We start from the raw sequence: 144179 nt of genomic DNA, 5'->3' as shown, positions 1-144179 counted from the left end.
AAGTGTGTTGTGCTCTTTTCGAAGGCTATTGAAAAATCCCGTCCAGTTAGGTATTTGGGTAGGGTAAGGGGGAAAATGCTACACAAGCGCTTATTGTAAAGGTCGGGCCACTTGTGTAGCCATGGTTGGGCCACCATAATTTTAAGCACAGAAGCGCAATTTTCGCTAGAGAACGTCAGTCGCGTGAAATGTGATGAAATAAAGCCTAATTAGTACAATAAAAACCTAGATTGTTGTTGATTTTTCATTGCAGTAGTACACATCGGAAAACGCGATTGTAGTAAAATTGATTTTACAAGATCACCAAAAATTTCGCAAGGATGTTATTAAAAATAGGATATTTACACTTATATGGGCCGTTGCTCACGATATTCATTCTTTTGATGTCTCTACATAGAGTTTCAATACGTATTTCTTGGATTAAGAGCGGTGGCCCAACCTGTACAACGTGGCCCGAGTATGACAACATTTTTTGTCTTCATGTAAATGCCTATAACTTTATTATTTTTTAAGCAATCAGTTCAAAATTTTCCAGAAGTATAGCTTATTCTTAGACCTTTCCAACGATTTATTTAGATTTAAAAAAATCTTTTTAAAACCGAAGTTATGGGCGAATGTCAAAAAGGTGGCCCAACCACGACGACATTCCCCTACCAGTCGTCGCACTGGTCGCATTGCACCATACGGGAGTTATCCTTCTCAGTGCAAGCCTTGCAGTGCGATGCAGTTGTTTCGTCTAAACACGTGCTTCCTTCTTCCGAACAGATACTTCGCCTCGACATCGTAATCCGGACGTAGAACCGAAATTTTTAAGATGTTGACAACGCCAACCAGGAACAAATCAGATTCCGAATTTATAATCAGGTTTTATTTACCAGGATTAAAAATTTTCTGCAAAGTTTTTGTTATAATTGTTTAGGTAATATAAGTAGTTAACTTTTAATTATATTTGGCTTGCGTTGTACTTTTACTCCTTTTAGCTTCCTTTCTTTTCGCCTAACGGATCTTATCTTCTCCAACTCTATCATTTAATCTTTTCCGTCACCTATTAACTCTTTTCCAATTTAACACCTTCAATTCTTCTTACTTTCAACTTATGCATGTGAAACGTGAGCCACCTATCTAGTTTTAAGGGAATCGGTAAGAATCGGTTTAATGTAATTATATGTAAGTTTCCCTACCTGGTAGTTAGATTTAATATTGATATGAAACCGGTGGGTGCTTTACACGACACTATTTTATGTTTAATTTTAATTTATTTTTTAAGTAAACTTGTAGCCACAATCTAATTATTTAATGTATATTTATAATGATTTTTGCCACCTCACTTTCTGCACGGTAGTAATCGACAAGTTTCTTTTCACTCGAATGCCCGGATGTAGGCGATGACAGTTACACCGATAGCTGCCCCATAAAAAATCCCTCCTGCTTTGCGTGCTGCGCGCAGGGTTGCTGTGCTACCGTGAGTCGCGCCGACCGAAGAGTCGCAACGTAGTGCTGTTGATGAATTTCGACCAACTAAGGAGAGTTCTCCGATTAATTCAAAAATATACAAACGAATCTCAAACTCTGCTATTGTTGTAAGCAGTCAACAAAAACACATTGTTTTATGATGTCACGTTTGTGTTGTTTCAAAAACAAACAAAAAATGCTACATACCTGTATGTTTAACCCGAACTTTATACCAACCATCATATATCATAACCTCATTCACTTCGCCCAGCTTTCAAACCGGAAGGTGTGCGACCGTCTCGTCGCATATCGCAAAAACAAGGAACATTCACCCACTTCAACAAGGCAATTAAAACTGCTCGAGTGCAGTGACTGTCGACGTACGATGCAGTTTTATTATTCTGCAGTTATTCTCGATTTTGCCGCGATCCTGAGGTTCTGTTATGTGTGAAGTGCTTTGCACAAATCCTATATGCTATCTGCCCTGCCGCCGGTACTACAGTTCTGCCATTATTTGTTTCGCTTCTGTTTGAGCTCTGCTAGGGGCATAACCAACATACACACTTAACAGGTGGGGGCAGGCCTGCGAATGTTTTGCTCTCGTCACTGGCGGATATACTGTTATCACGAAGAGCTCATTGTAGAAGAAATAAGTATTGAAACCCCAAATTAACTCTAAAGAAGCTTTTTATTATAAAGGGGAATTCTGTAATTCAACATTTTTGGGACCCTATCGTGGATGTTTTGGGGCATATCTACCTGGTATTGGTGGACCTTCTCCCTATAATGAACACTCAGGTACAAACTAAGCGTATATTTGCTTGTACTTCGTATTCCCGAGCAAATGTGAGATGAAACAAGATGATCTTAAGGGGAAACCGAAAGTGGCTCAAAGATGGCAGGATAAATGGCTACCATTCGAAGCATGTATTGTATTGCGCCTTAAAAATGCATCTGTATTGGCAGAGCACGCTTTCGCCACGTAATCAGTGCTTCCAGCGCTGTTATAATGTCCTAAAACTTGCAATTCAATTTATCGATCTGCTGTGTATCAATAAACGCTCAGCAAAACATAATTGCTAATGGAAAATAAATTTAACTGAACATATCGATCATTACGTGTTCATAAAAGCGACCAATGTATAATTTGGAATTAGTTAATAGATATTTGGTTACGCACATATTTCGTTGAACTAGCGATTTCCGAAAAAGCAGCAACACAGTATCAAACTTTCGTCACATCAATGAGCTTTTAAAGAGCTTTCAACTTTCGCCGCATCGATGAGCTTAGAGTGAAATAAACAAACAAAACGCAAACGCAGGAATCAAAAACGCAATCCGATGCAAGCGGATTAATTAAACATCCTAGTGATCCTACGCATTATTCAGTTGCTGCTGTTAATTTTGATTGAATCGGAGTGCCTTGATAAAGAAAACAAACCCTTTTTCGGGATGTTGGTAGTCAGTGCGGTTGGCTGCGGATCAGCTGTTTATGTTTGCAAGCTCCGCTATTTGACATATATTACCAATACTAATGCAGTATTCAAATAAACGTTTAGGTTTTTAACGAACACATGAGATGTATAGTACAGTGTTTGTCGCACTAACACAATAACGTTAGCCACTTTCGGCTCCGCCTTAACCCATTATGTCCAAGTGTATGATATATCATACCTCGTCTTCAAAACCTGTTTACTGCAGAATTTCGATAGTTAGCATTATTAAAATATCACTACAAGAGAGACAAGACATCACTCTGATGTGTGTGTGAGATAACCTGTCAGTTTTTGTCATTTCATCTGTATTTTCAAGTTTCAACAGTGCAAATTTGTGATAAATAACGGAAAAAAATTTAAAAAATGGCGAAAAAAACTTTGTATCCAAAACGCATGAAAAAGTCTACATTTTGTGATAAAACATTACCTGAATGTAAAATGATATTTATATGTAAAGTCTATCACAAAATTCGCTAAGAAATATGTAAACAACTTTGTAATTTGTTTGTTTGAAACTGAGCGTATGAAATATAAAACCTGCGATATTTTGGCTTTGAAACCATTCCAAACGACGATTTTGGGTTTCCCGACACATTCGTGCCATAATCTAATGGATTACACAGTTTTACTTCATTTGACCCAAATTTAGGTATACCCGGGTCATAATAGCACAGAGTAAAATCTGTCGGTGGCGCCCTCCAGAAATAGTTTGCCAAACGCATTAAAAAATATCCATGTACCTTTATCACTATTACTTTGTGCTGGAGTTACATTGACAGCTACCGTACGCACACTATCCCGCGTATACGTACACGCAATTTGTTGCTGCTGCTGTTGGTTTTTCCATGACGTTTTTCAAACTGGGGGAAAACAAACCGCCAACACAACTGCAGATTAGCAAGCTCTATAGCAGCGATGGCCAGCCACGTAGCCAAAAGGGGGGGCCCGGGGGCCCAATTTTGATTTTAACTGTTTTATGTGCATATTTTTTCGTTTAGAACCACAATACATTAAATGTATTATAATATATTGTAGTTATAACCAAGAAGATATGCATATAATGTATTAGGAGCCAAGATAGGACTCCTGGCCCCCACCTCTGGCTACGTGGCTGGCGATGGCAGCGACATCAAGATTTAGTTTGCCACTTACTGCTCGAGGGGTGCTCTATTGAAGGATTACTCGTAGATTACATAAAAACCTTTTACACACATTTTGTCGATTACCTGGTAGTCTGTTCTCTGTGATAATATATTAACCTATTATAACACACAAAACTTTAGTTTAAAATCTTTTAGTTGAATTCGATTAGTAAAGCCATCATACGGTTCAGAGGGTCCTTCATACTGTTAACTACACAAAAAAAATGTCACCTTTCATTAGTGAATCATCTCCATGCAAAATTTACTGGAATTTCTTTAATAAACTCTGTTTTATCCTATTGTCCTATTGGTTGGTAAATTGTTGGATAACGCGTAAAACAGACCCCATTGTGGTCCCTAGCCTCTTATTTAGCACCTCCTCCACGTGGTACCGGCTGGAATACGAGCAACCTTAGCGGAGATCGGGTAACCAACCCCGGTGGAAACTAAGGTCGTATACCAACAGGGGAGGAGGCACAGTGTGTCTCGACACTGCAAGATGGCAGCCCCATCACGAGACTCGGTAGCGTAAGCTCTAGTACGGCTACCTATCTAAACCAAAAAACAACTTACAACAAGAGTCAAGAAATATCTTCTCGGAATATTCGGCATGGACCAAGGCGACGAAATAAGGACATGGAATGGAGACTTGGTACCAGGAACTGCAGATCGCTAAATTTCGTTGGCGGCGACAGGGTGCTGCTCGATCAGCTAGAACCCCGAAATTTTGGCATCGTGGCACCGCAGGAGATCTGCCGCAAGGACGAGAAGGTGTGGAGGATCCGTGGCGGCAGAGCCCGATTTTTCCAGAGTGGTGGAGCGACCAACGAGCTGGGAACGGGCTTCGTAGTGTTGGGCAAAATGCAGGATCGCGTAATGGATTGGAAAGCGATCAACGAGAGGATGTGCGTGTTGAGGATAAAAGGCCGTTTCTTCAACTACACCATCCTAAACGTGCATTGCTCACACGAAAGTAGACCCGACGACGAGAAGGAAGGTTTCTATGCGCAGCTGGAGGCAACGTACGACAGCTGCTCACCACGGGACATCAAGATCGGCAGTGAAGCAATGTATAGACCGGTGATCGGGCCCATAGCCTGCACACCAACGCGAACGATAACGGCCAGCGATGCATCAATTTTGCAGCTTCCCGAGGCTTGGTGATAAAAAGCACCTTCTTTCCTCACAAAGATATCCACAAGGCCACCTGGAGATCACCTGACCAACGAATCTCGAACCAAATCGACCACATTCTCATCGAGGGCCGGTTTTTCTCGAACATCACCAACGTACGCTCCCTACGGAGTGCGGATATTGACTCGGACCACTACCTAGTAGCAGTACATGTGCGCTCAAAACTATCGACGGTTTATACCTCGCGGCAAAGTCGCCCTCCTCGACTAAACATTCGGCAACTAGACAACCCGCGAACTGCCGAAAACTACGCGCGCGTGCTGGATGAAGCTCTGCCTTCTTCTGTAGAGCTAGATGCTTCAACCCTCGAAAACGGATGGAGTAGGATACGCTCGGCCGTCAACAAGGCCGCAACCGCGGTGCTAGGTGTGGAATCCTCGAGTGCACGAAATGATTGGTTTGACGGGGAATGCCAAGAAGCGATAGAGAGGAAAAAAAAAGAGCTTGGGAAAACTATCTGAGCATATCCACGAGTGAGTTTGGCCAAGTATCGACGAGCGAGGAATGAGTTGACCATGATCCTGAGAAGGAAAAAGCGCCAGAAGGAGGACAGAGATCGTGAGGAGCTTGATCAACTATTCCGGGTTAATGATGCCCGCAAGTTTTACGAGAAGGTGAACCAAACTCGCAAGGCCCACACACCAAATCCTGACATGTGTAGGGACGAGGGAGGGCATCTTCGAGTACGGTTTTCCGGACAAACTGACGCGGCTGATCAAAGCCTCTGGAACGAGTGATGTGCTACGTGTGCGTTTCGGGGACACTCTCAAGCTCTCTGTATGTTGTTCAAAATCGCTATTGAAGGTGTGATCCAGCGAGCGGGCATTGAAACGAGGGGAACGATCTTCAGTAAGAGTAGCCAACTCCTAGCCTTTGCGGACGACCTCGACATCATTACTAAAAACCGTGGGACGGCGGAGGTAATCTACGCCAGACTAAAAATTGAGGCTAGGAGGATAGGGTTACAAATGAATGCGTTGAAAACCAAATATATGGTAGGAAGATGCTCCCGAGATAGTAACGTTTGCCTCCCACGGACAGTGACTATTGACAGCGATAAGCTGGAAGAGGTTGATGAGTTCGTATATTTGGGATCTCTGGTCACCGCCGACAATAATACGAGTAAGGAGATCCAACGGCGCATTCAAGCTGGAAATCGAGCCTACTTTTCCCTTCACAAGACGTTTCGATCAAGGAGCATATACCGCCGCACAAAGCTGACGATGTACAAAACGCTAATCAGACCGGTAGTCCTGTACGGACTTGAGACAGTAACTTTACTTACGGAAGACATACGTGCATTTGCCGTTTTCGAATGAAAGGTATTGCGGACTATTTTTGGCGGAGTACAAACGGAAAGCGGAGAGTGGCGGAGACGTATGAATCACGAGCTACAGGCACTGCTTGGAGAGATTCCCATCGTACACCTGGCAAAAGTTGGGAGACTACGGTGGGCCGGCCACGTCGCAAGGATGCCGGACGACTGTGTAGTGAAATCCGTTCTCTTCAAGAACCCCACCGGCACCAGGAATAGAGGGGCTCAACGTGCACGATCGCTCGACCAGGTTGAAGCCGACTTGCGTGTGTCGAGACGCGCAACGAATTGGCGACGAGTAGTCCAGGACCGAGTACAATGGAGCGGAATTCTTGATACGGCAAGAGCCACCCCGGCTCTCGGCTGAATAAGTAAGTAAAGTCTCGCAGAACTTAGGGTTTATTTTATTCAAAACGTTAAAACTTTTAGTAAATCCAACCCATATCGCATCTCTGATCCTGTCTACATCCGACAATACCTAAATTAAGTAACTGTTCATGCAGTTTTGTTGAAATTGATAGTGAAATGTGTTAATCGGTCATTTGGGGGTAAAACCGCCCACAACGAACGGCGCAAGACCGTCGTGCATAATGCTTGTGCGATAAGAAGATTTTTAAAATAATTGCATAGTTTGGACCAAAGAATCTCAGATTTACATAAAACAATGTAAATGTGCTTAACTTGTAGCTGGCAGACTGTTTGAAAAAATCTAAATCGCCAATTTTCCCTGCGGGCGCAAAGGACATTTTCTTGTTTTCTCGAATATAGCTTTCTTCAATAATTCCTCCCTCTTGGAACAAATATCGTGGAATAAACATTTTTTTACGAAAATATTGCAAATTTTCTTAGCAATGCAAAAATAATATGTATCTGGTTTATCAATCAGAACAATTTGAAATGTCAAAAAATGACCCACCCGATCAATTGCAGGAACTTTAATACCCATATTGTTATATTTTATCTTAGATCCTCTCTAGTCCTTAAAAATTGACTCCAGGATGCCTAACCCGATCCATCTTGTTGTCTAAGGAAACTACACGGTATCAATTTCAAGACTGTTGGTGCCTATATTACTGATATTCTTCCAATACGAGTGGTTGCCGGACACTCTTTCGAAATTGCGAATCTTGGGGAACCATGTATTGTTTGAGGGCAAACTGATTCAATTTGTTTAAATAAGATAAATTCACGAATCCAATGCCACCAGTTTCGTTCAAATCGGTTGAATATTGTTAAAGTTATTCGCTATGGCGGTTTTACCCCGTTAGTGGGCGTGATTTACCCCGCATGGAAAAAATACTCTATTTTTTGGACGTGTTTCCAAATCGCAATAAAAAATAGAAAAGCATTACAAATATTTATGTTTTTATTTTTTACATGTAGGTAATAGATCAATTGTTCATTTAAAGCGGATAAATCAGAAATTGAGCTACAATTTTTTTTACACAGGTGGTTTTGCTTAAGGTGGCGGTCTTGCCCCGCCTACCCTTAAGATTTTACGTGCCTACTAGACTGATTGCGCATAATCTTCGTGTTGGTTGTGTATGCAGAGGATTCCTCGGTCTCTGATAGGAGCAAGTGTCCAATTAATGTTATTTTCCTACCCAATTTGACCTCACTGGCCGTAGCCATGTTTTGTTTTTGACAAGGGGTTTCCAGCAAGACGTATCAGTGCGTAGTAACCCGAGATTACTTTTGTAATCATTTACGAATTAATTAAGTAATCAAAAGTAATCAGTATAGTAATCAATGATAATCTTAAGTAATCATTGTTAATCATGATTAATTTTTAGTAATCACAAGAGATTGGTTACTGGTAATCAGAAGTAATCAGTAAAGTAATCAAAAGTAGCTTTTTTCTAAGGTGCGTAGTAATCATTGTTGTTAGAAACCCCTTGGTTTTTGATCATCATACAATATAGGATCACTAGAAAATGCCCACCGAGAATGATTTGCTACTCCCAACCTCAAGTATCATTTTGATTCTTTGTGCGATTTTAGCTGAACTAGATAAACCGCAGGTATTAGACAATGCTATGATCCTGTCAAGCTATCCTATGCTGCTGATTTTTATCGTTTCTTTGAGAAGTTTTGCAAAAGAAAACTATTATTTTTAGGAGATTTTCCATTCCTCGTTGGAAGAGTACTCCTCTGAAAAGCTATGGAAAAAATGTTTTTAATGTAAAATGATCTCAAGTAAAATTTTACGGCAAAACCAACCAAAACCGTTCATTCATTTAGTCACTAAAACCATTTTCTGCAAGTGGCTCTACGGCAATCAGCACTGAATTTATGCGATAATAAATGAAATTCTAGATAAAGAAACGAGTAAAGTAAGAAACGAAATTCGATAGTAGCAATTTCAAGTGTAAGCATCCGGTGCTTCGAATTGCAAATGCAATTGGACCGCACAAAACTTTCTTCTCGTATTCATGCTATGAATCGAACGCCCGCGGCCCACAAGTGAATCTACATCGACAATACACCCGGTGACTTATCGTTACATTGCCCTGGCTTGAAGTTGGAAACCGTTTTCGTCCCCGAAGGCGATGCATCTATTTTAACTAGAAAATCGCTGGCGATAAAGGCAGACGGAGATGATTCTTTGCTCCTGTTGGGTGACAATCCACCTATGAATCTACATTACTTCTCTTCTGTTCGTTTTCCTTTGGTTGGCTGTCTTGAATACATGCAGGAATTACTTGACGTTTCACTTGCTAGCTAGAGGAAGTGCTGAATGCTGATTTTAGCTCACATAAACCCACCAGAGTGCCTGGAGATCATCAATCAGTGTGATGGCTGGCAATAGTTGATTTCTCGCGATGGAAGCCACGACTTCCATACAAATTTATCCAGCTGATATCCTTTACCATTTCCAGGAGATTGATTTATTGACAAATTGAGCAACTTGCGACGAACTGACAGTTGATGGATTAGCCTCGTATGAGAAGCTCCTCAGGGAAACAATGGATGGATACCCTGCCAGAGAGTTTGAAGCAAGTGAATTAATTCTGTCGGAAGGAATTACCGGCATAAATGCTGTTCGCAAATACGACTGCTCTAGTTTTCCTGCCATCGAATGATTCTGTGCTAAATATACACTCGAACGCACACATTAAATTCCATTTCCAAGTTGCATTTAACTTCTACTCGTGGGAATTTTAAAAAGGCTGGAGGCTGGAGGCTGGAGACTATGTTCAAATGTAAATCTGGATTCTTTCCTACCAAACTAAGCGGAAGTACTTTTTTAAGTCAAGCGTCAAGTGAAACAGTGGCTGCCGCGTTTTCATTCTTGAAGTTTGTTCGATTCATATTTATTTCCTAAAAGCCAATTACTTGAGAAGCGTATAAAAACCAATAACTTTCAACAAGCAGTCTGCTTTGCAGCCAACAATGGACCTTCAAAATATTGATTATGAATATTTTCCTATCCTGATTAAAAAGTAATAATATATTTTCCTGATCACAAGGTTCTGGCCAACGCAGCAACCAGTTTACCGCAAGTTCAGCGGCGGGCGGCTAGCTTAGGGAAGAGGATTGGATAATTTTATCTACAGCAGATTGAGATTATATATATTTTCTCCCCCCCCAGGTCAACCATCTGTGTTTCTAGAATCAACCAACCATAGTCTTTATCTTGATAAAGATTGGGGTTTCAAGCTTTCCTGATTCTGTTAAAAGTTAGGAGAGACTTCCACTTCAAAAAATCGCATTTATTTTTATTCATACTTTTTGCCAATCCGAGCGATCGTGTGATTGTGCCTGTGTAAAGTGTCGAAATTCAGTACATTTTCGTACTCACTGAAATGCGATTTGAAGTGTAAATTTACAAAAAAAAAATGCATTCCTAGAATTTTAAAACTAAATTGTCGCTGAAGTCTTATTTTATTGACCAGAAATTTATCGTTTTAACCACTCACTGATTATAATCTAATTTCTACTAAATACTTAAAATTGTGTGGTTTTTATTTGTTTAATCATAAAGCGGTTTGAAATGTCCCATAATAAGCTAATAGCATTTCATTCAATCACAGCAGCTAAACTGACAATAACTTTTCTTCAATGATTAAAAGATGCGATGGCAACACAATCATAGTATAATAATGGTAGCTATCAACATTTGATGAAATAAATTTGGATTTTAGCCAAAAATCTAGTTGGTGTGAAACAGATTTCGGTGTGTTTTGGGAAGCTTCCTGTTATTTTTGTTTAATTTTTGGCACGATAATAAAAAAACTCCAAATGCATTCCGTCACATATCAAAATTACAGGCTACAAAACTATTCCTCCTTTTAATTTCCAAATAACAGAGAAGCATCATTGGTGACTTACACCATCCACTTCCATCCTACGAGGCATGCGGGATGATATCTGATTATTTATTTCTTCGTAGAGAAAATAGATGAAAAGTTAAACTAGTATTTATTTAATATTCTAATATTCTTTTCGAATATAAAATCCTTCCCAGAGAAAATCTTTCCAGCTTCTTCAAAGATATGTATTGACCATTTAAACCAATAATAAGAGTCTCCAACTGTGTAAACTGTGTTGTACATAAATCATGAATCTCGGATGATCTTTGTCACAATTTCGAGTTTTGCAGGTTTCTGAGGTGTTCAACCTTAGATGAACAAAGAATTAGATCACCAGAAAATGCACTCTGAAATTGATACTCCGAAGATCATTCTGATAGTTCTTTGTGCAATTTTAGCTGATCTAGATCAATCGCGGGCAACTCACGAGCGGTCAAACCATGCTATGCTATGCTTTCTGAGGAGTTCAATCATAGATGATTCATTTTGGCAGTTGCATAACTATGAAAGCATCCCAGGTAACCAATAAGCTTCACCAATGCTATTCAAATGCAAGCCAATAAGCATTTAAGTCGCCTTAAATGCTACTTAAATGCTATGTTGGCAAAATATACAGCAACTTTACTGCTGACCTTCATATAGTGCTGACAATGCTAATTTGCAGCTAATTACCAACACGAAGAATTTGAATAGAATTTTGGATGCCAATTTACAACACCTATGCAGTCAAAAAGCTAATATACAAAAACGTGGAGTATAAAATGCAAGATATACTGATTTGCTACTTGTGTTAATGCTTATTGGTTACTTGGGATGGGTAGTTTAATATAAAAAATTTTTACTCACAGTAAAGTAGAAAACAACTCTCTCATTGCTTAGCCAGAAAGCAATATCGAACCCATTTACTTTCACCACATAGCTGCACCGGCGTGAAAACAACTCTCTCATTGCTTAGCCAGAAAGCAATATCGAACCCATTTACTTTCACCACATAGCTGCACCGGCGTGAAGCAATTATGGATTTCTTTTGCCTTGAACAGTAATACACTATACTTTTGCGTCATATATATTCCTCCTAATCATGAGAATGACTCAGTTCTTATTGGCCAACATCTCATTTCGCTCTCGTGGATAACTTCGCAAACGGGAATTTAGGAGCAAATCCTGACGGGATTCCTTCAATCTTAGCTTAGCTAAGAGGTGTCTCTTAGCTCTCTGTACTCCACTGGTCCGGATTTCCAACATGTCTTGGCTTTCGGGTAGTTTCCCTACCGCATGGAAAACTTCATATGTCTTTCCAGTTTATAGAAAAGGGCCAAAACAAATCGTTTCAAACGATCGTGGAAAAGCATCACTCTGTGCCATTGCAAGGCTTTTTGAACTGGTGGTTCTAAAATTCCTTACCTTCAATTTCTCTAGCTAAATTGATGAAAATCAGCACGGTTTCGTATACAAACGGTCAACGTGTACTAATCTGATTTCCTACACATCCTTCATTGTTCGCTCATTGCAAAAACATCTTCTAGTCGACGCAATCTATATGGATTTATCGGCGGCCTTCGACAAAATAAATCAATAAATCACTGTCTTGAAACTCCAGAAGCTTGAATTTGGTGGCAATATCCTTGACTGGTTTGAATCATGCCTTAAAATGGGAAATACCATTTCTTTGCCCTTTTCCGTCACATTTGGCGTACCACAAGGAAGTCATCTAGGTCCATACATTTTCCTGCTGTACTTTAATGCCATTCATCTTACCCTTAAATGTATGAAATTATCGTCTGCCGATAGAAAAAAAAAATTTTTGCTGACTGGTGCAATATCAACAGGATGGTGTGGAATGCTTCAAAGTGCTCTTGTATCTCTTTTTCCTTTCTCAAAGAAATCTATACCTATAAAGAAGGATTTCTGTCTGTCTGTCTGTCTGTCTGTCTGTCTGTCTGTCTGTCTGTCTGTCTGTCTGTCTGTCTGTCTGTCTGTCTGTCTGTCTGTCTGTCTGTCTGTCTGTCTGTCTGTCTGTCTGTCTGTCTGTCTGTCTGTCTGTCTGTCTGTCTGTCTGTCTGTCTGTCTGTCTGTCTGTCTGTCTGTCTGTCTGTCTGTCTGTCTGTCTGTCTGTCTGTCTGTCTGTCTGTCTGTCTGTCTGTCTGTCTGTCTGTCTGTCTGTCTGTCTGTCTGTCTGTCTGTCTGTCTGTCTGTCTGTCTGTCTGTCTGTCTGTCTGTCTGTCTGTCTGTCTGTCTGTCTGTCTGTCTGTCTGTCTGTCTGTCTGTCTGTCTGTCTGTCTGTCTGTCTGTCTGTCTGTCTGTCTGTCTGTCTGTCTGTCTGTCTGTCTGTCTGTCTGTCTGTCTGTCTGTCTGTCTGTCTGTCTGTCTGTCTGTCTGTCTGTCTGTCTGTCTGTCTGTCTGTCTGTCTGTCTGTCTGTCTGTCTGTCTGTCTGTCTGTCTGTCTGTCTGTCTGTCTGTCTGTCTGTCTGTCTGTCTGTCTGTCTGTCTGTCTGTCTGTCTGTCTGTCTGTCTGTCTGTCTGTCTGTCTGTCTGTCTGTCTGTCTGTCTGTCTGTCTGTCTGTCTGTCTGTCTGTCTGTCTGTCTGTCTGTCTGTCTGTCTGTCTGTCTGTCTGTCTGTCTGTCTGTCTGTCTGTCTGTCTGTCTGTCTGTCTGTCTGTCTGTCTGTCTGTCTGTCTGTCTGTCTGTCTGTCTGTCTGTCTGTCTGTCTGTCTGTCTGTCTGTCTGTCTGTCTGTCTGTCTGTCTGTCTGTCTGTCTGTCTGTCTGTCTGTCTGTCTGTCTGTCTGTCTGTCTGTCTGTCTGTCTGTCTGTCTGTCTGTCTGTCTGTCTGTCTGTCTGTCTGTCTGTCTGTCTGTCTGTCTGTCTGTCTGTCTGTCTGTCTGTCTGTCTGTCTGTCTGTCTGTCTGTCTGTCTGTCTGTCTGTCTGTCTGTCTGTCTGTCTGTCTGTCTGTCTGTCTGTCTGTCTGTCTGTCTGTCTGTCTGTCTGTCTGTCTGTCTGTCTGTCTGTCTGTCTGTCTGTCTGTCTGTCTGTCTGTCTGTCTGTCTGTCTGTCTGTCTGTCTGTCTGTCTGTCTGTCTGTCTGTCTGTCTGTCTGTCTGTCTGTCTGTCTGTCTGTCTGTCTGTCTGTCTGTCTGTCTGTCTGTCTGTCTGTCTGTCTGTCTGTCTGTCTGTCTGTCTGTCTGTCTGTCTGTCTGTCTGTCTGTCTGTCTGTCTGTCTGTCTGTCTGTCTGTCTGTCTGTCTGTCTGTCTGTCTGTCTGTCTGTCTGTCTGTCTGTCTGTCTGTCTGTCTGTCTGTCTGTCTGTCTGTCTGTCTGTCTGTCTGTCTGTCTGTCTGTCTGTCTGTCTGTCTGTCTGTCTGTCTGTCTGTCTGTCTGTCTGTCTGTCTGTCTGTCTGTCTGTCTGTCTGTCTGTCTGTCTGTCTGTCTGTCTGTCTGTCTGTCTGTCTGTCTGTCTGTCTGTCTGTCTGTCTGTCTGTCTGTCTGTCTGTCTGTCTGTCTGTCTGTCTGTCTGTCTGTCTGTCTGTCTGTCTGTCTGTCTGTCTGTCTGTCTGTCTGTCTGTCTGTCTGTCTGTCTGTCTGTCTGTCTGTCTGTCTGTCTGTCTGTCTGTCTGTCTGTCTGTCTGTCTGTCTGTCTGTCTGTCTGTCTGTCTGTCTGTCTGTCTGTCTGTCTGTCTGTCTGTCTGTCTGTCTGTCTGTCTGTCTGTCTGTCTGTCTGTCTGTCTGTCTGTCTGTCTGTCTGTCTGTCTGTCTGTCTGTCTGTCTGTCTGTCTGTCTGTCTGTCTGTCTGTCTGTCTGTCTGTCTGTCTGTCTGTCTGTCTGTCTGTCTGTCTGTCTGTCTGTCTGTCTGTCTGTCTGTCTGTCTGTCTGTCTGTCTGTCTGTCTGTCTGTCTGTCTGTCTGTCTGTCTGTCTGTCTGTCTGTCTGTCTGTCTGTCTGTCTGTCTGTCTGTCTGTCTGTCTGTCTGTCTGTCTGTCTGTCTGTCTGTCTGTCTGTCTGTCTGTCTGTCTGTCTGTCTGTCTGTCTGTCTGTCTGTCTGTCTGTCTGTCTGTCTGTCTGTCTGTCTGTCTGTCTGTCTGTCTGTCTGTCTGTCTGTCTGTCTGTCTGTCTGTCTGTCTGTCTGTCTGTCTGTCTGTCTGTCTGTCTGTCTGTCTGTCTGTCTGTCTGTCTGTCTGTCTGTCTGTCTGTCTGTCTGTCTGTCTGTCTGTCTGTCTGTCTGTCTGTCTGTCTGTCTGTCTGTCTGTCTGTCTGTCTGTCTGTCTGTCTGTCTGTCTGTCTGTCTGTCTGTCTGTCTGTCTGTCTGTCTGTCTGTCTGTCTGTCTGTCTGTCTGTCTGTCTGTCTGTCTGTCTGTCTGTCTGTCTGTCTGTCTGTCTGTCTGTCTGTCTGTCTGTCTGTCTGTCTGTCTGTCTGTCTGTCTGTCTGTCTGTCTGTCTGTCTGTCTGTCTGTCTGTCTGTCTGTCTGTCTGTCTGTCTGTCTGTCTGTCTGTCTGTCTGTCTGTCTGTCTGTCTGTCTGTCTGTCTGTCTGTCTGTCTGTCTGTCTGTCTGTCTGTCTGTCTGTCTGTCTGTCTGTCTGTCTGTCTGTCTGTCTGTCTGTCTGTCTGTCTGTCTGTCTGTCTGTCTGTCTGTCTGTCTGTCTGTCTGTCTGTCTGTCTGTCTGTCTGTCTGTCGTGCAAAAAAAGAATTGGGTGTTTATTATGAATTTCGCCAGCGGATTCGCAAACCAAATAGGTACACCTGCTCGGGTCGTGAACGAACTAGAATCTTCAAACTAAAATAAAGTTTCTAATGAATTTTAAATCATGTAAACCTAATTACTCTTACAAGAATAGTTTTTCACAAAATATCTTCTATCGGGCACATCGCGGAATTTGGTTTCACCTGCTGATTTTAAATTTCTCGTTACAAATTTTTACATCTTGTTATTCAGTGAATGCTTATTGTGCATTCTGTTACTCACTCTAACGCTTTCTAGCACTTTCCACCTAGATAGAACCAGTTCAACGCTACGTTAGCTTTTAACCTTCATATAATTAGTTTGATTTATTTTGTTTTTAACTAAACCTTTGTTTTGGTTTTTCGTCACGAGAACCAAGGTGTTAGTTTTTTGTTGTCTAGGTCACAGCCATTCCCGTACGTGACTGTATTCACGGCGATTTACCAATTAGATAGGGGCAGGTGTATCGCTGCCACAACAACGCCGTTAATAACTATTTTTGCTGTGCTCCGACAGGCCTCAAGGAAGGCTTCATCTGATTTGTCCTCACGATTTACAAAGAAAATGCGTAGTTTTCACCGACATCGAGTTACTTCAGTCACGTGAGTCCCTACATATTTGTGTAAATCAACATGAGTGGCCCAGTACGTTCTGACGTCGACAATGTCTGGGAAACGCCGACAATGAGATTTTAAAAAATACCAAATTCATAAAAGACAGACTACACAAGTGAAAAATCGGGCGGAGAAAATATCTAAAGCTGTAAATGCTGCGTACAAATTTCTAGGCATTCTAATGCAGATGGAAAAAAATATTTGCAAAAGTCCTACCCTATTTCGTTGATCGGATGCCACACAAATATATTTTTATATTTTCAAAATAATGTGATAAATTGGGGTATAATCTGCAACGTAAGTTTCTTTAATGATTTCGTGAAAATATTATACATGCAAACATAAAAGTGATAGTTTTTGTCACACTCTGAATCTGAAAAATATTCAGGTCTTCTAAAAAAAAGACAAAAGAAAAGTCAAGACCAATTTGTGCGATGATTAGCATTTTCACATCTATCGAATATGCGCTGGATATGACCTTTGGTAACATTGTTATTTAAAAGATAAACATCCTATTATCATTATCTACACTAATACTGTTAATAAGTACCTGCGTAAGTTTAAGTATGTACCTTTATTCGATGTACGGCAATGTCTGACCCATATCGGATGGCCGTAGCAGAATTGTGGTATTTCTAGTGCTAGGCAAAATCCATAATTGCAGCAAAAACCTCGCCCCCAGGTTTTACCCAAATTTCAGACGACGCTCATCAGATAAAGGACAAAGTTCCAACGCAGTCCGATAAAGTTTACCTGAGCGTCTGTGCTTTTTCAAGGCAGGTACAACTCAATAGAAAACTAGTTCCTGGACATTCTTGAATCTCCTACAGCAAGCGGCAAGCGCGTGTTAAGCTCAAAGAATAACGGACAAGTTTGTTTCGTAATTTTTTCGTTCATTTCATTTTTTGCGCAATACTTTCCGGCTTGTTCGCACACTTACCGTTATCGACGTGAGAAATACCTGGAAGCATACTTTCAAACTTGAAAGAAAGCATGCACAGCATTTGCATCGGTATTGCTTTGCCTTAGTACTGTTCTCTAGTTTTTTTGCTCTTGGTAAAACTCTTTTAACGTAGAAGAGGAAAACTTGAAACAAATTTCGGATAGCAAATTGCACCATTTGGTAACGAGTGCGATCTAACAGCTGCATAAGAATATTTTGTGAGCCCCGTGGCAGCCAAATTTGTCACATCGCGTAACATTCCGAAACTGTCGATTGCGCTTCCTTCGATGGCAAGTTCGCATTACAGTACTCGGAAACTATTTCTAGGAGGTACGGTAGCACTCTAACGATTCAATCAGCACGAATTTCACCATCACTTTGCACTTGTATTTCATCACGAACCGACCGAATCCATCCTTAGAAGCTGGAGAAAGACTTATGTAAGAAATTCGCACGTTTTGATGCTCGGAAATAAGTAGCAGAACAATTCATCACAACTGCTTCTTTTGCTACTGACGAGAAAATGACTAGTGCTAGTGTCGAGCAAAAAAAAAACAGTCACAATCACCAACTGATCCAGTCAACAGACAAACTGACCACCGGTGCAGAATAGAACATCGAATCAGTTGACCGATTCCACATTGCATTCGATTTTTATTTCCATCTTACCCAGCGGCAAACGAGATGGCAAACACTTCTGTAGCGTAGGGAATAGGAAAGCTTGTTTGGAAAATTGTGTTTCTTTACCATCATTGCCGGTTCCACCGGTTCCACCGGTTACCGGTATCACAGTTCCAATGGGCATCCGTAGCGAGCGGTAAACATGTCACTGGAGCAAGCTTGTCTGCTTCAAACAAGTGTTTGGGATTGTGACACCAAGCATTTTATAGAATAGAACGAAAATAAATAGGTAGCTCCGTGCGCAGAAAGCTAATGTAGGAAAGAGTATTGAAGCTTTTCCACCTTTTCTGGTATTTCCTGTTACGTGATAAGCGAGCTACGATGAGCGAAATTGATCATTTCGACCATTTTAATCAACGAATTTGATTTGCAGTAAAATGCTTCATTTATGCTCAAATATCTTACCTACTTACTTACACACTTACTTACTTACTTACTTACTTACTTACTTACTTACTTACTTACTTACTTACTTACTTACTTACTTACTTACTTACTTACTTACTTACTTACTTACTTACTTACTTACTTACTTACTTACTTACTTACTTACCTACTTACTTACTTACTTACTTACTTACTTACTTACTTACTTATTTACTTACTTACTTACTTACTTACTTACTTACTTACTTACTTACTTACTTACTTACTTACTCACTTACTTACTTACTTACTTACTTACTTACTTACTTACTTACTTACTTACTTACTTACTTACTTACTTACTTACTTACTTACTTACTTACTTACTTACTTACTTACTTACTTACTTACTTACTTACTTACTTACTTACTTACTTACTTACTTACTTACTTACTTACTTACTTACTTACTTACTTACTTACTTACTTACTTACTTACTTACTTACTTACTTACTTACTTACTTACTTACTTACTTACTTACTTACTTACTTACTTACTTACTTACTTACTTACTTACTTACTTACTTACTTACTTACTTACTTACTTACTTACTTACTTACTTACTTACTTACTTACTTACTTACTTACTTACCTACTTACTTACTTACTTACTTACTTACTTACTTACTTACTTATTTACTTACTTACTTACTTACTTACTTACTTACTTACTTACTTACTTACTTACTTACTTACTTACTTACTTACTTACTTACTTACTTACTTACTTACTTACTTACTTACTTACTTACTTACTTACTTACTTACTTACTTACTTACTTACTTACTTACTTACTTACTTACTTACTTACTTACTTACTTACTTACTTACTTACTTACTTACTTACTTACTTACTTACTTACTTACTTACTTACTTACTTACTTACTTACTTACTTACTTACTTACTTACTTACTTACTTACTTACTTACTTACCTACTTACTTACTTACTTACTTACTTACTTACTTACTTACTTACTTACTTACTTACTTACTTACTTACTTACTTACTTACTTACTTACTTACTTACTTACTTACTTACTTACTTACTTACTTACTTACTTACTTACTTACTTACTTACTTACTTACTTACTTACTTACTTACTTACTTACTTACTTACTTACTTACTTACTTACTTACTTACTTACTTACTTACTTACTTACTTACTTACTTACTTACTTACTTACTTACTTACTTACTTACTTACTTACTTACTTACTTACTTACTTACTTACTTACTTACATTTATACTTATCCTATCTGGCTCCACTTCAACGGTAACAACACCGCGTTTCCTTCCAGTTCCATTTAATCTGCATCATTAAGGGAAACATTGGATAGTAAGCTTTAGATGTTATTGCGTTGCCTCAGTCCATACAGCACTACGAAACGCCTGCTTTTAATTTTTTTTTCAACTTGGCTAAATCGATTTCGTAGATGGAGAGAGTATCGTCGAGCGCGAAATGAATAGACCGCGATCCTAAGGAGGAAAACGCGAGGATTTGTCCCGGTTCCCGATCTCAAGAGATCCGGCGAGAAATCGGTCAACTGAAGACTAATAGAGCCGCCCGAAAGGACCGACTTCCGGTAGAAGTCTACAAATCTGGCAATGAACCTCTAGTAACGGCACTTCAATGGATAATTTCAAGGATTTGGAAGGAGCAGAAAACTGCCGACGGAGTGGATGAAAGGTGTGGTTTGACCCGTCTACGAAAAGAGTGGTCAACTCTTGCTTTAATCCCCATCATGTCGGGAATGTATCGTGTCTACGCCTACCATTTAAGAGTATTTCAGGGCAGCATAGGGTACAGTCGAGCGCGGACAGCTATTGCAGATAATACACGAGATAATCTCTGTTTTTTCTATTCTATGACTTTCCTGTTTGTTAACTATCCTGTTTTCTATGTTCTAGGTTTGTATGGTTTCTGGTTTCCCTGCTTGCTCTGTTTCCTATGTTTTCTGACTATTTTGTTTTCTCTGGTCTCTCTGTTTTCTGACTCCCCTGTTTTCAATGTTTTGTTTTTCAATGTTTTTTCTTTGTTTTCTGTTTTACCTGTTTTCTCTACTTTTTGACTTTCCTGTTTTCTCTGATTTCTTTGTTTTCTGACTTTCCTGTTTTCTCTGCTTTCTGACTTTCCTGTTTTCTCTGTTTTCTGACTTTCTGTTTTCTTTGTTTTCTGTTTTACCTGTTTTCTCTGCTTTCTGACTTTCCTGTTTTCTATAGTTTCTCTGTTCTCTGTTTTCCCTGGTTTCTCTGTTTTGTGAATTTCCTGTTTTCTCTGTGTTCTTGCCTTCTTGTTTTCGCTGTTTTCTGACTTTCTGTTTTCTTTTTTCTCTGTTTTAAATGTTTTCTCTGTTTTCTGACTTTCCTGATTCCTTTGATGTCTGACTTTTCTGTTTTCTCTGTCAGAAAACAGGGAAAACAGAAAAGTCATAAAATAGAGCAAACAAATAAAACAGGAAAGTCAGAAATCAGAGAAAACAGGTAAGATAGAAAACAGAAAAAACAAATTGAACAAGAAAGTCAGAAAACGGAGAAACATAGAAGCCAGAATACAGAGAAAAAAGGGAAGTCAGAAAAAAGAGAAAACAGGAGAGTCATAAAATAACGAAAACAGAAAAGTCTGAAAACAGAGAAAAACTGGATGTCAGAATTCAGAGCAACCTGGAAAGCCAGAAAACAGAGAAAACTGAATGTCCGAAATCACAGTATAAAACAGGGAAGTCAGAAAACAGAGACTCATGATAGTCAGAAAACAGAGACTCATGATAGTCAGAAAACAGACAAAACTAATAAAACAAGAATGTAAGAAAACAGAGAAAACATAGAAAACTGGAAAGTCAGAAAACAGAGAAAATAAATAAAACAGGAATGTCAGAAATCAGAAAAAAGAGAAAACAGAGAAGTCAGAAAACAAAGAAAACTGGAAAGTACGAAAACAGAGAAAACAGGGAAGTCAGAAAACAAAGAAAACATAGAAAAAAAAGAGTCAGAAAAAGGAGAAAACAGGAAAGTCAGAACACAGAAAAAACAGGAAAGTCAGAAAGCAGAGAAAACAGGGAAGTCAGAAAACAGAATTCAAAGAAAACAAAACAAACAGGAAATTCAGAAAACAGAGAAAACAAATAAAACAGGAATGTTAGAAAACAGTAAAAACATATTAAAAGATGTGGCTCGGGACCCGAGACCGAAAAGTCACATCTTTTAATACAAATTCAACGGTCTATTATAATTATCAGTAAAAACATAGTAAACAAAAGAATCAGAAAACAGAGAAATCAGAAAACAGAGAAAACTGGAAAGTTAGAAAACAGACAGAAACACTCAGACTCTCACAACTCTGTTTTCTGATTTTCCTGTTTTATCTCTTTTCTCTATTTTCTGACTTTCCTTTTTCCTCTGCTTTCTGACTTTCCCTTTTTTTCTTTTTTCTGACTTTCCTGTTTTCTCCTTTTACTGATTCTTTTGTTTTCTTTGTTTTCTGACTTCCCTGTTTTCTCTGTTTTCTGACTTTCCAGTTTTCTTTGTTTTCTGACTTCTCTGTTTTCTATTTTTTCTGACTCTTTTGTTTTTTATGTTTTCTCTGTTTTCTGACATTCCTGTTTTATTTGTTTTCTCTGTTTTCTGACATTCTTGTTTTATTTGTTTTGTCTATTTTCTGACTTTCATGAGTCTCTGTGTTCTGACTTCTCTGTATATACTGTGATTTCTGACATTCAGTTTTCTCTGTTTTCTGACTTCTCTGCTTTCTCTATTTTCTGACTCTTTTGTTTACTATGTTTTGCCCGTTTTCTAACATTGCTGTTTTATTTATTTTCTCTGTTTTCTGGCTTTCTTGTTTTCTTTGTTTTTTGACTTTTCTGTTTTCTGACTTCCCTGTTTTCTCTGATTTCAGACTTTCCTGTTTTCTCAGAAAACAGAGAAAACAGATAAGTCTGGAATCAGAAAAAACAGGGAAGTCATAAACCAGAGAAAAACTCGATGTTAGAAATCGGAGCAAACAGGTAAGCCAGTAAACAGAGAAAACAGGAAAGTCTTAAAACAGAGAAAACAGGAAAGTCAGAAAACAGAGAAAACAGGAAAGTCAGAAAACAGAGCAAATAGAAAAGTCAGAAAATAGAGAAACCAGAGACAACAGAAAAGCCAGAAAGCAAAGGAGACAAGAAATTCAGCAAACAGAGAAAATAGGAAAGTCAGAAAACAGAGAAAACAGGTAGAAGAACTGTGGGTAAGACGAACAGGTTAAGAAGAACAGCTAATATAATACAGAGAACTTTTATAATTAAAAGTATATAAAAGGATTTATAAAACCTAAATACAGTTTACTTCAGTTCAATATATAGTTTTCAAAAGCAGCTAGTGAAATATTTAGCAGAAAATCTTTTTCAATGTGTATTTTGAGTATTAAAAATGGTCCGAAAACGTGAACTTTTTTAGTGCTGCGGGTGAAACGGACAATGTGTCACAGTATAAACAGGGAAGTCAGAACACATAGACTCATGAAAGTCAGAAAACAGACAAAACAAATAAAACAGGAATGTCAGAAAACAAAAAAAAATATAGAAAACAGAAGAGTCAGAAAACAGAGAAAACAAATAAAACAGGAATGTCAGAAAACAGAGAAAACATGAAAAACAAAAGAGTCAGAAAAAGGAGAAAACAGAGAAGTCTGAAAACAAAGAAAACTGGAAAGTCAGAAAACAGGGTAGTCAGAAAACATAGAAAACAAATGAGTCAGTAAAAGGAGAAAACAGGAAAGTTAGAAAACAGATAGAAACACTCAGACTCTCACAATTCTGTTTTCTGATTTTTCTGTTTTATCTCTTTTCTCTGTTTCTGACTTTCCTGATTCCTCTGCTTTCTGATTTTCCTGTTTTATCTATTTTCTGCCTTTCCTCTTTTCTCTGTTTTCTAATTTTCTGATTTTCTATGTTTTCTGACTTTCCTGTTTTCTCTGTTTTCTGACTTATCTGTTTTCTGACCATATTGTTTTCTACGTTTTCTTCGTCTCCTGTGTTATTTGTTTTCTCTGTTTTCTGACTTCGTTTCTTCGTTTTCTGCAATTCCAAAATTCGTTTTAATTCGACACAATGAAGAACACAATTTACTGGTACCTGAGCAGGTGTACCTAACGAAAACGGTTGGATGTCCTAACGTATTCCCCCATAACATTGACTTTTTTGACGTAGGATTACGTCTTACCGCAGGATGGCATTCTATAATCTAGATTCTAGTTATCGTCACGAAAATATGAAAGATTCTGAACGCTAATGCGAAGCAAAACCGTGGGTTTAAACGTCCTTCAAAACTTGACCCTTCTTTATCGACAGACTTTGCAGTCGGTTATTAGAGTACAGGAAAATTACGGGGCGAGTGCAAAGATCCTATTACCTCTGTAGCGGCACCGCCAAGTCGAGATTCGAACATACGGCGACGAGCTTTTTGTGCCAGCATCATACCCCGAAGCTAATTGGGCGGGCAACGCTAATAGCCCTGCCAATTATGAATTGATTTGCATGGTTTAGATATCTATCGACCGATAACAGATCATGATCATCAGAACAGATGTGGCAATTATTTGGTTTCTATTATAATTTTCTTTTTCTATTACGAATGAGTGAAAATTAACGAAAAGTTTCGAGGTCAAATAACCCCATATATTTTCTACGTGATCGCCTTGCTGCAACTGCTGTTTTTATCATTCCAGTAATGTAGAATCGTAGAACTCTACCCTTCCTTCTAGTCTGTCAAGTAAATTTTTCAACACACGCTTTATTGCATCTTCCTGGACCCGCAAGATTCTCTAATTCTTGTTCATTTCCACTTAGCGTATTACTCTTCTTCTGTGTCTCTTTTTTGACGATCAGTGGTGGCCCGTACCTACATTTTTGCATCCTGGTATACTGAATGTAGTGAAAAGGAAAAAATAGTTCCATGCTATTCATCATGAATGGCACTTAAATGCATTGGTAGCTTTTTAGAAGCCAATGCAGCTTTAAGAAACAGTTTGAAATGAATCAACCATTCCAAAAAAGTAACTAGCTTACACTAGTAAAACTGCTTCATAATCAAGTGCCATCATATTAAATCATAATAAAGCCATCGTTTCGACAATGATCATACAAGATCACATTGTACTTTATATGGGAGTAAATGTGTTTTTATGAGAACGACTTTATTTACCAATGTATATCAAGTCATACCATTCATCTGTAATCTTACCGATTCATAGCTTTTCATTTATCTATGGTCGTACCGACTCAGTCAAAGCATCTATGGTCGTACCGAACCATGTACTCCTTTGATCAAAATCGTACCGAATCATCAAACCGCGTTAAATGCCACAAACAATAATTTTATTCACCAGTGGTCGTATCGAATCATTTCATCCATCCATTTTAATATCTGCAGTTTTTGCGTTGTCTCCGCTGAGACGCACCACGTTTCGCAGGCGTATAGCAGAACGGACTTACCATTAGAGTTGAAAATTCGGCTTGTGATATGTAGGGTGATTTGCTTGACCTGCAAAGGCACCCCTGGATTTCCTGATCCGTGTGGCTATATCAGTTTTGGTACCATCATCGGGTATTGTCTGACTACTAAGATATTAAAAGGCGTCAACTTACTCAACCTATTGTCCCGCTACTGTGATGGGATTCTCAATGTGTACACTCACAGAGACATTGACTGTGATACCTGCTGCCATGGAGAGGTGATCTATCCTACTTGCTCTGCATATCGTTTCGGCGTTATGTGAGCAAGACAATGTCATCGGCTAAACCGAGGTCATTTGACTGTTAGAGGATTGCAATGCAATCCTTTGGTTGGTCTACAATCAATCGCTCCAACTAACCATCCGACAACAATCAATGACGCAAGATCATCAGCAACTGTTCTGTGTGGAGGATGGATGTGACGGAAAGTTTGAAGATCTACAAGAGATGCTCCTCCAGTTTGCTAAACACAGACCCTGACAACAGTTACTGTTGGTTTTTCAAATATCTACCAGAACACACACACACGCATAGCACATCCATGCAGAAGAACAACAATAAATTCATTAAATGTGTTACTGCATTCAGGCTCTTCATAATTTGCGCTTGAAGCTCAAAATAATTATTGCGTAGGCGCTGTAACCAACTCTATAGTTCCGATGTGAGCCGCTAGTGCAGTGGTAGGTAGGTATTAATGAAAACATTATTCCTTTCCTGTCCAGAGCAGATGGTTTTCTACAGGTGAAATAAATCATACACAAACAAACTAATTTTTGTATGTGGCGAGACGGAGGGTGGCGTTCTTCCACTACATGACTGGAAAACAAACGATAATTGAACGGGCAGAAAATCGAACGAGCCGTTCTGGTTTCAGATCGAAGAAGGTCCGTATTGGAAGTGGTGAAGACAGCGTTCAATTTAAAATTCATGTCTCGTAGCAAGCCAATAGGTATCAACCAGCTGGGAAAATGTTTGCCGCTATCACTGGGTCGTTAGCGTCAACGAAAGTGAAATCGGTTTCGGCTAATCGTTCACACGCCATCGACAGTCCCGGCGATTTTCATGATTCCGTGCCAAAGTGCTATAACGCACCTACCATCGGGTCACAAATAGGCTTTTAATGAGTTCTCGTACGAGTCTGATAAAGGATGATTTTCTCTTTGAATTTTTGTTTACAGTTGAGCTTCTTGAAAATGATTGTACATTCCTATCGATATTACTTGAGGTCTGTCCAATACGTCATTAAACCTTCATCAACGCAGCTATATTTATAGGTGCTCATACATATTAATAGATGGGAAAAATGATCGTGCCTCACTTTATTATCGCAAAATCCGTTTGATAGCCTGACGAGAACGCCGTGTCTCATGCTTCAACCGCTTTTCTCCTCCTTTCTGTACCTCCACAGGTGGTGTCGGCAACTACTATCTGTAATCTGACAACGGTGGCGGCCGCAGCGGCAGCAGTAAATCAGAGCGATACCGGTGGTGACGGTGGCGGGACCGGCGGAGGCGGTGGAAGCGGTCGAACCGGGCCGGAGGATAGCGGCGACGATGACGACGTCGACGCGCTGTCTCCGCTCTCCATGTCCTTTCTCGGTTGGTATTTACATTTTGGTGTAGGTATATAGAGCTAATCGTTAACACCCCATGATTCGAGGGATCGCGTGGGTGCCAACAAGCGTTGAAAATTGGCACATTGTAGTTACGTTTCATTCAAAGTGCATTAGAAATTTGTTTTTTCCCTAGTCCGATAGTGCCAACAAACCAACTATATATCGCGCACTATACATACTTTGCTATCGTTGCAGGTGTTTTCCTATCGATTGTGATATTCCTGTCCGTAGCCGGTAACATCCTGGTGTGTATAGCGATTTACACCGAGCGGAGTCTTCGGCGGATCGGGAACCTCTTTCTGGCGTCATTGGCCATCGCGGACCTGTTCGTGGCATCGTTGGTCATGACGTTCGCCGGCGTCAATGATTTATTAGGTAGGTAGCGGTGGAAGGCCGTTTTTTATTCCGGAAGCTTCGTAGTGTGGGAGATGAAATGAATTTGATTTGAGTGACGATTCTATCCTATTCTGTGCTGTGCGGTGGATAACTGGGACAGGTGGTAGTAATGCGTTTACAGGAACGTTCCATCAATCAAGATCTTACCGCCATTTTAACTTACCACACACACGCTGACGACATAATTCCGATAAGCTTTCGATTTTGGGAAGCGAAACTGACGAGATTTTGGTTTACTACAAAATAAACTCGTAAAGCTGTCCCAATTTTTCGATACGTTGTTACAGAGTTTCAGTAACTGAGGTGAAATACTAATTTCGCTATCATTAATTCCCCTTTGTTTGCAGTGAAAATTGTTGAAACACGCGGAATTAACTTTCACTTAGATCCGAGAATATGTTCAAAATGTGCGAATAATGCTTGGGTAAAATGTTAATCTAGTGAAGGTTTGATTAATCAAGGTGGATATTTATAATTTCGTATATAAATAGTTTGTTAGCTTGCTTTCATTATATTTATTTATTTACTAGCTGACCCAACAAACTTCGTCTTGCCACAAATTAAACTATGTTGTTCATAAATCGTAAATCTCGGATGACCTTTGTCACAATCTCGAGTTTTGCAAGTTTTTGGGGAGTTCATGGGTGTTTCAATATACAAATTTTCCTCACAGTAAAGTAGAAAACAACTCCCCCCATTGCTTAGCCTTACGCGGGATATATCATTTCACGGAAAATCTTTTCGTAGAAAGTACCATTTCGCAGGGGTGACCCAACTGAAGGAAAGTAATATAGGTCATTAGATCTAGGAAATTAAATAAACCTAGATAGATGTGATCTCTATGGAGAGCTGCCCCCCGCAGTGACCGGCGCTTCCGACGGCAGGTCGCCGGCAACACTCACGGCCGGTGACCGTCTCGCGCTGAATTATCTAATGTTACTATTGATAGTTTTTGGTGGCACTGTTATTGATTAATGTTTAATGAAAGAGTCTAAAATTTCTCGAGTTCGATTAGTTTTTGAGTTACGCAAAACGTTCTGTTTTATTTGTATGAGATTCCTTATCCCCCTACCACAGGGGTGAGGGGTCTCAAACCATCATTAAAAAAATTCCTGCCTCCAAAAGCCCCTACATGCCAAATTTTGTTCCATTTGCTTGATTAGTTCTCGAATTATTAGGAAATTTGTATTTCATTTGTATGGAAGCCCCCCTCCTAAAAAGGTAAGGGGTCCTAATTCATCATAGAAAAACTTCATGCCTCCATGTGGGTGTTATTCCACATGCCAAATACGGTTCCATTTATTTAATTAGTTCTCGGGTAATGCCGAAATTTGTATTTCATTTGTATAGGAGCCCCCCCTCCTGAAGCGGGAAGAGGTTTCAATTCACCATAGAAAACATTCTTGTCTCCAAAAACACCCACATGTCAAATTTGGTTCCATTTGCTTGATTAGTTCTCGAGTTATAAGGAAATTTGTATTTCATGTGTATGGAAGCCCCCCCTCTTAAAAGGGAGAGGGGTCATTATTCTCCTTCTAAAGAGGGGAGGGGTCAATTCACCATAGAAAAAAAAATTGCCTACAAAAACACCCACATGCTAAATTTGGTTCCATTTGCTTGATTAGTTCTCGAGATATGAGGAAATTTGCATTTCATTTGTATGAGAGCCCCCCCTCCTAAACTCCCCCTCCTAGACTCCCCCTCCTAAAGTAAGGGATCTCAATTCATCATAGAAAAAATTCATGCCTCCAAAAACACCCACATGTCAAATTTTGTTCCATTTGCTTGATTAATTCTCGAGTTATGCAGAAATTTGTGTTTCATTTGTATGGGAGCCCCCCCTCTTAGTGAGAGGAGGGATCTCTAACCATCATAAGAACCTTCCCTGGCACCAAAAACTCCTACATGCAAATTTTCACTCCGATCAGTTCAAAAGTTTTCGATTCTATAAGGAACATAGAGCAGACAGAAACCCATTTTTATAGGCGTAGATTTGTATGGGAGCCCCCCTTCTTAGGGGAGAGGGGTCTTTTGCCATCGAGAGAACCTTCCGTAGCCCCAAAAACCCCTACATGCAAATTTTCACGCCGATCGGTTCAGTAGTTTTCGATCCTAAAAGGAACATAGGGACAGACAGACAGAAATCCTTTTTATAGGTATAGATTTGTATGGAAGCCCCCCTCTTAGTGGGGAAAGGGGTCTTTTGCCATCGAGAGAACTTTCCTCAACCCCAAAAACCCCTACATGCAAATTTTCACGCCGATCGGTTCAGTAGTTTTCGATTCTATAAGGAACATAAGGACAGACAGACAGACAGAAATCCATTTTTATAGGTATAGATTTATATGGGAGCCCCCCTCTTAGTGGGGGGAGGGATCTCTAACCATCATAAGAACCTTCCCTGGCACCAAAAACCGCCACATGCAAATTTTCACGCCGATCGGTTCAGTAGTTTTCGATTCCAAAAGGAACATAGGGACAGACAGACAGAAATCCATTTTTATAGGTATAGATATAAGGCATTACACCCACTTTCCATCGCCAGTAGTAGTTCAACGCGAAACCCATTATCTTGTCTGCTGTTAAAGCACCTCATTTACAAACGGACTAAACCACACAAGTCTTTGGAATTTTCCGGATTTCTGGGACTTTCCTTGCCTTCCAAATGAACAATGTCCATTGTTGAGCCATATAATCCGCTTACACTTGCTTAGCAAGCGCATATTCACCATAAAACAGTAAAGCCCTAGGCATAAACATTTTTAAAGACTTGACCCTTCCGTATCAACTGACTTCGCAGCCGGCTGTCAGTACACTGCAGTGTACGGCACAATTACGGGGCTAGTACAACGATTCTACTGACTCTAACTAGCAGTACTGTCTAGTATAGATGGTCGGGTATGAAAATTTGAATACCCGAACCCGACCCGTACCCGATTAACCTTCCGTTACTCGCGCTGTTGTATTTTGTACAACACTTGTAGATTTTTGAATGTCATTTTGTTTTAAAGTAACAGATCGATGTCAAACCAATGCGTATTCTTCAATAAACTTATTATGAACAAAATAACATAATGATTAAATAGATCAATGCTTTAAATTGCTCTGAAAAATAGATCAGCATAATCCGAAATCGCAGAAACGATGCAAGCGCGGTACGCGGGGTACCGCAATTGGTCCCTACTGGAATTTTCTCTCGTTTCTTCATAAGGGAAAATGGTTTCTGTGTCCATTAAAATTATTCATCAGTTGATGATCATTCCGCAGGTGTGAAAAAGTTCACAATTTGGTGGCTTCAGGCCGCTAGTATATGGATCAGTTTTCTGACTGTGTTATATCTACGAAATCTGTTTTTTGTAAGGACTTGTTTTCAGAAAATGTTGTAAATTTTCTCACTATGTGTCATTACTGTGCGGAAAACTTTCTAAACATTCTTGCCCAAGTGAATTAAAACGCCACATTAGCCCTACTTTCCAAGATGCCAACAGCAGAAATGATATCATACTATGTTTTATGTGAAAAACATCTAAGAAAACATGATAACTTCTAGAAAAAAATCTAGTCAATAGAATGCTATCTCATTTAAGAACGATAAAATGATCTTTCCGAATGCAACAAGCTGTATACGGCCGCAATTGTAAAGAGTACAATTTGCAGTACATTTTAGCGCCACCTGGTGACAAGCTTATAAAATTCTATCCCCCAACCGAAAGGTCTTGACCTATTGATTAACTTTGCTGAAGACAGTAACTTTCTATATAGCCAAGATTCCGAGATATTCCGAGATAAAGAGTGTTGTATAAAATACAACGCGCGAGTATCCGTGTTACAAAAGTTGACGCGAGTAACGGAAGGTTAAGAAAAAAATTAAAAACCCGTACCCGACCCGAACTCGCCAGTTTATTATTTTTGATACCCGAACCCGACCGCAACCCGTCGGGCCATCTTTCAATAGTACTTTCAATACTTTCAATATATGTTATCAATGTAATGAAATTTGACGTGCCGCAATATAAATCATCCTAAAATTCAAAATTGTCCTCAAAAACCGGGTACCGGATGTTCCGGAACCGATGGTGAATTGGCCATTCGGGTCCAAAATGTCCCCATTGTATTTCCACTAGTCTTATTTTATCAAGCCAATTTGATTTAATGTGCCGCAAAATGAATTACCTCAAAGTATAAAAATGTCCCCCGGGACCTGGTAGTGGGTGTTCCGGAAACGACGCAGAAGTGGCCATTAGTCAATAAATATCCCCTCGGATACCTTGGGGTCAGGTTTTAGCCATACCTTTCAAACGAGGTAAAGAAAACGAAATTCGGATTGAAAATGGATGACTGAGAGCAATTTCAAAACTTGGGTCGTTTTCGACCCCAATGCATAATATGTAACTTTTTTTGCTGTGGCGCTTCTAGATGCCGCTGAAAGCTGAAACTCCCCCACAATGCTAGTTTTCCAAACTTAGGAAATGTCAGAAAATTTCAAGTCTCTAGCTCGTTCCGTTACTGAGTATCAAGCTTTGTAAGTATGCCGATGGGTCAAAAATGACCCCAATGCACTAGGAAGGTTAAATATGGTCAATAGAGATACCCGACCCGTACCCGGTTTCAAAAACAAAAATTAAAAACCCGTACCCGACCCGAACCTGCAAATTATTTTTTATCAATACGCGAACCCGACCCGAACCCGGCGGGTACGGGTATGGGTGCAGGTCTCGGGCAAATTTTTCGCTACCCGACCATCTCTACTGTCTAGCCGAGATTCGAACAGACGACGACTGGCTTGTTAGACCATCATATTACCTCGAAGCTAACTGGGAGCAACAATGTTATTCACAATAGACATTCGCTGAAATATGGCGACTTCCCGAAACACTTTTCTTCAAGCCGAAGTATGGGATTTTTTTTGACGTAGGATTACGTCTTTGTTTACTATACCGGGTAGCACTTTGTGAAAACGAAAATAAAAGTGTAAATGTTAAATGAAAGATTCCAAATGCTTATAGCTGACTGAACTACCACTACTGAACGAAACATAACTGTCGTTGGATAGATAAAATGTTCAAAAATTTTATAGCAACATATTCATAACAATCTTTTATACGCTGAATAGTAAAAACGTATGTAAGGTCTCAAGGTCAAATTTCCCTATACATTTTCTTCATGGCTACCTTGCTTCATAGGCAGGAACGACAATTAAACACAGAATCTGTTTAGTGTGGTTTTCGTTTACAAAAAAACGTAACAAACCCCCTCGTCCCAATTGGTCGAAGATTTTTTACGAAGTTTAAATCTTACCGATTTGATATCTGTGCTTGAGAAGCACGTCAGAGTGCAAAACCACCCCTTTTCTTCAATCGATTTTATCATGTGAAAACTTAACCTAGTCCAATTTGATGTCCTGAAAGTAAACAATTTTGTTAAAGTGTAAATCGACCCCACTTCTATAACCGATTTTTATTACACGACTAGCTGACCCGACAAACTTCGTATTAGGCCGTATGAATAAAACAGTTTACTATGCTTTTCCCGTGTAAATCTTATGGGAGAGTTTACTCCAACTCTTTTATTCATACGTCCTATGGCCACAAATTGAACTGTGCTGTACATAAATCGTTAATCTCGGATGACCTATATAACAATCTCGAGTTTTGCAAATTTTTGAGGAGATCAACCTTAGACGATTCATTTTGGCAGTCACGTTCATAGCTACGCATGGGTAGTTCAATATACAAATTTTCAATTTTTCCTCACAGTAAAGTAGAAAACAACTCCCACAGTTGCTAAACCAGATAAAATAAAGCGGATAGTATTTAAATATTCACCGTGATTGTAGAACATTTCGCCGAATACCATATTGCGGAAAACCTATTATCGGTTGACCATAACGCGGAATACCATTTCGCGTAAAACTTTTCACGGAAAGTACCATTTCGCTGGGGCTCGCTATCGCTCGTTCGAACTCAACTGAAGGAAAATAATGAAGGTCAATAGACCTAGGAATACAGATAAGCCTAGATCGAGACGATTTCTGCGGGGGAGCTGTCAACCCCCCCGCAGTAGCCGGTGGGTCGCCAACCTCACGACCTGCGGGCATCTCGCGCTGAATCGTCTAGTGTTACTATAGGTAGGAATTTGATTAATTGTCTTGTTATTGACTATTGTTTTATGAAACAGTCTAAAATTTCTCGAGTTCGATTAGTTTTGGAGTTACGCAAAAATTTCTGTTTTATTTGTATGAGAGTCCTGCCCCTACCACAGGTGAGGGGTCTCAAGCCATCATAAAATAAATTCATGCCTTCAAAATCCACCGCATGCCAAATTTGGTTCCATTTACTTGGTTAGTTCTCGAGTTACGCAGAAATTTTCAGATAAATTAACATTTTTTTTAAAACGGTAGTTCTTTATGGCTTATGCGACCTTCTGAAAACTATAGCTAGATTTCTGCATGTTTTATGAACTCAAAAAATTGTTAAAGCTAAGTAAACGTGCCCTTTAGCAATGAACAACTGCAGATTTTTTTTATTCAAAAACTATCCAATTACCATCCTGCAGCAACTGTTGGTCCCCATAAGATACTGCATCAGGTGAAGCTGCATTGTGTGCCTTATGGCAAAATATCATTCACCCCTTCTATGTTGTCAGATGCCAACTCACGACCACGGTATGCTTTTTGGCGCTTCATATTCAAATTTACATCAACTCTGCTCTCTTGTCCTGCTCGGAGCAGGGTTGTTGAGTATGATGATGGCCAAAAGCTGTTTTCTGCCGAGTCCATTAGATGTGCGCGGGAAAAGCTTTCCTGCTGTAATTATTGTAAAGAGATTATGATGTTGATTGCATGCCGTGAGTTTGCCTTTCAATCATTCTCCTGCAGGTCGGGAAACTCAATTGCACACAGTACGAAAAGCGTGTCGCTTTTTACTTTTACGTTTAGTTTGAAAATCATTCATTTCAAACCTTAGCCTGACAATAAAATACCGTTATTTCAAGACCCAAAAATTAATTTGGAATTTATTTTCTAACAGTGCTCTAACATAGTGCTACCCAGACGACTGTCAGATCGATTCTCTGCTAATGGTTCATTTCAGAAACGCCCTCAGCATTAATCAAGCTCCGCTGTGAACGATCCGTAATGAGACGGTTATCTCTACCGCAGCCGTTTAAAATACTTTCCAGGGATAATCATAATAATCCATCGTATATTTAGAATGATTCTCACTGTTTCAACCTGTCCTTCTCAACTGCAGGTTACTGGATCTTCGGCGCCCAGTTCTGCGACACCTGGGTGGCGTTCGATGTCATGTGTTCAACTGCTTCCATCCTGAATCTGTGTGCCATTTCGCTGGACCGGTACATCCACATCAAGGATCCGCTGAGGTAAGTTTTGTAACCGCGTGCGGCCGTGCATCGGTGGCTGCCTGCTTAAAGGCCTATCAATCTTAAGCTGTGTCTCTGACACGGTTAGTGGCCAGCAGTCCGTTTTTGTTGCGAAATGAACTGGTTGGTAACAAAAGAAATCATGGTTTTTTCTTTCTCACATACAGCAGTCCCCCGAATAACGCGGTGGGTCGATGGCGATTTCTTAGTTGTCCATTAACCAATAAAGTTGATTTTCGGTACATTGTTTAGTATGTGGTACAACCTAGTCAATTACCAAAAATCTACTTTGTTGGTTAATGGACCGCTGAGATATCGCGCCCATCGCGATCTCACCATCCATCGCGTTATTCGGGGGATTACTGTACTCCAATTTAGCTTAGTTTCTAGGATTGGTCACTGTGATGAAAAACTGGTGTGGCGCTAAAGGAGAGAAAAACATTGTAGTTTGCCCTGTTACTATGCATATTTTTTGCGACCCTTTTATTTGCCAATGGTATAGGATAAAAATGAATAGATGAGGTAAGGTTGGGCCTCCATACCGATATGAAATACAATGAAAAATAAATGAAATGAATCAACAGACTGTTTACAATACTACTATGAGCTGAAAAAAACATTATAATCGATAATAAATTTGAGTCATTTTATAACAATATCTACAAGTGCGATATCTCAGGAGCAACTTTGTTTGTTCTCTTTCACACAAACACTCAAAACTGGGCTCTCAAGTTGAACACTTGACGCAAATCAACATTGTGTTTCCCGTTACAATCACCAAAGCCAGAAAGTCTCATCAATTACTGCAAGCCTCAAGAAATCGTAAGCCAAGTGTTATTTTCCAGGCATAGCGAAAAGTTCCTACGCTTTCAGTCTCGTTAGCGATGAAAAGGCAAATGATCCCCACACCGCCCCTTTAGGAATATTTCCGACTGCTCTGTGTCCCCTATATCTGCTTCCGATCCGAAGCGTGGATTATTGGGGTTCAGCCGAAGTGTGAATCTGATAGACACCTCCATCGTTGGGCTGCCAGCCTACTCTATTATGTATGCAAATTAGGATAATTTCTTTCAATCAACAGTAGAGAGATGCTAAGGCAGAAGAAAAATCTCTGCCTCGCTGCCTTGCTTCCGCTTGCACGGAGACCTTTAAATAAATGTATATTCTGCTTCTCACGATGAATTTTCCCTTATTGAAATTGTTTCCATTTCGCATAATGGAAGCCGTTGAATTGTATTCTCATCGGAAATCTGCATAAATTATAGCTCCGTTTTCCGAGGCCTATCCGCTCCCGTTGCCGTAGCTATATCCTGCCTTGATTATTTTCCCATCTTGACCGCTGCTGTTTCCCAGGAATAAACATCACCGGAGAAGATCTGTCAGGGCATGATGAACTGTTTGTACGTTGACGACCGGTGGCTCTCGGAACGGACGGATTGATTGGTGTAATCCAATCAAACCTCGATCCTCAGGAGGGATTTGCAGAGGCTATGCTAGTCGCAATCATATGTTTTTGCTGCTCCTGCAGGAAATTACATTGTTCTATGCAAATAGAGTCATAAATAGGCATCACAACAGCCGGTTGAAAGCTCAGCTGAAATCCGGTGTTTGCAATGTTTCACCATGTGGCAATTTCCAATTGTTATTGTAAAGCAATTTCGTAAATTGATCTCCGATGTTGGTGTTTATCAACGATTTTCAAATCAGATGAAACTTGTTCCTTTCGGAATTCGCTTCTACAGTGAAACGATGGGATAGATTGAAACAAACAAACAAACAAACAAACAATAAATGCCTGATTTTTACTCTTCAGAGGGCAGCTTTCCCATGGAAACGTGCAAAAGTATTTCAGCTCATGCTCCAGAAAAGCTGTATATGAGAAGAGTTTGAATTTGGCACAACCGGGCAAGCATGAGGAGAGCAAGGAAAAGTTACTTTGATTGGTGAACTTTTCCGGACCAACAGTTGCAAAGGATAGAGCTTAGCTGCGACTTTGGGGATTAATTGCGAATTAAATGAATGGATTTTTTGTAGTGTAGCTAAAGTACTACGTCCGACCGAGCTCGTCTGGTTCATTTTACGGCGAAAAAGGTTTACAGAGTATCAATGGAAAATGCGTCGAATTGCAGTTATGAAAAGCGTTCGTACTCAAAGAAAAATAGAAGGAATGGGAAGGGTAGAAAAGTTTTACCAATGCAGGGTACTTGTTAAGCACGCTAATGACTAGAACTTCAGATGCATATATTCATATATGCATAGCTTCATAAATGGTAGCCTATCATTATTTTATTAACGTCTCTCGCTGCAGTATCGTATCCGAAAATTTAGTTTTTTCGACGACCATCCATTCATTAAATATTGATTGTGTTGAACCCAGATCTATACGAAGTGATGATCCATTGATACCAAATGGACAAGAGGCGCGAATGAATTTGAAAAGCATCCCAAGCAACAATGTGAGTTTTATTGTACTCTTATGGCGGTTTTCATGACCAATTTTGGTCTTAAATTCCATCATAAGAGTGTAATAAAACCCAAATTGTTACTTGGGATGTAATAGGCCTAGGATGATGCTTCCGTATAAGTTTTGGGCCGACAGGTCCCAGAATTTCATAAAATATTGTATATGGGCGGAGCTTATGGACTAATGAATGAAAATATTATTTTAAAAATTTTGCTGTTTTCTCAGAGAGCTCCTTAGATAAATTCTCTTGTTTCCACGGACATCGCTTAGTTAAAAGATAGATAAAAGAATTGTAGCAAATTTTCTCAGCTATTCAAAAAAAAATATTATCTGCAAAAGTTTCTCACAAAATGTTCCACAATTGTGGTTTATTCCTTAGAAAGGTCGAAAAAACTATAAACTATGTATGGAAAAACCGTTAGGAAAATTTTTAAAATATTTTTTTAAATATTCACCATATTGCAGTGTGATTCAACGCTACTGTCAGTGTTTTTTATATCAGTTTGCAACAAGAAGATGTAATTTTGAGTGTATCTGTGTATTTTTTATTTGAAGTGTATTGGATTGCCAATAAATTGCTAGAGCTAGAGCAACTATTTCAAGCTAATGGCACGCGCAGGACTTATGATAAGATGAACCACCGAAGCCTGATATACGTGATCGACACGTGAAAGCAGTTCTTCGACGGGCATCTCAATGGCATTATAACAGAAGGAGTCAGAACAGAAATTAACCTAGATGTACCTACAAACAATTTGTTTGTTTTTTTGTTTTAACTTTTTTGATCACCGTATATTTATGTTGTGGCTTTCGGGTTGATGTTTCTCGGTGAAAATTCAAGTTTATAATTTTTTTAAACTACGTTTCGGCTTACTGTTTTTACTCAGCCATCATCAGATTCTTAAATAAAACAATTTTCATTACACACATTTAAACAAAATACAAATCTTACGTACAAACAATATTTATAGTCAATTAAAAAACACTAAACTTTTGTTGTCCGCTGTTTCTTCTATGATGACGCTGTTCGCGTCGTGTGCGGTTCTCTTCTGTTTTGTTCGAATCTTCTTAGTTTGTTCAGGGCGCCGTCGTATACATTGGAGAAGCTTAGTGCGTCCCGCTGCAAGTTTACTGTTCAGCATCAGAACTCAATCCGAACGAAATCATCGATGACCGGACTCACACAACATGCGGTAGAACACGGCCATGCTTTCAAATTCTCGGAGACTGTCATCTTAGAGAGAGAGAGCAATGAAGCTAAGCGACTGAACACGGAAACACTACACATAAAACTACACGAGGGGAAAACAGTAAACTTGCAGCGGGACGCACTAAGCTTCTCCAATGTATACGACGGCGCCCTGAACAAACTAAGAAGATTCGAACAAAACAGAAGAGAACCGCACACGACGCGAACAGCGTCGTCATAGAAGAAACAGCGGACAACAAAAGTTTAGTGTTTTTTAATTGACTATAAATATTGTTTGTACGTAAGATTTGTATTTTGTTTAAATGTGTGTAATGAAAATTGTTTTATTTAAGAATCTGATGATGGCTGAGTAAAAACAGTAAGCCGAAACGTAGTTTAAAAAAATTATAAACTTGAATTTTCACCGAGAAACATCAACCCGAAAGCCACAACAATTTGTTTGTTTATTTGTTTATTTGTTACTAGCTGACCCGACAAACTTCGTATTGCCACAAATTAACCTGTGTTGTACATAAATCATGAATCTCGGATGATCTTTGTCACTTCTCGAGTTTTGCAAGCCCCCCAGTGGGCGGCGCTTCCGACGGCGGGTCACCGGCAACACTCGCGACCGGCTCGTCCTGAATGATCTAGTGTTACTATAGATAGTTTTTGTGGTCTTGTTATTGATTAATGTTTTATGGAAGAGTCTCGAATTTCTCGAGTTGGATTAGTTTTTGAGTTTCGCAAAAATTTCTGTTTTATTTGTATGAGAGTCCATATCCCCCTACCACAGGGGTGAGAGGTCTCTAACTATCATAAAATAAATTCAAGACTCAAAAATCTCCTACATGCTAAATTTGGTTCCATTTGCTTGATTAGTACTCAAATTATAAGGAAATTCGTATTTCATTTGTATGGGAGCCCACCCTCTTAAAAGGGAAAGGGGTCGTAATACACCACAGAAAAAAAATTCTGCCATCTAAAACTCTCACATGCCAAATTTGGTTCCATTTGCTTGATTAGTTCTAAAGTTATGAGCAAATTTGTATTTCGTTTGAATGGGAGCCCCCCCCCCTCCTAAAAAGGTAAGAAGTCCTAATTCATCATGGGAAAAATGGTTGCCTCCAAAAACACCCTCATGCCAAATATGGTTCCATTTGCTTGATTAGTTCTCGAATTATGAGGAAATTTGTATTTCATTTGTGTAGAAGCCCCCCCTCTTGAAGTGTGGAAGGATCCTAATTCACCGTAGAAAATATTTTTGCCTCCAAAAACCTCCACATGCCGAATTTGGTTCTATTTGCTTGATTAGTTCTCGAGTTATGGGGAAATTTGTATTTCATTTGTATTGGAGCCCCCCCTGCTAATGTGGGAAGAGGTCCTAATTCATCACAGAAAAAATTCTTGCCTCCAAAAACACCTACACGCCAAATTTGGTTCCATTTGCTGGATTAGTTCTCGAGTTATGAGGAAATTTGTATTTCGTTTGTATAGGACCCCCCCTCCTAAAGTGGGGAGGGGTCCCAATTCATCATTGAAAAAAAAATTGTCTCCAAAAACACACACATGCCAAATTTGGTTCAATTCGCTTGATTAGTTCTCGAGTTATGAGGAAATTTGTATTTCATTTGTACAGGAGCCCCTCCTCTTAAAGTGGGGAGGGGTCCTAATTCACCATAGAAAATTTTCTTGCTCTCGAAAACCTTCACATGCCAAATTTGGTTGCATTTGCTTGATTAGTTCTCGAGTTATGAGGAAATTTGTATGGAAGTCCCCCCTCTTAAAGGGGAGAGGAGTTATAATTCCTGTTATAAAGAGGGGAGGGGTCTCAATTCACCATAGAATAAATTCTTGTCACCAAAAAAAACACCCACATGCCAAATGTTGTTCTATTTGCTTGATTAGTTCTCGAGTTAGGAGGAAATTTGTATTTCATTTGTACAGGAGCCCCCCCTCTTAGAGTGGGGAGGGGTTCTAATTCACCGTAGAAAATTTTCTTGCCCTCGAAAACCTTCACATGCCAAAGTTGGTTCCATTTGCTTGATTAGTTCTCGAGTTATGAGGAAATTTGTATGGAAGCCCCCCCTCTTAAAGGGGAGAGGAGTTACAATTCCCCTTATAAAGAGGGAGGGGTCTCAATTTACCATAGAATAAATTCTTGTCACCGAAAACACCCACATGCCAAATTTGGTTCTATTTGCTTGATTAGTTCTCGAGTTATGAGGAAATTTGTATTTCATTTGTATAGGAGCCCCCCCTCCTAAAGTGGGGAGAGGTTCTTATTCATCATAGAAAACATTCTTGCCTCCAAAAACACCTACATGCCAAATTTGGTTCCATTTGCTTGATTAGTTTTCGAGTAATGAGGAAATTTGTATGGAAACCCCCCCTCTTAAAGGGGAGAGGAGTTATAATTCCCCTTATAAAGAGGGGAGGGGTCTCAAATTACCCTAGAATAAATTCTTGTCACCGAAAGCACCCACATGCCAAATTTGGTTCTATTTGCTTGATTAGTTCTCGAGTTATGCAGAAATTTGTGTTTCATTTGTATGGGAGCCCCCCCTCTTAGTGGGGGGAGGGGTCTCTAACCATCACTAAAACCTTTCCTGGCCCCAAAAACCTCTACATGTAAATTTTCACACCGATTGGTTCAGTAGTTTTTGATTCTATAAGGAACACAGGACAGACAGACAGACAGAAATCCTTCTTTATAGGTATAGATTTTCCATCTGGCCTCTTGGGCCTCCATGAAATTTACTTGGATTGGATGGGGAAAAGCCCCTTTGAGATAGTCTAACATACGCCATTCTCAAAGAGGCATAAAAACCCCATCATCTTTTGATTATTTTCAGTATTTACAAATTCTATAAAAGTCGTTTTTACACTATTTACATACAAATACACAAAAATCATACACTTCTTAATAACTAATCCAATTTCTAGTAGGCGTCATACATATTAAAATACTCCTTGTAGTCTTGTCTTAAAACTAACACTGGACATGCAAAAATCAAAGTGAACATAGCATTTATTAAAAATATCACTCATAGCCCTTATGGGTTCGTTTTGGCCGTATTGAGTACGCTGGTATTGCAGTCTTAGAAAGTCCCATGTTCTTAGGCTTCTAGGCGGAATATTAATATTGATATTAGATAGGATGAAAGGCGAATCGATTTCCCCTAGTAGCAGCTTTCCAACAAAAACTGCTCTGGAAATGTCCCTTCTTCTGGCCAGCGTATTCATGTTGAGCAAGCGGCAACGATCAATGTATGGTGGTAACTCTGCTGGGTCCTGCCAAGGCAAACGTCTTAGAGCATAGCGCAGGAACCTTGATTGAACTGCTTCGATTCTGTTTGACCAAGAAGCCGCGTATGGGCTCCATATAATAGCTGAGGATTCCAATACAGAACGAACAAGGCAGAAATACAATGCTCGTAAGCAGTATGGATCATTAAAATCTTTGGCAATTCTTACGATAAATCCCAAATTTCTGTTCGCCTGTGCTATAATATGCGAGTAATGGTTTCTAAAAGACATTTGTGTGTCCAATAGTACCCCAAGATCTTTTATTACTGTTACTCTGTTGAGTTGCTCTTCAGAAAGAGTATAATTCCAAAGAATAAAGTTTTTCCTACGTGAAAAAGAGATCACAGAGCACTTAGATACACTCAAGACCAGGAGGTTTTGGGAACACCAGTCATGAAAATCATTCAAATGCTGCTGTAGTTCAATGCAATCTGCTGTCGAGCGTACTATAAGGAAGAGCTTGAGGTCGTCGGCATAGATTAGAAATCGGCCTGAAGGTATAACTTGGCAGACATCGTTGAAGAATAATGAAAAAAGTAATGGCCCCAGGTTACTCCCTTGAGGTACGCCCGAGCAGTTTGTGAAACATTGCGATTCATGACTTCCTATTTTTACAGAAAGAGTTCGACCAACAAGGTATGATTTGAACCATTCTACCATGTTGGGCGACACCCCAAGGCGTTCAATTTTTGCCAATAAGATAGAGTGATCACCGCGATCAAATGCCGCCTTAATATCAGTATACACGGTGTCGACTTGGGCTCCTCCTTCCATACCCTTAATGCAATGGGAAGTAAACTGTGCTAAGTTTGTTGTTGTCGATCTGCCTGGGAAGAAACCATGTTGATCCGTCGAAATGTAGGATTTTCCCTCCCGTAATATGATGCCATCAACTAAGATTTCAAGCAGCTTGGAACCTGCGCAGAGGGATGTAATTCCACGATAGTTTGCCACGTTTTGTTTATCGCCTTTTTTAAAGATGGGGAACATGATAGATTTTTTCCAGCGGAATATCGCCTGAGATAGCGATTGATTGAAGATTAACTTTAGTGGAACACATAAGGCAGTTGCACATTTTTTTAACACAATCGAGGGGATTCCGTCTGGTCCTACTGATGTTGAGGACTTTAACTTCTTCAGTGCATTAAGAATGTCTTCGTCCGAAAAACTGATATTTGCGATGTTGAACACGTCGCTTGGTACATCACGGATGGCATGCTCGATTTGAGTCAGATTAGGTATCACTGTTGAGAACACACTCGAGAAGTGCTTAGCAAATAGGTTGCAGGTAGCACTTGATGTACTTGAAGTTTCGTCTGCCAGAAACATGCTGCAGGGAAGCCCATTTTGGGAACAGCGTGTCGGCTCCCGATCTAGAAGAGATCCAGCGAAAAATCGAACAGCTGAAGGGTAATAGAACCAGAAAGGATCGACTCCCAACGGAACTAAACAAAATAGTAACGAACCACTAGTAACGGCATTTATTTATTGACTTACTTCTACCAGTAGAGAACTGAGGCGGCTCTTGCCGTATCAAGAATTCCTCTCCATTGTACTCGGTCCTGGGCTACTCGTCGCCAATTCGTTGAGCATTTCAACTCACGCAAGTTGGCTTCAACCTGCGTCGAGCCATCTAGCACGTTGAGCCCCACTATTCCTGGTGCTGGTGGGGTTCTTTGAAGAGAACGGATTTCACTGCACTGTCGCCCGGCATCCGTGCGACGTTGCCGGCGCACCATAGTCTCCCAACTTTCGCCAGATGTAGGATTGGAATCTCTCCAAGAAGTGCTTGTAGCTCGTGATTCATACGCCTCCGCCACTCTCCGCTTTCCGTTTGTACTCCGCCAAAAATAGTCCGCAACACCTTTCGTTCAAATACGGCTAGTGCTCGACTTTCAGTTTAAAAGCGTCGTTGAATCTTTTTACTCGTATTAATGTCGGCGGTAACCAAAGATCCCAAATATACGAACTCATCAGCCACTTTCAGTTCATCAGCACCTCACAGGATAATTTCGAGGATTTCGGAACACGAGAAACTACCGGAGGAGTGGATGAAAAGCGTGGTTTGTCCCATCTCAAAAGGAGGATCGGCACGACTGCTACAAGAACCGCAGCGTAACACTGATAAAAGCTGCCTACAAGATGCTCTCCAAGATCTTAATCGCCGTCTATCCCCATTAGTAAAAGATTGCGTAATGCAGTACCAGGCGGGTTTTATAGGGACTGACGCTACTACGGATCAAATTTTCGCACTTCGACAAATCCTCCAGAAATGTCGGGAGCATAACTTGCCCACGCATAGTATTTTTGCTGATTCTTCTTCTCCTCTGTTGGGTACTCTTACCACTGCGTCCATTATTTTGAACTATTGTGGTATGCCTCGTGTCAATATTTTGCTATACGCTTCATGCTTACCTGTCACTTATTGAGGAAGTGACAGTACCCTAGTACCCTGTTCGGCGACGCCAACCAGATCTCCCCTTTTTGAGATACTGCAGTCTGCGTACTACTTGTGCTCCACGATTGCAGAGCAAGGGTTCCGAGGTCAAATATCATCTTGTACGAAACTGAGATTCCGAAGATGATATTTACTCGGACAATATCTTGTCGCAAGACCGGTAAGCTTGCTGAGATCTCTCTTATTGAGACTCAGCAACTTTTGAGTTGCCTCATTCGTTTCTTTGTTTTTTGGCAGAAAAATCGGCACGCTAAAAAATCGTCCACTGCATCAGTGATCGGCTTGATGCAGCAAGGGCAAATTGCTGTGGAAAGCTCCCTGGTACTCCACAGGCTCCGTTGCGGCGAGAGAATTTATAGAATCCCCTCCACCATTCATTTCTCGACACGAGTCGCGCCACACCTTGGATTAGGGGTTTATCCATTCAAGTACAGCTATTACAACCATCTCCTTTAGGGGATTTGGACCCTCTGCTTTGGTTCCTGGGAGTCAAGAGAACCGTCCTGCAGGCGGGGAGTTTACACTTCAGCCTTCGCATGAGTGCCCCTTCTCTGTCCGCATACGACCCTAGTTTCCACCGGTTGTCCGATTTCCACTAAGGAACGTATCCCGGATGGTACCACGAGGAGGTCGAGATAGGAGTTGCTGAATAAGAGGCTGCAAAACCTCATGGTGGTTCTGGAGCGCATTATTCAACCATTTACCATCCATTTTTGCTGATTCCAAGGCAGCACACGATAAAGTCGAGCGCGAGTAGCGATGGACGATAGTGCACGGGAACGGTTTTCCGGATAAATTGACGCAGCTGTGGCTGCCTGGAGCAAGTAATACGCTACAAAAGTGCTTCGGGAGCACTCTCGAGTCTTTTCGAGTCGCACAAAAAATTATGACAAGAGGATAAACTGTCTTGTACAATATTTAACGTCGCTATTGAAGTTGTGACCCGGCGAGCAAACATCGACACGTAAGAAACGACCTACGGCAAAAATAGCCAATGCTAGCGTTCGCAGACGACCTTGACATTACCCAAGTAGCCCACTTTTGTCATTTCTGGTATGACTGAATTTAGTCATTAATCGGTTCCCACAACTAGTGAATAACAACTGTGCTAGTAGGGTACTCCTAGAAAATTTGGACAGCGGAGGCAACCTACGCCAGACTAATAACGCTTGCTTGGAGCATTGGGTTACAAATCAATGCACTAAAACCAAACATATGGTAGGCCATATGTATGGAAGAGGCTCCAGAGAAAACAACGTTTGTCTCCCACGGATAGTGACTATTGACGGCGATAAATTGCAATGAGTGGTTGATGAGTCCACATATTTGAGAACGCTGTCACCACCGATAATAATATATAGAGATTCAACGACGCATTCCAGCTGGAATTCGGGTCTATTTCCCCTGTGCAAGACGTGTCGATCAAGGAGCATACGCCGCCGCCGCAAAGCTAACGATGTACAAAACGCTAAGCAGACCAGTAGTCCTCTACACTCTTGAGACTTACTTTACTAACTTTCCTTTCTAGTATGTGCACTTGCCATGTTTAAAGGAAAAAATTGGCAGATTATTGTTGGCGGAGTACAAATGGAGAGAGGAAAGTGGTGCAAGCGTATGAACCATTAGCTACAGGCGCAATCCACCCAAAATCCGAACACAGCACAATGTAGTACCAGTTTGATCGTTTTCGTTCTTGATTTTCCATAGCTCTTTTTGGTCGATGGTATCATATGAGGCTTTGAAGTCAACGAACAAACGGTGCGTGGGAGTTCTGATTGAATCAAGATTGAATCAGTTTGATCAGTTTGCTGTGGAAGTCGTTTTCGTTCTTGATTTTCCATAGCTCTTTTTGGTCGATGGTATCATATGAGGCTTTGAAGTCAAGGAACAAACGGTGCTAATACTCGGTACGGAATGAATCCTAATACTCTTCAAGATCATATCACGTAATATATTACAGATGAAATCAAAAAAAAATTATTTGGTATTGAATGGAAACAATAAGAACTCAACGGCAAGTTTTTTAAAAACTGCTCTAATTGCCTTTCTACTATATAAATATATAGTATAAAGGTATAGAAATCACTTGAAAAACCGGAAATGGAAAGAAGGTCCTGCGGGCCGAATGTTATATACCATTCGACTCAGTTTCGAAAACTGAGCATTTTCTGTGTGTGTGTATGTATGTGTGTGTGTGTGTGTGTGTGTGTGTGTGTATGTAACGCTTTTAATCTCACTCACTTTTCTCGGAGATGGCTGGACCGATTTTAATGTTCTTAGTGTCAAATGAAAGGTCTAGGTGTCCCATTGGTCGCTATTGAATTTCATTTTGATCGGACTTTTAGTTCAAAAGTTATGTATAAAAATACGAAAAACTGGGACTTCATTATCTCATAGATCCCTTAACCGATTTGAACAAAATTAATTGCATATGAAAGAGGAGCCTTACAAACCCTTAACTTCCAAATTTCATGATGATTGGACTTGTAGTTTGAAAGTTACATAAAGAAATGTGAAAAAATAGTATTTAAAACATATTTTTGTAACATTTAAGAATTAATTCAATGAAAAACATCACACATTTTATTATTATTTGAAAATTACTGCTGAGATCTATCAAATGAAACCGAGTTATTTAAAATCGGACGGTTCATTCAAAAGTTACTCAACCTTTAACACTTAAGCACCGTATATTAAACCGTTAAAACGTGTGAAATCAAAACAAATGTTGATTGTATTTAATGCGTGTGATGTATGTGTGTATGTATGTATGTATGTATGTATGTATGTATGTATTATGTATGTATGTATGCATGTATGTATGTATGTATGTATGTATGTATGTATGTATGTATGTATGTATGTATGTATGTATGTATGTATGTATGTATGTATGTATGTATGTATGTATGTATGTATGTATGTATGTATGTATGTATGTATGTATGTATGTATGTATGTATGTATGTATGTATGTATGTATGTATGTATGTATGTATGTATGTATGTATGTATGTATGTATGTATGTATGTATGTATGTATGTATGTATGTATGTATGTGTATGTGATGACAATTTGCAATGAAATTCAAGAAAAGTGAGAAACATGTCAAAAGTCAGAAGTTTTTGAAGCCTCTTAGTGGAATACGAACTCTGAAATAAAAGAAAAGAAAAAAACTTACCGACTAAATTCCACTATTTAATATTTATTCGCGACAGATACGTATACGCTTTGAAATAAGACACTGATGAAGCCTGCACGTCGTAGGCGAACTACGTATCTGTCGCAAATAAATATTAAATAGCGGGATTCAATTGCAAAGTTTTTTCTTTTCTTTGATTTTAGATTTCAATTGTCATTTTCTTCACCTGTTGTTACTCACAATTGTACAAGAAAAGCAAAAAGCGGAGAAAAGCAGTTAATTTAAGTATATAAGTATAGTGTTTTATAGGATCAAAATACTAGTGAGTTGATTTTTCCAAATAAATTTATACAAATTTCAAACAAATTTTGCGCATCAATATATGCTCTTTTCAATCCATAGATACTAGAGCTTAGAAACGTTATTTGAAAAATAGGAAGTAAACGTTGCACGGTAGTAACTTTGTACGATTTGTTTTCGTTAGTGACATTTTAAAGGACAGATGTCTTATGTAATGTATCATGTTTTAATAAATAAATCAAAAATGACCAGCACTGGAAATCATATCGATCATATTTCTCATTCTCAAGCATGTTTATGGTGCAGTTTTTGCACTATTTTTCGACCTCATCTTGTTTTCCTAACCCCCTAACATTGTAAAAACGATGCGATCAAGCTAATGACTATCTTTCCATGAAAGTACATTCAAAAGAAGCTCAAGTTTTGATTTTCATGCAAAAATAATTATCTGAAGGAGCGCCATCTAAGAAAAAGTTCAATTTCTCTTTTTCATATCTAATGCTCTATTCAGTTATTTTTTCTAATTCAGATATATTGCAAAATTGAAGCCAAGCAAACTAATAGTAAAATTTTGAGATTAATCATTTTGTTGTAGATATCCTTTTTCTTCAAAAACGAAGTATAATAATAATTTTTCTGAACTCTTGTTTTTCAAAGATGCTAACTTTTGAACGCATGGTATTAATATCAAAATATCAAAAAAAAATCAGAGGGGTTGTGTACAAGACACGACCGCATATATAGGTGACGCAGGACTACGTAAGTCTCTTTGTAGTGATAGTGGCATGTATTCATGCTTGTAATCATTCGATTCATCATGTATACATGCTACATGCGTTGTATGTAACATTTATCAAAGAAGTAACATTGCATACGTTCAATTCTCAAAACATTGTGCATTTGAAAACAATTTAACAACATCAAGAACACAAACTATTGCTTTCCTGCTACCTTACTGAAATTAAAGATTGTTTTTATTATCTATGGTTTCCCACGTTGAAGGGATTTTACCAATTCAATCCTATTTTATCAACAGCACATCTTTTCACTACACTTCTAATGAAACGGCAAGCATGCGTATTCATACAGAGTCGTATTATAACCGAGCAGTACAGCTGTAGTACATTTTTCCAACACAGATATCAAGTTCGCTGAGGTTTAATCGTCTCGCAGTAAAGAATTTGCGATCTGTTGGGACAACGAACTTGTGTCATTTTTTCTGGCACACTTCCCTAATACAGATATCAAGTTGGACTAGGTTTAATCGCGTTCGTAAGAAATCTGTTGGCACGAGGGGGTTTTGTTACTCTCTCTGGCGTACTTCCCAAGCAAGGACATCAAAATGGTCTAGGTTGAACCGTGGTGTTAAGAAATCTTGTTGAAATGAGGGAACTTGGTCGCTTGTTTTGGCTTACTTCCCAAGCACAGATATCAAATTGGTATAGGGTTAGATCATCGTAAAGAATCTTCCAACCAATCACGAAGCGAGAATTCTGGTAAAACATAGGTTCATTATTTTCAATTTTTCAATAGTTCAACATCAAGAATCCATACTTTTCTTAATTTGGGTCAATTCTTAGAAGATTTTCCGATCGATTGATGTAAGAATATTGAAAATCGATCGGAAAACCGCTGAGCTATTAGCGCTCAAAACCTTTCATTTTTCGTGACGCACGCATTTTTCGATTTTTTGGAATGACACCCTATCTCAAAACTTGCCGTAAGACGTAGTCCTACGTCAAAATCTACCCTTTGGGCTAAAACCACTCAAAAAAAATATCAAAAAATATGCTATGAACGCATATTTCATATTGTCAGTTCAAAACAAGTTTCGTATGTGGCTCTGAAACCCAAAAGTTAAGGCCGACCGATTATAAAACTAAATAAGGTGTTCATCAAATAACATAAATGACGCTTACAAGTATTTACGCACCCAAGGAAAGAAAATAGAATTATTCTACGCAATACGTTGTGAATTTTACTGGCAAATAAGGATTTTGAGGAATATGGAACGGATATTTAAAAATATAGTCAAGTTAATTATAGATGTTCCTGAGAAATTAAATAATGATTATTGTGGCAGTAGAAAGGCTAGGTCACGCCGCTAGGTGGATTAATTCGGGTTTTTTAATAAATATGATTTTTAATAAATTTGATTTTAGCAAATATGTGTGGTGCATGAAGTTATAGAACTGGGAAAACAAAACAAAGTTCGATATTAGACTACCTAATATAAAGGTGCGGCAGCAATTTAGTTAGTAAAACATTCAGGTTCCAACCGAAAGATCGTGGATGTGAGCCCCACCATTGAATGACCCAATATTCTTGACCTATAATTCGAAATTCTGTAGTTCAGTTTGTGATTCTTCACACCAGACAATTCCCCACTTCCCAAAAAAACGATTTTGTTTGAAACATTTTTACAGGCAATCCACATATTTTATTTTAGTTAAATGTATCATAGAATAATTACCTAAGGCAGTTAAAAAGAGGAGTAGCCAACGACTTAATAAAGAGCTACTTATCAAACCGACAACAGTATGTGTCAATTAATGGTGTACGTAGTAGTTTACGCCCAATTGAGAAAGGAGTTCCCCAAGGAAGCAACATAGGTCCTCTACTATTCCTGGTGTACATAAATGACTTTGAAAATTTAAAGCTGCGTGGAATCCCGAGGCTCTTTGCAGATGACACAGCTTTATTTTATCCTCGTTCTAGTACTCCATCAATTGTAACAGACATCGAAACGGATTTAGTGACCCTTATGGAATATTTTAATGGCAATCATCTTACTCTGAATCTCGCTAAAACAAAATATATGGTTTTCCATTCGCCGCGCAAAAAAATACTTCAACACCCTGACCCATCGATTGTTAACTTGTTCATTGAACAAGTTCCATCTTTTAAGTACCTAGGGTTGCAAATAGATTCTGGCCTTTCATGGGATGCTCATATTAAGCAAATATCGAGTAAAATTGCAGCATTGTGTGGTCTCATGAAAAGAGTGCGTTGTTGTGTTCCCAATGAAGCATTGCTACGATTCTGTTACGCATGTATTCATTCCATACTGCAATATGTGGTTATTGTTTGGGGTCATGCTGCTAAATCTGAGCTTAAAAAATTCAAACTTTGCAGAATAGATGCTTAAAAGTAATTTACGATTTCTAAAAATAACAAATAAGACAACTTATCCAATTTAATTCTACTATGTGTATTTTATTCAATGACAGATACGTATTTCGCCTACGACTTGCAGGCTTCCTCAGTGTCTGTTTTCGAACGTATTCTACTAAGACGCTCCAAAAACTTCAGTCAATTTACGATTTACCTCACCTATACTCAACAGTTTCACCACAGACAGACAGACCTAACACTCGCTTTCCATTCTTCGTACCGATTAAACCGTCATTTCGAAATTGAGCTTAGTTGGGAATGTCTCCGATTTGGTCAAAGTGGCGCTTTTTGGCGAAAGAAGGGGAATTCTCCATAAAAAATACTTGCTACTTCGAAGGATACTCCTTTTGCTACTTGATATTTGGGAATGTCTATCATAGATGGTGCTGGTGTTCAGGCTAAATGTGAGGTGCGATAATTTTTGTAGATTTTTCTTCCAAGAGTTATGTCTGTTTGTCTGTGGATTCACTTTATACAAGTTTACATCACAAAGTTATTCCCATTCGAGGCTTGTGTGACTCTTAAACGATCGTGTTTGTACATAATGTCTTATACAACCCTAAATTCCATCACAATATTTGCTTCTCAACTAGGGTCAATCCTCAGAACACCAGACATGTAAATGATCTCTTGAGAAATAGGGTTTGCACGCCCGGCCCGGGGCGCATTCTGAATTATGCTCCGTTAATGGGAAACTAGCAGTCATTAACTATTCGTCGGAAAGCCCAATTTCGGAAGCAGTTTTTGGGCCCAAAAGCGAGATTCTGTTTATAAAAATGTAAATACTGCATTCTTCTTGCAAATCTGAACACAGGGAATATATTTTCATGAACAAAATTTTTGTTTCAAACAAGAAAACTGCTTTTGAAATTCAAAATCCATGATAACTAATTTCACCTTAAAGTATAACTTGCTTCCCAAAGAACTGAAAGGAATAACAAATAACATTCTCTTTAAAAATAAACTGAAACGTCATTTAATCAAGAACGTGAACGAATATGTTATATAGATCTGTCGACTATTTTGCAAATGTAGGTTTTTCTAGTTCCTGCTGGTTTTTCCCTGCATTCCTAATTGTAATTTATGTTATCAATTTTCAAATTATTTTCCTGTTTTGTAACCTATTTTTCCGTTTTGTATGGTAAACCCTTCAAAGGAACTAAGTTCCACTGGGTTCTCATTTCATTGTTAATTGTATTTCAAATCTCCGCGTTTTTTACCTTTTTGTTTTGTAAGCGTCCACTACCAGAGGGCTCTTTCTGTAAGCTCTTTGGTGTGGGGGTCAGTTGAGGGTTTCTATATATATGTAAAAAGAACAACAAATGAAAAAAATTGTTACACTAATTGGGAAAAAAGTAATCCATTAATTCGTGCTACAACCTGTTGTAAATTTAGTGGATTGCTGTAAACAATAACAATAATTTTCTTTATTGACGACTCTTCCAGCCTAGACAACAGTAAATAAATTTATCTTCTGCTTCAGTTCATTGTCAACGATGTATAAATCCTGTCCCAAACCGTTTTACCAACAGGCGGACGTGCGGACCGCAATCATTATCCGTACACCAGCTTGCTGGATGTTAATCGATTTTGGAGTGATGATTATGATAATTATCAAACCCAGGGCCGACAGGATTGGCTTTTGCCGGGGAATAGTTTGTGCCCTGCGCCGACGAACCCCCACCACTGATCACTGTCGTCGTTTTCGACGGACATTGTCATCAATTTCGGCCGGAATACTATAATGAACGACAATAATGCCCAAGTTGCTCCAAACGGCCACCGCGAGCGCGTCCTGTAACGTTTGAAAGTGGGCGAGTGTGGTAATGCGAAATTTTGTTGCTATCAGTTTTGCTCACAAAATTTCCAACCACGGGGTTATACGTACTCGTACATTACCCGAATTAAAGTGAAGAAACTAAAGCTATAGAACTGTCAGACTGTGACAATGATGATAATGTTCATCAAACGTGCTTTTGGAGAGGGTTTAATTAAGTAAGGACCACCCACGTTTAAGACTACTCGAATCACAAAAAGACAGAGCTAGTGTCAATATTACAAAATAAAATCACAAATATGTCATAAATTTTTTGTTACGAGCATATCACCTGTCGTGTCGTCATTTACGGGAGAGCCCTGAGCAGTGACGGTGTGCGGTGCAGCTTGCACCTCTATATGGACATATTATTATCGAACGAGTGCTAAAGTTACTAACATTTCCACGAAGCATAGGAAGGTGTGTGAACAAACCGGCCAGAATTACGGAGGTGGTTTTCGCGTAATTATCATTATTGACATCGAGTAATGTTGGAATTGTTTTCGCTATGCCTCAGAGCACGTGCAAATTCTGAAATTTACGGCGCACATACCGTGCCTGTCAGCAAATCCTGTCGATTCGAATTAGATGAGGATGCTAATTGAAATTTTATTACCTTGGGTAGTTTGGGAAACCGTCTAAATTGGTTTGATTTAGGAGATCACAATTATTGCGGCAAGCGAATAACGATGTACAATTTATACATTGCTAAAAATGTCAAAAAAGTTGATACCTTCCGTAATTGGGAAAACTTGCCAATCTTCCTTCCACCCATTAAGCTACTTTAGGACAAGAAGCATTCATCTTTGTTCGCAAAATTCAACCAGCTCATTCTACTTCTTTGATTTTCATTGCCATTCATGTCCTACCTAAGTTCTGTCTAGGGTTCTGTTTTCGTTTGTAATATTTGGATGCAAACAAGTCGAAAGTAGACAGCCAGTAAACGAAGAAAGATGATGACAGGAAACTTTGCTGTAACGAAAACATTATCTTGAACTATTGTGCTGTTCGTTAGGTATCTTGAAGGTGGCGTTTATATATTAATTAAAAGTAGCTCAACAGATGCGAACTGTCTGATCCACGCCTTGAGAACTATAGCATTTACAGGAAGAATAACTTTCCGGTTTTCTTTCCGGCATTGCATACAGCTAATTGTTAGTTTCATACCTTCCGTGATGGAAAGTGGAGGTTTTCTTAACATCCGATGTATAAAGTTTAATTTTCTTGTTATAAATGGGTTTATTTTGCTTTCTTATTAAACATTAAGTATATGCTAACGTGATCTCTGTATTGAATTACACGAGACGAAGGAAACTTTTCATCTTGCATTTGCTTGCAGTCGAAGTTTTTATGCTCAAGTTTGTTTCACGTTTCAGGAATTAAAATGGCCCATAACAAACAATAGTGTTACCTTTATTATAGAGTATACTGGAATAATTGCATAATCGATTATTCTCAAATTCAAGAAAAAGCGTAGAGACCGACTTAGTTGGAAATAGTCGCAATCATTGGTACTATCGAAGATGCCATCTATTTTCATGTCGTCGGCGAAATCCAGATCCGGAATCCAAATGGCAGTATATCAGAAAGTTCGTTTTTAAATAGCAAAAACAAAAGGTTCAAGATTAGTCCCCTCGGTGGCGTTGAGCCCCTTTGTTGCTGGTGCCGGTGATGTTGAAGAGAACTGTTTTTGTCGCACTGTCGTCCGGCATCCTCACGACGTTTCCGGCCCACTATAGCCTACTGACTTTCGCCAGATGTCAGTAGGCTACGATGAGAATCTCTCAAAGCAGTGCCTGTAGCTGTATGTAAGATTTGTCGGATGGTGAAAATTTAGTGGCGCGAGCCGCCATGAAGCTCGTCTAATAACAACCGGCGTAACAGAATCAGGGAGAGAATTTGTAGGCGGCGTTCACCAGCGTTATGCCGCGATAGTTGCAGCAGTCGAACCGATCACCCGTAAAGAGGAGAGTGAAGTAAAGCAGCTTGGTACCGCGCTTAGTGCAGAAGAAAAGCCATCACAAGAGCTGTTGGAGAAAACGACGAAACGTGTTGGCGAACATTTTGAAACGGGTCTATTGTGGAAAGAGAACGAGATCAAGTTACCAGACAGTTACAGCATGGTACTGCGAAGACATCACTGTTTTCAACAGAGGTTGTAACGCAACCCAGCTTTAGGTGAGAATATCCGCCGTTAAATAGAGGACGCACAGCGGGTAACTCCAGCCGATCTGAAGAGTGCGAATCCCAGGAAAGTTTGGGTTTTTCCAGTGGATGTTGTTATAAACCCTGAAAAAAACAGGGAAAGTGCGTCTTATATGGGACGCGCCGGCCAAGGTTTCTGGTGTGTCGCTAAACAGTGTATTGTAGAAAGAGCCTGATCAGTTGACACTTTTGCCTGCTGTACTGTTCCGTTTCGGTATGTTCTGCATAGCAGTTAGTGTAGATATTGAACAGATGTTCCATCAATTATTCATCGGACCAACCGACAGGAACTCGCAGCGGTTTTTGTGGTGTGATCAGCTCGGTGGAGACGTAGAAACTTACGTAATGAACGGCGCTACGTGCTCACATTCAGCAGTACCCGAGAGCCGTAGAAAGCACCTTAAAGAGTAACTACGTTGATTGACAGTTGCTGCTGTGAAGGGGAAGCAGAAAAGGAATCGACAAAGGTGCGGCTAGTCCATATAAATGGAGGATTCAATCTACGCAACTGGAGATCGAATAACAAACTGGTCCTGACAGGTCTAGGAGAATCAGCAGAGGAAGACAGGAAAAACAGGAAGACTGTGGGGAACAGGTGGATCGAGTCCTCGGAATGTTAGGGTCAGCGAGTTCGAATGTGTTGAGCTTTTCTGCGCATATGAGAGACGAAATAAGGAACCTCCTAGAAAATAATACTCGACCAACCAAGCGCCAAGTGCTACGGTGCGTAATGTCCCATTTCGATCCGCTTGGGTTGCTTGCACGGTAAAGTGCTAATCCAGGAGTTGTGGAGAGCGGGAACGGAACGGAATGAAGTGGAGGTGATGAGGTGTTCGAACACTGGAACCAGTGGATAATAATGAACGATTTTATATCAACCGCGAAGACACCGAGGTGCTACCTTCCACGAGCTACGGAAGCGACAACAAACATGCCCAGCTTCACGCATTCGATGGCACCAGTGAAGTTGCTTACTCGTGCGCTGTCTACATTCAAACGACCGAAGGTGAAGGGGATCCCAGTTGTGTTTTAATTAGCCAAACAATTCCTTTGAAAGGATTCTACAACTGCGCGATCATGGTTCCGGTTGGTTCGGCGGCACGATTTTGGGAGATTTTGAATACCACGGACGTTCGCGAATGGCGATGGGTGCCTTCTAAGCTTAATCCAGCAGATGAGGCAACCAAGTGGGGTCGGGGACCCTACTTTAATCCCGATAGTAAATGGTTCGATGGACCGGACTTTCTACGACTTCCGGAAGAAGCATGCCCAAAGGCGAATGATTCGATGGAATCTACAACTGAAGAGGTTAGAGCAGTAATGTTGCATTTCGCATTTGAACCAGTATTGGATTTTAAACGAGTTTCGACGTAGACAAGGTTTCTACGAACCGTGGCATACGGTCTACAGACTAATCCCATGTTTTTAGTTTTGACCTTGAAATGCGGTCATACATATATATTGATTTTTTTAAAGTGATGGTTCTACAATTGATGAAGGGACATTCCTTTCTTTCCCCTACCGTCCCTTCATCAATTGTAGGATACGTTCTACATCTGTCCAACATCTCCAAACCAAAACAGAAGAAGTGTGGATCCCTAATGCAAACCGAACTGCTCGGGGTGGAAAACACTATTTAGAAACTCGTACAGCGAGATAGCTACCCAGATGAGATAGCCATTCTAGAGCGGGCTAAATCTGATCCGACTGCGAAATTTGAGCCCCTTGATCGGAGAACCCAACTACATACCCACGTTGATGCCAACGATAGATGAGATCGGGTTGCTGAGACAACAAAGCCTTATAGTAACTGCGGAGTACGCTGCGTACGATACTCGGTACCCAATAATTCTCCCCTCGAAACACTGAGCAGTGAACCTTCTGCCAGAAGGTTCTGACTGTCACTGCTGTTACTACCCTGCAATCAATCAAACCGTTGTCAACGAGCTTCGGCAACGTTACGTGATCTCGAGTTTACGTCGCCTCGTACAGACCGTCTCTTACAAGTGTCAAATGTGCAAAATCCGTAAAGCTGGTCTCACCAATCCACCAATGACCGCGCTACCTCCTGCCCACCTGGCCGTACACGTTCCCCCTTTTACTACCGTAGGCCTGGATGATTTTGGTCCATTCTTAGTGAAAGTAGGAAGAGGTCCGGTGCAGAGATGAATAGCACTCTTCACATGTCTCACGATTCGAGTTGTACATCTCGAGGTTGCTTTCAACTCGCCGGCATCCTGCATTACCTACGTGCGATGCGATTTATCGGATGTCGAGGTTCGTCGAGCGAAATATTTAGTGACAATGGCACCAGCTTTCATGAGACAGAACGCATTCTACGAGAACCAATTGGCAAAGGACTCTCCGAAACATTTACTAGTACAACAAACGAAGTGAAATTTTATTCTCCCTGGAGCTGCACACATGGGCGATACTTGAAAAAGGTTGGTACGGTCTGTCAAGTCGGCTATGAAGGATGCTTATAACGAGGGAATATTGAGCGAAGAATAACTATTGACGCTAGTTGTAGAGGCAGAGAACATTGTCAGCTCGAGGTCTCTGACATGCTTACCCTTGGACTCCGAAGAGTCTGCTGCTTTGACTCCTAACCACTTTCTTTTGAGACATTCTAGCGGACCTAAGCAAGCGAAAATTGATAGCGATGAATCCCAGACGAACCTACGGAATACCTGGGGAGGCTTTCGACCTCAACCCGACACATTTTGGCAGCGTTTCTTGTTCGAGTATCCCACAGTCATTAGGAGGCAACCGAAATGGTTCAGTGAAACCAAACCACTATGGGTCGTTTACCTGGTTCTGGTGGCGAACGGCGAGCGGCGTAACGAATGGATCCGACGTAAAATAGTCCATATTTTTCCGGGTGTCGACGGAAGGGTTCGACAAGCTTCCGTGCAAACACGGAAATATGTATGTGTGTGTGACTGTGAAAGCGACTTAGTATCTGTAGTGTGTTTGGACTGGTAAACGCTAGGCTGGTAAACGGCTTGGTAATGCGTACCATCGGTGCCTTGTGCACTGGGCATAAAATAGACCCCACAGTGGTTCACAGCCTCTTACCTAGCAACTCCTACCCCAACCTCCTCGTGGTACCAGCCGGGATACGAGCAACCTCGGGTGGAGATCGGGTAACCAACCCCGGTGGAAACCAAGGTCGTATGCTGACAGGGGAGGAGGGCTCCTTCGAGCTACGTTGGCCCTCCGGCGATACTGTGGGGTTGGTTGCGGGCTTTGCAAGCTTGAACCACTAAAAAAACCAAAGCAATGGACTCCGAAAGTAATAATAATAACTCTAATCGGAACAATCGGCAAAGATCCAGGCGACGAAAACGGACTAACGAATGGAAATTAGGAACATGGAACCGTCGGTCTCTAAATTTCCTCGGAAGTACCCACGTGCTTTCTAAAGAAGTGAAGAGCCGCAAGTTCGACATCGTAGCGCTGCAGGAGGTATGCTGGAAAGGAACGATGGTACGTACGTATAGAGATGGTCATACCATCTACCAGAGCTGCGGCAATACACACGAGCTTGGCGCAGCTTTTATAGTGATGGGCGAGATGCAGAAGCGGGTGATCGGGTGGTGGCCGATCAACCCCCGAATGTGCAGATTAAGAATCAAGGGCCGATTCTTCAATATAAGCATAATTAACGTGCACAGCTCTCACCTCGGAAGTACCGATGATGACAAAGACGAATTCTACGCGCAGCTGGAGCGTGAATACGACCGCTGCCCAAGACATGACGTCAAAATTATCATCGGGGACTGTAATGCTCAGGTTGGTCAGGAGGAGGAATTCAAACCGGTGATTGGACGGTTCAGCGCTCACCCGCAAACGAACGAAAACGGCCTAAGACTTGTCGACTTCGCCGCCTCCAAGAACATGGCCATACGTAGTACCTTCTTCCAGCATAACCTCTACCATCGGTACACCTGGAGATCACCCAACCAGACAGAATCACAAATCGACCACGTTCTGATAGATGGTCGGCACTTTTCAGACATTATCGACGTCAGAACCTATCCGGGCGCTAACATTGATTTGGATCACTACCTAGTGATGGTAAGGATACGTCAAAAACTATCTGTTGTGAACAACATACGATACCGCCGCCCGCCACGGTATAATCTAGCGAATGGTTCGACGAGGAATGCCAGCAGATATTGGATGAGAAGAACGCAGCGCGGGTACAAATGCTGCGTAGAGCCACCCGTCAGAATGTGGAGCGATACAAACAGAAGCGCAGGCAGCAAACCCGACTCTTCAAGGAAAAGAAGCGCCACCAAGAGGAGAAGGAGTGCGAAGAACAGCTGTACCGCTTTCACGACACACGGAAGTTCTATCAGAGATTCAACGGATCTCGCAAAGTCTTCGTGCCGCGGGCCGAAATGTGCAGAGATAAAGATGGAGGTATCTTGACTGATGACCGTGCGGTGATCGAAAGGTGGAAGCAGCACTACGATGAACACCTGAATGGCGTGCAGGCGGAAGACCATGATAACGGAGGAAGTGACCACATTGGTGCAGCAAGCGACGAAGATGTGCCACCCCCATCGATAAGGGAAGTTAAAGAAGCTATCCAGCGGCTGAAGAACAACAAAGCAGCGGGAAAGGATGGCATTGGAGCGGAACTTATTAAAATGGGCCCGGACAAGTTGGCCGGCTGTCTGCATCAATTGATTGTCAAGATTTGGGATACGGAACGACTACCGGAGGAGTGGAAAGACGGGGTTATCTGCCCTGTCTACAAGAAAGGTGATAAGCTGGATTGTGAGAACTACCGAGCCATCACTATCCTGAATGCCGCCTACAAATTGCTGTCCCAAGTCCTCTTTCATCGACTATCGCCAATAGCCAATAGATTTGTGGGAAGTTACCAGGCCGGCTTCATGGAGGGTACGTATAGGGTACGTGGTCTACAACAGACCAAATCTTCACCCTGCGGCAGACGCAGATCCTCCAGAAGTGCCGCGAATTCCGAGTCCCCACGCACCACCTGTTCATCGATTTCAAAGCCGCATATGATAGCGTAAACCGACAAGAGCTATGGAAAATTTTGGACGAAAACGGCTTTCCGGGTAAGCTTACTAGACTTATCATGGCTACGATGGATGGGATCCAGTGCTGTGTGAGAATCTCGGGTGAATTGTCGGACCCATTCGAATCTCGCAGGGGACTTCGACAAGGAGATGGTCTTTCCTTTCAACATTGCGCTTGAAGGTGCCGGATAACTATCCTGCAAAATGGTTTTCGCATCAAATCCGGTAGGAACAAGACGAAGAGGGGCACAGCGAGCGAGGTAGCAAGACCAGGTGGAGCGAGATCTGGCGAGCACTGGGTGCCCGCGGAACTGGAGATCAGTTGCCATGGACCGAAACAGATGGAGAAATTATACTGCGCAGGCCTTGTCATAAGACGTTAGGCCAATTAAGGCAAAGTGTGTTTGGACATATTGTGAAAACATTACATCGGTTTAATTTTAAGTAAGCATGTACTTTAATGGCTCAAGTATTTGTTTTTAGACACGGTTGTCTCCAAATTTAGCATAGATAAGATGACAGCAATGCAAGAATTTGTTTAAAGATTGAACAATTTTAATGAGGCGGTATGAATATTTTTTAAGTATCTTTTCAAAAATATTGCGCCTCTGTCGATGATACATCTGTTTTTACTAAGGAAATGATTGTGCTACAATAAGTCTGTAGCTGCTCTCATCAACATAATTAGTTGGACTCGGCCCCGTAGATGGGTAACTACTTACCGGAAACCGGTCGGCAAGAAGGTAATTTTTATACTTTGTAAGAACAAAAAGTAAAGTGTCCAAAAGTATTTAAGAGTCATTCTAGTTCTTACGTTACCACAACTACGTAATTGAAGCTACAATACAGCTTCATGCCAAATAATATCTACTATTTCTCAGCGAATTCTTTGCAACCAACCTGCTATCGATGAATTTATCACAAACTGAAGCTGTTAAGTTGAGAAACTGAAGACAAAATGACTACAAAGCCTAAAACAAAATCTTCAAACGCGAGAATATTTAATTTACTCTTCGTCAAGCGCACGTTTGTCCGCAGCAGCAATGACAATAATCAAACTGATGTCTGTGCTAGTAAAGACGCCGTTTACAGCAAATGATAAAAATGATCATAACATGATATGGTAGGTATGTCATTTGGCAATTTCGCAACAACGCGCATGTTTAAAATCAGTAGTTTTCTTTATTGGAGTCGACGCGTAGAATATTTTTTGTTCGGTGTAAAAATATTGAAAACGGATCAGAAAATCATGAATTATTACCGCTCAAAAGCCGATCACTTTTCATGGGGCTTGTATTTCCGGGTATTTTGGAATTAAACCCTACCTTCCTGTAAAATATACTTTTGCGTCAAAATCATTCTTCGGAATGTTTTTTACTAACAACTCTTTTCGTGAAACAAAAATCAAAGAATACAAAATAACCCTTTTAAATCTGATACAGGTCACATACCGCAGTCCGCAGAATAAAAAGTTACCAATCTAATTTATTGAGTTAACATAACCAAGGAGCAGGCTAGGCCGCTATAATTCATTCTTCAATCATGACCTTAGTTGCCGTTCTCCGGCACTGACACTTCAACAGGCCATTATCACCTCGAGCGCCTACAAGTGGTCTATTGAATTTAATCGAGTTCGTTAGCAAAAGCAGTAGGTACTCTTACGGCGAAAAAGTCGAAAACTAAATTCAAGAGAGTAAGGAAAGAGACCAAAAACCGAAAACACGATGCACAGCTCTAGCAGGAAACTGTGGAATGAAATATCCATTAAATACTGAAGTGGCTTTAACCACAATGCCTGCTTTCCCACGGATACCAGAAGAGTTAAGCGAAAGGAATCAATTTTTTTGTTTCATTTCTTGATTCTGACATTGTTGCTATTTGGTACACTTCACGAAACCCCTTAGAAATTATTGTCACACGCACTCGGATTCACGGAATCGTGTTTGACCACCATGCGCCTCCATATTGTTGCAATGCAATGCACATTTACTACTGCTTAGAGCTCCATCAATTCTTGTACATTAATCTAAAATCCAACTATTAAATGTGCATGTCTACAGGCCTGATAAAAGAATAAAAAATTGCCATTTACTATATACGTATGTCATGCAACGTGAAATATAACATGTACGAACCAAAATCCCCTTCATAGTCTGCAGTCAAACTCCAATAACACAACATTTGTTTCCGTAAGCTACTTTCTAAATGGGAATTGAGCGCAAATTACAGCACTAGCGCAGTAAAACTTTAGCTTCCCGACTCTGAGACTGAGTCAGCAACTTTCAGACAAAGTTTCTTCCCGTATACATATTTTATTCCAGACCGATAGTAACGGAACCGTTCGAATCGGGTCATAAGTTAACGGCAGATCGCGGTAAAACCTCAAGCACAAACTTTCCTGTGTGATGTCGCATATATGGCACAGCCCTCAACTGTCGTAGGCAAAAGTCTTTATCTTAATCTTTAGTCGTTCGGCTTCGTACATCTATGCTATATGACGAAAGAGCGAAACTCGAGAACTTTTATTTGTACCCACACCTGAGTGCTCGTAGAGCAACAGCAGGCTCCACGGAACTTCAACAAGGATACGGAAAAACTTTTAATTGATTCAATTGTTCCATCCGACTTCAAATCAGTGCGAACGAGAAATATCCGATGCCAAACGGATTGATACCGCTAGACTAAGACCTAAGACAACTTCAACTTTTGCCCGCTCTCGCTCGTTCGCTTCAGTAACTCGGTGCAAAGAACTTTTGTGCCACTTTCTGACTGCAGCTAAATTGGCACTTCAATGTCGTTCGGTTTTCGCTTGAATGATAAATTTATAAAGGATTTATTCGTGCTAAGTCAGGCGTAAAACTAAACCATGAATGACGGTGTAACATAACGTCAGCCAAAGTTTTTCGAAGGTAGAATAGTTGAAATTACTGTCCCACCTCGTATCAGGGACTGTAGGAATCTATTACCTGATTAGTAAGTGGATCTCGTACCATGTTATTCCCACAACGTTACGATTTGAATATAATTCACTGCATGAAATAGCTTAAAACTAGCTAATTCAAAAAAAAAAATCAGAGGGGTCGTGTACAAGACACGACCGCATATCTAGGTGACATGCATGTAATCTTTCGATTCTTCAATAATACATGCTATATGCAGCATATATACATGCTACATGCGTTGTATGTAACATTTATCAAGTAACAAGTAGTAACATTGTATACGTTCAATCCTCACAAGATTTCAGAGTTATTTCTATGTGCGTTTGGAAACAATTTAACGAAATCAAGAACACAAACTACCCAGATAACCCAAGATCGTAAAAGAAAGTTCACATTAAGTCGTATGCATGTTAATTTTATATTGGAATTGCATAATGATTAGAGTATGTCAAAGCGAAGTGTACAATAAGTTGTTTTGCAGTCGTGCGTGTCGTCATATACAACTTATGGCTGTCAATTATAAAGCAGTATAGATGGTTGTAACATTTAGTTATATCTTAATCGTATATTAAGGAGTGTTAAGTTGCGTATTCCAAAAATTGTTGCACAGAATGCAAGATGGAATTGTCAAAATTTATGTACGTATATTGCCTCCACTTTGGTACTTATATGTTCTTATGTGGTGTGAAATATAATTTTTTCGGATGCGGATATGATTTCGTATCTCTCACTTGCAAGCGAAATATACAAGCCAAATTGTTTGCTGGGTATTGCTTTTCTGCTGCCTTACAGAACTTAAAGCTTGTTTTGACGTAGGACTGCGTCTTTCAGGAAGGTAGCTGGTATAGGCGGTAATTCCAAGAGATCTTTCTCGAAAAGTGGTCAGGTTTTGAACGGTAATAGCTTAGTGGTTTTCCGAATGATTTTCAATATTCTTACACCAATCGATTGGAAAATCTTCTAAGAATTGGCCCAAATGAAGAAACTATGGATTCTTGATGTTGAACTGTTGAAAAATTGAAAATAATGAACCTATGTTTTATCAGAATTCTCGCTTCGTGATTGGTTGGAAGATTCTTTACGATGATCTAAACCTATACCAATTTGAGAGAAGACGCTTGTATCAAGGTCTGCACAAACAGATGCCTGCCCGTCAATGACTGACCATTCCGTGGCACTCGCGACTACGGAGCAGTCTAACGACAAGGCATCCGCCAAACGCGCAAGGCAGTCCCCAGGGGAAGAAACCCCCACGGGTCCAAAGAAGCGCATGATAGCAGAGGGTCGTAAGCCAACTGAAGAACCTACTGAGGGTAACAAGACGCTGTTAGCGTCCGACAACCAGTGGGAGTTGGTCAAAAAGAAGAAGGCCAGGAAGAAAGAGGAGGATCGAGCTCCACCGAAAGTGGCTAGGAAAAAAAGGAGCAAAGGCGATGCCCTTATCCTCAAAACTGAGGGGCCGAAATATGCGGAAGTTTTAAAGGCCATGAGAGGGCATGATCAGTTGAAGGGTCTTGGCGCGGATGTGCGGAGTATCCGCCGCTCTCGCACAGGCGACATGATTCTTGAACTCAAAAAGAACGCCACTGAAAAGGGTTCCGCTTACAAAGTGCTGGCAGAAAAGGTCCTTGGCGATAGCGTGCAGATCCGCGCACTAACGCCCGAGATGACTCTCCAGCTTAAAAACCTGGACGAGATCACCCAAGCGGGCGAACTAGCACGAGCTCTCAACGAGCAATGCAAAGTGGTGGTGACTACCGAGGCAGTTCGTCTGCGTAAGGGACCGGCGGGAACCCAGGTAGCAACTATAAGACTTCCACTGGAAGACGGAAATGCAGCCCTGAAAGTGGCTAAGCTGAAGGTGGGATGGTCCGTGTGCCCACTGAGCGTGTTCCAGCAGCCGGAGGCCTGCTTCCGGTGCTTTGAGAGAGGGCACAGGTCCTGGAGCTGTAAGGGGCCAGACCGAAGCCACTTGTGTAGGAGATGTGGCGGTACGGGTCATATAGCGAGGGACTGTACTGCTCCACCCAAGTGCCTGATATGTACCGGCCAACGGGACGCTAAGCACACAACAGGAGGCCCGAAGTGCCCGGCAGGCGCGCTGACGACTAAAACCCGGGCGTAGTGCAGGTAACGCAACTGAACTTGAACCACTGCCACGCAGCTCAGCAGCTGTTGTACCAAGCAGTTACTGAGTCGTTGACGGACATTGCAATCATCTCGGACCCATACCGCATCCCTGCCGGAAACGGTAACTGGGTGTCGGATAGGTCCAGGACGGCGGCTATATGGACGACAAGCAGGTTCCCGGTTCAAGATGTTGTGTCAACTGCAGACGAGGGATTCGTGGTTGCCAAAGTGGGTGGAGTGTTCTACTGCAGCTGCTATGCTCCGCCGAGTTGGTCTATCGAGCAGTTCACGCGGATGGTAGACCGAGTATCAGTTGTGCTGACTGGTCTAAGGCCGTTGGTTGTGGCGGGCGACTTTAACGCTTGGGCGGTAGAGTGGGGAAGTCGTCGCACGAACCACAGGGGCCGGATTCTGCTTGAAGCTCTGGCAAAGCTCAACGTAGATCTGGTCAACGTCGGCACCACAAGTACCTTCAGTAGGAGCGGTGCGGAGTCTATCATCGACGTGACATTCGGCAGTCCTGGTCTGATAGGAGACTGGAGGGTAGACAATGGCTACACTCACAGCGACCATCAGGGGGTCCGCTATGGTCTCGGTCAGATAACGAGACGGCAGGCGGCGAGTAGAGCCGACACTCCAACCACCCGTGGATGGAAGACTTCATACTTCGATCCCGAAGTATTTGTGGAAGCAATCCGAAGAGAGTGCGGTGATCGTGGTATGCCCGATCCGAACGCTGATCATTTGGTTGAGGTACTGTCGCGAGCATGTGACGCTACCATGCCTAGGAAAGGTCGACATAGGTATGGCAGGTCACCGGCTTACTGGTGGACAGATGAAATTGCGGAACTCCGCGGAGCCTGCTTTCGTGCGAGGAGAATTATGCAAAGAGCTCGTTCGGACGAAGGCAGGGCTGAATGTCGAGTAGCACTTGCTGCTGCACGCGCAGCGCTTAAGAGTGGGATAAAAGCTAGTAAACGAGCCTGCTTTGAAAGGTTATGTGCTAGTGCCAATACGAACCCGTGGGGTGATGCCTACGGGGTCGTAATGGCAAAGACCAAGGGAGTGATGGCGCCCTCAGAGCAATCGCCAGAGATGCTGGAGCGGATCATCGAGGGCCTCTTTCCGCGCCACGAGCCAAGGCCCTGGCCCCAGGCCGCTGAGTCGTCCCACGGCCGACGTTCCAGTATCTCAGACCATAGCGTAGGATGGTCGGCCTCCCAGCCGAACATCCAAAGTAACGTGGGCGACGGCGGTTTGGCGGTCGGGGACGAAGTGACGGTTACGAATGAGGAGCTCATTGAGATCGCTAAATCCCTAAAGGTGAGCAAGGCACCGGGGCCAGACGGAATCCCGAATATGGCCATTAAAGCGGCTATGTTAGAGGCTCCCGAGTTATTTGGAGCAGTAATGAGGAGATGCCTGGAAGCTGGCCACTTCCCGGACAGATGGAAGCGACAGAACCTCGTGCTGTTGCCGAAGCCGGGAAAACCTCCGGGTGTTCCCTCGTCATATAGGCCGATCTGTCTGCTCGATACTGCCGGTAAGGTGCTGGAGAAGGTTATCCTTAACAGACTCGTACAGTACACGGAGGGTACAAACGGTCTGTCAAGGAATCAATTCGGCTTCCGAAAAGGCAAATCTACGGTGGATGCAATCTTGTCTGTCACTAAGACAGCCGAGGTGGCAATCCAGCGCAAGAGGACAGGTATCCGCTATTGCGCAGTTGTCACGCTTGACGTGAGAAATGCGTTTAATAGCGCTAGCTGGGACTCCATAGCCAACTCGCTTCGGAACGTCCAAGTGCCGGTGTCGCTGTACAGGATCCTGGAAAATTATTTCCAGAATCGTGTGCTATGCTATAACACGGAGGAGGGTCAGAAGTGCGTTCCAATCACCGCAGGGGTTCCGCAAGGTTCCATACTGGGCCCGGTGTTGTGGAACGTCATGTATGACGAGGTGTTGAAGCTAAAGTTCCCGGTAGGGGTGGTGATTGTCGGCTTTGCGGATGATATCACCCTGGAAGTCTATGGTGAATCTATCAGAGAGGTTGAGTTGACGGCTGCCCACTCTATAAGCATTGTTGAAGATTGGATGCGATCCAGGAAACTGGAGCTAGCGCATCATAAAACGGAGGTTATCGTGGTGAACAACCGCAAGTCGGTACAGCAAGCAAAGATCAGCGTCGGGGATTGCACTATTTCGTCAACGCGGTCCTTAAAACTTCTGGGAGTCATGGTCGACGACAAGCTCAAGTTCGGGAGCCACGTCGACTATGCCTGCAAGAAGGCTTCCACAGCTATTTCGGCATTGTCTCGTATGATGTCTAATAGCTCTGCGGTATATGGCAGCAAACGAAGGCTATTAGCCAACGTGGTCCAGTCTATACTTAGGTATGGCGGACCGGTGTGGTCATCGGCGTTAGGTACCAAAAGTTATCTAGCCAAGCTGGAAAGCACCTATCGTCTCATGTGCTTGAGAGTGGCGAGTGCGTATCGCACAGTTTCACATGACGCAATCTGCGTCTTAGCAGGTATGATGCCTATTGGCATTATCATCAGCGAAGACGTAGAGTGCTTCAACCAACGTGGAACTAGGGGCATACGGAGTACCACAAGATCGGCCTCGATGACCACATGGCAGCGGGCATGGTCTAATTCCACAAAAGGTCGGTGGACACATCGACTTATCCCGGAACTATCTGGGTGGGTCAACAGGCGCCACGGCGAAGTCAACTTCCACCTGACACAGATTCTGTCAGGGCATGGTTGCTTCAGACAGTATCTGCATAAGTTTGGGCATGCGGAGTCCCCCGCGTGTCCCGAATGCGTGGATGTTGAGGAAACGGCAGAACATGCTTTCTTCATATGCCCTCGTTTCGCGGGCGCGAGAAGCAGCATGATGGCAGTGAGCGGACAGGACACTACCCCGGATAACTTAGTCCAAAAGATGTGTTCCAGCTCGGACATCTGGGGAGCGGTCAATGCGGCTGCTACCCAGATTGTACTCGAGCTACAAAACCACTGGAGAGCCGATCAACGGCGAATAAACAGCCTAACTACCATAGTCCAGTAGTTATCTAAGCGAGTGCATTAAGCACAATAGCCCCTCCCTGAAGTAATACCGATAAGGTGGTGCCAGGGGGGATTGAGGCTGGAGACTCGAGTAGGGTTTTAGTGGGTCGGGATCCTCACGCCCCATTAGGGGGGTCGGGATACCTAAACCCCACTCCCTGAGTTATCTTTTCAGGTGTCTGATAGTACCGTATCTTCTAAGGTGCTCAGCAGATTTCCCAACTCGTAAAAAAAAAAAAAAAAAAAAAAATACCAATTTGATACCTGTGCTTGCTTGGGAAGTAAGCCAAAACAAGTGACCAAGTGTCCTCATTTCAACAAGATTTCTTAACACCGCGATTAAACTTAGACCATTTTGATGTCCTTGCTTGGGAAGTATGCCAGATAGAACGGCAAACATGCGTATCCATAAATACAGAATGTTATTATAACCGAACACTACAGCCTGTAGCACATTTTTCCGGTTGTATAACATTTCGCCGAAGACGGAGTACCGTTTCGCGGAATACCATTTCGCGGAAAGTACCAAAATGCCGAAAACCCTTTCGCGGAAGGTACTATTCCGCGGAAAACCGTTTGGCGGAAAGAACCATTTCGCGGAAAACCATTTCCCCCCACCCCCCTCCCCACGCAGAGATCACATTTGTCTAGGTCGATTCGTTTTCCTAGGTCTACTGACCTCTAGTTAGTTTTCCCTAGTCCTCGCATCGATTTAACTTTTGCTGAATACAAAGCGGCAAAGCCGCTTTTTACGACTTTCAAACTGAATAAGCGGTGGTTCTCCGCCAAATAGTACTTTCGGCGAAACTGTTTTCCGCAAAATATTACTTTCCGCAAAAATATTTTCTGCGAAATGGTACTTTCCGCGAAAATGTTTTCCGCGAAATGGGTTTCTGCGAAGTATATTCCTCGTTATGGTCATCCGCGAATTGGTTTTCCGCGAAATGGTATTCGGCGAAATGTTATACAATCGTGCCAGGAAAAATGACACAAGTTCGTTGTCCCAACGGATCGCAAATTCTTTACTGCGAGACAATTAAACCTAGTCGAATTAGATATCCAACAACGAACTTGTGTCATTTTTCCTGGCACACTTCCCTAACATAGACATCAAATTGGACTAGGTTTAATCGCGTTCGTCAGAAATCTGTTGGCACGAGGGGGCTTTGTCACTCTTTCTGGCGTACTTCCCAAGCAAGGACATCAAAATGGTCTAGGTTTAATTGCGGTGTTAAGAAATCTTATTGAGACGAGGAGGCTTTGTCACTTGTTTTGGCTTACTTTCCAAATATAGATATCAAATTGGTATAGGTTTAGATCACCGTACAGAATCTTGCAACCAATCACAAAGCGATGATTTCCAGTTAGACAAAGCTTCATTATTTTCAATTTTTCAATAGTACGTACTTTGAAATCAATAGGTTTCATTATGGGTGTGGATGCGAAGAAGATATATCGATCGATTAACGACAAATATTTAAAATTGACCTGGAAACCACAAAGCTATTAGCGCTCAAAATCTTTCATTTTTCGTGACGCTCGCCTTTTTTCGATTTTTTGGAATGACACCCTATCCTCAAACCTTGCCGTAAGACAGAGTCATACGTCAAAATCGAATCTATTCGAGAAGTGAACTTTAAAGCTTTTCCATTAGTAGTGGTATAGTAGCAAAATAAAATTCAAACAAAGTAACAAGGTGAGTTGTTGCGGTTTTCATGACCAATTTTGGTCATAAACACCATTATAAGAGTATAATAAAACCCAAATTGTTACTTGGTTTCTTTCCTCATTTAATAAAATGTGATTTTGCTTCAAGGCTAGGAGGATTGACCGGCTAGGAACTCTAGCATACGCCTCTAGCATATTTATAATGATGTGGATATTTATTCTTTCCGCGACATCAATTTGCTGGAGAACCTGGTTAATTAGATCGAAATCGAAATAAATCGAGCACATCTAAACGTTCACTCGAGTGTCAAAAGAGCACCTGCTGTTGTCGACAATCATACCATTCCAACGCCTATTTCCTTATTGTGTTGGAAATGTGCAAAAGGTAGTCCAGTGACGGGAGCTGCAATCGATATTTGTGATTGCAGTTCTCATGTGGAGTTCGCTAATCCTCCAATAAGCCAGCAACGATGCTGACAACATAACACATGACAACGATGCAAACAGCACGATACATGACTACGGCGACAACAACGCAATACATGACTACGACAACGTCCGGAAAATCCATTCGTCGATATCCAACAGCAAGTCGAACAGGAAGCAATTCTTTCAGCAAGATCGACTCGTTATATGCGAAATAAAAGAACATGCTTTAAGACTTAGAAGAACGTTGTCACAAACACATGTAGCAATAGCAGTATCATTTCGTTATACATAATGAATGTAACACTTCAATAGTTAAACGAATATCTAATGGCAAAAGTCTTTCGCATATGTTTTACGAATAATTATATTATAACATTTATTCGTGGTAATTTAAATTATGCAGAAGATGATCTTCAAAGTTACGTGTGGAATTTTACAAGAGCGTTTATCCGTAAAAAATAATCATCTTTGGTCTAAAGTTGTTAACCTTCACACGTGTAAATCGTTCTTATTCTCTTATTCTCATTGAAGTTGATTAGATAGACAAGATATGAAATGAACCCGGTGTAAAATTTTCTCATCTTTCGAATGAAAGCTACAGAAATGAGCTCTAGCAAGATATTGTTTGTACCAGAGCTAATTTAATGGAAACAGGACTGAAAACCAAAAATTTTTAATAACTCTGAATCAATTGAGATTTGACCATATTCATAGAAGGATTTTTCTCGTCAAATGTAATCCTCTATCATCCCATAAGCTATTTCCATTAAGCTCCCTTATTTTCCATTGAAAAAAAAGCAAAGCCTTGGGTTTAAACGTCTTTCTAAGACTTGGCCCTTCTTTATCGACAGACTTCACGGCTATTAGAGTACAGAACAGTTACGAGGCTAATGCAACAATCTAACTGACTTTATCTAGCAGCACCGCCTAGTCGAGATTCAAACATACAACGACTGGCTTGTTAGACCAGCATCGTACCTCGAAACTAACTAAGCGGTTATATATGTTCCATTAAATAAAACGTAAATTGCAAAAATCGTCTTTAAAGATATATGTATTTTTATATAAGCCAAATGAATGAATAAGCCTCCAACACACGCTGCGATATTTCATATTGTGCAACAACACGTAATTTTGTATGATTTGCGATGTTCCATTTATGTGCATGTCAAAAGACGTAAACTTAAAAGATTTTTTCGAAATGTGCTATACTTCTAGGATAATTTTTCAGTTTTGCCAGCTCCCACGATGACGCTGATGGATTTTGCAGATGACTGTGCACAATTATGTTTCTTTTCGGCTCCTGAATGTCTCGGAACAACGTTAGCTTTAAACTACGAAAAAATACCGAGTAGAACGGTTTACAAACAACAAAACGCCGCCAAAAGTATGCATATACGATCACTGAGAGCACCTCTATCGCCAACATGAAGTGCCCGATTTCTAAATGATCTAAGCTTTATTAGACTGCATTTCGGTGCGTTCAATCTTGATATTTTCCCAGCATGCAAATTGTTCTATTTTCATTGTTCTAGACAATGTTTTGTCCGACAAATTTTCTACGTTTTTTCGTGCGACGAAGAAGAAAATGTCGACTAATCGTTTCAATTTCCGTCATTCATAAATGAAAATAACTCACGCAATGTATTATCGTTATTCTGCAGTCGGGAAAACTTGTATGACCAACAGAAACTTTTGCAGAATAACATTTGTCATGCCGTCTTACACAAATACATTCGCGCTAATTTCATTGTTGTGATTTTTAGTTCGGACGATGAATAATTTTGATGGACGGATTTTAAAACGGTACGACGAATTTAAGAAATAAAGTCAGTTGCGTAATTTCAGTAAAATGCTTTAATAATCACTTTTTAGTGATTTTGAAGTTGAAGTGCACGGATTGGAAGATAAGTGTGTTTGAGTTAAATCAGCACAAGAACTTTTGGAATATTCTTTAAATCCATCCAAGAAATGATGGGAATTCGAGTGGCTTTACTTACGATGGGAATTAGGAATAAACCCTATCTCTTCTATGCGTTGGTCTACATTGCTGTTTTTTAATTATTTTAAAATTGTTTTCAATTTTTTCAACAAATTTCATACGGCTAATATTGATACTATACGTACTATACGAGCACAATTGCTCTAGACTAATTGCAGTATCCCTCGAACCTCCCGAAATTCCGAAACAAACTGAAGACTAACAAGTGAAAAAGGCCTAAGCTCAAAATGTAAACAAACCGAGTGAGGATTCGTTTTCCTATGCTAGTCCAGCAAGAAATAACTCTCACTCGGTTTGCTTAAATTTTGGTCTTGGGCCTTTTTCAATTTTTGGTCTTCATTTGTGTCAAAACAAACGTGGATTAGTGCGAACGGTATCTGCACGGTCTGAAATCTAATTAGAGGTTCAAAGTTACTACCCGCAATTGAAATTTCATTAAACATTCTCCGTATCACAATTTCATCCGTCGAATCCTGCCTGAAAAACAAATGAATCTTCTCACCACCTGGAATGATAATACCCACCGGTAGCCGGTACCCAACATCCCAGCTTCTTTTCAAAGGATGCTCAATCATCGCAGCCAGACGGAATTGCGGTGCGAACGAAACCAACTTGTTTATTTCATTTTCTTTTTGTCTTCCGGTGCCTCACGGCTCCCACTCCAATCCGGTAAACATGTCAGTATGTGACCGCCGCCGCTGCTGGCTCCAAACCGGAAAGCTAACCTCATCCGTACCGACAAATAGCCATCATCAGTCACGGTGAGAACATGCCCAGCGAGTGTGAGCGTACGGTTAGGATTATACATTCGCCCGACGCTCGGTGCTTCCGATTGCAATTTAGAGGCGCTGCTAGTGGAATTCCGCCATAAACAATGCAATTTTATGCTCATTTTACTGGTCAACGCGTCACGGGTGTGGCAGGATTCAGGTGGGGAAAGACTGCGAGCAAGCAAATACGTACGAGTTATCACGAAAAGTATTGCAAAAGCATTCCACTGGCGAAATGGCAATCCTCTCTCGGCACACAAATGCACTTTAATTGTGAATGTGAACGAAAAAAATAACAACTATTTGTTGGACTAATTTAAAGGAGTGCGTAGTTTACCAGTTTACATGCAATTACATTTCGAACTAGAATAACTTTCAAAATTGAGATGCAAATATTTTTTTTATTTTAAAGATAAACAGTCCTACCTGTCTTTTTTGGGCCCAAAATTGTTGAAGCCTGTGAGCGAAAATATCTTTCTCCTGCATTCATTTCAGATACGATCAGTTGTTTCATTTTATGACTGGTTATTCCAAATTTAAGCAGTTGTGTACTTTGAAGTCATTCGTTATAAATTGATGTTGACTCTAAAAATAAATTTTGGGTTCCAAAACAATTTTGAGGAAGACGTTAGTCGCTTGGAAATCTCCAGCTGACGGTCACTTAGCTTCCGAATCTATCAATCAAGTGATATATCGAGATATTATTTGGCGACATCCATTTAGTACGTCACGCAAATTTTGATCAAAATAAAACCCCCCTCCCCCCCTTGTTACATTTCGTCACACATTCGTGACTCCCCTAAGAAAGTACGTTACTTCCCGGCAAACCCCCCCCCTTCACAACAAAAAAATTATTACTTCCAACCTTTTTATTTAAAGCTATCAAATGAATTTCAGCAAATAAAAAAAGAAAAATTTTCGAGCTTATAAGTTATCGTTTCACGGATTTCGAAGACGATCTCCAATTGCTGCGATCGAATACGCTTCAGAAGTCGCTGGTGTGTCGTCGATTAATAATACGTGCATATCCATGTCCTTCATTCATACATCCACTCAAATTCGTCTGATCTAGTAGAAAGAATCAGGACTTCCTCCTGACGTCATGCAGCAACACGCCTTGGAAGAACTTTTCCTACGGATTTTGTCATTTTGTGTATTCATTCAATGGTGCAATCATTCAACCTACCTTAGATGCGAAATTTATTCCGCAAGTGGCATAAACTCTATTCTTCAGAGAACTTTTGAGCGAGAGGCAGCATAAATTATTCCGAAAAACCTTAAAGGCAACCGAGGAACTTCGGTATGAGATTTAATAGATTTAAGTTGACTGTAGATGCCTTACCAATTTTAATAGATTTAAGTTAACTGTAGATGCCTTACCAATTATTTAGGTAAATAATGATTATTAATATAGTTTTCCTTTAGATTTAAGTATGAGTAACAAATTTTAGCACTAGTTTCATTCGTGTTCAGTTTTGTTCTGCCTCCGTTTGTATTGTTGAAACGTCATTCAGACATCCGATCCCTGCGCTGATCGGTAGGTGTGGTTTACGTATGCGTTCGGTGGTAGTCGGCTCAACCAGGGCTGGGCTCAGCTCGCTGGTCGACGTCGCGGGTTTAACAACTAGTTTACTTTCACAGCTTACCGCTTGTTACATAGCAGAAAATATGGAACATACGCAAAAATTTCTGTTTTATTTGTATGAGAGTCCTTATCTTCCTACCACAGCGGTGAGGGGTCTCAAACCATCATAAAATAAATTCATGCCTCCATAAACCCTCACATGCCAAACTTGGTTCCACTTGCTTGATTAGTTCTCGAGTTTTGAGGATATTTGTGCTTCATTTGTATAGGAGCCCCCTCCTCTTACGCCGTCCATAAAATTGCTCTCTCATAAAATTGCTGATCATTTTATCTTTCCAACGACATAGAAATTGTTCAGTTTCGTTCAGTAGTTTAGTAGTTATTAGTATTTGAAATCTTTCATTCCAACGTTACGCTTCTATTTTCGTTTTCACAAAGTGCTACCCAGTCCCAGATAATAAACAAAGACGCAGTCTTACGTCAAAAAAACATGTTAAAACTTTAATGACGTCTTTTCTAACCAATCTCGAAGCGAGAATGAATAGTGGTTCATTATTTTCAATTTTTAACCTCAAAAATCAATATTTTTTCGTTTTGGCCGACAGGTAGAAGATTTTCCGATTGGTTGGTTCAAAAATATTGAAAATCGTTTAGAAAACCACCTTTAAAACCTGGCCACTTTTCGAGACCCCTATACCCGCTACCTTCTAGAAAGCCGTAGTCCTACGTTTAAAACTGCTTACAGTTTAGTAAATGAACGAGATAATCGGTTAATCATATTTGACTGCAAACGAGTCCATTCAATTATGCCAACCAACATGTGGACGTGTCGGGTAAAACAATTGAGTTATTTATCACCATTCAACCAACTTTCAGCAATTATCCAACAAAGTTTCAGCGTAATTACAGCTGGATAGATTCATCAATAAAAGCCATGACTTACAAACAACGAGCACCCCGCCCCGTACGGTGGTAGTCGATAGATTTATCGAATCAGGTCCTGCTAAATAGAGCAAATATTCCAATCAGTTGAATAGTTAATTTTCCACATCATAGATAATGCTTTGATGGATTATCCGATGTCTGATGTGAATCAATCGAACGTGTAGGAAAAATAATAAATGTTACAGTAAGCGAAATCCGTATGGAAAACATTGGCTTTTGATTTTGAAATGAATACAGGAATTGTTTGAAATTCTACTCGTTTGAAACTTCGACCTCTAAGGTCTCTTAGTAAGCGTTTATGTCCGATAGATATGGGGTCTGCCGAGTGGTGTATAGAAGGGAGAAGGGAAACAGTGGAACCACATCAGTCGTGGAGTCGTTTCACAAGTTCGGATTGATGACTATTTGAAAAGTTGTTGCTGATGTTTTTCGTTCAGCACTCGATGCTGGCCACTCTGATGTTTCACCGGCCTTAAAGTGGGGCGGGGGATGAAGAGCCGCACCGACAGGCCAATAGCGGCGGGCAAACTTTTCTCATTTCGATGCTGTCTAGTGCGTTTGTCGGTTTGATTGCTTGTTTTCATCACGTCGAGCCCGATGCGGGGGACACTGAAAAAGCAAACGCCACTCGAGTGCTTCACTCATCGGTGTTTTCCTAGCATGATGGCAATCAATTAAAATTTTCTAACTGAGCAACTTTTGTTTTCATAGCTGTATAACGAGGTAAATAGCGTCTTGTTCAGCTTTTTTAGTGACAGTTTCTATCGTCTACGGAGCTCGTGATGTTTCGGCGATGCTCTTGCTTTAATAGATTTCATTTTAACATCTAAGGTTGAATTGATTCAAGTTTAGAAAAGGGGGCATCCATAAAGTACGTCAGGTGTATAGGGGGAGGGGGTTGACCTAATCGTGACGATTTGTGACGTATGGGGGAGTGGGTGGGAGTATGAAGTTATGTGACGTCACATGAAAAAAAAATCAAATGGAAAATTTATTCGGGAAATTATGATTTAGCCTTCATTTGAAGATACAACTATTGAAAGCTCCTATAAAATTAACGTACTGATGGATTTTAAAACAAATAGTTAAATTTTTTGAATGAAAATGATGAATTATGAATGCATAATTGAATGATGATGATGAATTGCATTAATTATGAATTTATTTTATGATGGTTTGAGACCCCTCCCGCTGTGGTAGGAGGATAAGGACTCTCATACAAATCAAGCAGAAATTTTTGCGTATGTTCCATATTTTCTGCTATGCAACGAGCGGTAAGCTGTGAAAGTAAACTAGTTGTTAAATGCGCGACGTCGACTAGCGAGCTGAGCCCAGCCCTGGTTGAGTCGACTACCACCGAACGCATACGACCGTCAACCACACCCACCGACCAGCGCAGGGATCGGATGACGTTTCAATAATACAAACGGAGGCAGAACAAAACTGAACACGAGTGAAACTAGCGCTAAAATTTGTTACTCCTACTTAAATCTAAAGGAAAACTATATTAATAAGCATCTCTTTTCTCTTATTTACCTAAATAATTGGTAAGGCATCTATAGTTAACATAAATCTATTAAAATAATGTATAATAAGTACTTAAAAACTAGGAATCTCTGTAAAGTTGAAAGTTTAGAAAACCCACCAAAGTGCTAACGTGCTAAAGTTGTTAATTAAAACCTACGAGGTAAAACTTTGATAAAACGTGCTATCACATGCAAATTATATTAAAAATAGTACTATTATTACTATCTATTAAGGTTTTGCACTGACCAGGAAAAGGTTTATTGAGCAAATTGTTGAGTAAGATTATTGAAACATGTCAAGCGCATAATTATATTTAATACAATAATCTGGAGGCTGGTCATTCATTACTATTTCAACCTTTATGATGCACACAAGTGATTTTTAAAAGAAATCTTTTATGTCTCAATGGTTGCAGGCCTTGTACTTATGAACCCCCGGTCCACGTATTTTCAAACCCACCATTGCATTGCATCTGAATATTTCGCTCTCTTTTAAACATTCACTTAAACAATGGCACTCACAGATTCTTATAAACATACGTATGCCAGAAATGCAGTTAACATTAGTTTTTGCTCTAAAAATCTGGTATAGTCCTACATCACCCATTCGTTCAACACTTAGGGCTGTATACCTTGTAGTTTTTTAAAGTGACAAAGTCTCCCCGTCCTAACAGGTAGAAATTTTTTAAGATGATTAAACCTATACCAACTTGATGTCGCTGTTTGGGAAGTACGCCAGAAAAAACGCGATAATTAGTATTTACGCAAAAAACGCGCAATTTTAGAAGGTTAGTGTCTTTGAAGAAGTTTTATAATAAAATATAGCGCATCTTTTTGCATGATTAGTATGACCGTGAATCTATCTATTAGGGCGATATAAACATTTGGTTTTTTGAAAGTACCAAAAAAATTTTTTTTTTTTTTTTTTTTTTTCAAAAAACTTGTAGAACGTACCAAAATGAGCAACTTTACTGAACATAGTAATTATCTATCTCTCACTGGTTGCAAAATATATACGGTTGTTTTAATAGACCATTTAAAAATCAACTCTGCACAATAATTTGCACACGATTGTTTTAGTGCTTTCAAATTTTCTACAAAGTTATTCACTATATTAAAATACACATTTTCTCTGAAGACTGTTTTTTCGCAAGGATGCATATCTAAGAAGTTATAAAATATACAGTAGGATTTCGAATTTGGCAACAAATGCGTGTCGCCTATGTTGCCAAAATCGAAACCGTGCCAAAATCGAGTCCCTTTTTCGATATGAAAAAATTTAATGTAAAAGCTTTAGAAGTTGACTAAATATCATTAATCGACGATTGCAACCATTTTATGTTTAAAAAGTCCGACAAGAGCTATCCGTCCGGTGCAAATAACTTATTGACACCCCGCGGTAAGACGTAGTCCTACGGCAATAAAAATATTATTGTTCGAAACCACATAATTTTTTTTCATGAACATACTCAGGGCATCATTTTTTCGTCATTTAAAGCATGTATGCGGAAACTGATTGATATTTAAGCATATTTTGGGCAGAGAAATATCTTGTGTTGCCAAAAACGGATACTTTTGTTGCCAAAATCGAGGCATGCCAAAATCGAACCATGCCAAATTCGAAATCCAACTGTATTAAAAAAATGACACTTCAATTTTTTTTTTCAATAGTTCAAACAACTTTCATAGGAAAGTACTATATTTTCTCTACAAAAAAACAAAAACTTTTACCAATAATAATCTGCAGAAACCCCGGAAAAAATCAATTGAAAAGTGTATAAAAAATTTTATAGTTCGCTAATAGAAAAAGATATATAGTTACAGTATTTAACAATGTTGCTTATTTTATTGTGTTCCCCGACTTTTTTGAACACACTTACCTTTCTGGACGCATTACAATAAACGAAAATTTGTACCACCCTAATGAAACCACCAAAATCACAATAGTTTATTATAACGCACAAATGCGTAATGTTTGAGGCGTAGCGGTTTTGAAGGTGTTTATTGATAAAATATAGCGCATCTTTTTGCACTTTTAAAGTGACCGTGAATTCACCTATTAGGGCGATATAAACTTTTGTTTTTTTTTAAATAAGGCTATTACAAATATTTAATAAAGTTTTTGTCGTTGCGGTGTTGGGCAACCCTAGGGATTTTTTTTTGCCGATTTTCGAAAATACCATCGCTATTTTGTTTCGTGTTACAAGCTGTGTACACTCATTATTTCCCACAAATTATTTTTTGCTTCCCGATTTTTTAGGCCAATTTCAATAGGAAGGGGGGGGACATTGACAAACAAAAATAATTTGGCCTAATTTAAAAAAATTCCTCCAAAAAGTTGTAGAACATATTAAAATAAGCAACTTTGCTGAATATAGCAGCTTCACATCTATGTTTTACTGGATGCGATATATAATGATGTATTTAAAAAGAGCACTTAAAAATCAATTATGCACAATAACTTTTCAAACGATTTTTTATTGCTTTCAAATGTCCTACAAAGTTATTCAGTATACTAAAATACTAATACACGTTTTCTGTGAAGACTGTTTTTCACTACGATGCATATTTAATGAGTGATAAAGAGTTTTATCAAAAAACATTTTATCCTGTAGAGTGTTGTTGGTGGTTGTGTTTGTTTTTTGTAGCTAAAATAAAGTATTTTCTTATGAAAGTTGTTTGATTTATCCGAAGTTGACCGGAATTAAAAACAAATGCTCATTGTATGTTCTACAAGTTTGCTGAAAAAAAAATTGTTTTGGGCCCAGTCAAAAAAACAAAAGTTTATATCACCGTAATAGGTGAATTTACGGTCATAATAGTAGTACAAAAAGATGAGCTATATTTGAATATGAATATATGGTACTACCACCTGCCTTAGCAGAACATCCGTTCATAGCAATGAGCCTATCATGTCAAAAGGAGTTGAACATATTCAACGATTGGTCATGCTTCCCAACTCTTGTATGAAGGGCCAAAAGGGAATTGGTCGATAAGCAACATCACTTACACGTACCAGGGATTTAGAGAATCTCCTTCCAAGGGCTAAGTCACCTGAGTCAATCGTTGAATAAACCGTCTTAATGCAGAATGACTCCATTATCCATTATCCACGATGTGTTGTTAATCGGGCCAAGATTAACCCTAGAATGTTGACTGTTTCACTCTCTCTAGGCCCACCGCTTCAAACTCGTATTGGCCAAAGTTTTCACTATAAAGCAGTAAATGCTTCATAAGCTAAAACGAAAAAAATAATTAAAATAACTTATATCATGCTTACCAGATCGTGTGGCTCCACCGTCTGCCCAAAACCTCGTTTATGAGATCAGGCAGCCGGGAACCACACAGTATCGCACCTCCTAGCTTGGCTACTCAATAGAGCATTACCGGGTATGGCCACGTGGAGGCGCTAGGTAGGGGCTTGGGATAGCTAGAGCTATATTGGACGCTCCTCATTTGCCTTCCCCATTTCATACCCCAAAAAGATGAGCTACATTTTATCACTAAACTTCTTCAAAAACACTAACCTTCTAAAATTACGCGTTTTTTGCGTAAATGCTAATAATCGCGCTTTTTCGAAATGGAACCACTGCACTATAGAGATGAACGAACGCTCACGAGCCATTCCAGTGCACCGGTTCACAAGAAAGAACGTTCAAACGAGCGGCACTTAAAAAAGAACCACGGTTCTTCGAGCGCACCCGAAGGTGACACGAAGTTAGTCATTAAAAACAACCAGAACAAAGCTTCCGACTAACCCAAACTTTTCATTAGGTATATGCCAAAATTTATTGAAAAAAAAAATCTGGCAATAGAGCTTCGAGCCATACCAGTTGCATCAAATCAATGTAGGGGAAATGTGTATAATGTGCCCCCCCTAAGAATAAATGGATATATCTCCGTTATACTTCCCCAAATTAACGTTACAACTACATGTATATGTTGGTATTTAAGCTGACATCCAATTGCAATTGTTTATTTCATTTAGTATTGTGGAATAAACATGCTAGGAATTATTTAATAAAAGCACCTAAATGTTGTGTTTCTCGTCTACGAGGGGTAAAATGCCCCACCTGCGGTATAATATGCCCAATGCGGTAATTTGAGTATTTGTACCAGTGACAGACCAACTCTATTTTGTAGAAAGTAAAACTATTTCCTTTGTTTTGCAAAATATCGTTATTTTATGTAAAATAAACCTAGTTTCGGCCTTCTGGTGCACTTTTTCTTTTCTGCATAGGGCACATTATACTGCAGCTGCGGCGTTTTGCACCGGGTAGTTGAATTACCCAGAATTTGGACGTTGGTAATAAATTATTCCCACCACGGTTGCTCTACAATACTAATTGAATTAAATAATGGCAATTGGCTTCAACTTAGATTTGTTTACCTATGTTTATAGCCACATTTGCAAGGGGGGCAAATTGCACTACCGCAAGTGGGGCATATTGGCCTGCTTTTACTTATTTCGAAAAATATTTAATGCTAAAGCAAATCAAGCGTTTCATACCGCAATTTTTGGCAGGGATGTCTTTTTGAAGTTCACTTCACGCAATGGAATCGCAACAACCGGTTATTTACAGATTTTGACAAGAAAATAGCTTATATAAAAGACGCCAAAAGTTACATCGGAAACTGTTCAAAAACAACTTTATTTTTGTTTTGTTTTTACAGCATGTGACAACTGTCATACTTGCATAGTACGCTAGTTTCATCAAATACTATGGATTCTGGGTGGTTTTGCATTTTAATTTCGCTTGATTAGGGAAAAACGAAGGGGGGGCACATTGGCCAGGGGGGGCACGTTATACACAATTCCCCTAACTGAAACATTAGACATAACTAGCTCGTTAACTAAAAGAGCTGTATTGTAGAGCCATTCTCGGACTAGAATTAGTCCAGCTTATTCTATGGGTGGATTATTATTAAAATAGTGACTGTCGTAATCGAGTACCCTAGCTCTCAGGCCCAGAAACCATTGAAGCTCTACGCTGATACACCTTCTAGTGAATCGATAGTGTGCTATACGCACTCTCCGTGTGCTACAAACAGTACACATTAAACCGCTATTTGTTTACGAGTGGTTTACGCCCGCTGCTGTGTGATGCATGTAGCCGCGTTATGCTGCATGTGCGTTTATGACGCGGAATGAACGACGCTACTCGCGGCGATGACGATGTGACTCATCGCTGCTGGTGCGCATTTGCTCCAGCTCCGAACCGGCACGCGCCGCTGGCATCACACAGGCGAGGCGCGGTCAAAACTAAAACAAAGTACGATTCAGTACAATAGCTGCCAATGTTGATAAACATAGAATATTTTGGAAGCAATAGTATTAAGTATTGATGTTTGACCGATTGTGCTAGCTAAGGGAAAATCCTGTATAAAAGGGCTAGTTACTACCAATGAATCAAGCAGAAATATAGAATCGACTAGACTGGACACTTCGATTTTGATCTGGGATCTGTACGCAGACACCCCAGACACCAGAAAAGAAATCCAATCCTCTGTTCTATCAGCCAACCTGCTAAGTTGTCCGAACGTCGGTAAATCTTTTACATATGGTGTAACGCCACCAAAAGAGCGTAAGGTGCAAACGAGTGAATAAGGTATATGATTTACCACAACAACAACCACCAGGAAGTAACAAATCATTGAAGATATGCAGTTCCTGACACACCATGAGGCCTGGAACAGCGAACCGGAAGAATTATAATTGGTATGATATTTTAGATATAGTAGAAATTTATATTTAAAAGTGCGCGAAAAAAAAAAATACAAGTCTCGTTGCGTGAAAGATTATGAAAAATCCTCCTGTTAAAGCAAAACGAAAAAAAAAAAAATCTTTTACATAAATCTCAAAACACCAGATTTCTTTTAACTAATTACAATGTATGGTAAAATTTAACAGATTACAGTAATGCAGTACGACTTACAATAAAACTTTTAAATACAAATATATAATTCAGAATCAAGGCGAACTTAACATATGGCTACCAAACTATCAATTTTCAATTTAACTTTTATATTAAAGAATAATTCTTTTATTACCAAATGAAAATAAGAATAGCATAGAATTTTTTTTAACACCTTTTATAAACAAATATTAACTTTAAAATCTTATCAAACTGTAATTAAACTAACTGTCTATAAAAATTATAGTAACTTTTTCTTTAAATTCAACTTTCTTTTATTTAAGGCAACTATAAATGCCTTTAGAGATGATTAACTACTAAATATTCAAATTAAAATCATTCTTTTTATTAAAAATTTTAGATTATTTTTTTTACTAAAAATCAAATTACAAAATCAAATTAAACCATCATTTCATAGTTTAAATTTTACCTAAAAACAATAGAAATTTAAATTAAAAGTTTCAATCTGAAAAAAAAATACTTGCAATTAAAATCATTTTTTCCTTAAAATTTAATTTGAGTTTCAGTACCAATAATTTATGACTGAACAATTTTTTTTTACTAATTAAAATAAAAATCAAACTTAGATAACTACTACTATGAATTGAAATACAAAGTCCAGAAATCTAACGAAATAGCCAAACAAAATTTAATCAACCTTAAAACAACTAGAGCTGAAAATTCAATTAATGCAAGTAATCCAATCAATATAAAAATAGGAGATTTAGTATACCTTACAGTAGAAAACAGACGAAAATTAGATTCATTTTATTCAGGACCATATCAAATTATAGAACTTTGCAATCCAAATTGTAAAATACAACAATGTAATTCCAATAACAACCCAATTATTGTACACAAAAACAGATTAATCAAAACTAAAATAACATTTTATTATCATATTAAAACTCATTGAACGAAGATTGAACGAATGCTGATATCAAGAGTATTCTAACCAATCCAGAGTATTACTTATAAAATACAGTTAACGACTTTATTTTTTGAAACAACAGAAGCTAAATTGTTCAACCAATCATGGCGAAATTATTGGCTGACGATTTACGTCGGATAATATGGCATATACCATATAACATATACCATATACATATACCATATACCATATACCATATGGCGACCTATTGACAGTGGCACGATACCGTGCAGTGCAGAGTTTGAAGAATTCGCAAAAAAAAAAAAACCAGACACCAGAGGGATCTGTACGCAGACACCCCAGACACCAGAAAAGAAATCCACTCCTCTGTTCTATCAGCCAACCTGTTAAGTTGTCCGAACGTCGGTAAATCTTTTACATATGGTGTAACGCCACCAAAAGAGCGTAAGGTGCAAACGAGTGAATAAGGTATATGAAGCCACCATATACCATAATAGGACAAAGGAAATATCCTTCCTATTAATCACTCGATAAGACAACGGGTAACTTGCTTTGATCTCATTTGTAACCCACCGGTGCTTCTGAATCATTTTCTGTGACAAGTCGGAAGATATATATTGATTGGCAGCACGTTTCCTCCGGCATTGTGGAACCATTTTGGTCCGTAAATCAGTTGCTGACGTATTTCTCTACCGCGCTCGTTATGACGCTTGTGTCACCATCGTCGCAGTCAAAGGAGAAACTTGGGTGGCCTAACCGGCAATACCGAAACCGGTAATTACAGCCAATTTTTAGATACCGAAATACCAGTTTTGGAAAGGTAGATAACCGGTATTTCCGGTATGTTTTTTCGCCATTTCTTTAAAACTTTGCTCCATTATCGGAAAGAACTAAGATTATGGGGGGCTCTGTAGCCGCAAGGTTACCGAGTCTGCTTTGATAAGCGAATGGTCATGGGTTCAAATCTTTGTAGAATCAGGCCATTCGATGTCAAAGTGACTTTAGCATGTGTTTATTCTCAGGCCCCTCACCGCCCTTCCTTCATGCTGAATTCTATGTTATCCCGATATGGCCTATTGACAGTGCAAAAATGAGACCCTTATTTGCGCCAGGGCTATAATTGGGGACAGCGCTGTCGTGTGGAACGAGGTGGGTAAAGTAGAGAAAAAGCATTGAAGTGAAGGAAGGGGGTACCCAATTACACACAAGCACGCATAAAATTCAATAAAAGCGTATCGCTCACTCAATAGCGATTATAGCAAAAATAAATGCAGTGCGGGTTATACAGCAAACACCCGGGCGATATCCATAATAGATCAAACGGTACTGGTCGCAGTGATGAGTCCATACAGGAAAAAAAAGATTATACTCGTAGAAAAATAAATGAGTCGTCATTGATTTTGCACATTTCAAAAGCAGTTTTTTTGTTTGAAACAAAATTTCTGTTTATGAAAATATATTCACAGTGCTGAGACTGGCAATAAGAATGCAGTATTTACATTTTTTTAAAAAGAATCCCGCTTTGGGCCCAAAAATGCTTCCGAGAATGGGCTTTCCGAAGAAAAGTTAATGACTGCTAGTTTCCCGTTAATGTTAACGAGATTTTTCTATCGCCTTCTCATTTTACACAAGTGTAAGTGACAGATGATATAGTCAAACCTGTGTCAATAATAATGCTTTACGAACACTATAACAAGTTAGTAACCCCTCTTGCTGTCAGGAACTACTTTACTGACGGTCAAATCTGAGAAGAGTGGCGTATGTATGTTCTTTAATAATCTAAGATAATAATTAGGTAAGTACCATATCTTAGGGGCAATTTCTCTCTCTGTCTCTCTCTCTCTCTCTCTCTCTCTCTCTCTCTCTCTCTCTCTCTCTCTCTCTCTCTCTCGCTAGCATTTGTTTTAGTCGGAATTGCCGAGGAAATTTTCTATCTCTACAGTCCGGACATTGAAAATTCGCGCACACTTGATTTGTTTTCAAAACGTTTGTTTTCGTCAAATCAAAACAACAAATTCATAGGGTGCGCACCTTGCGTGTATATGAAAATGAATAGAGTTATTAGATATTCAGACTAAAAATGAAATTTCTCAATCTGAACAAGGAGTTATTCATATGAGCGGGTGTTTACGATACCCGTTGTTGTTCCATATCCGCAGTCCGACTCAATTTTGCACCAAAAATAACATTTTTATAGATTTCCGGCCAAGGATCACACTACTAAAGTCTCTTGAAACAGATGTTATTACTGTGGAAATATGATACGTGATAGAAATTGGATCCCTTGTTTACACAACTCAACCAGAATTTATACTTCGGCACTCAGAAAAGCTCTCTCAAAGCGTATAATCCGCACGTGTCTCCATTGCATGCATGAGCTGTTTTGTCGTATACATATGTAACTTTAGCGGAAAAAGTAGCGCAAATTAATAATTACCATTTAAATAAAAGTCCACTTCGCCACTGGAGCGGTTTCGCAATAAAAATGGAAACACACTCAAGCGATATTTTAATTCCGCGCTCCACCCACCCCTAAATCGGCACGTACAGCCGCAACGGCGATAGAAAACGACAGGACAGGTTGGATATTGAAGGGATGTGCGGAAAAATATCCAACAGTTTGAATAAAAATGATAATGAGCAAAGAGGACATTTTTTCTGCAAATCAAGCATGAATTATTTATAAACCATATTTCACAGCGATACCGTTTGAGTCACTAATTTTTTTTCCTCAGTTCTTTTTACAGTTTCTGCAAGCTGTAAAACAAACACACAAACTGTTAAGCATCAGCCATCATACCTGATATTAATAAGTATTTGAAGCTAAAACGTTATTTCATATTTTATAGGGAAGACTATATAGACTCTTAAAGTCTAAAAAACTAAGCTCATGAAACATTCAGGCTGCTTCTTTTCCCACTCAGTAAAACATGTTGAAAAACTTTAAATTTATATTGTCAAAACTGATTTTCTACTAGGTGAAATCCATCGGCATACTTTATGGTAAACCTAATTCTAGCAAACAATCTGAATCAAGGATTTTCTTTCTCTAAATAATGTAAAGTTTGTTTTTTTTTTTTTTTGAATTGTGATTAATACTCAAAAATCCCGCAGTGCACATCGAACACGGTTGCATGCATTTTCATCCATTTTATTTCCCGCCCCGAGGCAGTCAATTTGACATGGAGCATCAGTTGCGGTAGGACGATACAATACTTTAATCCCGTTTTAACAAATTTAACAAACCACTTTAATTAGCCTGACGAAATCGCTGTACCATCAAGCGCTGAACTCCGCATTGATTCAATGGGTCAGTCAAATCTCCGATTTTATTTACGAAGAATTGTTAAGTGCACACGTGATCATTTCATTTGCGGATATCTACGTTTTCAACTTTTAAACGTTAAAAGTCGTTCAAATAAAAATTTTCGTCTAGTCGCATGAAAGCGCTTTAAAAATTCTTTTTGTTCAAAACTACATTTATTTTTTCAATAAGTATAAGGATATAGTCCTGCCATAAAAAAAAATCATTCTCTAATCGATATCTAACCACCTCTTTGCCAACCGTCGCCGCCCTATCGGAATCTGCATGTTCTATTTCTATATGAACACCAAACGAAGCATGGAGAATCGAAAAATGACATGTTTCCGTACGAATTAGCGTCACTTGGGTAGCAAAACAGAGCAAAGGGAGGCGGCCGGTGCATCGTTGTGGAAACATATCGATTTATTCCTGTCTATTCTAGGGTCCTGTTAGAAGCGACTTGATTCCCGCCAGCATTCTACTCGATACGTGTATGTGTGTATCTCTAGGTAAGGGAAAATTTTCTACACGGTAGAAAAGTTGTTTCAGCTTCGGTTTTCCGTTTTTCATTTTCACGTCATTTTATTAATAGACACATGAAAATGAATTGCCAGCCTACCGGAGCTTCGCAACCGTAGAGATCTGCAGTGTCAACCCATATCGGGTTGGTCTGGATTTTGTTTTGTGTCGTAATAACCCTGAAGGAAGGTTTGCTCCCACGTTAATCAGTACGTGATGATAATGGTGCCCAGTCTATCTTTCACATTCTCACGTATCAACTTTGATGATATGCACATGAGTGGATCTGAACTGAACCCGACGATCGATAGTACTTCAGTCAAAGTCATTCACACATACACATATTAAAGTAAACAAATACCAATCCAAACACACGTTTTCTGCACCGGTTATAGCTCATCGTAAAACTCACCCAATTGTTTATAGCCGGCGGATGTGATAGTTACATTGCCTCAATGATTTCTCGTAAACATGTCAATATTACGAACTCACAAGTTTCTGATAACCAATTTACAACCCAAAGGTTAAAATTGCGTAATAAAAACTAGTCATAAAATTAAATAAATTTATCTGAACATAACGAACTCTAGGTATCGGCTTTAAAACGCAATAGCATCTTCTCCAGCTTGGGAATAAATTTCACTTAGTTTCAGTCGCATATTGGATCTATTTTTAAAACTGGTCTATCCAAAATTGCAGCTCATAGTAAAGGAATATTTTATTTGTGATCAGAATTAAAAGCAAAAATAAAGAAACCTAACCCTTGTTTTATTCTTACACAATTCCTGTCAGGCACAATTTTAGTCCGTCCCATTTTTCAAGTTTTGCCATTTTATTACTTACGCAGTCTTTTTTCTTTTTTTTTCTTCTTTCTTTTTACAATTCATCCGACTTACCAGTCTTAATGAACTAAGCTATAATACACTAGAATTGGTAATCATTCGCTAAAATGTATGCAAAGGTTCACCAAATTTAAAGTATTGTTGAACACGACTAAGCATTCTAGTACACAATGCAATCGGTTCATTGCGGCCAAAATCAGTGTGGTAAATCTATAAATAAATCTATAAATCTGCCTTCTAACGAAGTGGCCCACTCAGAAAATTTTCCTAACCTATTTAACAATCAGGCTAAAAGCTGTTAGAGTCAATGGGATCGTAGCACTGACCCCACACTGTTCTGTATTCTAACAACTGGTTGCGAAGTCTGTCGTATAAAAACAGAAGGTCAAATTTCAATAACGGAATTAGCACCCAGGCTTTGCTTTGCTTTGCTATAAGCTCAAGAAGTCTCAACAACAATAACAACAACGACAACAACAACAGCAACAAAAGCGATAGCAACAACAGCGACGCACTTTTCGACACTTTTGAGTTTTGACGGATTACATGCCAACTCGATCAGAGGTTGGCATGCCGCTCTCTTTTTTTCAGTGTAGAAATTCATTTTTATTTTTTTTCAGTATTTTTTATAAAAAATTCAGAAGATTTTCTAAAAGTTACCCATTTATCATTTTTTTGTAGGGCCTATAGTTTTTGAATTATATATTTTATAATAAAAAAAGAGAAAAAATAGAGCCCTTTCCAAAAGTTAGTCTAGACCAATTTTTGAAAAACTAAGTATGCAGAGTTGTTTATTCGCATGAATTCTTTACACACACTCCCGCTCTGCCTCTTTTTGCTACCAACGGCATTGCAGCTCTATAGCGCCGTAAATACAAATGATAAACAATTATTTTCTTCTGCAATGTTGTAGACAATTACTTGTTCTATAAATACTCCATACACCACTTTTTAAATTTTGCTTGGCTAAGGTGCAGTAATCAAAAGAGCAAAATCGAATCGAAAAGTGTATGCCAAGCCTACTGTGGGCTCTACAGCTTAAAGAACTCGAAAAATGAGTATGTGCGTCAAACAACAAACAGAAATGGAAATTCAAACTATAGAATTTTCAAAAATCGCCATTTTTTCTTTCTTTTCGTAGGTATTTGCATGAAAAACAATAACATATATATGAAAAGCAAGAACCAAATCAGGTTTTCACGTTTAATCTTTAGGCAAAAATGCGTTAGTTTTGCTCGATTAAATAATTCCCTTTTCATTCAGTTGCCCACCACTGGAAGGAAAAAAAACTTGATAAAATATTTGCAGTAGCCTTATTGACTAATTTTTTATAGAAGAGTCTAAAATTTCTCGAGTTCGATTAGTTTTTAAGTTACACAAAAATATCCGTTTTATTTGTATAAGAGTCCTCATCACACTACCACAGGGGTGCGGGGTCTCAAACCATCATAAAATAAATTCATGCCTGTAAACTGCCCCACATGCCAAATTTGGTTGCATCTGCTTGAATAGTTCCCCTAAACAGGGGAGGATACCAAAAAAAATCTTACCTCCAAAAAACCCCACTTGCCAAATTTGGTTTCATTTCCTTGATTAGTTCTCGAGATAAGAGGCAATTTGTATTTCATTTGTATGGGAGCCTCCCCTCTTAAAGGGAGGAGGGGTCATAATTCCGCTCCTAAAGAGGGGAGGGGTCTCAATTCACCATAGAAAACATTCTTGCCTCCAACAACAGCCACATGCCAGATTTGGTTCCATTTGCTTGATTAGTTCTCTAATTATGCAGAAATTTGTGTTTCATTTGTATAGGCCCCCCTCTTAGTGGTGGAAGGTGTCTCTAACTATTATAAAAACATACATGCCCGAGCAGGAGCAAAGAGCACAATAATAGCAAAATGTGTTATGGAAATCGAATAACTCATATCAAAATTTGGTCTTGTTTTGGCTGACATAGTTGGTAAAATAACAAAAAATAATATCAAAATTCTTTTAGAGTCCTTTACAGTCAAAAGAATAACTACTTATGTTACTTGAATAACAAAACAATAACATGACTGTATTCAGAGTTTAGAATAACATATTTTAGTATTATTAGGGTATTGACTAACAAATGCAGTAGCATATGAAATATTAAAAAATCATTTTAGAAAATATTTATAATCTAAAATCTCTTTGATCAATAAAAAAAATTTGAAATACATCGAATTTCATTTTTAGGTCATAATAAGATTCATACCAAATAAGTTATTAAACTCATCTTGCAACCACTGTTTTAAATATTTGCTCAATAACAAAATGTGTTATCAATGTATCTCCATATCTATTCAATAACAAAATATAGCATAATAACCCAGTTTGATATTGTTTTTATATTACTTAGCTTTACCACTTTTTGGACATATTTCGAACTTTTTAGCCACTTTTCTAACACATTATTTTTGGTATTGTTTTGACGTTTTTCTAGCACGTCATTTTCCTTATTATTTTTCGAAAGTTTTCTGCCACTCTTCTGATACTTTTCTAAAACTCTTTTCTAACAATTCGCTGTCACTTTTCTGACACTCTTCTGTACATTCTTTGCCAATCATCTATATCTATTCTGATACTTTTCGGCAATATTTTGGACACTTTTTGACACCTTTCAACCTCTTTTTGACAACTTTCGGACACATTTCTGAAAGTTTTTTGACACCCTTCAAACACTCTTCTGACAATTTTCTAACATGTTTTATACATTTACAATTTTTCTAACGGTTTCCTGAGTTTCAATACAACCGAATATGCTTTACATTGCTTGACATCCACCACCATAACTTAATGAAGGTTTTTACCAGACTTGTTGTAAACACGTACCGCTGCTACCAATCCAGGTACGCACCGCAATGAGTGCTTCCAATGAAAGTACAAAGTGCCGCTGCTACATATTGGCACGCTCCCGAAGAAAGCAGGAACCCGAACCCGGTGCTTTGTTTTCGGCTAGGCACGAATTTTTTTTCTTGTGTGGACTCATTACTGCAACCAAGCTGTAGATCTATTGTAACATCGCCCGGGTGTTTGCTGTAGCCTGCACCGCATATCTTTTTTTCTACTGTCGCTATTCAGTGAGCGATGAGCTTTTATACATTTTTTTATGCGTGCTTTTGTGTATTGGGGACTTGGGGTTTACCCTTTCTCCAATGCTTACTCTACTTTATCCACCTTGCTCCACATGACAGTACTGTTCCCAATTATAGCCAATACCTGGCGCAACCAGGTCTGCTACCAGTGCATTTAACTATAAGGGTCTCATTTTTGCACTGTCAATAGGCTTCCTCGAGATAATATAGAATTCAGCATGTAGGAAGGATAATGAGGGGCCTGAGAATAAACCCATGCTAAAGTCACAGGCAGGAATTAGTACGGTGAGAATGCTCGCATGATTTTGTAGGAAACGGGAGGATACTTTCAGCAGGTTTCTAAATTCAGCCTATTTGCCTTTTTTTCACCAATAAAAATACTTTTCCGACACACGATTTTAATATGTTATAACTATTTTCTCAAGACTGTAAGTAATCTACTATTTTTTATTCAAAGAACGTGAAAACCACCTGTTCTTCCACTACAACTAGGCCATAGGCCGAAAAAATAAATGCTATCGCTCAATGGGCTGAAAATACCCTCCCTTGCCCTACTTTGATTTCTTTCTTTCTTTCTTATACGTTCATATTCGGTGTACGTGACCGCGCTATTAGCACAGTCGGGCTCCGCGCTCTAGTTCGGTGTCGGTTAGTATGCTGGCACGGTTTCGCTCGCAAAGTAAAAGAACGAAAACTACTTATTGATGGGATACGGTAACAACTTGAGAACGACAGCGGGTGCTTTCCAGTGCGTGTGCTTGCCGCCCGGAGCGGTCCGAGCACACATTGCTCCGAGCTAAATAGAAAAATTTGGCACCGACGTGCGGTTTAATGTTCGTTTCTGATGCGAGTTGAAAAAATGCACATAAACGGGGTGCGTGTTAGTTATGATCGGAGCAGAATGCTTGAGCACCGCTACCGGTGCGGTGCGTGAATTCATAAGTCTAGTTTTTGCTTTGCTCGACAAAGCTATAAAGCATAAAGCTTGTTGCTTGGCAAAGAAGCTAAATCAATCAGCTAGCTTTGCTTGAAAATATATTGCCCAGAGAAGAAAATTTTTACTGTCAGATCATCCTGATCGATTGGGCTTATAGCGACGTATTATGGTCGCTTCCGTTTTCCGATAGTGTCAATAATAAATTTTCAGCAGTTTTCGTAGTTCTGCAGCACATGCGCATTAAATTTTATCACGCATATCGGTACAATAGGTGGGTAAAATCAACGCACCATCGAAATTTTGCAATTTTTGCAAACTAGTTGTTTTAACGAAATAAATGTACTCACTCCGAATCTCTAGGAAAATTATTCTAGGTGCTTCCTGTGACATGAAAACCGATTGATAATAATTTTCTTTCTGCAACTCACACTTTGCTCTAATGATTTTTTGTTTGCAATCTTAAAAATTAATTGATTTGAAATATTTCTTTGAATGCAATACAGTGAATTGTAAATTTCTGTTACAAGCTTTTGAGCAGTTGCTAAATATTAGATATTGTTTGTCAGAATAGTTTCATTTGAGCTACTGTCATTATAATTTTGTCACCGAGACCAACGTTGTCCTACGTCAACCAAGCGGTCATGTTTTGTATACAATACTAGGCTACCGTTGCTACACAATTAGCGAAACCATATATCAAAGGTGAATGTCCACGAGTTCCTCCGGAAAATACATTTTAATGCTACAATCCTTTAGGGAAACGTCCTTGAGAAACGCAAGTAGCCTGTTTTGTTGATGTTTTCCATACACGTTAGTCCGTCGCACGCAATGATCTAGCGTGCTATGCGTGATGTATGAATTCGTGCATTTTTCAGAGACTAATTCACAACCCATCACAATACGTTTAAAATGAAATTGATTCTGAAAAGTTACTAAATTCCATAGAGTAGGAATGTTAAGAATAATTTTCAGTTCAACATTTCGTCAGCTTTCGAATGAAAGCAAAGGAATTGCGCTAGCTAACATACTTTTTGTAAATCCCCTGATTTTCTGGCTGCACTTTGACAATACAGTGATTGGCGATACTAGCAGCAACCCCAAGCGAACACGAAAGAGCATCGTTCGCCTATTTGCTTACAAACAAACCATTTCATATCGAAACCGTGCCTTTTTTGCAGATGATTGAACGAAACAGATTAACGAAACAGAGCGGCCGGTAATCAATGATTTCGTTTTCTGTTTTTGCTGTTTCATTTACAGATATGGCCGCTGGGTGACGCGCCGGGTTGCTATCGGGACGATCGTCGTCATCTGGCTACTAGCGGCGCTGGTATCATTCGTGCCAATCTCGCTGGACCTACACCGGGACAAACGGGATGAAACGGACACCTCGCTCATCATCAACGGCGTCAAGTACGAAACGTGCGCCTTGGACCTGACGCCGACCTACGCCGTCGTTTCTAGTTGTATAAGTTTCTACGTACCGTGTATAGTGATGATTGGAATTTATTGCAGGTAGGTGGACATTTGATGTCAAATAAGATGTGTTTCTTGAAGACGTGAAATTGCATTGCGATCCTCTAGGCCGGTCATATCATTTGTGAAATCAACACTCTGTGATCCAACAGGCAAGGTTCCTCATAAACCTTGCAGGCCGGAACCAATTTACTTCGCAATTACTTGGTCAAAGACGACGACCACAGTAAAAAAAACTTCTACTATTCATCCAACAAATGGTTCAGTCGCAATCTCCCTGAGGGAGATCTAGATCTAAATCATCTCACCTAATCTACCGGGGCCGGAACCGTAATAGGAAGCAGATTTCCGCCCCCGGTAGACATTGAACAGTATATATCTAGACTCGACATCAGGCAAAAGAGCAACGATGGTGTGACTCCATTATATCTATTTTAATTGAAATCGCTGCCATCCGTTTGGCACCTTCCGGCTCCGAATCGGATCAACCAGCAGACGGTCGAGCGGATGGACGAACAAAAGCGAAAGCTGCAACGAAACGAGCGGAAAATCGTTCGTAATCCATTCACTTGGCACCCACTAAGTCTCACGGATCTTGATGTAGTACCTACCGTTTGCGTGCATTTTCGAAGGAGTGAACCAAGCAAGGAAAAAAAAGAGATGCAATAAGTCTCCATCTCTTTTTCTTCTCCGTTACTATGTAGTTACAGGCTCAAAGCTCGGCTCCACACGCGTGGCAGACAAAAGGTAAAACGAGGTGCGAAAATCCTCTGCTCAGGGAAAGTATTTTCACCGCTTTATGTATCAAGTTAATCGCATTTTCTCCGAGAAAGAATATTACTGGTTCGTGGAGAGTGCTTGTTTGTCGAAACAAACGAACCATCCTGGCTGCGCAAAAGCCCACCAAAATATGTTCCTTTTTGACAACTATATTCGTCAGTTGAAGGATGTCACAATCATAATGTTTGGTCTTGAATCTACGTTTTTCAGGAAACTGGGTGCGATTTGAACTGTTACAAACTAAAACACCCAACTTTTGCTGTTAATTTTAGTTAGTGTCTGATACTGTGTAGAAATATCTTATATCATTATTTAGATATAATGAGTTCTAAACAGTTCATCGATTCCTGTTATATTAGTATTGTTATCAACACGGTCAGCCTACATAACCAACAAATATTTGCCCAACAAATAGTTCCGGGGTTACTACTCACAAAACAAAACAGAAACACGGAAAACCGAAAATGCCATTACCCTATAATCGGAACAGTAAACATAGACAATCAGACGCAACTACTGTTGAAGGCAACAATAGTAACATTTACCAATCTCGATTATCAATTCACCTCAATTGCTAATTTGCGTTTAGAAGTCAAAAGGCCGAAAAGATTCTGTTCGCAATTCCGGTAAAATACTATGCCCTTCTTAAAATAATGAAAATCATCCTTACTGTCACGCTTTCACGGCATTTGACAATTGCCAACAGCCCATCGTGAACCAAGCTTCCCGTTCCCGATTCGCTGTCCCTTGTCATGAACATGGACAACGTCGCTTGAAAATGAAAAGGGTTCACGTAGCGCTAGCCCAAGAGAGAGTGAGACACTCCGTGCTTACCGTTACGCTCTGTTTGCTTTATCCTTGAGATAGCGATCGTCCCACCGACCGCCCCGTTTCGGGTTTCAACTTCCAAAACCGTAACCGTCAACAGCAAACAGTAGCTGAATGAATGGTCGGATCGTCCCACACGGTCGATGGACCCCAGAACAGGTACTGTGAGCATTGGGAAAAACAATAGCCATCGGTTGATGCTTTTATTGACATATTCATGCTTATCAAATTCAAAAATAAATACGTCGAATGGTTTCGGCAAATAAATTTTACTTAGTTTACCTGCAAATATCAGCAAACGATTAGAAAGAAATCGGTGAAGTGATTAAAAAATCTATCCCCCTTTGCGAAGACAAGAATATTACTAACTTTGCTTCAAGTATTTTACAAATGTCAAATACTCCTAACATTTGTAGTTGTTGTACATCAGAGATGTAGAACATTCATTTGGCGAATATTTCGCTTAACTAAATCGTATGCTACCTCAAAGTCTATGAACATATTGTAAGTATGCAAGTTGAATTCTCTAAATTTGTCCGAGGATTCGAACTAAAGGGTGAACACAAGATTATTGCAACACTTACAACCGGTCATAAGTTTTTTCCTACTGGGTAGAAATTAACCGAATTTGGCACAGTTTCTCTCTAAAGTGTATTGTTTACGTCCAACGAATTTCGTAGTTGAGCACAGGCTTGTTCTTTCCTCACTCATTGTGCAAAAAGTGCAACTTTTTTTGTTCAACACAATGAGCAGAACTGCTTTCAGAAATGAGAAATAAATCCACACAATGAGAAACAGACTAAACACAATGAGAAAAACTGACGCGCAGAAAAACTTCTTAATGCGCTCTTTAAATGAGCAACTTTCGGTTTTGCTCCCGGTCCTCTCGGTAGCTACAGCAGTAAACTTGAAAACAAAACAATCTGTGCGCGTACAGCAACTATAGACTCAGAGGCGTCAAGACAATCAAAAGTCGTTAAATTTTGAATCTTAGCGGAGAATTACCTTTGTTTATAATGGGACTTTCCTGTTGGTGCGCGTCAAGAAACAAATGCATGGGAATTCAAATGTTGTCATATCTAAATAACATTTTTCGCACTGTTGCCGTTGTGACAGCCTAACCATATGATGCAGTTGCGTTCACGGGCAGCCAAACTCAACTGAATATTCTAAATGTAAGAATCATGATTTAACTGCATTAATGGATTAATATTTTTCTGATGGCAATGACCGCTACTGACAATCGTCGTTTTTTCTCAACGCACTACCCATGTTAAAACTACCCGTAGTCGTCTTACGTCAGCGCATCGCATCAACGTATTCAAAGTGTATTAACATTCTCCTCAATGAGTAGCACAGTGGGCGGTTGCTCAAACAACTGCGTTCAGCAAGAAAGAGAAAAGTTAAAATGAAACGGAGCAGAATAAATCGCGTTGAAGACTGAGCACAGTTTGAATATTTCTCTTCTCTTTTTTTCTTCTGAGGAGGAACCAACCCTGGTTGTGCATTTTGCTTTGGGAAAAAAGTGGACGATCTGCAGTTCTCTAGAGTATTGAAAAGATTTTAGGGTCGATTGACATTGGATTACAAAACAGGAGGCTGAAAGGAAACCAGGAGCAGCCTGCAGGAAGAGGAAAGGAAAGGTCAAGATTAATTTCATCCGAAATTCTAACATTTCAACACATGATGTTACCACCCAAGTAACACTTGCAACATGTTTTTTAGAAAAATATTCAGAAAACAGTTGCATTTAAATTATAAATAAGTTTCATGGAAAACAAGATGTTATAAAAATGTTTTATTTCTAACGCCGATGTCTTCAGCCAGAATGACAGGTTAAAGTTGTATTCAGTGTTACCAGGTCGATTGCCCATTTTCCCGCTGCCCAGAGGTTGATTTCCCGCTGAAATCCCGCTGTCTAGAGTCTATTTCCCGCTAGAAATCCCGCTGAACCAAAAGTCATATTATTCCTTCGTTTCTGGTGCAGAATATTCATTTCAGTAAGGCTTGCATTTGAAATCAAGATGATCTGCTGAAATTGAGAGGTTGCAATTAAATGAACATTATGCAAATTTGCTGCATGCATATTGACGAAGCTTCAGGAAACAGAAAAAGAAGTATCTTGTTATCCCTCATATAATGACAATTTACTACGACATTTTGCAAGAATAATCTTATCTTTAATCTTATCTTTAATCTTATCTTTCCTTAATCTTATAATTAAGGAGTCTAAGAACACATGCGAAAATTTCGAAAAAAGCTTTAGCACAAATTCTCTTTCTGTGTCTAGCTATGATAAAAATAATGCAAAATTTCAGCAAAGCTGGCAAATGGTTATGGTTTTTGGTGACAAAAAAAGATATGTTTCAATCTTTATAAGCAGCCCAAATTCAAAAATATCTGAAAAGCGCATCGGCTCTTTGTGCTCGCTGATATTTTGTTTTAGCAAAAATGTACCGATTTGTCTTTTAGACTTAGGGTTTATCGGCTCATCAGCTTATTTTTTTTGGTTTTGTTATCATACAAATGCTGCGGTATATAGCGAATTATGATGTATATAGATACTTAAGTTGTTTGTGTTGTTTTGTTTGCAATTCATGAATCAGTTGGATTTTGCCATTGGCAACGAATTAGTTTGTGGAAAAATTAGGAATACGCAAAACGGATTGGTTTGGTGGTCTTCTTGTTCAGTAAGTTCTAATGAGTATTTGTCAGAACTGATCCCATTCTAGGCAAAAACCACGGAGTTTTCTAATCAGCAGGATATACTGAACCATCTGCCAATGCATGAGCAGACATTAGACTGTCAATAAACGAAGTTTTTTGCTGTCAACCTCTCTGTCAGCACTCTTCTTGCCTACCAAATATCGCTAAATCGAGATCCCGCTAAAATCCCGCTGAGTTATTTAAGAAAACCGCTAGATTCCCGCTAGCCGCCGTTTGGTTATTAAGTCCCGCTATCCGGCTTGAAATCCCGCTAAATCTAGCGGGAAAACCGCTGATCTGGCATCGCTGGTTGTATTTCGGTTGTACAGCTAAGCTTTAATCGATCATTTACAAATGAGTATTCACGACTAAGAAAGTAAAAGAGATTTTTAAGCCTGTTCGCACTCACACGAAAACCCATGCCGAATTGTCAAAACTTGCGTGAAAACAAAAGCAATAATACTTCCTTCTCTTTTTGTGTCACACAAAAATCAAACAAATATCAGCAACTTCGTAGATGCGAACTGCCGGCATTGAACAGCGGGCGAAGTGATGACGATGAGTACAGCGCAGATCAAGAACTTTGACACATTTTCGCAAGATTGCAATATTTTATGCTCCAATTTATGAGTTTTCCGAGTATTTTTTGAGCGCAATTTAAATTCTTTCACAAATAAAAATTAACTGTGAATCAGTTAACGCAAAACAAAATTCATATAGTACAACTTTTCATTGGTTTCGAATTTTTCGGCTATCGGTGTGCTCATTTGTACCCAATCTTGTATAAACATGGCCGATGATTGCACCAAAATATAATGAAATAGATCAATATTTTAGTGTCATAGACTGCTTTTATGTATAAAAGGGACATATAACATAATTAATGTGAAATATCCCACAAGTTTTCAACGAGATTAGCATGTTTTGTGCGATTGTCGTAAAATGTTATTTATTTTGACTCCACTCAACTTTTGCTTATAAAACTAAATCTTGAGCGCATCAATTTTTCGGAAGTAGAATGGCAAAGTTCACGATAAATTTAAAATCGCACTTTAGTTTGGATTATGTGAAGGCTACAATGTTGCTTTGAGTGATTGATGAATTACCGAAATATACTTTAGCCATTTTATCTTGCGAAAAATGTCTGACATTATTTTGCTTGTAAATACATAACTTCAGGGAAATGTCAGAAAAAAATCCCTTCAACAGTTATTTGCGCTTTTCTGTTGGTAGTACAAAAGCCATGCAACGCATAGGCGTCACTTTGAAATATTTCACAAACATGTTACATTTTAGCTCGTTTCTTGCGCTTTTTTAGTCGTAAATTGGTTTTAAACACCCCATCGGCAGACAACCATGTTTTCGCCGCCAACATCTCGTGTGTGCGAAAATGAGATAGCATGTCAGCACTGCGTTTCACTCAACTGCCAGCAGTCTGATTTGGGCCTGCTGTCAAATTTTGAGCCCCGAACATGCTGTCGCTGACGTTTACTGCAGTTCGATATAGAGATGTCGATGGGTTGGTTTTAAATGAGTAGGGTAGATGCTCCAGTAGTTGTGGTAGTACCTATAGTGGTGGAAACTCGAATTATTCCGTTATTCTTGCAGATTTTGGTACAAGTTTGATTGGTATCGAACTACCAGTACCAGTATTATCGGTAAGCTCCAAACTTGCTCCAAAATCTGCAAAAATAACGGAATAATTCGAGTTTCCACCACTATAGGTACTACCACAACTACTGGAGCATCTACCCTATGCGAAAACGAAAGGTTAGCAATTAGCTTTGTTTTAAATCTGTTATCAATTCTTATTTAAAACCAATTGTGTTACTTGGGCAAGAAAGTCGCTGTTTTACAAAGGTACGTAAAAGTAAAAGCTGGATTACATTTCTGGTTTGAAACTTCCCAAACCGCGATGAACGCCAGAAAACTGCTGCAAAAACCCGCACTAGAAAGCTCTACACGAAGATGTTGACCAGATACAGGTACTGTGTGATAGATGACAAGACATACGTCAAACCTGATTTTCAACAATTCAACAGGACAGGGGTTTTACTCCGGAAAAAATAAGTGCAAAATGGATGGTTGTGTCAAAAAGAAGAATATATCGAAATAGTCAATCACATCTTCGAAACATCTCATTTGGCAGGCTATTTGCACCTGTGGTAACTTACTAGCTCGTGTTCGATCTTGAGATTGAGATCTTTACTGCCGACGATTACCATGACCATGGATTTCACTTGTCGCCAGGACAGATTCTCGGCAACCGTCCAGAAGTCGTTGGCTAATCTGCGTTGCCATGAGCCTCTGGGCTTGTCGTTTCTTCGTTGTTCATGTGGATTCACCTTGCTTAGCTTAGCTTAGGTAGACCCCGGAATTGCACTTCGTGATTGGCTGAAACAGTAAAATTGCACAAAGAACCAATTCAATGGTGCTTGGGAGTAACGTGACATTCTCCTTGTGTAACTTCTACTAATTCAATACTTCGAAAATTAACTAACAACGCCGCCGGGCACAACCAAAAAACTATACTACATGTGGAAAGGAAGGAATACTAGCTTCTAATACTTGTGTGTGCTAGTGACCGCTTGTATCACTGCATCTCTTCCACCTTTTCCAGAATAATTTACGTCATGACCGCGTATAGAGTCATATACGAATAAATAAAAAGAAAAAACACCCAGGAAGTTTAATCACGAGATTTGCCGGAGCGGATGTCGGCAACGCACTGCTTGTTTCTATCGCACTGACCGAGTAGAAAACAGTCGCATCTTCTCAGCGGTAGAAACAAAGAGCAGTCATACATACAAAGATAATATCATCGCACAGGAGTATGTGGTGCTTTAACGAGAATGATAGAGCTGGGAGAATAAAACAAAACTAGGTATTAGACTACCTAATACAGCGAGCGACAGTAGTTTAGTGAGTAAAACATTCGGGTACCAATTGAAAGAGCGGAGGGAGATGACGAGCCTCACCTGTCGTTCCCTCTTCTGTTGGGTACTCTTACCGCTGCGTCCAGTATTTTGAACTATTGTGGTATGCCCCGTTTTATTATTTTATTATACGCTTCAAGCTTACCTGTCACTTATTGAGGAAGCGACAGGCGGGTAGCTGAAGCGAGACATGTGCCAATCAGGGATGACTAGGTTTATGAACCTGATACCCTGTTCGGCGACGCCAACCAGATCTCCGCTTTTTGAGATACTGTAGTCTGCGTAGGGGAACTGTGGGTAAGACGAACAGGTTAAGAAGAACAGCTTATATAATACAGAGAACTTATGATTTATAAAACCTAAATACAGTTTACTTCAGTTCAACATATTGTTTTCAAAAGGAGCTAGTGAAATATTTAACAAAAAATGTTTTTCAATGTGTATTTTGAGTTTTAAAAATGGTCCGAAAAAGTGAACTTTTTTAGTGCTGCGGGTGAAACGGACAATGTGTAGGGGTAAGATGGACAGGTATTGTGAATCGCCCCCACTGAGCGCATATTATTATTTTTGACCCTTAACAAATTGAATACGTAAAATATGGTGGTGTAGCGTGCAAAAAATGAAGGGGGCAGTCCACCCCCTCCCACTAGAGGCAGCCAATAGAAAGTTGTTTGGCAGCGGCAATATGAACAAGCATTCCAAAAACTGTTTCATGCCTGGCCGCTGCTGATTTGTTTGAAGTTCACGTTTTCCGGTTAAATCTTCATTTATATGCTTGAGATATCACTAAGAAGCAAAATCAACAATTTTAATATAGTATGTTCACTGACCATCTTACCCACACTAGCAGTTGTCCATTTCACCCCATCATTATACATTTTTTTAAAGCGTTCACAATTTTTCATACGCAAATGAAATTACGTATTATTTCAATGCAGACGTTACTTGAAAAGGTATTAAATCGAAATACTTCATGCTATGAGCAACATTTTGGAATTAAACCACTCAAAAAGCTTAATTCCGACGGAAAAAAAGTTACATCCAAACGCAGAATCATGTCCAATATTTAGTTTTTTTGTACTTTATCGAAATTGGAAAGTTTTAAATGGTGATTAAAACGTTCAGACATCATAAGATAGCAAGCTGGTTGGATTCCCATCAAAACATTCACGAATTTTAATGCTTAACTGGTAGAGTCAACCACCTGTCCGTCTTACCCACCCTGTTCGTCTTACCCACAGTTCCCCTACTATCTGTGCTCCACGATTGCAGGGCAAGTGTTCCGAGGTTAAATATCATCTTGTACGAAACCGAGATTCCGAAGATGATATTTACTCGGACAATGTCCTGTCGCAAGACCGGTAAGCTTGCTGAGATCTTGCTTATTGAGATTCAGCGACTTTTGAGTAACTCTAATTTTCGACGTTACATATTTTATATATTGAGCATGATGGGATCTCTCTTATTGAGACTCAGCAACTTTTGAGTAACTCTCATACTTGACGTTATATATTTTTAGATTGTTTGAGCGATTGTACAGCCATCCTACTGGCATCCACTGTTCAGTTCTCCTTTTGTTTCAGCCCTCCAGAACACAGTCAGAGATCAGGCACAGTGAATCTGGACACGTGAGTGGAGAGTTGGAGCCACATCTTTGTTTGTCGACTCACAACGTGTCGGCGTGTTGAGGATAGACCTCTGCTAGCGCATCGTTCAAGTCCTGTTCCTCCCCTATTCTCCTCTCCACCTCATTCGTTTCTTTATTTTCGGCAGAGAGAGAGCATGCACGGTAACAAATCGTCCACTGCATCAGTGACCGGCTTGATGCAGCATAGGCAAATTACTGTGGAGGGCGCCCTGGTACTCCACAGCCTCCGTTGCGGCGAGAGAATTTATAGAACCCCCTCCACCATTCATCTCTCGGCATGGGTCGCGTCACACCCTGGATTAGGAGTTTATCCATTCAAGTTTTTACATAATAGCCATGGATATCAGATATTAAAACCATCCTCCTTTAGGGGCTTTGGACCCTCTGCTTTGGCTCTTAGTAGTCTTACCTCCTACAAGAACCATCTTGCAGGCGGAGAGTTTACACTCAGCCTTCGCATGAGTGCCTTCTCTGTCCGCATACGACCCTAGTTTCCACCGGTTGTCCGATTTCCACTAAGGAACGTATCCCGGATAGTACCACGAGGAGGTAGAGATAGGAGTTGCTGAATAAGAGGCTGTGGACCTTCGTGGTAGTTCTGGAGCGCATTATTCAACCATTTACCATCCCACCTGTCGTTGCACAACCCAAAATATTTTTGGTCTATATCGAAATTTTCCAGTGCATCCAATCAATCATTCTGCGCATCAGACTTTTCCTAAAATAATATTTTATTGTAAACTACCTCCGGAGTATACCAAAATCTATAAGAATCAGTTGTAAAATCTTTATTTAAAATTTATTGAGAACTTTTTTAACCGGGCTGTCGTCCGACATCCTCACGACGTGCCCAGGCCATCGCAGGCGACCGATTTTTGCGGTGTGAGTGTTGGGTGGTTCCCTAAGCAGATGATGTAATTCATGGTTCGTTCGCCTCCTCCACATTCCCTCTTCCATCTACACTCCGCCGTAGATGGTGTGCAACACCTTCCGTTCGAAAACACTAAGGGCGCGTTGGTCCTTCACGAGCATAGTCCATGCCTCATGGCCGTAATGGACTATCGCCCAAGTAACACACAAAACAAGTTAGAAAATAATCTTCATGGAAAGTAGTCGTTTAAGAGTACTATTAGCGTTCTTTGAAAACATGTGTCGTTATTATTAAGGTTTTGAGATGTTTTGTGATAACATGAATTTATTTGACAGCTCATATCAAATGAATAATGTTTGTTTTTGTCAACATGTCAATACGAAGTTTTTATTATGTCTCCATTACTAAATTTAAGCTACTGGAAGAACAAGTTGTAGCTTATGCTATAATAACGTTTTAAAATTGTATGAAATAACCTGATACATACTTCTTTCAATTGTTGTTTCATTAGACTTCAATTTTTTGCGCTTTTCTGGTAATAAAGAAGTTCTGATGTATGTAATGTTATACTATTCTATAGGGGAAGGGCAGTAAAGACGGACACTGCGGGAAAGACGGACACTTATCATATTTCATAAACAATAATTTTTTGAAGCAAACCAATGATGGGAAATGTTTCTATAGACTGAATAAACACTTTTGAATTAAACTGCCGATTTCTAGCAGCGCAGCTGTCAAATTTATAAGCAAAACAAAGAAAAAATGCCTACATACGCTAACCGATGTAATTTTGTGTGTGAAGAAAATAGCTGGTAAATCGTTAAAAAGCAATACTTTCGTGCTATATCGACGACATTACGTTAGTTTGACCCTTCACTGAATGTCCATTGGAAATCTAGTGAATTTTTGAATATTCAGTAAAAAGTTATTAAAGTTTGAAAAAATGGTATCCAAGTCGGGAAAGACGGACACCCGAAGGTAGGGAAAGACGGACACAAAGATTCCGTATTCATTTTGCCTAACAACGATTTAAATTGCAAATACTTGCATATAATACATGTAAAAGTATCCAGAAACCATTTAACAGTTGGAATAGGCCAACTTTTAGAAACGATTAATTCATCACCAATTAAAATATTGAAGATTATAAAAGGGAACCATTTTATTTCCTCGCTCAAAGGGGGAATTGGGTAGGGGGTTTTCCCAAGCCAATTCTTTCCTAAATACATGATAAAATATGTTAATCATTCTTAATACTGATAATTCGTCGGCGCGTGACACCTTTTCGCGAGTGTCCGTCTTTCCCATATCAAGTGTCCGTCTTTCCCGCCCATGCGCAGAAACTCTGATTTATACATAATGTTTATAATATTAAAAAAAGTATAAATTTTGGAAGAAATTTTCTAGTACACGCTGTAACTTTATTAGACAGAGACTTAAAGTTTCAGTTTGTATGAAAATTGCAATCAATACAGTTATATTTGAGTAGATATTGACTCTTGACCTTAAGGTGTCCGTCTTTACCGCCCTTCCCCTAACAAGCTGTGTTGCTTGGGCGGTCTAATCAGCGTCTTGTAAATTGTTAACTTCGTGCAGTAGCGAATTTTGTTCGATCGCAGCGTCCTACGGAGTCCAAAGTAGGCACGATTTTCTGCCATAATGCGTCTTTGTATTTCTCTGCTGGTGTTGTTGTCTGCGGTAACCAGTGAGCCCAGAGCCCACGAACTCTTCTACCACCTCGATTTCATCACCGTCTAAATGAATCCGGGGAGGGAGGTCAGCATTCACTTCTCTAGAACCCCTTACTTTCATGTATTTTGTTTTCGATACATTAATGACAAGTCCAATCCGTTTGGCTTCAGTTTTCAGTCCGATATACGTTTCCGTCATCCGCTCAAAGGTACGTGTAACGTCGTCATCAGCGTCGCCGTACGTCGTCAGCGAAACCAAGAAGCTGGACGGACTTTGTGAATATCGTGCCACTCGTGTCTATCCCCGCTCTTCTTATCACACCCTCCAAAGCAATGTTGAACAGCAAACATGAAAGCCCATCACCTTGCTCTAACCCTCTTCGAGATTGAAAGGAACTCGAGACTGCCCCTGATACTCGAACAACACACATTACTCGATCCATCGTCGCCTTGACCAATCGCGTTAGTTTATCCGGAAATCCGTAGTAATGCATAATCTGCCATAGCTGTGCTATGAATTGATCCAAATTATCTAAATTGAACTTGATACACTATTGTTCCGATTATACCCAGTAAACCATTTGATTTGTATACTTATCTCGATTGCAACTGAGAAATACGACATCATATCTGAACGAAAAAGTTTTCACCCCAGATTAGAACATATATGTACCAAAGTGGAGACAATATACGTGCGAAAATTTTGACAATTATTTGTAATTCTATCTTGCATTTTATACAGCGGTTTTTATAACACGCAACTTAATACTCCTGAATATATGATTAAGATATAACTAAATATTGCAAACATCTATACTGCTTTATAATTCACAGTCATGAGTTGTATAGGAAGACACGCACGTCTGCAAAACAACTTATTGTTCACTTTGTTTTGACATACTCTAATCATGAATGAAGCTAATGAAAACGATTTAATGTAAACTTTCTTATTAACTTATCTGGGTATCAGCCCCTTCGTGAATTTTCGGCAGATATAATTGGAAAACTGATATAATCGAAAAAAAATTTTTTCTCAAAGGATGCCAAGTTTACTAATGAATAATGTTCTTTTTATTGCATTATTAGGGTGGTCATTTTTCCACACATTAGGGTGATTAAAAAATAGATTTTTAAATGCTTACCAAAAACCGATGTCTTTACAAAAGTTGTAGAACATACTAAAATAAGTAACTTTGTCGAATATAGTAACTATCTATCTCTTATTGTTGTCTAAATGTAATGATTTGTTTGTAAAGAAAACTGCGGTAACTGCAAGTTTTGAAGATACAATCAGATACAGACAACTGATACTTGCTTTTACAGGTTTTGTGTTATACTTTTTTGTGTGACTTGTTTGATCTGCCACCAACCACCTTGAGAAATATTTGAGTACCCGCACCGCAAAAGATCAAAATCTGGGACAATTTTGAAAATAGCGAATAATTATGTTCCACTGAAGCGTGTATTTTAGTAAAATAAACAACTTTCTAGAACACTATGATCACGTAAAAATTGTCCAGAATAAGCTAAAGCCAAAAACTGTTTTTATGGGTTTGTCCAAATGTAATGCTTTATAGCTCATTCCTATGAAGAGATACAGCTATGATGTCTTTAACAGAGTTGTTTGTATTGTTTTTTTATATCTTTGCTAAACGCATTAAACCTGTATGTCGAATATGTGAGAAAATAAATTTCGAATTTCACCTTCTTTCAAACGAAGCGTAACGGGTGACAACTAAAATATTGGAATTTATTTCTCAAACTGTCAAAAAAATGGCAAAGATACATGATGACGATCTGATTTGCCGAAGTTAGAGATACATTGTCCATTGTTGAAAAAAAATTAGTGTACATTTAAATACGATCCGTAATCGGCTGTACGGCGAAGCTTCCGTTTGTATCGGAACAGGAGCGTTGTACGGCCGTCATGTGAACTTTGCGAATGTATCTCTTGATTCTACCAATCAACTGTTTACAATTCGTGGTACTCCAGTTATTTTTGTATACCAAGGAGCTCAAAATCCCGAAAAAATCTTTTATTGGGCGCACTGAGACAGATTTGTCGGCTCGTGGTTTGTGGGTACAAATGGGATCGAATGGGTATTCAGAAACGATTGGGTTTCTTTGGCGTAATGCGATGATGCTCTATCCGGCCAAAACACGTATTGTCCATCTGCATGATGTTTTTGGTGAAACGAGATCAAAATTTTCTTCAAACATTCGTCTGGTGCACATCTTAATTGATAGCCAAACCACAAGGCTTGTTAGTGAAGGCACAAAAAAGAGAACGATGTCCTTCTGCGTCCATATTTTGGCTGGTCTTCCACTACCTTGCTAGCGAATAGTTGTTGGGCAACTTAGGATATGGTAAACAGTCGAAGCCGCAACATATTACTTACTTACTTAGGTGGCTTGCCGTCCTAAGACAAAGCCTGCTGAACAAAGTTTCTCCATGTAACTCGGTTGAGGGCTACCGCTCTCCAATTCCTCGGACACCGAGTACTCTCCGCCAGATCTCGCTCCACCTGGTCTAACCATTTTGCTCGCTGCGCTCCTGGTCATCTTGTTCCTACCGGATTTGAGGCGAACACCATCTTTGCAGGGTAGTTGTCCGGCATTCTTGCAACATGCCCTGCCCATCGTATCCGTCCAGTTTTAGCCACCTTCTGGATACTGGGTTCGCCATAAAGCTGTGCGAGTTCATGGTTCATCCTCCGCCTCCATACTCCTTTCTCCTGTACGCCGCCGAAGATCGTTCTTAGCCCTCGTCGTTCGAAAACTCCGAGCACTCGCAGGTCCTCCTCGAGCATTGTCCATGTTTCAACCGGTCTAATAAGCGTTTTGTACAGGGTGCACTTTGTACGGGGACTTAGTCTGCTCGATCGCAATTGCTTGTGGAGCCCATAGTAAGCACGACTTCCGCTGATAATACGCCTCCGAATCTCAATGCTGGTATCATTGTCCGCCGTTACCAGTGAGCCAAAGTAGACAAATTCATCGACTACCTCAAACTCATCGCCGTCGATCAGTATACTACTGCCCAAGCGGTGTCGCTCGGCATCGGTTCGGCTGGCCAGCATGTACTTTGTTTTAGACGTTTTTACCTTTAACCCAATCTCTTCTGATTCGCGCTTTAGTCTGGTGTACTGTTCAGCCACCGCCACAGATGTTCTGTTGATAATATCCATGTCATCGGCAAAGCAGACGAATTGACTAGATTTGTTGAATATCGTGCCCCGCGTGTTGATATCCGCTCGGTTCATAACACCTTGTAGCGCTATGTTGAACAGCAGGCATTAAAGACCATCACCTTGACGAAGCCCTCTGTGTGATTCGAATGAACTTGACAATCCACCCGAAATCCGAACACAGCACTGTGTACCATCCATCGTAGGTTTAATCAGTTTGATGAGCTTCCTGGAGAAGCTGTTCTCGTCCATGATTTTCCATAGCTCTTTACGGTCGATGGTATCATAAGCGGCTTTGAAGTCAACGAATAAATAATGCGTGGGAACTCTATATTCACGGCCCATTTGGAGGATTTGGCGCAGTATAAATATTTGATCCGTAGTAGACCGACCTTCGACGAAGCTGGCTTGATAAGTTCCCACAAATCTATTCGCAATTGGTGATAGACGGCGGAAAATGATTTGGGACAGCACTTTATAGGCGGCATTGAGAACGGTGATCGTTCGATAGTTCTCACAGTCCAACTTGTCGCCCTTTTTGTAGATCGGGCAGATAACCCCAACTTTCCACTCCTCCGGTAGCTGTTCCGTATCCCAAATTCTAAGAATTAATCGGTGCAGACAAGCGGCCAGCTTTTCTGGTCCCATTTTAATAAGCTCCGCTCCGATGCCATCTTTTTCAGCTGACTTGTTGTTCTTTAGCTGCATGATGGCCTCCTTAACTTCGCCTATCGTTGGGGCTGGCACCTCTTCCCCGTTTGCTGCACCGTCGAAATCGCTTCACCATTCGCGGCACCATTCAGCTCTTCGTCAAAGTGCTGCTTCCACCTATCGGTCACCTCACGATCGTCCATCAGAATACTGCCAGTCTTATCCCGATTTCTGGTAGAACTTTCGCGTTTCCTAAGAACGATGCAGCCGCTCCAACTCTGCATATTCCTGCTCTTCTAGGTAGCGCTTTTTCTCCCGAAAGATTTGGTTTCGCTGCATCTTCTTCTGTTTGTGTCTTTCCACGTTCTCACGTGTGGCACTGCGCATCTTGGCCGCCCGCGCAGCGTTCTCCTCATCCATCACCCTCCTACATTCATCGTCAAACCAATCGTTCAGCTGATTCCGGGCCACATGCCCGATGGAGCTCTCCGCTACACTGCTGATGGCTGTTTTGATAGTGTTCACACAGTTCTCGAGAGGGGCTTCGTCCACCTCGTCCTCTTCCGACAGCGCAGCTTCGAGTGAATGCGCGTAGTTAGCCGCAACATATTCGCTTCTTAATGTTGTACCGTATACTTTTTGCCGAGATTTCTGTGGTAGTTTGTAGAAGTGTACAACGCGCTCCCGAAATGCTTCTTGTTTCGACGCCATTTTAAGCAAAACTGGGCAAGCATAAGCAAAACAAAAAATATTGACTGAAATTTTTGAAGCGTCTTAGTAGAATACGAAACCTGAAATTAAATGAAAAAGAAAGCTTTTCCAATTAAATTCTACTATTTAGATTTATTCGCGACAGATACGTATTTCGCCTACGACTTGCTTCATAAGTGTCTGTATTCGAACTTTTCGAAAAAATATTGACAAAAAGAGGAGAGAGAGAGAAAGTTAACACATATATACTCTCATTTCTCTCAACTCGTTTGTTGATGAGTATAGGAGCCTCGAAAAAATTCCAAAATTTTAGTTGTCACCCGTTAGATATAATCGGGGGTAGACATAATTGGGGGTTGATATAATCGGAACCATTCTGTAAATGTATAAAACTGCCCTATTTGGGGTCAATCCGATAAATACAAGAGAAACGATAGTAAATTTACTGTGTTGCAATAATTTCGTGTTCGCCCTTTACGTAGCAATGCTGCAATGCATATCCGCGGTCAAAGCTAATCAATTCCGCATTGCCAAGAATTTCCAAAAAAAAATCAGACGGGTTGTGTACAACCCACGACCGCACATATAGGTGACGCAGGACTACGTAAGTCTCTTTTTAATGATAGTAGCATGTATTCAATTATTCATGCTTGTAATCATTCGATTCTTCATGTATGCTCTATGCAACATATATACATGCTACATGCGTTGTATGTAACATTTATCAAAGTAGTACATTGCATACGTTCAATTCTCAAAAGATTGTGCATTTGAAAACAATTTAACAAAATCAAGAACACAAACTATTGCTTTCCTATTACCTTACTGAAATTAAAGATTGTTTTTATTACCCATGGTTCCCACGTTGAAGGGATTTTACCAATTCAATCCTATTTGACACATTCCAGCGTTACGAGACACCATGAGCAACCGTTTTTTCGAAGTAAATTTGTTCATATTTTGCCAACAGTCTGACGAATATCTTTCAAAATAGGTGTTTTGTGCTGCTATTTAGTAGTACTTTCTCAATACGAGGGCGAAATTTTTATTATAATAAGCATCATTGAATAGTGGCGGAATACTTTTCGTTACAGGACACCATCGCAGAAAATGTCTATTCTGAACATGATTCAAACATTTGCAAAACTCTGCTCTGTTTCAAGTTTTTCAAAGTCGACATGTTCCGAAAATTTTTAGCTGAAGGCAGCCTGAAACTAAAAATGTAAAAGTATATTCAGGTTGTGTGTTTAGTTTTTAAGATATAATAAAAATCATTTCGTTACGGGACACCATGCGCTGTTGGGCAAACGGTATTCTGCAAATGGTGTCCCGTAACGGAAAAAATAAGCTGCATTATATGGTTTATTTTCTCTAGATTTCTGTTCAGGCCGTCATATTTTCTATATCTGGTCTAAATTCACTATATTTTGTAACAATAGTGTGCTGATTTGGTGTGTAATAGTCTGGTAATAAGACATACGTAATGAAGTATATGTAAGGTAAAGTTTACTTCCAGGTAAAGAGAAATACCCATGTGAGAACTATACTGTAGTATTATAATGAAATGCTTGCCTAATCTTAGGGTTTTGACACATTAGTAATTAAAATGTAGGGGCTGTGCATTAATTATGTAACGAGTTTTCCCCATTGTTGACTAATCGCCCCCTCCCCCTATGTAAGATTTTGCATAATTTTGGCCAAAATAACAAAATTCAAAAATTTTATTTGAAAAAATTTAAAACGGTAAATAAGGTTCGTCTTGATGCGAAAGGTATGCTTTATTTGCGTTGCACGCCAAAATGGTATTAAATAGCAAATATACGAAAATTAGGTATTTTGTTTTACTTCAGACGTATCAGTTAACGTATCATAACGCATAAATTTAAAAGTTTTTAAGCAACTCTACTATTTCATGCAACATTAACAACTCATGTTGCGAACTATAACTGTAACATAAGTTGCTATAAAAGACTAATTTTGCCTATTCTTTGTTGATAACTTGCAAATTGTTCTACAGTCATAAAACAGTTATATAAAATATAAAAAAAAACAGTTGGAAAGGGTCATGAAAACTTTCAAAAAAGAAACGCTAAAAAAAGTAGCTGAAAATAATGCCGTTCGAAGTACTACACTTACTACGCATCTTGCAAGCTAAAAAATGTTCTCTGGGCTAGGCTTTCTTGCTAGTGTGCTTAGCGAAGCCACTATAATTGCTAAAACAGCTGACTAAACAAATTTCAGAAACGGAATTCCAAGTTTTTAGACTATTCAAGTATTTTAATGATAAAATATTCAAGTAAGTCGAAATCGGCGTTAGGTATAAATGTCTTTAAGACTTAACCCTTCTTCTTTATCGAGAGACTTTCTTTCTTTTTCATTAACTTTTTTCTTTGTTTTCGGGTACAGTGGGTTGTTAGCCTCAGGTCCCTATTTCACTGACGTGGCTGCCATCTTAAGGTGGGAGGAAGCCACTCTGTCCCCTTCACTGTTAGCCTACAGCAACCGAGATTGCGTACCCCAGCCGGCAACACGTGGACGTAGCGGTAGAAGTTAGTAAACAGAGGTTATGGAATTCACATGTTCACCCTTTGCCAGGAGCCACCCTTAGTCGAGAGACTCTGCAGCTAGTTATTAGAGTACAAAACAATTAGGTTGATTTGTCTATTTTGGATAGGCTTTACGCGTACTTTATTTTGGTCACTTCTATTTGAGTTTGCCGTAAATGTCCAAAATAACGTACGCGCAACGTCTGCCCAAAATAGATAAATCACTCTACGGGGCTTGTACAACGATCCTACAGACTTTGGCAGCACCATCCAGTCGAGATTCGTACATACGATGACTGGTATCATACCTCGTTAGGTATTACTCATCAGGCATCACACCTTTTTTTGCGGTGTCCATCTTTCATATAATGTGTCCGTTTTTCTGTACAATGTCTATAAAATATGATTACTAGGTAATGTTTTTGATGTTAAAGTATAAGTTTTGAACAAAATTTAGTAGTAGTATGGCTATATCAAACAGAGATACTTGTGTAGATATTGAATTTTAATCTTGAGGTGCCCGTCTTTACCGCACATTCCTTAATATTACAATATATTATTATATTGTAATCATATTTATATATACTTACAGTAAATACATATGTACTTGCATTCGGTCATCAAAATAATAGATTTGTTATCGTCGATAAAGATTAGTTGAAACATGATGTGATAAGTGCTTTTTCATTCAATTACTTTTTGCGTTCAACAAAACGTTACGGGACACCATTTTGAAGCACCTATTTTATTTTACATAGAAATGGTTATCAAAAGTCAAGCACAGCGCGATTTTGATTCTACATATATGATTGAAGAAAATCCATAGTTTCAAAAAATTCGGATTTAAATTCTGTGGTATATGGAAATAAATGCAAAATTTTCGTTACGGGACACCATTATAAAAGTACTTGTTTTTAAAGGCCGCTTATCTGGAAAATGCTTTCATTTTTCAAAAAACTCTGTATGAACAAAATGTTACACTAGTAATGAAACATGTTGTGACGATATACAGTTTTAAATTATTTTGGCTTAAAACTATTGACAGAGAATTAATTGCAGCCTTGCCTAAATGATGAAAAAATCTATATTGTTAACCTTCCACTTGTAAGGTGCATTTTAGCATGAATTGTCAATAAACAATATGACAATTCAGGATTTTTGTAAGCTTTATAGTATGTTTGAACATACTACATACAAATATTTTTAATATTACTACTTTCAAAATTTGCTCTCATGGGATAGATGCGCTTGGAATGTGTCATTTTATCAACAGCACATCTTTTCACTGCACTTCTAATGAAACGGCAAGCATGCGTATTCACAGAGTTGTATTATAACCGAACACTACAGCTGTAGCACATTTTTCCAACACAGATATCAAATTCGCCGAGGTTTAATCGTCTCGCAGTTAGTGATGTCCAAAATTTTCACTTATTCGATTACCGATTAATCGGCGAGCGTTGTCTGCACTAATCGATTAATTCAACTATTCGTACTAGTGGTATTCGATTACAAATATTCGAATATTTTTTTCATTAATTCGATTAATCGAACGATTATGAACGATTAACGGCCATTATTCGGGGATTATTCGCATTCATATCATTTCCTTTGAAATCTTCGATTAATTCAACAACTCGTGCTGGCAGTATTCGATTAAAAATTATTCGAATATTTTTATAGTTATTCGACTAGTTGAATTAATCGAACGATTAACGGATATCACTACTCGCAGTAAAGAATTTGCGTTCTGTTGGGACAACGAACTTGTGCCATTTTTTCTTGCACACTTCCCTAACACAGACATCAAATTGGACTAGGTTTAATCGCATTCGTAAGAAATCTGTTGGCACGAGGGGGCTTTGTCACTCTTTCTGGCGTACTTCCCAAGCAAGGACATCAAAATGGTCTAGGTTTAACCGCGGTGTTAAGAAATCTTGTTGAAATGAGGAGGCTTGGTCACTTGTTTTGGCTTACTTCCCAGGCACAGATATCAAATTGGTACAGGTTTAGATCATCACATAGAATCTTCCAACCAATCACGAAGCGAGAATTCTGGTCAAGCATAGGTTCATTATTTTCAATTTTTCAATAGTTCAATATCAAGAACCCATACTTTTCTCCATTTGGGTCAATTCTTAGAAGATTTTCCGATCGATTGGTGTAAGAATATTGAAAATCGATCGGAAAACCGCTGAGTTATTAGCGCTCAAAACCTTTCATTTTTCGTGACGCTCGCATTCGATTTTTTGGAATGACACCCTATCTCAAAACTTGCCATAAGACGTAGTCCTACGTCAAAAAGTGCATTGGGTCGTTTTTCGATTAGTGCTTCTGTATGAACTTTTTTATCCAGCCGCATTCACACATAGAGGATACGGTGTACACATCTAGTTGAATCCTCAAATTGATGACAGATAATCTTCCTTTCTGAGTCTTAGCCGTTTTAGCACTGGAAATTGAAACATGGCAAAGGAATGCGACCAATTAAGGCATATGAAAACTGTACGCCAAAAAGAGCATCTCTTAAATCATTCGAGATGAAATTGAGGAAAGGACAGCATAAGGCTTTATCCATATGCGCAATCAACCCGTGCTCGTTTTCCCTAGGTGCTATTTGCAAGCCTTAGTCCTGCCCATCAGGGTAATTGGCTGCCATAAATAATAACGACATGTCCCTGAAACAGTTTGCTGATATATAAGCCAGCTTGTAGCTGGATTAGAAGATATTGTACGATAGGTATGCTGGCTGAAGGTTGCCATTGAAGTGAAATGTTGACAGTTACAAGTGTGTCTGTCTGTTTTTGAACATTTCATTGTGGTAGGCAAATTGTAATAACAATAATTTTTCAAATTTTATTGCTCTTGATGAGCTAATCAAGCATCCAATTACAATTGGTTTTATTTCGACGATTTTTTAAGAAATAGGTACCAACTGGCACATTTATCACAACTTTTTGATAGGCCATCACGTTCCATCCAATGTTTAAAGAAAAACCTCAAGCAATCTCAGAAAAATATAAGGCACACCAAATAGTCAAACATATCACTTTGGAGTATCACTTATTCCACGCCAACAACCATGTGTGTAGTTGAGACGTTGAAACGCAGTGATATGTAGGGTAACCAACCTATTTTGGACCACATCAGCAGCTGTACATAATTTGGACACTTCCATTTGATTTTGCTGTAAGTGTCCAAATTATGTACAGCTGCTGATGAGGTCCAAAATACGTTGGTTACCCTACTTTACAATGTTTAGTTACGCCCAGCTGAGTCGTTCAAGAGAAGGAGGGATGAGGACAAAAATGAACAAATGACTGTCGTTTCATATACGTTTACAAAATTCCCCAACAAGTAAGTAATGGTACCTACAAGCTCGCCGACTAGTCAGCAAGTCACCTTAAGTGGAAACTTTTTTGACCGAAGTGGTATCGAGTTTTTTTTTGCCGGATTTCAAACGATTCAAACATCAGTTCCTTGCATGCATAACGATGCCATGCAACCTGTTGCTTCATAAATAGCAATAGCAACGCGTCTGCTTTTCATCGTCATCATCATTTTTCGACACCTAGCACCTACGCAAGATTCGCTCAATAAGGTTACAATCATATTGGTGTTGTTCGTGAACATTTTCAACTGAATTAAGCAATTAAAAGCGAGCACGTTCCGCTATGTGAAAGACTCATAAGACTTGAACTTTCTTGCTTTTTTCCAACAGCGACAGGAAAAACATTCCGGTTCATCATATCGTTTTCCTTTTTGTTCGAACGCACTCGTGCGGAATTTTCACTGCTGTTTTCTCCGCTATCCTTTGTTGCCATTTTTATCGAGGTCAGAAGAATTAAATAAGAAAAAAGGACGATTCGTGAGGACTGCTGCATTCATTACGCTTCAGGTTTTCCGAAAGGTGCGAAAATCAACTTCTATGGAATGTTATTGCCGGTTCTTTTGCATTTCAGTGGCTTGGGTAGCTCGAATAGAGATGTTACTGCGAGTGTGTTGAGACGCCTGGGAAATTGGCGACGAGCTGTCCGAAACCAACCGGAGCGGAGGCGAACTTGATACGACACAAGCCACAGCGGCTTTAAGCTGGCGAACTGACTGTGCGTTTATGTATTCAACCAGAATACGAAAGCAAAGTGGAAAAGTAATGGGAAATTTTCATATAATTTAAATAATTGCTGGAAACTATAACTTGGGGTAGAATTACTGAGGGCGCATTAACATGCATTAGTAGTTAGTGTGATATTCACATTAGGAAACTAGACATGTAGGAAACAAATTCCAACCTATTCAAAGCGGAAGATCAACGGCGGCACGCAGTGTTTTATTTCGTTTTACTCTTTTGACTGTACTGCTCAACCAAGCAGAACTTCCAAAAGTTGTGTCTGGGACAGCTGTAGAGTTTGTTAGATTCTACAATAATGCTGAGCTGAGCTTTACCTAGCCGTCCTTTTTACTGCCAACGTAACTAATAAAGACAGCAATACCTGCTTGCCCGTACCACTACGGATCAAATTTTTACTCTCCGAAAAATCCGCTAGAATTATCGAGAGTACAATGTGCCCACGCGGCCACGCATCATATTTTCGTGAATTTCAGAGCAGCATACGATACAGTTGAACGGAAAAAGCTATGGCAGATAATGCACGAGTATTTCAGTTGTGTAACTGGCTTTGAGAAAAGAGGGAAGTTCCACCGAGGAAGAATATATGGCAAATAAACCTTTGTTTCGTTTCCATTATAGCGATTTTCATTGAGCAAACTGATGAATAATTAGCTACGTGACAGCTGGGAGCTGTCTGAAAAGGAACCGACATGTAGGGGGACGAGGAACGTGAATATGAATGTATGTTCCGCCATAGCTCCGGAACTTCTGATCTGTCCTTCATCAAACGTCGTTTGTCAACACACATGTTTTTGGCATAAAAGGCATGCGAGGGCAAGTAATACTCACGATATTTCTGCAAGATCTGTCGGACGGTAAACATCTGATCCGCAGTTGTGCGGGCCCCCATGAAGCCCACCAGATAATCCCTCCAAAACCCTGTGCTATCGGTTTCAGCCTGTGTAACAGGAACATAATAAAATTTTTTTTAAAGTGTACCCACTAGGACCCCTCGAGGAAAATTTCCTGGCTACGCCAATGTGTACTGGAGGGGTAAATATTAATATTCCGAGTATTTGCCTGCAATAACTGCGATTGCAAGAACTCCTTATTCTGAGATGTAGCAACTTTCATGAACGGATTTCGTAGAACGACGACTCTCATAAGTTTTTTTTCTAGTAACATGTAAATTACACATTTACTCCCTCGTATGAAGTACAAAGTTTGAAAATAACAATAATAACAATAACAACATTAGAACAGGGAAAAGATGAATTGGAACAGCAAACTCATAAGGGCTACACACCGAAAGCTGACCCGTGTAGGGACGAGGGAGAACATCTAATCACAAACGAGCGCGAGATGGTCGATAGGAGGAAGCTCTTCGATGAACATCTCAATAGCAAAGTTGCAGAAAGAGGCGGAACAGATGTTAAGTTAGGATTGCCCATGAAAGATAGTAATATCCCAGCACGTGATCTCTAAGTAGTTTAACGAGAAATCGAGTTGCTGAAGACCAACAAAGCCACTGCTAAGAACCGCCTACCGGCAGACCTTTATAAACATGGCTGAGAAACGCTGGCAACGGCTCTACACTAGGTCCGAGATTTCCGAGATTTGGGAGGAGGAGTAACTGCTGGACAATGGATGGAGGAAGTCGTTTGTCCCATCTACAAAGAGGGTGATCGGCACGACTGCTGCAACTATCGCGACATAACGCTGATAAACACTACCTACAAGGTCTCTCCCAAATCCTGTTACGCCAGCTTTCATCAGCAGTACAGAGTATCGTAGGGCGGGTTACATGAACGCCTGCACGACTGCGGAGTAGATTTTGACCATCCGACAGATCTTGCAGAAATGTCGGGAGTACAACGTGCCCACGCATCACATGTTTACTTATTTCAAAGCAGCATAGGATACAGACGATCGAGACCAGCTATGGCACATAATACACGAACACGGTTTCCAGATAAACTGACGCGACAGATCAAACCTACATTTCGAATTATGTGTTTCATACGCATATCGGGGAAGCTCTCGAATCCCTTCAGGATCAAGACGCGGCGAGAGTTGAGACAAAGTGACGGCTTTTCCTGCGTGTTGTTCAGCATAGCTCTTGAGAGGGTGATCCGACGAGCAGGCATCGAAACGAGGCTGGTAAACGGCTGAATAATGCGTACCGTCGGTGTCTTGTGCACGTGTAGGCATAAAATAGACGCTACAGTGGTTCATAGACTCTTATTCAGCAACTCCTATTCCTACCTCCTTGTGGTACCAGCCGGGATACGAGCAACTTTGGTGGAGATCGGGTAACCAACCCCGATGGAGGCCAAGATCGTATGCTGACAGGAAAGGAGGGATCTTTCGAGCTACGTTGGCCCTCCGGTGAAGCAGGGGTTGGTGTAGCAGGCTTTGCAAGCCGTCACCACCAAAAATACTAAAGCACGGAACGAAGAACAAATAAATTCTTACTGGAACAATCGGAATAGACCCACGTGACGAAAAAGGACTATGGATTGGAAACTCGGGACGTGGAACTGCCGATCTCTCAACTTCCAAGGGAGCACTCGAGTGCTCTCCGACGTATTGAAGAGCCGCAAATTCGACGTCGTAGCGCTGCAGGGGGTGTACTTTTTTTTTTGTATTGTTTATGCAGGGAGAAAATCTTCATAGACAGCACCTTCGCGGTGCCGAATAGGATTCACATGGTGCCAACATGCGCCTACCTACTAAAAACTCTCCTGCTGCCCGTTCCTGAACCCCTCCCGGAACTACCGTTAGGTTTTACTTCAGGAGGGAGGACGTGCCGAAGCACTCCGACTTGTCCGTTGCGTGTGTGGGTCCACACAACACCCTTGCCATTTCATACCGCCACTACCCTTCACCTAGGGCCTGGGCTGCCCAATCAGCCCGTTACTGACCCTAGCAAGCTATGTCGGCCCTGTCGTTGCAAACGTTCTAGCCGTTGCAACTCCGTTATCACCGCGGTTACCGCCCTATCGACGGCACCCCATGCACGCTGCTCAGCGCACATTCTCTGCACGATGTTGTCGGCGTTGGTGTCTTCTCCAACGACCGCAAGCATCACCTGCCGAGTGGACGTAAACCGCGGGCAGTGAAAGATCACATGCTCCGCCGTTTCCTCGGCTACCGTGCAAACGGGGCAAAAGGGTGAATCTGCCCGCCCACGCGTATGTAGATACTTCTTAAAGCATCCATGACCCGACAGGAACTGGGTAAGGAAAAAGTTTACCTCACCATGACCTCTGCCGATCCAGGACGATATGTTCTGGATCAGCCTATGGGTCCACCTACCATGGTCGGTGCGATCCCATTCCGCCTGCCAACGCCTAATAGAGTCCAGCCTAACTCTGTCCCTAGCGCCCCTGACGTTCCTCTGCCTATGGCACTCGATATCCTCACCTAGGAGTATGCATATTGGAATCATGGCTGCAATAACCCCAATCGCATCCAACGATATGGTACGGTAGCCGCACGCAACGCGCAATGCTAACAGCCTGAACACCTTGTTCAGGCATGCCTGATTGCGCTTACTCTCCAAAGCCGGGGCCCACGCCGGTGCACCGTATCGTAGCACCGACATGGCAACGCTGGCCATCAGGCGTCTCTTACTGCTGCTAGGACCGTAGCCGTTCGGCATGATCTTAGACAGAGCAGTGACCGCCGTTGACGCTTTACCACAAGCATAATCCACATGACTGGTGAAGTTCAGCCTGTTGTCTGTCATGACACCCAGGTACTTCACACTTCGTTTGGAGACAATCACCTGTCCCCCCACGATTATTTTTGCCTCTATGGCCGACTTTCGGTTGCTGACCATCACAGCTTCCGTCTTATGGTGGGCCAATCGCAGATTGACGCCCGCCATCCAACCCTCTATTATGCTTATGGCGTCTGATGCCAGCATTTCCACCTCTTCTAGAAACTCGCCTACCACCGTAAGGACGATATCATCGGCGAAGCCAGTAATATCGACCCCAGTGGGTAGTTCAAGCCTCAGCACCCCATCGTACATGGCATTCCAAAGCGTGGGGCCGAGAATCGAACCCTGTGGAACACCCGCTGTCACTTTGTACCTCTTCGCCCCATCCGCCGTGTCGTACACTAGCGTCCGGTTCTCGAAGTAACTCTTAAGCAACCTGCATAGATGATCCGGTACCCTCATCCTATGCAGCGCTAACGCAATTGCACCCCAGTTAGCGCTGTTAAAGGCGTTTTTGACATCGATTGTGACTATAGCACAATACCTGTCGCCTCGCCTTTTCCGTTTCATAGGCTTCTCGGCCCTCTCCACTACGGACTTTATGGCATCTACAGTGGACTTCCCCTTACGGAAGCCAAACTGCGTGTTTGCCAGTCCGACATCACTTTCCACTACAGGCGTCAGCCTGTTTAGGATTACCCGCTCTAGCAATTTGCCTAGCGTGTCCAATAGGCAAATTGGCCTGTACGACGAGGGATCACCAGGCGGTTTCCCCGGCTTTGGCAGCAGTACCAATCTTTGGACTTTCCATTTGTCTGGAAATTCGCATACCTCTAGGCAACTCTGAAGCGTCTCTCTAAACATATCGGGATACGCTTGGATCGCCGCTTTGAGTGCCTCGTTCGGAATCCCGTCAGGACCGGGCGCTTTCTTCGATTTCAAACCCCTGGCAATTACGATGAGTTCCTCATTCGTGACCGGAGTGAGGACATCATTCGATTGACCGTACGGGGTCGGAGGCCACCAAACTGGATCGTGTTGCGGAAAGAGCCCTTCCACGATGACTTTCAGCTTTTGGGGGCAGGTTTCCTGCGGCGCAGATGTACCCTTCATCTTTTTCATTACCACCTGGTATGCACCACCCCAGGGGTTGAATCCGCATCGCGACATAGCTCCTGGAAACAGGATTTCTTGCTACGCCTAACCTCTTTCTTAAGCGCCGACCTTGCCGCTCTAAGATCAACTCCCCGAGCTTCAGCATCTGCATCGGTCCGGGCCCTCTGCGCTAGCCTTCTCGCTCTGTGGCACCTGGAACGGAGCTGGGCAATGGTATCACTCCACCAGTATACCGAGCGACGACCGTTCATTGGCTGCCCCGTCCTAGGCATAGTGGTATCACATGCCCGTACTAGGACGTTGGTCAGCTCACGAGCACTCAGGTTCGAGCGGGTGCTCTCTGCACTGAGTGCTTCAACGAACAGGTCTTTGTCGAAGGCCTTCACTTTCCACCTCCTCCCTGTCGACTTCGCCCGCGTGGCCGTAGCGCCCGTCGTTCAATCGTGTACCGTATAGCTTGGTGGTCACTATGCGTGTACTCATCTGACACCCTCCATCCCATGTTGTCAAGCAACGTTGGGCTGCAGAAGGTGATGTCGATGATCGATTGTTGTACCCCCCTACAAAAGGTACTGACGGATCCCACGTTAGCCAGACTTACATCTAGCTTGGACAGAGCTTCCAACAAGCTTTGTCCCCTCGGAGTAGTGCACCTGCTACCCCATTCGACAGCCCAAGCATTGAAGTCTCCTCCAATGACAACGGGCTTGCGGCCCGTGAGTTCGTCGGTGAGCACGTCCAGCATCCGGTCAAACTGCTCCGGCGACCACCTAGGTGGAGCGTAGCAGCTACAGATGCAGACGCCATCGACCACCGCGATCACGAACCCCTCTTGGTCGGACGACACCACCTCCTGGATCGGGTATCTACCCATCACAGCGATCGCTGCCATCCGACCCTTATCGATAACCCAGTTAGCGCCTCCACGGGGGACCCGGTAGGGATCCGCGATAATGGCAATATCGCACCCCGTCTCGGCTGCCGTTTGCCAAAGCAACTCCTGTGCCGTTTCACAGTGGTTTAGGTTAATCTGTATAACCTGCACCTTTATCGTTGCAATGCCCGCCTATAAGCCGCACACAGTGGGCCACCTGTGGCATGCTTATTTCCCGCATCGACTGTGCAGAGCATGCACCTGGGGGGTTTGCTACATCCCCTGGCGAAGTGGCCATCTTCGCCGCACCGCCTGCACAGCTTGGACCGATCGGGGGCCTTACACTTGGCCGCCCGATGGCCAAAGCCCATACACCTGAAACAGCGTTCGATACGCCGTTTCGACACCAGTGTACACACTGACCATCCTACCTTAATTTTGCCAGACGCCAACATCTTGTTGGCGATTGCCTCTGGCACGTTGAAGGTCGCGGTTTGCATATCTCCATATGCCTTCCGCAAGCGGATGTCTGCGGGTGCCACATCAACCTTAAGCTGATCCCGCATAGCCTCACTCAGGTCAACTGTCGTCGTAATCTCGTCGAGGTTTTTACACTCGACCAGAACACGCTGCGACAGCGCCTTGACCTGGCCCGCTTCGCCCAGGGACTGCTCAACCAGTTCCTGGTAATTCGAACTCTGGACCGTTGGGTCCTTTCTAAGTTCGAAAAGCATATCCCCTGCCTGGGTTCGGCGGGTCTTTACAACGTTGGCCCCAAGCTCCTGCAACTTGGGGTCCACACGAACCTTGCGCAGTAGATCAGCATACGACAGCTTGCCTGTCAGCTTCACTACTAAGGCGTCGCCCTTATGGACGCGCCTTGGCTTTGGCTTTGCAGCCGCAGCCTCGCTCGGTTTCGGCCTCGGCGGTTTAGGCGGTTTACGCTGCCTCTTGGCTACCAGCGTTGGTCCATGGTCGGGCGTAGCCGCCTTGCGCTTGACAAGCGGCGTACGCGCCTGACTAGGCATGGCCACAGCCTTAGCGGCTATGGCCTGAGCTTCGGCGATTTCGCATCGCTGCAGAAGCTCTTGCCTCTCCACCTCAGCAGCTATGACGGTAGAGCGGAGGCTCACCGCCAGCTTTTTAATGTCGAGGTGGACATTTGACCTAGAGTTGATGAACGAGTACAACTCGTCCACCAACTTTTTGGCTTCCTCCAGCTTGCTACTGGCTGGAGGAAGCCCGACTTCGCCCTCAGGAGGGTGCACCATGCCCTCCGTTGACATTTGCCTACCGCTGTCGCTCGCCTTCTTGGCTGAGCTGGCAGCGATGGCCACCGGCGTTCTAACTGGGGTGTTAGTCCTAGGTGGTGTCAACTTCCTCTTCGGTATCGCTCCCGTTTTCGGGGGGCTTCCCTGTATGGGCTGTGCCCCCGACTTCGGCGGGCTTCCCTTCTTGGGTCGCGCCCCCGATAACGGGGGGCTACCTGTCTTTGCTGTTGGTGACCTAGCCAACTTACTACTTTTGGCAAAGATATCATCTTTGCCACTAGTAGCACCCGTATTCGATCCCTCTTTGAAACTTAAAAATTTGTCCATTCGAAAGGGTCCCAACTCTAGGCCGCTATCTCCACTCGTAATTGTGTAGTCGCCTTAACGATCCCATGGTGATCTATGCAAGCAGGGAGGCCATGGCTAGGGACACTCCCCCCTACCCTTCATGGGGGTAGGGATGTCAGCATCCGATCGGCGTTAGTCAGGAATGTATCATCTGAGCCTACACCACCGCACTTTGACGTGAGTGACGAGCTTTGAACGTACCTAGAGACCAGCCACGGTTTTAACGGGACGGAAGGCAGCTGTACCATTAGCCTACTCGCCGTTTCGGGAAGGTATCACCCTTCCTTACATAAGGTAGTAGAATAGCACAGCCGTCAGCCCTGTAGCGCCAAATCCAAACGTTTATTCCCGCCCGTCCAGTACACCGTAATTAGGATCTTCCTGGAACCGATCCTAATGTGCCCATGGCACTCCTGACCTGGCTTTTTTGCTTAAAGTCCTGAGCTCTAACAGGACGCTACTACGACCGCAGCTGGCTTATAGGAATTGAGCTCCGCTCGCCTCTTTACACCACTGCGCCACGCTAACCGCAAACACTACGGCGCCCGCAGCTGGCTTATAGGAGTTGAGCCCCGCTCGCCTCTTTACACCACTACGCCACGCTACCCTCAGGCACAAAGTGCCCCCCTTTCCCTGTTAGCACGCAACTGAGGGTGCAACCAAAGACTGGTATTTGGTTGACCCTAGGCCCAGTTGCGTCCCGGCCGGTACCGCGTGGAGGTAGGGATAAGAGTTCCCGCTCCCATCGTAATGGCTATTCGGAGTCGCGCAAAGTCGAATGCGACTTTGTTCGGCGCCTTAACCTCGCTGAGTTAGGGCCTTAACCGGCCACAGGGGGTGTACTGGAAGAGCTCAACGGTACATACGTTCAGAGATGTACATACCATCTACCAGAGCTGCGGCAACACACACGAGCTGGGTACAGATTTCCTAGTGATGGACGAGATGCAGAAACGGGTGATTGGGTGGTGGCCAATCAATCCTCGAATGTGCAGGTTGAGAATCACGGGCCGATTCTTCAACATAAGCATCATCAACGTGCACAGCCCTCACCTCAGAAGTACCGATGACGACAAGGATGAATTCTACGCGCAGTTGGAGAGTGAATACGACCGCTGCCCAAAACATGATATCAAGATCGTCATCGGGGATTTCAATGCTCAGGTCGGCCAGGAGGAGGAATACAAACCGGTGATTGGAAGGTTCTGTGCACACCAGCGGCCCAATGAAATGGGCCTAAGACTTATCAACTTTGCCGCCTCCAAGAATATGGCCGTACGTAGTACCTTTTTCCAGCACAAAATCCATCACAAGTACACCTGGAGGTCACCAAATCAGACAGAATCACAGATCGATCACGTTTTGATCGACAGTCGGCACTTCTCAGACATTATCGACGTCAGATCCTATCGAAGCGCTAACGTTGACTCGGACCACTACCTAGTGATGGTTAAGATACGCCCAAGACTCTCCGTTGTGAACAACACGTTCGGTACCGACACCAGCCTCGGTTAGATCTCGCGCGGCTGAAGCAGCCAGACGTCGCCGCAAACTACGCGCATTCACTCGAAGCTGCGATGCCGGAAAAGGACGAGCTGGACGAAGCCCCTCTCGAGGACTGTTGGAACACTATCAAAACAAGCGCAACCTGGAAGAGCAGGAATATGCAGAGTTGGAGCGGCTGTATCGTTCTCAGGAAACGCGGAAGTTCTACCAGAAACTGAACGGATCCCGCAAAGGCTTTGTGCCGCGAGCCGAAATGTGTAGGATAAGACTGGCAGTATTCTGATGGACGATCGTGAGGTGACCGATAGGTGGAGGCAGCACTTCGACGAAGAGCTGAATGGCGCCCAGGCGGAAAACTATGGCGGCGGGGAAAGCGATTTCGACGGTGCTGCAAACGGGGAAGAGGTGCCAGCCCCAACGATAAGCGAAGTTAAGGAGGCCATCATGCAGCTAAAGAACAACTAGTCAGCTGAAAAAGATGGCATCGGAGCGGAGCTTATTAAAAATGGGACCAGAAAAGCTGGCCGCTTGTCTGCACCGACTAATTGTTAGAATTTGGGATACGGAACAGCTACCGGAGGAGTGGAAAGTTGGGGTTATCTGCCCGATCTACAAAAAGGGCGACAAGTTGGACTGTGAGAACTATCGAACGATCACCGTTCTCAATGCCGCCTATAAAGTGCTGTCCCAAATCATTTTCCGCCGTCAAATCTAGTCAATTCGTCTGCTTTGCCGATGACATGGATATTATCGGCAGAACATCTATGGCGGTGGCTGAACAGTACACCAGACTAAAGCGCGAAGCAGAAAAGATTGGGTTAAAGATAAATACGTCTAAAACAAAGTACATGCTAGCCAGCGGAACCGATGCCGAACGACACCGCTTGGGCAGTAGTATACTGATCGACGGCGATGAGTTTGAGGTAGTCGATGAATTTGTCTACCTTGGCTCACTGGTAACGGCGGACAATGATACCAGCATTGAGATTCAGAGGCATATTATCAGCGGAAGTCGTGCTTACTATGGGCTCCACAAGCAATTGCGGTCGAGCAGACTAAGTCCCCGTACAAAGTGCACCCTGCACAAGACGCTTATTAGACCGGTTGTTCTCTACGGGCATGAAACATGGACAATGCTCGAGGAGGACCTGCGAGTGCTCGAAGTTTTCGAACGACGAGTGCTAAGAACAATCTTCGGCGGCGTACAGGAGAACGGAGTATGGAGGCGGAGGATGAACCATGAACTCGCACAGCTTTATGGCGAACCCAGTAGCCAGAAGGTGACTAAAGCTGGACGGATACGATGGGCAGGGCATGTTGCAAGAATGCCGGACAACTACCCTACAAAGATGGTATTCGCCTAATATCCGGTAGGAACAAGTCGACCTGGAGCGCAGCGAGCAAGATGGTTAGACCAGGTGGAGTGAGATCTGGCGGAGAGTACTCGGTGTCCGAGGAATTGGAGAGCGGTAGCCCTCAACCGAGTTACATGGAGAAACTTTGTCTTAGGACGGCAAGCCACCTAAGTAAGTAAGGGCATCGAAACGATAGGCACGATTTTCACCCAGGCTTTGCAGATGACTTTGATATCACAGCCAGATACTTTGCGACGGCGTACGCCATACTGAAAGTGGAGATTGGACTAAAAATAAATGCGTCGAAGACCAAATACATGAAAAGTAGAGGCTCAAAGGAACCAAACGCGTGCTCCCACGGACGGTAACCGTTGACGACGACGAACTAAAAGTGGTAGATGAGTTCATGTATTTGGAATCGCTGATGACGGCGGACAACAGCTCTAATAACAAACAGAGGAAGAACACTCATTTATTTGATTAGTGAATAGTCCAAACGTAAAAAAGCTAGTGATATCCTTTTAGTGTGATTTAGTATATTTTTTAAATTATATTTTACATTTCTGATAGGGTTTACGATAAGCGTATTCGGAAATACGGTTGATGTTGATGTATTTGATGTTAGGTTAAATATAAAATTATCAGCTTTCTATCAGCATTATCAGCATTACCATTGTTATATGACTGAAAAAACCATTCAATACAACACTTTCAACAAAAATGTTAAAGATTGCTGCATAACGATTGGTAAAGACTGATGTACAAATACCTATATTTGAACAAAAAAAAATAAAATAACATAGAATTACTTAAGAAATGAAACTGAAAGCTGAGGCGTATTTAATGCTTGATATTGATGTTAAAGTACTTTTCGTTAATCAAAAGCAGCCAGTAGCGCCTCTGGACACATTCCCTAGAAAGAAGATTATTACGACTTTGATCAGCTTATCATCGTAAAATCTATCAGAACCGGGTTCATTTCAGGTATTGTAAATATCAAACATATATGCAACACGAGTTATTTGCGTTTCGATTTTCAGTGCTTCGAAGTGAACCATTTCGAATTCACCATTTAGAATTCTTTTTGCATCCCATGTTTTGCTATTGAACATGTTGTTCATGTTGAGTGAAAATGTTCAGTGCACAGGAGGCTTATAATAAAAATATTCGAACGTCCGGTCATATATCTATTTTCAGCACTGTATGCCACTCTCTATTGAAAACATCATTCAACAGATTGTCTGGTCTTTTTTTGATACTGCTTCATCGGAAAAAGATGCATTGAAATTGATTTTATTCAAATCCCGCAGCGCATCCAAAGAATCATTTCCAAACTAGATACTCTTCAAGGTGCGTGAAACCACGAAATTGGAAATGCACCGCCCTATGCTGCAAACCTGAGAAAGCCTAAGGCTAGTGAAAATTTCTATTAAGTTATCAGTTCTTCCTCCGCCGTCGTCATGTCATCCCCGTGGCCGTCACATCACCAGCACTTGTCATTTCCACAAGCATACCCTAATTGAAAAGGATCCTTCGAAGAATTCAGAAAACGTCCACTGTCGAGGAGTAATACCAGCAGCCTTCTTCGAACGAGCCGCGGATTTAGCCCAAAGCCACGGTGCACATAAATCTCACATTTGCAATTCCCGTCACGGATGGGTTTCGATTTCTATTTCGACCAAAAAGGATGATGATGATGGTTGGCAGCAGTGGTGCGAGTGCAGCCTTTTGTACAACAAAATTTTGACACATTCATAACACCCGGCCTGGCGCCGACGAAAAATGCCATAATGGGACTTTTGTCAAACTTGACAATAACAGCTGAATGATGAGAATTTTTATTTTAGGGAACATGCTTTCCATTATGGGGACACCTAATCATCACGACATGATTCAATCTCAGCTTGCAAATAAAAAAATATTCGGAAATCATGACAATGACTGTGTTGTGTGCTTTGGTACAAGACTGTGATATATTTTTGATTTGATTGCAAACATAAATGAATATTACTAACAAATTTTCCTTTTCTCGTTCTTTCAGGCTATACTGCTATGCCCAGAAGCACGTGAAATCGATACGGGCAGTGACCCGACCGGGGGAGATCAGTGAAAAGCGGTATCGCAGCATACGGCGACCGAAGCCGAACAAGAACAAGCTGAAACTGCGCCAGCTGGCGGCGCACGCATCTTCGCCGTACCACGTGTCCGATCACAAAGCGGCCATTACGGTCGGTGTCATTATGGGCGTCTTCCTGGTGTGCTGGGTGCCATTCTTCTGTGTGAACATAATTGCCGCTTTTTGCAAAACTTGCATCGGCCCACAGACGTTCAAGGTGCTGTCCTGGCTCGGATACTCCAACTCGGCGTTCAATCCGATCATTTACTCCATCTTCAACACCGAGTTCCGGGCGGCCTTCAAGCGTATTCTGACGACACGGAGCGCTTGGTGTTGCGGCCAAGAGATGGGCAACATCTACCCGCGGCACAGCGACCGGTACGTGACGGACTATGCGGCGAAAAATGTGGTGATGAACTCGGGTCGGTCATCCGCCGATCTGGAGCAGGTATCGGCTATCTGACCTTACTAGAACAATATCAACAACACCCAGGTGTAATCACGGGAAGCGTAGCTACCGGTAGCACCGGGTGTAGTCGAGGGTATTGCGTTTCGTTCGGTGAAGGGTTGCGAGTAGTACACAGACTGGTCTTGGCAGTGTAGCTCTCCATGTAGGGTGTCGGTTCCCAGACAGGTGATAATGTTGTTGGCTTTTTGGACAGAGGTTGTGAAGGCTGGTCGCTGGTTCATTACAATAACTGCTACAAAACAATACAGGTACGATATTCGGATTTTGTTGAAAGGTTACAATTAAATATGGGATTCTATTCCTTGATTTTTACTACAAGAATAGTAAAACTGCCAATTAAAAATAAGTTTATTAACATCAAAATGTTCAAATTGCACTCCATTAAATTATTATTGTGCCTTTTGATGGAAAGTGAACAGAACTGTGGCAATTCACAGGAATAATTGTTTTACATGTTTCAAAATATCACTTTTTCAATAAACTAAGTTATAGTCTGGGAAAGAGGTAAAACGAAATGGAAACGGTGTCACATTTAAAAATTTCAAACGCCCAATAATTAAAATGTCCAGCACATTTGACTATAATTATTATTATTCAATTGCTAAATATTCAAAATTGATGGGAGTTCAAATATTTAATTCTTCCGGCATATTAAGTACAAGCGATAATCGCATCCACTTAACGATTCAGTTGCATATTAATTTATATGAAATATGCTGTGCACAGCCAATAAATGCCATATTCGTAGAGAAGGTGCGATGCAGGTTAGCAGAAGCTATGAGGTTGGGATCAAAATTATACAACACAGTGGGTCAGTCTGAACGAACGTGAACGAAAACTTCGGAAATGCTTTAGCTTTAGTGTTTTATATGATTTTTTGTATGAAGTAAACCTAACAGACTAGTTTGAATAAGTATCAAAACGATTATGTCTGAAAATTTTCCCTAAACGGTAAAGTTATACAGACAACTGTTGAAAAGATATGAGTGCTTTTTTATCAAAGCTATTCTATCCCACCGTGTACCATTAATTGTAACTACTGCGCAAATATTTAAACTGCGCAAATTTTTGATGTTATTCATCAGCGATGCACCATAAAATTTATTTTCCCCATCACAAGATAAACGTCATAAACGTTTTAGGTTCACCAGCGGCAGGAAGCCGTTTCCCGAATTTGTTTCTCGTTTCGCATATAGGGGAATTGTGTATAATGTGTCCCCCTAAGAATAAATGGATATATCTCTATTATGCTTCCCCAAATTAACGTTACAGCTACGAGTATATGTTGGTATTTGAGCTGAAGACCTATTGCAATTGTTTATTTCATTTAGTATTGTAAAATAGATATGCTAGGAATTATTTAATAAAAGCACCTAAATGTTGTGTGTCTCGTCTCTGCGGTGTAAAATGCCCCACCTGCAGTATAATGTGCCCAATGCGGTAATTTGAGTATTTCAGCTGTGGCATTTTGCACCGCGTAGTTGAATAACCTAGAATTTGGACGTTGGTAATCAATTATTCCCACCACGGTTACTCTACAATACTAATTGAATTAAATAATGGCAATTGACTTCAACTTAGATCTATTTACCTATGTTTATAGCCATATTTGCAAGGGGGGCAAATTGCACCACCGCAAGTGGGACATATTGGCTTGCTTTTACTTATTTGGAAAAATATTTAATGCTAAAGCAAATCAAGCGTTTCATACCGCAATTTTTGGCAGGGATGTCTTTTTAAAGTTTACTTCACGCAATCGAATCGCAACAACCGGTTATTTACAGATTTTGACAAGAAAATAGCTTATGGAAACGACACCAAAAGTTACATCGGAAGCTGCTCAAAAACAAATTTATTTTTGTTTTGTTTTTACAGCATCTGGCAACTGTCATACTTGCATAGTAGGCTAGTTCCATCAAATACTATGGTTTCTGGGTGGTTTTTCATTTTAATTTAGCTTGTTTAGGGAAAAACGAAGGGAGGGCACATTGCCCGAGCAGGGTTTTAAAGCAAATTGAAAACAAAATTTGATATCTTGATCTAACGGATTTTGAATACTCGGTGTGATTTCATTTTGGTCGACTTAGCGGTTAAAATATCAAAATTGCTTGCAAAAATTCCACTCCGTGAAATTAAATTGAATACTACTTTTGCTATCAAAAATATCAAACGGAATACTAATCTTGCTGTTACACAATATTAATAGGAAAGCAGAATTAGTTATCATTTTACTATCATATCATCATCATTTTGCTATCATTATCTAATTTGAACCAACCATTTTACAAGAAAAAAATAGAAGTGAAAATAGATTAATTTAAATATTGAAGGTTTATTTACATCATATATAGAATCTGCCAACACATTTTCTTTCAATAAAAATGAAATGAGCAAAATGATAGCACAGTCTGATACATCATAAGTGCCATTTTGAGTTGGTAACAAAACATGTTTTCTAGTTGATATCAACAGCAGAATATGTAATAATTTTGATATACTTTTGTTGTCAATCCTTGCTCGGGTGGCCAGGGGGGGCACGTTATACACAATTCCCCTAGCAATAATGGTAGAACCAATCTGAATAAGTTTTGCTCAACGTTTAACTTTCCAATGAAATGTTCACATTTTATTTCATCATTTGTCGAGTATTAAGAACAGTACCTTTTTCAATTCACTATACCTATTCATCATCTTTTTGATCTAGATTTATCATTATCAAAGTTATTGTTATTAACTTAGCAATAAAACATCAAAAGTGGGTCAGTTTTAGGAATAGATGGAAGAAAAACTGGATCAGAAAATACAGAACGATACACTTATACAGTCAGTCCACAATCATGGGTCACACGCAATTATGAGTCATTTTAGCATATTCTGCCGATTAATGCTCGAATATTATACTAATTGATTGATAAAATCGTTACTCATAAGTAGCACTAATAATTTGATCAATCATTAGGTGATATATAAATGTAAAATATAATTAATTCATCGACTCAAAGGAACTGAGCTCCTTTTGTTCGAGAGTTTTAATGCTCTCACAAAACTTGGCTCTGATTTTTCTTTTAACCTTGAATAGCTCAGCGTTGTATTTAAGATGACTCAATTAGACGTGATTTTGGCCCTGTTAAACACACGCCTAGTCGCCCGTTGCTAAGCGTCTCATTTCTTTAACGCACCTCGGGACTTACTGTCCACATGCTTATTTTACAATTTGAATTTAAAGTAACTATGATCCTATTTGGCAGGTCAACTGAAGTTCGTATTCTATTGTAACCAATATTATTCCTGAACGGGACTTCAATTGGTTTACCTCAGATTATTGAAATGTTCTGTCTTGTCTTACATGCTTGCTTACTTACTTAAGGCCCAAACACAATGCATACGGATTTTACTACGTTGCGGATATTTGACAGAAAACCCATGGAAAAACTGTCAAATTGCCGCAACGTAGTAAAATCCGTATGCATTGTGTCTGGGCCTTTACTGACTTGCAAATTTGTGATGCCCTCTACGATTTCTTCTTCGTCACGTCTCATGCCCATAAAGAACTACCTGCCTAATTAGTGTTTGGTATATGATACACTTAGTACGGAGGTTAAGCTTTCCAAACCATAACATCTTATAAACTCCATAGTAAGCACCACTTCCGGCAAGAGTACTTCAGCGGATTTTTCTGCTGCAGTTGCTACCCCGAAAAAAAATTACATTACATTTTGTACTAGAAACAAAGCGCCTACAACAGTTTTACTGTGGACATTAAAACTTATGGTAAATTTATTGTAAAAGTGTCTCAAATTCAAATTGTATTCATATTTTTGTTTCTTATTTTATGGAAAAATTCCACATTCCGTCACAAATTTACTGCCTTGGTTTTGCCGCTTAAAAAATTACCATAAAAGGACGATAACTTTGCTGTAAATGAAAATTTTTTTCGCGAAAAAATAGATTTTTGTTATTGCTAATACACTTAACAATCCATCATTTTTATGGTACAATCTCTCAAATTTTATTGTTTTTACTGTACTTTGTATCTTACTGTTACAATAATTTGTATCTTCGTGTTACGGTTATTTATTTCCGAGGCCCCGCGCTATGTCTGAAAGCACTTATTATTGAACGTTCATGTACCTCAGATTTCACTTCACAGGGGGCTCTATTCTCACAGTCACCTCACTCAGCTCACTACTCTCACGTGCCCTATTCTGGCAGTCACCCTCACCTCACCTAACAGCTCCCCATTTGATTTGTATAGTCACCCAGGTGAGCGGAGTCACCTAGGTGACTCTGAGAATCGCAAACTGTGCTCTCACCCAAAAAATTTAGGTGAGGTGACTATGAGAATAGAATGTTAGTATTGGCCAAAACAATGAATTTAACAAAGGACCTAAAATGTTTCATCGTGGGTTTTTTACAAAACCTTATTTTATAGTATTGCAGATTTTCGGCTTTCCAGTCAGTTTTGTATTGAAAACGGCTTTTTTATACTGCCTGACGTTTCGGCCCTTGGTTTTGGCCTTTTTCAAAGGTAATATGGTTACGTTTTCTTGTCTAATCGGTGATTGCCAACAGAAGGAAATTCAAATTTTAACAGCTCCAAATGCATTGGTTTAGTGACAAAATTATGTACACACCTAAACCTTATGACCATAGTGCACAAGATTATATAAGGGTCATCCCCTCTCAAGTGATCTTACCCGTTGTAATCAATCATCTCCGATTTCAACCAAATTTGATATAATTGCTCAGTCCGATCCTACTTTCAATTTCCCAAAGTTTTGTCCGGATCCCTCTTGCAGTGATGCTTCTTCATTTTTCTCAGATTTTCAAAAAAAATGATTTCGAATTGAACATAAAAACTTAAATTCCTAATTTAATTCCGTTACGGGGCTCATAAATTATTTTCACCAACGTGACATAGGGCATATATACGTATATTCATAACAAAAGCATTAACAATCGCAAGTCGAAATAACATTTGCATATTAAAGTCAAAAGAGACTCACACAAATCTTTAAATTCGTTCAATTTCCAAAACATATTGCTTGTTCTAAGTTATCCCGTTGAAGGGGTTACTAGCAATACTAGTTAAAATGTCTACAACAGCCAATATTGATTGCATATTTTTTCTCAATATGTGAAATTATTCTATCCTAGACCAAATAATATCGTATTAATTAAATGTCTTCAAATGTGCTGCAGATAAGTTTTTGCTTGCACTCAAGGTTGAGAATTGTTGCAAGTAACCCCTGTTGACGGTATCTTTTTTTATAAATTTTTAAACGCGCTGTGAATGTTAATATCAGTTTTTATTTAATTTGGTTCTCTGTGTCATGATTCGCGACACTTTTGCTGGAACTACCCAATTTATAAACTTCAAGGCGGAGTATGATTCAGTTGAACGAAATGAGCTATGGCGGTTTATGCCTGAACATGGTTTTCCAACAAAACTGACTATGCTGACACGTGCTACCCTTGATGGATCAAAATCAAGTGTTAGAATGGCGAGCGAGACAGTGAACTCGTTTGTGACGTTAGATGATTTGAAGCAAGGTGGTGGGCTATCGAATTTGCTATTCACTATTGCATTAGAAGGTGATATTAAAAGGGCAGGCATGCAAAGAAGTGGTACTACCATCACGAAATCTCATATGCTTTTAGGATTCGTGGAGGACATCGATATCATCGGTGTTAATCGTAGAGCTGTGGAGCAGTACACGCATCTTAAGAAGGAAACTGCGAAGATAGGGCTTGTCGTAAACTCTGCCAAAACGTAGTATTTGGCGGCTGGTAGAGAGTGTGGTAGCCCTTCGGGTGTTGGAACGGCGGTGGTGATAAATGGAGATACTTTTGAAGTGGTCGGCGAATTTGTTGAATTATTGACATGAGACAATGATGTGAGCCGTGAAATAAAAGGGCACATAGCGGCGCACCGTGGAATGAAACCCAAATTTAGGCGGACAAAAGTCATTACGCTAAAGCCGTTGGTCCTAGGAATATAGTATCTTTAATTAAGATAAATACAAACATTTAGACTTATTTTCGCCTTTTTAATTCATTCTGTTAACGTAAAAATTGTAATATTGGTAAGAATTTTCCTTAATTATTCAATACGGTCTAGCAAAAAAGGGTCAACCTGGACCGATGCAATCTCAATCAATTTCGGTGGCCAATATATTGCTAAACATCTATACAAAATTTAATTTGCTGCTTTTGGGCAGTGTTTACGTAATTGTCATTTGAAAAATGCATATTTTTTTAGAAAAAATGCCTATAGCACCAGAACCGAAGGAGATAGCAACTTCATTCTTTCAAACAAAATGTGCGTGTTCATTGGATGTGAAAGTGCTCAGAAGACAAAATTTGTGAGAAATAAACACGAAAGGAGATATTAAGAAAAAACGAATTTTTTCGGTCCACCCTGTCCAAAAAAGTTTGAATTACTCCATCCTATCGACCGTAAGAGATAGGACTTTCATTTCTTTAGCAAAGTAATTTAAAATTTAATGTATTTAACTTTGCTGAACATTTTATTCAGCTAACTTAAGCCATAAAAAAGTTTATGTTTTGAACTCGCTTATTGTTATGGCCATCCTAATGCCATATACATGAAAAAACTGCGGAAGCTGAAATAACGAATTTTCTCCGAAGATACTATATACCTAGAACTAACGGTTTTAGCGTAATGACTTTTGTCCACCTAGATTTGGGTTTCATCGCACGGTGCGGCAGCTGCCAACAGGACCTTCTATGCATTACAAAGCCAGTTGCCTGCAACTCCGCACGAAACTCCGATTCTATAAGATGCTAATTCTCCAGGAGCAAGGGACACGAAGCGTGGATATTGAAAGAGAATCACCGACGCACAGAACAGAAGTGGAAGTAGAAATCCAAACACGTACATATTACTTTCTACAGATACTAGCGAACCTGGCGGTAGCGAGTCACTTTTTTCCACGAAAACACACGAACGCATACGAATGCACACGAAAGCATGTGAAAGCTGCTATGCGATTGGCAGCGAGCGTTCTGCTTATATTGCTGTTAGAAGCAAATCTATGCGAAAACCTTCCCAAAGAAAAATAAAAACAAAAAAGACTCTGTTACCAGTTTTGATCGCCGAATCGTTCGGACTTCCACTTCTGTTCTGTGACCGACGTGCACTTGATGTTTTTTACTGTAGGGTCCTGCGATCAATTCTTGACGGCATATTAGAAGATTGAGTGAAGCGCAGACGCATGAACCATCAAGTTTGCGCTGTATACAAAGATGCGGATGTTGTAAAACGAATAAAACACGACAGGTCAACTTAACGAGGCTGACGGATGACAGACCAGCAAAAACAATATTCAGTAGAGAACCCGACAGAGCCCGTCGACTTCGCTTCGGGTACACCCCGTACCCGTTGGATGAGCGCTGTTGACGAGGATACTAGAACAGCGAGTGTTAAAGGCGACTGGAGGCCCAAAACCGAGAAGCGTGAAGACGACTCCTAAATTCGGCCTAGATTGTCGCCGAAAAAGTAAAGTAAGAAAATTTTGTTTGTCGTTACGGTTCGGTACCTTCCAGAGCTTAAAGACGTGGAGACCGTCACGTTTATTTATTTTTTGGATAAAACAAATGGAAACATACGCCTTCTTTGCCGCATCATGAATTGAAAGCTTCGGCCAACGCTTGACCGTCGCTGGGATGACTTGGTCTCTTGTGGGACGCTTACCACTTGGAACACCGTCAAATCGTGGATTCTCATCTCCCGATCCACCTGTGGGACGCTATCCACGTTCCAATTTCCCTGGGGAAAGCTTTCAAATGTAGCAACTTTTGTAAGACATCTTGAATTTGGTCACCATATTGGATTTTATCAGATAATCGCGGTTTTCGCCATAAGCGCCCAAAAAAATTCCATTTAAAGACCATCGTTTGAAAACTGAGAAAAAGATCACCATTTGAAAGCTCAGATCAAGGTGCCATGAAATGCGTTTATCAAATTAGGTGTACATTAATATTAACAACTTGGATTTGGCCGCCATATTGGATTTTATCATAAAATTGCCTTTTTCGTCATGAGCGCAATAACCGAATTGAATTACACCATTGAAAAGCTGAGAAAAAATACTACAAGTAACATTCATTAATTTAAGTGTGCTAGGCGTTCACTTTTTTTTTGGCGAACGAGGGGTCCACTGTTTCAAGGTATTAAAAGTGTGTTTGGGGCGAATCAACCAACGGTTGAAAGCCCCATCAAATAGTAAATAAATAAATATGTGTAATTCTGATTTTTTTATCGTTTTCAACCAATCAAGCGCAAAAGCTCTAATATTTAAGGACCTCGTGTCAACACTGGCGTCGGTTCAACGTGAATTACTTGTATGTTAACGCAGTGTCTTTAGACTACGTTGAGAATAATTGTCGGTCGATAATACTCACCTTCCGTCAAGTCGCCATTTTTGTATTTTGGGTATTATTCTTTTTTCCTTTTTTATTGTATATGACTCTATACGCGGTTATGACGTAAACTCTTTTTACGGAAAGGGAGGAAATGTCTGATACGAAGAATTATTAATTGGATGAAATCGCCACGGTGTTACCACCATGTACCATGTACAGATTTATGACAGATTTTTGTCATAAACAAAGTAATAAAGACAGGTACAGATTTTTTTAGTGTATATCTTTTTTAGTGTATATTTAGTGTATCTATCAGTGTTGTTACTTAGTAGAAATCATTAGAGGAGCAGCTCTTGGCAATAATGAAAAAAATGGAAGACGAAAAAGGTTTTCACCAGTGCTCGAAAATATTGACAGGCCTGCATGAAGGCGGATATAAAACGCATTCAGCGCATACAGGTTAACCGCTGGTAGTATTCTTTTATCTGTCAGCTCATGGACATGACTACTGAACTGCTAACAGTGTTTCTCTTTCTTAGTATTCTACCTTTCAAAACAACTCATCCGTGAATTACAGTGCCGGATAATTGTTCGACTGACCTGTCAGTCAGTATTCTTGCTCTTGACTGATGTTTAAGATCTCAAAGTAGTTTTTTCAACTGCCTGCTCTTTAAAATCAACCGAAACCTGACTGAAGGAAATTAAGTAAAACTTCGGAGTAATGTTTATGTTCATTGTAATTTTGTTTGCTGTTGTCGGCAGATCAAAATAAATGAATGATTCACATTTGATTTCATTCACTATTGTCGAGAATGAATGAATGTAGAGAACAACACGAACATGAACGCAAGTGATTCGCTCGAATCGTTGGTTTCAGGTTGGCAATGCTGAGTTCATTTCATCTACACTAGAAACTGCGAAGAATGAACAGTATACTGTATCAATTCAGGCGTATGGCATAAATTGAATATGAGATTTCTAAGCACTGGTTTTACCCTTTCCAGTACGTATTAAATAAAATGGGACCTAATGCTCTCCCCGGAGGCTCGCATAGAGTATTTCCCACTAGATCGGGCGTAATTAAATAGAAAACATGAAATTTCGTGAAACTCTATATCCGCATCAATGGTCAAAACGACTTGTTACCCAGGAATGTAAGTACCATTTCTGTATTTTTACGCTCAATGCAAAAAAGATTCAAATTTTACCAGCCACATAAATTCTTCATGACACAAAGCTTTTATTTGAATAATTAATTAGGCGGTAGACAATCTTAAAACATTATTGAGGACAACTGTTTTTGATTAATGCTTGCTAAACGAGTAAAAATAGGACTCTTAATATTTATTATATTTTGTTATTTCTGAGTTTCCAACAACTTTGAACCAGAATCACAAATTATTCAATACAAATTATCAATTGTCAATTGTCAATTCGTCACCTGACCAGCCGACAACCTCAGCCAAAACTCCTAAATAGCACCGATATTTTTAGAAAGCACCAAACATCAAAATACGTAATCAGAAAACTATTCACAATTCCTGAAAGATGTAAGCAAAATCAGAACACAAAAGCAATCTATTTATTGAGCTAGTCAAGTTGTGAATAAGAAACTAATCAAAGTGAGAAACAGAGCGCAAAGTATCCGAAACTAGATATACGTACGCGTAAAGCAAATAGGTAGGAATCTCTTCAACCAAAGCAAACTGAATTGCTGCAGCATCTTAATATCAGCACCAAAGATCTATCCAGGTTTAATCCGAAACCAACCTGTAAATAGTGCCGTTAGATTTTCAAGAAACCACACACGTCCCTCTACACAATCGCTTCAGTGCAAACTAGGGCGAAGCTCTACGGTAAAAACAACTAGCCCTCCTTCGTCCTTCTCGATTGCTAGCAAGCTCCAATGGTAGCTCCAATGCAAACAGGCAACGGTGTTCTAAGCAAAACTAAAACGAAACTCTTTTGTATGAATATCACAATGCATGTTTCACCGTTGTTCATGTTTGAAATCAACTGGTTCACGTAGAAATAGTTTAATTTTGTCTATGCAAATGATGACCGTTCACTCCTGCTATAGAGTGAGAAAGATGAAAGGAAAAAAATGGAAAACATTTTCTAATAGTTCATTTCTTGGACCACACGTGTAAGATCGAAGGTTCGCTCTGGTTTGCCAAGGTCAGAGTCGGGAACAGAACATTATACAAGCATACTGTTCGAAAATGCAATGCTCGACATTTACCGTAACGCTGTCAATCTCCTGTCGTATCCTGTCAAATTAAGCTTGCCGGTAAAAGTGAAACTGGTGTAGTAACTACGTCGAGTTACGTTAGACAAGATACGCAACAGAACTTGGCTCTGAGTATGTATTGCAAGACAAGTCAAGGCGAAACCAAAATTGTTCAATAGAAACAGCAATGTCGTTCCTTCCCCCTGTGAGAAAACAGAATCCACATATCCTTAGCGAATAGATCTCCCTAGTCGTTTCCATACAATTTGAATATGGAACAAACAGTAGATCGATACGTTGAATGTTAGGAGTAGTTTCCTTGAAACTAATCGAAAAAATAAGCAAAAGAAAGATTTAACACTGATAATAGTTATCAGTGTTAGTCCAACCATACTGTGTTTAGTCGTTAAGTTTTAAGCCTCCCCAATGACAAGCAAATAGGTAGAATACTCTACTATCTGTGAAACGGAATGAGCAACTCATGAACAAACAACAAAGCGTAAAGACCGAATTACAATTTTATTCGTTAGAGCGATACACTATGAATATGCGAAGATAAGACTGATTATTGTTTATTTAACCTGCAATCGTCATAAGTGTGAAAACAACAAAAAACCATCGGCAAATGTGAGATTTGATGTGAGGTATGTATAAAATCGTTTGTAAAATGTATTATGAACCACAAACAAATGAAAGAATTATAGAATGGCGATGGAATGAAAGAATAAATAATTTATTTATAGATAAAATTTCATAAAATCAAAAAGCAAACAAATCTTGTCTTATGCTCACACGAAAGTCACCGTGAACAATCCTAATGATACCAGATACCAATATAATTGTTACTAAATCAAATTGAATAACTTTAGCTACTAAATAGCAACTTTAAAAAAACACGCAAACAGAGACGACACCGGCTTGTTGCGAATCAAAAATAAGTCACAACAACGTGCGAAATCTGCTTAAGTTTATTTGATATTACACATTATAGGTCACATGCTGGTCCGCATTTGTGTTAGCAGAGTGCATATGAATTTATGTAACTTCTCATATGATTCCATCAATTTGAAAAACATATTTCCTATGTCTTTCAGTAATGATACTTTTCTAAACTGTTAAATTATTACAGATAATGGGTTAAACCTACTTATCAAAGTTTATATTTTAATTACTAAAATATGTATCTTCCATATTCTATTAATACGAATGCAACCAGCAAGCGCCCTGAAACAACTGACTACAGGAAGAGTACGAAAAAGATCATCGCTAGAATCTGATTTTGTAACGATAACGGTAGGGAATAATTACAAAAAAAAGCAAAACATAACAAAACACTGAACTCTGTCTCTCTGTATGAATTGTACTAAGCAGTAAATCAGATAGATGATGTGTTGGTGAACAACAGCAAAACAAACTACCAAATATAAACACTCACAGAAAAATAGGTCTATGATTGTTCTTTGTTGTGGATAGTTTAATAAATATAAAACAAACAAAAAATAAACAAAAGAAAAGAAATATAAGACAGAACTCGGTTTGAAAATACGTAAACTGATTTAACTTTTGTTTGACGAAGAAAAAGAAACTAACTCAATCTGCGGGCACTCGCACCAAAGTAGCACCAAACCACATGCTGTTCGGTGTTGTTGGGTACTTTTAAATTTTGGCACTTTAGCTTAAGATCACATGTTGTAACTCTTGTCACATTCCTTTCATGTCCTGATAAAATTCATGCCCAAGCACATTATCGTAACATAAACGAGGCGGAATAACAAATCCCTAAAGTAGGGAATCGGAAATGGAGAGAATCGCCAAAGTAACTCACTAGCTCGAGAGTATTTGTCATCAATAAACCAGCGACACTCATTTCACATCTTCAATGAGTATCGGTGGTGTTTAATGATGCGAGCTATTGAGTGATTTGGCCAATCTCTCCATTTTAGATGTCGATCAACATTAGAAAAGGGCGAATAAGCCAAACGTCAAACAGACCGAGCGAGAATTATTTTTTGCTGGAGTAGCATCAGAAAATGAACTCTCACTCGTTCTGTTCGACATTTGGCCTATTCGCTCTTTTCAAATGTCGGTCGGCAGATTCTCTAGTTTAATGATGACAAGAACTCACTTGCTGCTGAGTTGGGGTGAAGGGGTGCAGAACGTACCACTTAAGGGGACATAAACGACAAAAATTAGGAAAAAAATCATAATTTTTTTTATTTCAGATTTAGGATCTGCATTCTTTTCCGCTTATTTTGATACTAATGATCCGACTACGGGAAGTGGCCGGAAAACGATCATACACAAAAGCATTCCTGGGCGGCGTGGAAAAACCTCGACGGAATAAAAGGCCACTCCTGTAAAAACACAATTTTCAAACTTTATGTACCCTTTTCTTAGAAACTGCACATCGTTTTTGAACAAACTTTTTATTTTGTTTTGTTGGTAGTAGCTTGACAAAGACTTTTATAACTTTTAAGCTTTGTAGACGAAACACAGCCAGAGAAAAAAGAAAAAGAAGACAAAATTTTATTTTTTTAGGCATCTTTTTTCTTCTTTTTCCTTTTTTTTTTTAGCTGAGTTTTATTTACAAAGTTCAAAAATTATAAAAGTCTTTCCAAAGCTTCTACAAACAAAACAAAAACTAGTTTGTTCCAAATCCAATACGTCGCCGTCGTGTAGTTTCTGAGAAAAAGGTACATATAAAGTTTGAAATCGTGTTTTTACAGGAGCGGTGTTTTATTCCATCGAGCTTGTTTCACGCCGCACTGGAACGCTTATGTGTATGATCGTTTTTCAGCCACTTCTCGTAGTCTGATCATTACAAAATTAGTATCAAAATAAACGGAAAAGACTGCAGATCCAAAATCTGAAATAAAAAAATCATGATTTTCCAAAAACTTTTATGTCCCCTTAAGCAAGACATTTCGCAAAGCTACATTGTGTTTGTTTCGCCATTTTCACCATTTACAAGACTTTGAGGTTTTTTTACACATAATCATAGTGAAATTTCTTCACAAAAACGGGTATTTTTGTCATTTTTGACGATTTTTAAAAAGATTCAAAATCATTAGTAGGACAAAACGCGAAATCTCGCGGACAAAACACACCTAATTTTGGCAGCCAGGCGTTAAGGGCAACACGCAGAATTACATATAATTTCGTGTTGAAAGTATGCAACTCGCATTATATAAGCATGGTAAAACTAGGCTAAAAAAAGATGGCGGAAGCGTCTGCTGAATGACTGGGATATAATGGGTTCATACGTCTATGTTGACAATAAAACTTATTCATTTATTTTCTCCTACTGATTGTGTGATGTATTACTGTAAATTAAACATTGTATCTAAGTCCTATTTGAAACAAAAGATGTACTGCAAATTAAACGTATCCCGCGATGGAATCTATTGGTGCATTAGAACATTCTAACGAATACGACGATATACAATAAGCATAATATCATATTAGCGATACTAACGAGTATTTTATTCTAAGTGTTCGAAGTTTGAGACTGTTCTAAGTTTGAATCAGAAAAGTAGTTTACGCCATTTTTGTTTTTGTGTATCAACGAGTATGATAGTCTTTCAATTGAATAGAGTATATCTAAATTAATGAATGAAATTAATGAAATTTGCATACTGATTGGTGGTAAAAGTTTAAGAGAAAACCATGATTTCTTATCATGTGAAACCCGATCAGGAGGACCTAACAAAATTATAACAGCTCATGTTATTTTGTTATTACTTTTCTATCAACGGTTTTGTTATTATTAAATATATTATGTCAACCGATGTTATAAATTAGCCTCCGTAAATGGTTAAAATAACAAAAATTATAACATAACTTCCTTTAATTGATACCTGACTTATAACAAACCCCGTAATGATTTTATCTAAATTGTAACACATTGCGTAAAAGGTTAATTGTCAACATTTCCAGATATTCAAAAAATAACCTAGCAAATGTATTTAATATAGCTTTGAAATGCTGATGGTAACCCAGGTAACCAATAAGAATTTCTAATTTAAATGCAAGCCAATAAGCATTTAAGTTGCCCTAAATGCTACTTAAATGCTACTCTGGCAAAATAAGCCGCTACTTTTCTGCTAACCCTCTTATAGTGCTGACAATGCTTATTTGCAGCTTGTTACCGACATGAAAAATTCAAATAAAATTATGGAAGCCAATTTACAACAGTTATGCAGTCAGAAGGCTGATAAACAGCAACCTGCAGTATAAAACGCCAGGGATGCTAATAAACGATTGATTTACTGATTATACTAATGCTTATTGGTTACCTGGGAAGTGCGCTAATTTTTTGCAAGTAAAAATTTTATTATAAAAGTGATATAAAGTAATAAAGATTATAAAAGAAATATCGGAATAGGCGGAATCTATAATGCACATTCATGACACAATGTGTTACTCCTATCTGAATCTGTGATAAAATTGATTTATTTTGTTTTCGCTTGCTAATTAGTTTATTTTCGATTTGTAACATAATGTTATGAATATCAGAATGTGTTATAAAGAAGACATAATCTTGTTACGGCCTCCTGATCAGTAATCCCTCGATTTTATTCAATACTGCCATATTTGATGCTTTTTCTTGCTACAAAATTATGAACCAGCTTGTTAAATACCCAAATTAAATAAGTATTCATAATTTTATAAAATAGTTTCCGCGGTTTTAAACAATCAATAGCACGAGCCATTCTACCCCACCGGTGCATTCTGGCCAGTCTT

The 144179-nt window shown here is 40.3% G+C and overlaps 1 protein-coding gene across 1 annotated transcript; it reads left to right on the top strand.

Moving 5' to 3' along the window:
* Window positions 1-26597: 26597 nt before the first annotated feature.
* On the top strand, window positions 26598-128812 carry LOC128745154 (dopamine receptor 1). Its single transcript, XM_053842159.1, has 4 exons — window positions 26598-26781; window positions 34053-34182; window positions 93154-93408; window positions 128275-128812. The coding sequence occupies exons 1-4, from the start codon at window positions 26751-26753 to the stop codon at window positions 128810-128812; spliced, it is 954 nt and encodes a 317-aa protein (XP_053698134.1). The 5' UTR covers window positions 26598-26750.
* The last annotated feature ends 15367 nt before the right edge of the window (window positions 128813-144179 follow it).

The sequence above is a fragment of the Sabethes cyaneus genome, chromosome 1, assembly GCF_943734655.1.
Source record: "Sabethes cyaneus chromosome 1, idSabCyanKW18_F2, whole genome shotgun sequence".
In the NCBI taxonomy this organism is placed as follows: domain Eukaryota; kingdom Metazoa; phylum Arthropoda; class Insecta; order Diptera; family Culicidae; genus Sabethes; species Sabethes cyaneus.
The sequence above is the reverse complement of the archived record's forward strand: the minus strand, read 5'-3'. Positions and strand labels throughout refer to the sequence as shown.

Bases quoted from the DNA above. Each gene is read 5' to 3' on its own strand.
- LOC128745154 (XM_053842159.1), top strand. From the start codon at position 26,751: ATGACGTTCGCCGGCGTCAATGATTTATTAG. The intron at 34,183-93,153 runs GTAAGTTTTGTA...TTTCATTTACAG, and splicing joins CACATCAAGGATCCGCTGAG to ATATGGCCGCTGGGTGACGC. The intron at 93,409-128,274 runs GTAGGTGGACAT...TCGTTCTTTCAG, and splicing joins ATGATTGGAATTTATTGCAG to GCTATACTGCTATGCCCAGA.